The sequence below is a fragment of the Triticum urartu genome, chromosome 7A (assembly GCF_056163025.1).
Source record: "Triticum urartu cultivar PI428250 chromosome 7A, HENAU_Tu73, whole genome shotgun sequence".
NCBI classification, from domain to species: Eukaryota; Viridiplantae; Streptophyta; class Magnoliopsida; order Poales; family Poaceae; genus Triticum; species Triticum urartu.
Window position 1 is genome coordinate 147,101,962 of NC_141879.1, and position 142,735 is coordinate 147,244,696.

General features: G+C 44.4%; 9 protein-coding genes and 3 pseudogenes across 10 annotated transcripts; 6 read left to right on the plus strand and 6 right to left on the minus strand.

Annotated features, from left to right (window-relative positions):
• Positions 1–14,597: 14,597 nt before the first annotated feature.
• LOC147958656 (uncharacterized) lies at positions 14,598–16,315 on the minus strand (annotated as a pseudogene).
• Positions 16,316–25,488: 9,173 nt separating this feature from the next.
• On the plus strand, positions 25,489–27,754 carry LOC125518532 (galactoside 2-alpha-L-fucosyltransferase-like). The gene is made up of 2 exons (XM_048683347.2): positions 25,489–25,813; positions 26,099–27,754. The coding sequence occupies exons 1-2, from the start codon at positions 25,531–25,533 to the stop codon at positions 27,526–27,528; spliced, it is 1,713 nt and encodes a 570-aa protein (XP_048539304.1). The 5' UTR covers positions 25,489–25,530; the 3' UTR covers positions 27,529–27,754.
• Positions 27,755–30,110: 2,356 nt separating this feature from the next.
• Positions 30,111–31,433, plus strand: LOC147958657 (uncharacterized). Its single transcript, XM_087536187.1, has 2 exons — positions 30,111–31,284; positions 31,372–31,433. The coding sequence occupies exons 1-2, from the start codon at positions 30,126–30,128 to the stop codon at positions 31,431–31,433; spliced, it is 1,221 nt and encodes a 406-aa protein (XP_087392313.1). The 5' UTR covers positions 30,111–30,125.
• Positions 31,434–33,717: 2,284 nt separating this feature from the next.
• LOC125522507 (serpin-Z7-like) lies at positions 33,718–36,556 on the plus strand (annotated as a pseudogene). The gene is made up of 2 exons (XR_015611362.1): positions 33,718–34,383; positions 35,662–36,556. The product of XR_015611362.1 is annotated as a serpin-Z7-like (transcript).
• A 3,266-nt stretch (positions 36,557–39,822) lies between these two features.
• On the plus strand, positions 39,823–44,013 carry LOC125524373 (protein FAR1-RELATED SEQUENCE 5-like). The gene is made up of 7 exons (XM_048689430.2): positions 39,823–40,081; positions 40,214–40,468; positions 40,996–41,260; positions 41,380–42,065; positions 42,206–42,663; positions 42,769–43,056; positions 43,148–44,013. The coding sequence occupies exons 4-7, from the start codon at positions 41,822–41,824 to the stop codon at positions 43,808–43,810; spliced, it is 1,653 nt and encodes a 550-aa protein (XP_048545387.2). The 5' UTR covers positions 39,823–40,081; positions 40,214–40,468; positions 40,996–41,260; positions 41,380–41,821; the 3' UTR covers positions 43,811–44,013.
• Positions 44,014–44,099: 86 nt separating this feature from the next.
• Positions 44,100–45,142, plus strand: LOC125526026 (uncharacterized). Its single transcript, XM_048691049.2, has 2 exons — positions 44,100–44,586; positions 44,678–45,142. The coding sequence occupies exons 1-2, from the start codon at positions 44,314–44,316 to the stop codon at positions 44,930–44,932; spliced, it is 528 nt and encodes a 175-aa protein (XP_048547006.1). The 5' UTR covers positions 44,100–44,313; the 3' UTR covers positions 44,933–45,142.
• A 3,853-nt stretch (positions 45,143–48,995) lies between these two features.
• LOC125524875 (uncharacterized) lies at positions 48,996–68,004 on the minus strand. Its single transcript, XM_087532237.1, has 13 exons — positions 67,848–68,004; positions 66,931–67,724; positions 66,671–66,823; positions 66,068–66,236; positions 65,671–65,694; positions 65,350–65,504; positions 65,018–65,192; positions 64,788–64,886; positions 64,379–64,635; positions 64,199–64,274; positions 63,965–64,057; positions 62,815–62,906; positions 48,996–49,175 (listed from the first exon to the last, which is right to left on the minus strand). Exons 1-13 carry the CDS (start codon positions 67,848–67,850, stop codon positions 49,079–49,081), a joined length of 2,187 nt encoding a protein of 728 aa, XP_087388363.1. The 5' UTR covers positions 67,851–68,004; the 3' UTR covers positions 48,996–49,078.
• A 2,359-nt stretch (positions 68,005–70,363) lies between these two features.
• LOC125521417 (putative fucosyltransferase 8) lies at positions 70,364–72,401 on the minus strand. The gene is made up of 2 exons (XM_048686478.2): positions 72,121–72,401; positions 70,364–71,999 (listed from the first exon to the last, which is right to left on the minus strand). The coding sequence occupies exons 1-2, from the start codon at positions 72,296–72,298 to the stop codon at positions 70,525–70,527; spliced, it is 1,653 nt and encodes a 550-aa protein (XP_048542435.1). The 5' UTR covers positions 72,299–72,401; the 3' UTR covers positions 70,364–70,524.
• Positions 72,402–73,698: 1,297 nt separating this feature from the next.
• LOC147958658 (uncharacterized) lies at positions 73,699–76,136 on the plus strand (annotated as a pseudogene).
• Positions 76,137–80,220: 4,084 nt separating this feature from the next.
• On the minus strand, positions 80,221–88,126 carry LOC125519540 (uncharacterized). The gene is made up of 5 exons (XM_048684322.2): positions 87,484–88,126; positions 87,341–87,390; positions 86,313–86,439; positions 81,218–81,322; positions 80,221–81,128 (listed from the first exon to the last, which is right to left on the minus strand). Exons 1-5 carry the CDS (start codon positions 87,884–87,886, stop codon positions 80,503–80,505), a joined length of 1,311 nt encoding a protein of 436 aa, XP_048540279.1. The 5' UTR covers positions 87,887–88,126; the 3' UTR covers positions 80,221–80,502.
• An 8,946-nt stretch (positions 88,127–97,072) lies between these two features.
• TIC22-IV (Tic22-like family protein) lies at positions 97,073–100,960 on the minus strand. Its single transcript, XM_048687537.2, has 8 exons — positions 100,487–100,960; positions 100,326–100,388; positions 99,635–99,709; positions 98,750–98,794; positions 97,704–97,763; positions 97,557–97,628; positions 97,450–97,485; positions 97,073–97,362 (listed from the first exon to the last, which is right to left on the minus strand). Exons 1-8 carry the CDS (start codon positions 100,862–100,864, stop codon positions 97,273–97,275), a joined length of 819 nt encoding a protein of 272 aa, XP_048543494.2. The 5' UTR covers positions 100,865–100,960; the 3' UTR covers positions 97,073–97,272.
• A 3,413-nt stretch (positions 100,961–104,373) lies between these two features.
• LOC125520409 (PQ-loop repeat family protein / transmembrane family protein) lies at positions 104,374–109,263 on the minus strand. Its single transcript, XM_048685326.2, has 8 exons — positions 108,886–109,263; positions 107,420–107,552; positions 105,861–105,950; positions 105,651–105,775; positions 105,510–105,552; positions 105,002–105,119; positions 104,854–104,903; positions 104,374–104,739 (listed from the first exon to the last, which is right to left on the minus strand). Exons 1-8 carry the CDS (start codon positions 109,005–109,007, stop codon positions 104,593–104,595), a joined length of 828 nt encoding a protein of 275 aa, XP_048541283.1. The 5' UTR covers positions 109,008–109,263; the 3' UTR covers positions 104,374–104,592.
• Between the last annotated feature and the right edge of the window lie 33,472 nt (positions 109,264–142,735).

Below are 142,735 nucleotides of genomic sequence, written 5' to 3' on the forward strand. Positions count from 1 at the left end.
CCTTGGAGCAGGGTCCAAGTCTCCTGGATCACGTTCGGTGAGAAAATCACGTTCCCAGAGGTTTTATTCCGATTGGACTTCGTTTGATATTCCGTTTCTTCGAAACACTGAAATAGGCAAAAAACAGCAATTCTGGGCTGGGCCTCCAGTTAATAGGTTAGTCCCAAAAATAATATAAAAGTGGAAAATAAAGCCCAATATAGTCCAAAACAGTAGATAATGTAGCATGGAGCAATAAAAATTATAGATACGTTGGAGACGTATCACCTTGCTGCCCCTACTGTCACTGGGAAAGGACACCGCAAGATTGAACCCAAAGCTAAGCACTTCTCACATTGCAAGAAAGATCAATCTAGTAGGCCAAACCAAACTGATGATTCGAAGAGACTTGCAAAGATAACCAATCATACATAAAAGAATTCATAGAAGATTCAAATATTGTTCATAGATAAACTTGATCACAAACCCAAAATTCATCGGTCTCAACAAACACACCGCAAAAGAAGATTACATCGAATAGATCTCCACAAGAGAGGGGGAGAACTTTGTATTGTGATCCAAAAAGAGAGAAGAAGCCATCTAGCTAATAACTATGGACTCGTAGGTCTGAAGTAAACTACTCACACTTCATCGGAGGGGCTATGGTGTTGATGTAGAAGCCCTCCGTGATCGATGCCCCCTCCGGCGGAGCTCCGGAAAAGGCCCCAAGATGGGATCTCGTGGATACAGAAAGTTACGACGGTGGAATTAGGGTTTTCGCTCCGTATCTGGTAGTTTGGGGGTATGTAGGTATATATAGGAGGAAGGAGTACGTCGGTGGAGCAACAGGGGGGCCACGAGGGTGGAGGGCGTCCCTGGGGGGTAGGCGCGCCCCCTACCTCGTGCCTTCCGAGTTGATTGCTTGACGTAGGGTCCAAGTCCTCTGGATCATGTTCGTTCCGAAAATCACGTTCCCAAAGGTTTCATTCTGTTTGGACTCCGTTTGATATTCTTTTTCTGCGAAACCCTAAAATAGGCAAAAAAACAGCAGTTCTGGGCTGGGCCTCCGGTTAATAGGTAAGTCCCAAAAATAATATAAAAATGTATAATAAAGCCCAATAATGTCCAAAACAGAATATAATATAGCATGGAACAATCAAAAATTATAGATACGTTGGAGACGTATCAACGTTGTTGGGCCTCCAAGTGCGGAGGTTTGTAGGACAGTAGCAAATTTCCCTCAAGTGGATGACCTAAGGTTTATCAATCCGTGGGAGGCGTAGGATGAAGATGGTCTCTCTCAAACAACCCTGCAACCAAAAAACAAAGAGTCTCTTGTGTCCCCAACACACCCAATACAATGGTAAATTGTATATGTGCACTAGTTCGGAGAAGAGATGGTGATACAAGTGCAATACGGATGGTAGATATATGTTTTTGTAGTATGAAAATATAAAAACAGCAAGGTAACTAATAATAAAAGTGAGCACAAACGGTATTGCAATGCGTTGAAACAAGGCCTAGGGTTCATACTTTCACTAGTGCAAGTTCTCTCAACAATAATAACATAATTGGATCATATAACTATCCCTCAACATGCAAGAAAGAGTCACTCCAAAGTCACTAATAGCAGGGAACAAACGAAGAGATTATTGTAGGGTATGAAACCACCTCAAAGTTATCCTTTCTGATCGATCTATTCAAGAGTCCGTAGTAAAATAACACGAAGCTATTCTTTCCGTCCAATCTATCCTAGTGTTCGTACTAGAATAACACCTTAAGACGCAAATCAACCAAAACCCTAATGTCACCTAGATACTCCAATGTCACCTCAAGTATCCGTGGGTATGATTATACGATATGCATCACACAATCTCAGATTCATCTATTCAACCAACACAAAGAACTTCAAAGAGTGCCCCAAAGTTTCTACCGGAGAGTCAAGACGAAAACGTGTGCCAACCCCTATGCATAAGTTCATGAGATCATGGAACTCGCAAGTTGATCACCAAAACATACATCAAGTGGATCACGTGAATATCCTATTGTCATCACAGATAAGCACATGCAAGACATACATCAAGTGTTCTCAAATCCTTGAAGACTCAATCCGATAAGATAACTTCAAAGGGAAAACTCAATTCATCACAAGGAGATAGAGGGGGAGAAACATCATAAGATCCAACTATAATAGCAAAGCTCGCGATACATCAAGATCGTGTTGAATCAAGAACACGAGAGAGAGAGAGATCAAATACATAGCTACTGGTACGTGCCCTCATCCCTGAGGGTGGACTACTCCCTCCTCATTGCTACCTCATGAGCACTGCGTTGGTTTTCCCTTGAAGAGAAAAGGGTGATGCAGCAAAGTAGCGTAAGTATTTCCCTCAGTTTTTGAGAACCAAGGTATCAATCCAGTAGGAGATCATGCTCAAGTCCCATGCACCTACACAAACAAATAAGAACCTCGCAACCAACACGATAAAGGGGTTGTCAAGCCCTTCATGGTCACTTACGAGAGTGAGATCTGATAGATATGATAAGATAATATTTTTGGTATTTTTATGATAAAGATGCAAAGTAAAATAAATGGCAAAGGAAATAACTAAGTATTGGAAGATTAATATGATGGAAGATAGACCCGGGGGCCATAGGTTTCACTAGTGGCTTCTCTCAAGAGCATAAGTATTATGGTGGGTAAACGAATTACTGTCGAGCAATTGACAGAATTGAGCATAGTTATGAGAATATCTAGGTATGATCATGTATATAGGCATCACGTCCGAGACAAGTAGACCGAAATGATTCTGCATCTACTACTATTACTCCACACATCGACCACTATCCAGCATGCATCTAGAGTATTAAGTTCATAAGAACAGAGTAATGCTTTAAGGAAGATGACATGATGTAGAGGGATAACTCATGCAATATGATATAAACCCCATCTTTTTCTCCTCGATGACAACAATATAATACGTGTCGGTTCCCTTTCTGTCACTGGGATCGAGCACCGCAAGATTGAACCCAAAGCTAAGCACCTCTCCCATTGCAAGAAAGATCAATCTAGTAGGCCAAACCGAACTGGTAATTCGAAGAGACTTGCAAAGATAAACCAATCATACATAAAAGAATTCAGAGGAGAATCAAATATTGTTCATAGATAATCTGGATCATAAACCCACAATTCATCGGATCTCGACAAACACACCGCAAAAGAAGATTACATCGAATAGATCTCCAAGAAGATCGAGGAGAACTTTGTATTGAGATCCAAAGAGAGAGAAGAAGCCATCTAGCTAATAACTATGGACCCGTAGGTCTGAAGTAAACTACTCACACATCACCAGAGAGGCCATGGAGTTGATGTAGAGGCCCTTCGTGATCAATGCCCCCTCCGGCGGAGCTCCGGAAAAGGCCCCAAGATGGGATCTCTCGGGTACAGAAGGTTGCAGTGGTGGAATTAGGTTCTCGTGGTGCTCATGGATGTTTTGGGGGTACGTGGATATATATAGGAGGAAGAAGTACATCGGTGGAGCAACGGAGGGCCCACGAGGGTGGAGGGCGCGCCCCCCTGCCTCGTGCCTTCCTCCCTTGTTTCTTGACGGCCACTCCAAGTCTCCTGGATCACGTTTGTTGAGAAAATCACGTTCCCGAAGGTTTCATTCCGTTTGGACTCCGTTTGATATTCCTTTTCTCCGAAACCCTAAAATAGGCAAAAACAGCAATTTGGGCTGGGCCTCCGGTTAGTAGGTTAGTCCCAAAAATGATATAAAAGTGTAAAATAAAGCCCATTAACATCCAAAATAAATAATATAATAGCATGGATCAATCAAAAGTTATAGATACGTTGGAGACGTATCAAGCATCCCCAAGCTTAACTCCTGCTCGTCCTCGAGTTGGTAAATGATAAAAGAAGAATTTTTGATGCGGAATGGTTTCTAACATATTTCAATGTAATTTTTTCTTTATTGTGGCATGAATGTTCAGATCCGAAAGATTCAAGATAAAAGTTTAATATTGACATAAAAATAATAATACTTCAAGCATACTAAGTAAGCAATTATGTCTTCTCAAAATAACATGGCCAAAGAAAGTTATCCCTACAAAATCATATAGTCTGGCTATGCTCTATCTTCACCACACAAAATATTTAAATCATGCACAACCCCGATGACAAGCCAAGCAATTGTTTCATACTTTTGATGTTCTCAAACTTTTTCAATCTTCACGCAATATATGAGCGTGAGCTTTGGATATAGCACTATGGTGGAATAGAATGGTGGTTGTGGAGAAGACAAAAAGGGAGAAGATAGTCTCACATCAACTAGGCATATCAACGGGCTATGGAGATGCCCATCAATAGATATCAATGTGAGTGAGTAGGGATTGCCATGCAACGGATGCACTAGAGCTATAAGTATATGAAAGCTCAAAAAGAAACTAAGTGGGTGTGCATCCAACTAGCTTGCTCATGAAGACCTAGGGAATTTTGAGGAAGCCCATCATTGGAATATACAAGCCAAGTTCTATAATGAAAAGTTCCCACTAGTATATGAAACTGATATCATAGGAGACTCTCTATCATGAAGAAAATGGTGCTACTTTGAAGCACAAGTGTGGAAAAAGGATAGTAGCATTGTCCCTTCTCTCATTTTTTGGGCCTCCCTTTTTTATGGCCTTTCTCTTTCTCTCTTTTTTTCGTCCGGAGTCTCATCCCGACTTGTTGGGGAATCATAGTCTCCATCATCCTTTCCTCACTTGGGACAATGCTCTAATAATGATGATCATCACACTTTATTTACTTACAACTCAAGAATTACAACTCAATACTTAGAACAAAATATGACTCTATGTGAATGCCTCCGGCAGTGTACCGGGATGTGCAATGATGCATGAGTGACATGTATGAAGAATTATGAACGATGGCTTTGCCACAAATACGATGTCAACTACATGATCATGCAAGCAATATGACAACGATGAAACGTGTCATAATAACGGAACGGTGGAAAGTTGCATGGCAATATATCTCGGAATGGCTATGGAAATGCCATAATAGGTAGGTATTGTGGCTATTTTGAGAAAGGTATATGGTGGGTTTATGGTACCGGCGAAAGTTGCGCGATACTAGAGAGGCTAGCAATGGTGGAAGGGTGAGAGTGCGTATAATCCATGGACTCAACATTAGTCATAAAGAACTCACATACTTATTGAAAAAATCTATTAGTTATCAAAACAAAGTATTAAGTGCATGCTCCTAGGGGGGTAGATTGGTAGGAAAAGACCATCGCTCGTCCCCGACCGCCACTCATAAGGAAGACAATCAATAAATAAATCATGCTCTGACTTCATCACATAACGGTTCACCATACGTGCATGCTACGGGAATCACAAACTTCAACACAAGTATTTCTCAAATTCACAACTACTCAACTAGCATGACTCTAATATCACCATCTCCATATCTCAAACCAATTATCAAGTATCAAACTTCTCATAGTATTCAATGCACTTATATGAAAGTTTTTATTATTGCCATGTTGTTCTAAAGGACTCTCAAAATAATATAAGTGAAGCATGAGAGAACAATAGTTTCTATAAAACAAATCCACCTGCGTGCTCTAAAAGATATAAGTGAAGCACTAGAGCAAAAACTATATAGCTCAAAAGATATAAGTGAAGCAAATAGAGTATTCTAATAAATTTCAAATCATGTGAGTCTCTATCAAAAGGTGTGTACAGCAAGTATGATTGTGGTAAACTAAAAGGCAAAGAATCAAATCATACAAGACGCTCCAAGCAAAACACATATCATGTGGTGAATAAAAATATAGCTCCAAGTAAAGTTACCGATAGACGAAGACGAAAGAGGGGATGCCTTCCGGGGCATCCCCGAGCTTAGGCTTTTTGGTGTCCTTGAATTTTACCTTGTGGTGCAATGGGAATACCCAAGCTTAGTCTCTTTCCACTCTTTGTTCCATAATCCATCAAATCTTTACCCAAAACTTGAAAACTTCACAACACAAAACTCAAAATAGAAAATCTCGTGAGCTCCGTTAGCGAAAGAAAACAAAACACCACTTCAAGGTACTGTAATAAACTCATTCTTTATTTATATTTGTGTTAAACCTAATGTATTACAACTTCTCTATGGTTTATAAACTCTTTTACTAGCCATACATTCATCAAAATAAGCAAACAACACACAAAAAACAGAATCTGTCAAAAACAGAACAGTCTGTAGTAATCTGTAGCTAACGCAAGTTATGGAACCCCAAAAATTCTAAAATAAATTGCTGTACATGAGGAATTTATATATTAATAATATTAAAAAATAATTAACTAAATAGCACCTTCCAAATAAAAATGGCAGAGATTCTCGTGAGCACTAAAGTTTCTGTTTTCTACAGCAAGATCAAAAAGACTTTCCCCAAGTCTTCTCAACGATTCTACTTGGAACAAACACTAATTAAACACAAAAAACACAACCAAAACATAGTCTAGATAAATTATTTATTGAATAACAGCAAGGAAAAATATTGGGTTGTCTCCCAATAAGCGCTTTTCTTTAAAGCCTTATAGCTAGGCATAAGATATCAACGATGCTCACATGAAAGACAAGAATTGAAGCACAAAGAGAGCATCATAAGACACATGACAAACACATCTTAAGTCTAACATACTTCCTATGCACAGGCATCTTATAGGCAAACAAATTATCAAGGCAAGCATAAACTAGCATATGCAAGGAAGCAGAAAGAAACAATAGCAATCTCAACATAACGAGAGGTAATTTAGTAACATGAAAATTTCTACCACCATATTTTCCTCTCTCATAATAATTGCATGTGGGATCATAAGAAAATTCAACAAAATAGCTATCACATAAAATATTTTCAACACGATCCACATGCATGCAAAGTTGACACTCTTCCAAAATAGTGGGATTAACATTAACTAAAGTCATGACCTCTCCAAACCCACTTTTATCAAAAAATTCATAAGATTGAACATCCTCCAAATATGTGGGATCTAAATTTGACACTCTTCCAAACCCACTTTCAATAATAATGGAAACACTATTATCAATCTCATATTCATCATGGGGCTTAAATAAATTTTCAAGATCAAAAGAAGAATCACCCCAATCATGATCATTGCAACAAGTAGTAGACATAGCAAAACTAGCATCCCAAAGCTTAGGGTTTTGCATATTATTAGCACAATTGAAATTAAGAGAATTTATAATAACATCATTGCAATCATGCTTTCTATTCAAAGAGCCATCGTGAATCACTCCATAAAGTACTTCATCACAATTTTCAGATTCACGAATTTCAAGCAAAACTTCATAAAGATAATCTAGTGCACAAACTCACTAGCAATTGGTTCATCATAATTGGATCTCTTAAAAAGATTAGCAAGCGGATGAGGATCCATAGATCTTAGGTTCTCTGGTTAGCAATAAATAAACAACTATTCCAACCAAACGAGCAAATGAGCCAAGTAAGACATCAAAGCAAATGGAAAGACGAACAGAAGAAGGGCGAATAAAACGGCAATGGTGAAGTGGGGGAGAGGAAAACGAGAGGCAAATGGAAAATAATGGAATGCGAGGGATAAGAGTTTTTGATGGGTACTTGGTATGTCTTGACTTGGTAATGGCGCCAAAAATGACTCGTTGTTGGAGTCAAATCTTGACTTGACTTGGCGCAAATCTCCCCGGCAACGGCGCCAGAAATCCTTCTTGCTACCTCTTGAGCACTGCGTTGGTTTTCCCTTGAAGAGGAAAGGGTGATGCAGCAAAGTAGCGTAAGTATTTCCCTCAGTTTTTGAGAACCAAGGTATCAATCCAGTAGGAGATCACTCTCAAGTCCCACGCACCTACACAAACAAATAAGAACCTCGCAACCAACGCGATAAAGGGGTTGTCAAGCCCTTCACGGTCACTTACGAGAGTGAGATTTGATAGATATGACAAGATAATATTTTTGGTATTTTTATGATAAAGATGCAAAGTAAAATAAATGGCAAAGGAAATAACTAAGTATTGGAAGATTAATATGATGGAAGATAGACCCAGGGGCCATAGGTTTCACTAGTGGCTTCTCTCAAGAGCATAAGTATTACGGTGGGTAAACGAATTATTGTCGAGCAATTGATAGAATTGAGCATAGTTATGAGAATATCTAGGTATGATCATGTATATAGGCATCACGTCCGAGACAAGTAGACCAAAATGATTCTGCATCTACTACTATTACTCCATACATCAACCACTATCTAGCATGCATCTAGAGTATTAAGTTCATAAGAACAGAGTAATGCTTTAAGGAAGATGACATGATGTAGAGGGATAAACTCATGCAATATGATATAAACCCCATCTTTTTATCCTCGATGGCAACAATACAATACGTGTCGGTTCCCTTTCTGTCACTGGGATCGAGCACCGCAAGATTGAACCCAAAGCTAAGCACTTCTCCCATTGCAAGAAAGATCAATCTAGTAGGCCAAACCAAACTGATAATTCGAAGAGACTTGCAAAGATAAACCAATCATACATAAAAGAATTCAGAGGAGAATCAAATATTGTTCATAGATAATCTGGATCATAAACCCACAATTCATCGGATCTCGACAAACACATCGCAAAAGAAGATTACATCGAATAGATATCCAAGAAGATCAAGGAGAACTTTGTATTGAGATCCAAAGAGAGAGAAGAAGCCATCTAGATAATAACTATGGACCCGTAGGTCTGAAGTAAACTACTCACACATCACCGGAGAGGCCATGGAGTTGATGTAGAGGCCCTCCGTGATCAATGCCCCCTCTGGCGGAGCTCCGGAAAAGGCCCCAAGATGTACAGAAGGTTGCGGCGGTGGAATTAGGTTCTCGTGGTGCTCCTGGATGTTTCGGGGTATGTGGATATATATATATAGGAGGAAGAAGTACGTCGGTGGAGCAACGGAGGGCCCACGAGGGTGGAGGGCGCGCCCAGGGGGGTAGGCGCACCCCCTGCCTCATGCCTTCCTCCCTTGTTTCTTGACAGCCACTCCAAGTCTCCTGGATCACGTTTGTTGAGAAAAGCACGTTCTCGAAGGTCTCATTCTGTTTGGACTCCATTTGATATTCCTTTTCTTCGAAACCCTAAAATAGGCAAAAAAACAACAATTTGGGTTGGGCCTTCGGTTAGTAGGTTAGTCCCAAAAATGATATGAAAGTGTAAAATAAAGCCCATTAACATCCAAAATAAATAATATAATAGCATGGAGCAATCAAAAATTATAGATACGTTGGAGACGTATCACTCGTCATGGAGAGCGCCAGGATGATGAAGATGGCCACCGAAGAGGGATCCCCCCTCTGGCAGGGTGCTAGAACGGGTCTAGATTGGTTTTCGGTGGCTACAGAGGCTTGCGGCGGCGGAACTCCCGATCTAGGTTTCTTTCTGGAAGTTTGGGTATAAATAAAAGGTGTTGGAGTCGGGAACAAGTCCGGGGGGTCCCTAAGGCGGCCACGAGGTAGGGGGTGCGCCCAGGGGGTGGGGGCATGCCCCCACCCTCGTGGGTGCCTCGGGACTCTTCTAGCCCATCTCCGATACTCCGTGAAATTTCAGGTCAATTGGACTCTGTTTGGTTTTCCTTTTCTGCGATACTCAAAAACAAGGAAAAAATAGAAACTGGCACTGGGCTCTGGGTTAATAGGTTAGTCCCAAAAATCATAAAAAATAGCATATAAATGCATATAAAACATCCAAGATGGATAATATAATAGCATGGAACAATAAAAAATTATAGATACGTTGGAGACGTATCACTATGCTGTGTACCAGACCTATTGTGTACCTCACCAAGAGTTTGGCAAGAGGGTACAATAGTGATCCAGGAGTGGATCACTAGAGAATGGTAAAAATTATCCTTAGAGGACTAAGGAAATGTTTCTCGGTTATGGAGGTGATAAAAGAGTTTGTCGTAAAGAGTTACGTCGATGCAAGCTTTTTACACCAATCTAGATACATATTGAAAGTGGGAGCAATTAGCTAGAGTAGCTCCGTGCAGAGTATGTCGACATAGAAATTTGCAAAATACATACCGATCTGAATGTTGCAGACCCGTAGACTAAACTTCTCTCACAAGCAAAACATGATCACTCTTTGGGTGTTAATCACATAGCGATGTGAACTAGATTATTGACTCTAGTAAACCCTATGGGTATTAGTCACATGAAGATGTGAACTAATCACATGACGATGTGAACTAGATTATTGACTTAGTGCAAGTGGGAGACTGAAGGAAATATGCCCTAGAGGCAATAATAAAGTTGTTATTTATATTTCCTTATATCATGATAAATGTTTATTATTCATGCTAGAATTGTATTAACCGAAAACTTAGTACATGTGTGAATACATAGACAAACTGAGTGTCACTAGTATGCCTCTACTTGACTAGCTCGTTAATCAAAGATGGTTAAGTTTCCTAGCCATGGACAAAGAGTTGTCATTTGATGAACGGGATCACATCATTAGAGAATGATGTGATTGACTTGACCCATCCGTTAGCTTAGCATGATGATCGTTTGTTTATTGCTATTGCTTTTCTCCATAACTTATACATGTTCCTATGACTATGAGATTATGCAACTCCTGAATACCGGAGGAACACTTAGTGTGCTATCAAACGTCACAACGTAACTGGGTGTATAAAGATGCTCTACAGGTGTCTCCGATGGTGTTTGTTGAGTTGGCATAGATCGAGATTAGGATTTGTCACTCCGTGTATCGGAGAGGTATCTCTGGGCCCTCTCGGCAATGCACATCACTATATGCCTTGCAAGCAATGTGACTAATGAGTTAGTTACGGGATGTTGCATTACAGAACGAGTAAAGAGACTTGCCGGTAACGAGATTGAACTAGGTATGGTGATACCAATGATCGGATCTCGGGCAAGTAACATACCGGTGACAAAGGGAACAACGTATGTTGTTATGCGGTTTGACCGATAAAGATCTTCGTAGAATATGTAGGAACTAATATGAGCATCCAGGTTCCACTATTGGTTATTGACCGGAGATGAGTCTCGGTCATGTCTACATAGTTCTCGAACCCGTAGGGTCCGCACGCTTAACGTTCGGTGACGATCGGTATTATGAGTTTATGCGTTTTGATGTACCGAAGGTTGTTCGGAGTCCCGGATATGATCACGGACATGAAGAGGAGTCTCGAAATGGTCGAGACATAAAGATCGATATACTGGATGACTATGTTTGGACATCAGAATGGTTCCGGGTGAGTTCAAGCATATACCGCAGTACCGGGAGGTTACCGCAACCCCCCCCCTGGGAAGTATATGGGCCTTATTGGGCCATAGTGGGAGAGAGGAGAAGGGAGCCTAGGAGGGGGCTCCCCCCCAAGCCCAATCCGAATTGTGTGGGGGCCGCCACCCCTTTCCTTCCCCCTCTCTCCCCCTTCCTTCCTCTCCTAATCCAACTAGGAAGGGGGGAATCCTACTCCCGATGGGAGTAGGACTCCCTTGGGCACGCCATAGAGAATCGGCCCCTCCCCCTCCTCCACTCCTTTATATACGGGGGAGGGGGAGCACCCCATAGACACACAAGTTGACAATTGTCTTAGCCGTGTGCGGTGCCCCCCTCCACCATAATCCACCTCGGTCATATCGTTGCAGTGCTTAGGCGAAGCCCAGTTCCGGTAGCTTCATCATCACCGTCATCACGCCATCGTGCTGACAAAACTCTCCTTCGACACCCAGCTGGATCTAGAGTTCGTGGGACGTCACCGAGCTGAACGTGTGCAGATCGCAGAGGTGTCGTACCTTCAGTGCTAGGATCGGTCGGATCATGAAGACGTACGACTACATCAACCGCGTTGTCATAATGCTTCCGCTTACGATCTATGAGGGTACGTGAACAACACTCTCCCCCTCTCGTTGCTATGCATCACCTAGATGGATCTTGCGTGTGCGTAGATTTTTTTTTGAAATTACTGTGTTCCCCAACAAAAGTCCTATCTCATGTTTAAGTAAATATTTGTGTTTCATCGAAAGTTTGTTCTGTACACCCACACAATACTGTAAGCGCAATCTGGGGTAGGAGCAGCGACTCCGTAGAGCCAACAAGAAAAGTCTCTCTTGTAGGGTGGGCTTCGGAACTGCAGATGTTTAAGCCATCTCTGACGCAGACCCTATACCGCTCGCAGCCGTCATGCCCGAGCGGTTCGGGCTCAATTTTCCATCCAATACGGCACCTTGTTAGTCAGTGGAGTTGTCTGAACGTCCATTTTACCGTAAACCAGATGCAAACTAGGGGCTTTGCGGGCGTCTAGACCACTGTTACACATGCATCCGTCATCTCGGTCCCACCCAAAAATCCTCTCGTCCAGAAAACTATCTTTGCGTGAAGCGGTTGCCGCGCATTCATGTCGGTCAACGTCGTTCTAGAGCGAACATGACTCCACGGCAGTGATCCCAATTAGAGCCACGCGACTGGACGAGCGGGCGGCGCCGCTTCAGCACACGTGGCGACCGAGAAACCTACTACGGTCGGTGGGCCGCATTGAAGTCGGTTCATGTCCCTTTGCATAGCCGCCACCCTGAATAAGCCATGCTCTGGCATCAGCCCCATTGAACCCCTCCGAACTCCTCCTCTCTACTCCCAACTGCCTCTATGGTCCAAACCTCTTCGCTTCCAACCACAGATCCACCATGCCCAAGTCATGGTTCTCCGCACCTAGGGATGCAACCGGATCGGGATCGGATAATGATTTCCCCATATCCTTTACCATTTTTTGTGGGATTCAGAGCGGAGTGGATAATGACCGGATGTGAATTTGAATGCATATTTTATCAGATTACGGATTTGGCGCGGAAACAGAGCGGACTCAGATAAAAACCGGTGCAAAATATCGGTTCATGCGTGCAAAGCATGATTTTATTTCTACTATTTGAACAACATGAACACAAATTTATATCCAATTGAAAGTGCAAGTATCCCTGGGTGGTTTTGGTAATTCCTAACAACATATAGCTCATTGAACTAATGCTCTTTCAAGATGATCATTTCAGAAAGTTCAATGATTGGCATGGCATGGACTAGGAATGTGGACCCCTCAAAATACTAAGGACACACATTGGCTCAAGCTCAAGACTCTACATTTTAATTTTAGTGATCCAAGATTACATTGAGTCCATAGGAAAAGCCAATACTATTAAAAGGGGATGAGGTGTTTCTTAATGGCTTGCTTGCTCAAAATGCTTAGTGATATGCTCCAAAAGCCCTCAACCACTTTCTCATATCCACATATGTCCCAAACCAAAAGTCAAACTCGGCCCCACCGATTTGATCTATCCGGCACCACTGAGTTCATTTGACATAGCCATTGTCAGAAACCCTAATCAGTTCGGTCTCACCGACATGGGATTGCAAACTCTCTGTTTCCCTTCGTAACGTTTCGGTCCAATCGAGATGAGCGATCGGTCCCATCGAGTTTGCAATGCAAACTCTCTGTTTCCCTTTCGTAACGTTTCGATCTCACCAAGATTACATTATGCCCTAACCCTAATGAAATCGGTCCCACTGAGTTGACATGTCGGTCCCACCGAAAAGCCTAACGTTCACATTTTGAACTGAATCGGTCTGACCGAGTTTCATGATTCGGTCTCACCGAGTTTGGTAAATTGTGTGTAACGGTTAGATTTTGTGTGTAGGCTATATATACCCCTCCACCCAACCTCCATTCATGGAGGGAGCCATCAGAATGTGCCTACACTTCCAACATACATTTTCTGAGAGAGAACCACCTAGTCATGTGTTGGGACCAAGATATTCCATTCCAACCACAAGAATCTTGATCTCTAGCCTTTTCCAAGTTGCTTTCCACTCAAATCATCTTTCCACCAAATCCAAATCTGTGTGAGAGAGTTGAGTGTTGGGGAGATTATCATTTGAAGCACAAGAGCAAGGAGTTCACCACCAACACACCATCTATTACCTTTTGGAGAGTGGTGTCTCCTAGATTGGTTTGGTGTCACTTGGGAGCCTCTGACAAGATTGTGGAGTTGAACCAAGGAGTTTGTAAGGGCAAGGAGATCGCCTACTTCGTGAAGATCTACCCAAGTGAGGCAAGTCCTTCGTGGGTGGCGCCTTTGCGATGTGCCTGGCTTGGCAAGCTCATCAAGGAGGAGGTGCGACCGGTGATCGCGAAGTCACACGGCCACCTCTTCCACTACCTCGATGGTCGTGGCGATGGCTACTCCTCGCCGCCGTGGACCATCGAGTCAGCCGAGGACGGGGCGGGAGCGATGCGCTACTCGGCGTTCACCTAGTCCGACGAGGCGCCGGACTTGGTCCGTGAGCACTGCAACCTCGCGGAGGCCTGTGTCCGCTACCGATCGCTCACAGTCGCAGAGACGGCCTCGCGGCGCCGCAGTTGCTTCGACGGGAAGTTCGCCGATCGGTGAGGAATGGTCACTCGGGGACACCCCTGCTATTGGCACCAGAGGCAAGGCCGCCAGGGCACCTCGTCCGGGGTCGACATTGGCTACACGGCCCTCTGCACGACGTAGGTGGAAACAGAGTGGCTTCTCCGCAAGCGCTAGGCGGCGACCAGGCAGGACTGTCTGGCCTTGCACTCTTCCACTGCTGGAAGGACAACTACAACGACAACAGCGACGGCACTGACGGTGACGTCGGTGCGGCCGGCCAGGGTAGCCACGCGTACGTGGTCACCGTTCGCTGCAAGTTAATCCAGTGTTTTTTCTGTTTTAGTTAAACGGACGAAATATCGTCTGTTTTATGTTATTTATGTCTGAACTTTAGTGAATTCCGCTGCGTTTGATGAAATTCGTTTGGTTTTTTCAAATTTATTTTAAAATGGATACGTGCATGGTTGGATGGTCGGCTTCCACATCACTGTCCGGACCAGTCCACCGATAAATAGTGTATCCGATTTGGACGTCAGCCCCTTAAGCCAACTCCACCGCGCGACCCCAAACGGACGTCCGTTTTGGCTGGATTTTGTCCCTTTGGGTAAGGAGATGGGGTCGTGTCCGGGCCTGTCCTGGGATGCGGTGGCCGTGCGCTCAGCGCGCGGCCGCATCCTTTTGCCCCATCCTGTCCGCCAGGGCCAAAAATGCCCATGTTTTCATATGAAAACTAGTTTGCACGTCCAAATATTTGTCTGAAAATAAAAATAGTTTTACAATCCAATTGAAATTGTCTCTAATAAAATAGTTTTACAACCAAATCGAAATTGTCTTGACTGAACATAAAATGAACCAATACATCTATTGGTTATCAATGTGATCCCACACATGCTCAACCAAGTCATTTTGAAAATCCAAATGAGTGTGCCAATCACGCAGCTCACGGTGGAATTGGACAAACTGTTCAAATGTGGCCGGTTCTTGGTGCAGGGGCTCAACATTTTCACCTTCATAATCAAATCCTTGGTCGAAGATACTCTCATCACGCTCGTCCTCGACAATCATGTTGTGCATGATCACACAAGCAGTCATCACCTCCCAAACTTCATTTCATCCCATGACAATGCAAGGTTTCGAACGATACCCCATCGGGATTGAAGCACACCAAAAGCACGTTCCACATCCTTTCTAGCACTCTCTTGCATTTGGGCAAATCTCTTTCTCTTCTCACCTTGGGGTTTCGAGATTGTCTTCACAAAAGTTGACCACTGAGGATATATACCATCAACTAGATAGTATCCCTTGTTGTACTGGTGGTTGTTGATCTCAAAGTTGACAGGTGGGGAGTGGCCTTCTGCAAGCCTTGCGAAGACTGGAGAACGCTGCAGCACGTTGATATCATTGTGAGAACCTGTCATGCCGAAGAAAGAATGCCATATCCAAAGATCCTGCGAATCCACCGCTTCTAATATGACAGTGCAGCCTTGACATGCCCCTTGTACTGGCCCTGCCAAGCAAATGGACAGTTCTTCCACTCCCAGTGCATATAATCTATGCTGCCAAGCATGCCTGGAAAGCCTCTAGCTGCGTTGGTCGCCAACAATCTCTCTGTATCCGCGGCAGTTGGCTGCCTCAAGTACTCAGGGCCAAACACCTCGATCACAGCCTGACAGAACTTGTGCATTGACATCAGACATGTTGTCTCACTTATACGCACATACTCATCCACCAGATCGCCTGGAATTCCATATACAAGCATGCGGATGGCCGCGGTGCATTTCTGATAAGCGGAGAATCCAAGCTTGCCAAGGGCATCCGTCTTGCACTCAAAGTATGCGTCATGAGCAACCACTCCCTCTCGGATACGATTGAACACATGCCTTGTCATTTAAAAACGGCGACATAATTTATCCGGCTTGAAGAGCGGGGTGTTGGAAAAGTAATCGGCATAGAGCAGGGTGTGGCCTCTCTTCATGTTGCGGTTCAGGTTGGGTGCACGGCCAGGGATTAATTTCCTGTACCGAGAAAGCTGCCGTTGAATGTGGTCGTGAACAAATGAAGTGGTGGAAGAAAAACTCATCTCCACTGTCCATACCTTTGTGGGCAAAGTGTCGAACACCTTGCGGTCATGGTGTCAAAGAGGCTGCGATGGTCACCTCGACGCAGCAGGGGTGGTTGCCGGCCGGCTAGTGGCCGCTATGGAGCTCTCGTCGGAAGCTGCCGCGGCCGCCGTGGTACGTCGCCGGCTGTCGTATCCCCTCTGCCAGCGGCAACAACGGCGACGGCCAAACCTCCTCCGATCGACGGCCAAAACTACGGCGAACGCGCAGGCGTGGTGGCGGCCATGTCGGGCGTGGTTTTGGTATGGACGGCCGGCGGCTGCGCGGTGACGAGGCGGCGCCGACGGCGGGGCGGGGCGGTGAGAGGGGGTGGAGGCGTTGGAAGCGAAGGGACCGCTAGTGTCCCCGACAGGCGGGCCACGGGAGGACAAGAGCATGCGGCGAGCCCGTCCGCGCGATGTCCGTTTCATCCCAAACTCGGCGCAAGTTTGAACTAAGGATGGGTCAAAAATGGACGGAATCCGGACATTTGTCTGTTTGAGGCCGCGCGGTGGACCGCGCTATTCGTCCGTTCTACCCCAAACGGATGCACCCGGACAAGATGGGGTCGCGCTGTGGAGTTGGCCTTATTCATCTTTGAGCTGTGAGCCAAGCAAAGCACCGCTGGTAAAGAAGATCAATACTTTTTTTTGTTTGCTCTTTTTGGGTATTAAATGAGTACCATTGAAGTAAAGTATACTGCCAATCAAGATCAGTAAAATGAGTAGTACCATTGAAGTAAAGTATACTGCCAATCAAGATCAGTAAAATGAGTAGTACCATTGACGTAAAGTATACTATCAATGAAGTTAAGATGATCTCTGACATTGAGCTAATAGAAACACTTTTATCAGACGAGTTGACTATGATGCATTTAACGCCACGCACATGCCCGTCAACGTTGCGCGTCGATCGAATGCTAAACATTGTACTCCTCCGGACGCACTCTGAGGTTTGCCATGGACTAAAATAGCTGCACTGTACCGTTGAACATCTAGATCGAGAAGCAGAAATTAATGGTCCGGACACACCGACACACAACGCAGGTACCTTTTTTTTCAAACAAGTGGCACACTGCATTTTGTCACTTATCGCTAATTTGTGAGTTTATTTTTGTTGGTTTGTTCTTTTCAAAACATTTTACCTCTTGAAGCGTGTCCAAATCATGAATTGTTTTTACCGTTGAATTTCTCGCGTCGAGATCTTATAAAATAGATCCATGTTAATATATTTCGCCGATATCTTATAAAATAGAGTCAAAAAACCTACTAAGACCAAAACCAGAAAGGACAGGAAACAAGGGGAAAATGGAAACCAAAAAAAGAGAAAAGCCAAAAAGCTGAAAACCCAAATCAAAAAAAGACAAAAAAAAGGGGAAAAAACCAAAACTAGAAGAAAAAAAAATGGTAAGCACGGCCGTGCTTTTTCAATTTTTTTGAAGCACGCCGTGTTTTTTCTCATTTTCAGGTAGCACCACAATGCTTCTCGCGGAAGCACATGCTACACTTTTAGAAAAAAAAACACACAAATGTACTTCTCGTCCAATCACAGACTATGCTTTTCCCTTTTTTTATAAACACAGTTGTGCTTTTGGATTGGGCTTATCGCAGAAGCACTACCAGTTTTTTCATTTCTCTTCTCGCAGAGGTCCATGTTGTGCCTCTCGCAGAAAAGTATTGCCTAAAAAGAAAACAAAAAAACCCGCCCAAACCTAATGAAAACCAAGCAAAAGCCAAAAATCCGACAAAACCCCCATAGAAGAACTAATGAAAATCTGAAAACACATGAGGAAAAAAAATCAGAATTTCGTGGGTGTGCTAGTGAGCAACACGTGGTGGTGGCTGGTTGGGAAGGGAGAAGCGAGGCCCGCCCATTGTTGCGCAACGATCAAATGAAAAGGGGAGTGGGAAATTGGGAGAAGCGGGGATCGGTCTGTGGTCTCCTGGCAGAGAGCTCATGACGCTAGCCACTGTGCCTGTGTCTTTCCACGCAATAAGTTGTTGGCGTGTTTTCTACTTGAGGCGAACGAAGCCCTTTTTCCCACTGTTTTTTTTCCTGTTTTTTCTTTTTGTTTTTTTCATAGGGTTTTCTTTGTTTTTATTCAGTTTCTTTTTTTTCTTCCCATTTTTTGGTTTTTTTCTTCTTCATTTTTTGGTTTGGTTTTTTTTCTTCTTCTCCTTTTTTTGTTTTTTCTTATGTTTGTTTTAGTTTTTGCTCTACATTTTTGTATATGTCAAAAAAAAGTGATCCTGATTATTTGTACACACGTTCAACATTGTCCGACCGCCTTTTCAATATTATTTAAATACTTGTTCAACATTTTTAATACTTATTCAACATTTTCAAATACTTGTTCAACATTTTTCATATACTCTTTCAACATTTTTATAATTATTAAACATTTTTAAAATACTTGTTCAATATTTGTAATACGTATACCACATTTTTAAAATATTTTGTTCAATGTTTTTAATATTTATTTCAACATTTTTCAAATACTTGTTCGACATCTTTAATACTTATTCAACATTTCCATATACTTGTTAAAAAAATCATATACTCGTTCAACATTTTTAATAATTATTCAATATTTTTGAAATACTTGTTCAACATTTTTAATACTTATTGACCATTTTCAAATATCTATTCAACATTTTTTGAATTCTTGTTCAACATTTTTTGATACTTATTCAATAATTTTCAGATACTTGTTCAACATTTTTTCAAATGTTTTTTGTATAATATATATGTATAATAATTTTAAATTATAACGGAAAGTAGAAAAATTAAGCAAAAAAGGAGAATAGAAAACAGAAAAGAAAAACAAAAAAACAGGCCCTGGTCTCCGGCGTGGCTGGGTTGGCCCATTTGGGCCTCCCCCGACGCGAGAGCTACCCCCTGGCTCGCTTAAAGCGAGAAGTAGGTGCACCCAGAACAAACACACAAGGAAGAGAGAGCGAGCAATTAGAGTGGGCCAGCCCGTTTAGATAGCTAGTGGATTACAAGATTCCTGTTTTGGGAAACTTTTTTTTTGACAGGTAACTAGAGATTTATTCAAAGTTCAAAACAAGAGGAATACAAAAAATATCTGGAAGATCCTCTAGCCACAAGTGGCGACCTAATGGGAGGGTTGAAGCCGCCTTAGCCAGTGCATGGGCTTCAAAGTTAGCCTCCCGATGCTCGAAACGGAAAGAAACATCTTCAAACTCCTTCCTTCTCTCTGTAATTTCATGCAACACTGGAGTGTAATGCGTCCACGCACCCTTGTCTATATTATAAAGAACTTCCATGCAATCCGTTGTAATTGTCATACGTGAGAGACTTATGTCTTTTGCTAGTGCCAAAGCTTCATTGAATGCTTGAACATCTAAACTCGCAGCATCAACACGACCATCATAGACAATAGCTGAGGCCCCTAAATAATGACCATCCTTATCCCTGCAAAGGGCTGCTACCGTACCCACGTTACCTTGACGAGGGATCCGGCTTGCCTGCTTCCTCCCCATGCTCCCATCTGTGCTCCCACTTCATCCTATGGTTGTCTTTTTTCCTCTTTTATTTCTAATCTAATCATCTCCCCCTGATTTTAAGGGGGTGGGGTCGGGCCTTATTTTGTTCCAATCAAATTAAGCCATGTACGCGGGAGCACGGATGGGCACACGCCGGGGGAGCAGGCAAGTCTCGTCCCTTGACGAGATATACCGTCGTCTACATTGATTTTTTACTTTATTGCCATCCGGGCAATCCAAGTCCTTGTTCTTGGTCGTGCAACAGTACTCGGCTTGGCAGTGATAAAGCACATGGTGGAGAGAGGACTCTGAAACTCGTTATCATGCATTGCGCGTCTCCTCGCCCATCAAATTGCCCACATTGTGATTAATACTTTTGCTAGGTCACTCTAATTCATGTTCGGCTTTTTACATGTTTTGAGGGCCTTCCCGAATGTTTTTTCTTTTATTTTTTGAAAATGTTCAAAAAAAACCCAAAATTATGTATTGAAAATTGATCATTCTTTTAATGTTCAAAAAATTCATAAAATACTAAGAAATGTAGACACGTTTTAGTGTTAGATACATCCGTATCTAGACAAATTAAAGACAAGTAATTTGGGACGGAGGTTGTAGTTCACAAATGTTTTAGAAATGATAACTTTTTCAAATGTTCATGCTTTCTTTTTCAAAAACACTTTTTGAAAAGAAATAACTATTCATTCTTTTTTGAAAATAAAATGGAAAACCCAAGTAAAAACTAATGAAATAGAAAAAAAAACACTTGAAAAAACACTGCTAAAAAATTGCCTGTTTCAGGAAGAAAATCGCTCACTCTCTAATAAGGGCCGGCGTAATCGAGGGACGCTTTGTGTGTTTGCCCGTTGGGAGCTGTAGTTAACCCTCTGTTGAGGTTATTGTAAAAAAAAATGTTGGGGCATTAGATTAGTCTATGCTTATCCTTTTTTTTAGATTAGTCTACGCTCATCCATTACTTCGGTCCTTCCAGCGGTGTCTTCCGGGTTCTCCTCCAGCCACTGTGGTGCGTGCAACATTCAAAAAGAAAAATGAGATAGGGTGGACATGGGTCTCCATTGTCTGAGCTTTGACCCTTCCGTAAAGAGACTCTTGGGTTATTCTTTGATCCTGGTGGTACACACATCATCAGATCCAATGATGAGATATACAAGTAGGTCTTCGGTACTGCTTCAGCAACAACAACATAAATCAGATCGGGTTTGCTATTTCACATCTAGTAAATGTGAAATAGCTATCTCACATCTAAGTTTACAACCACAGGATTAAACTTGCAATAAGATTTGTGCAATTGCAAAATAATCTGTCTCGTTCTGTTCCAGTTCTCATCGATGCGTGTTCTGTGTCTTGTTGGGCCGTTTTTGTTCTCTTTGCTAGCTCGTCCCCTGTGTCTGGCCTGGGCCTTGTTGTTGTGGTCCTTTGTTTTTTTTCGCTGTTGGCTGCGTTTTTCTATTTCTCTTCACAAGTCTCTGCTACGACTCGCTCCTAGTTCTTCTCATTTTTGTACACTCCCATTTTGGCTCCCAGAATTTGTTTTTTTTGTCCATTCCTGTTTTTTGTTTTTTGTTTTCTTTTTTAGTTCATTATTTCTTTTAAATTATGACCTATTTTTTCAAATACATGATCTTTTGTTTTTATTTATATTTTCTAGTTTCTCATTTTATATTTTCTCCATTTATTCTTTACTTATTTGTTTAAAATTCATGAACTAGTTTTCACTTTGTCAGATGTTCATTTTAAATGTCGTACAAATCTTGATGGCCGGTCATTTTGTCACGCGCACTTTGTGTTGCGTTGTGTGTTTGGTGTCTACTTGTCGACTTATTCTTGCGTACGTCTTTTGTTGTGCCATTTTCGCGGCGTGGTCTAGGTCCCGTTTTGGATTGGTTTGCTAATTCTCATCTAAATGAGAGTTAACAATGTTTTAGCTAACTCATATTACTGCTAGATAAACGTGCTTCTGAGTCGTGCTCGTTGTTATTGCGTCCTGTTTTTTGTTTGTCCCTCGTGAAGCAGTGATACCTGATATGACATTTTTAGTGGTCCGTTATGATGTTTTGTGTATTGTTTTTTTGCGGCTTAGCTTTTTTTGGAGGGCCACGTATCTTTTTATTCTCTGTTTTGTTTTATTTTGGTTTGACGTGTAGCAAGATAAGATTGTAACTAGATTTTTCTTTCTAGATTTGCTAAATCTAATCTAGATGAGTTTTAGCTCATCTAAGTCTATAAATGTCTGATTTGTTTACTTTAATGTTTGCACAAACTCGATCATGCACGCCCGTGTTAGCTCGTCCTTTTTTGTCGCTTGTCTTCTTGTCCCGTTTGTTTTGTGTCATCATGTTCTCATGTTTCTTTTCACCTAGGCCCATATATCTCGTCGTTTGGGGGCTCGATGGTGAAGCTCATCCCCTATCTTCTCACCGACCAAACTTTGGCCCCTGTTATTTTGCATGTGTTTTGTTTTTCATCCCAGTTATAGGTCCACCCTTTGACATGCAACTGAGTCTGTAGTTTGTTTCATCCTAGTTGCAACTCGACCCTTGACTCGCAACTGGGCATAGTTTCGTAATTGCCCCAGGAGCAAATCCACCCTCGAATCGTAACTAGAGCATGTGCTTTTGTTTTCATCCTAGTTGCATGTCCACCATTGATACGCAATTGGGCATGTAGTTTGTTTCATCCTAGTTGCATGTCGACCCTTGAGTCACAACAGGACTCGTAGTTTCATAGTTGTCCCAGGTGCAAGTTCACCCTTGACTCGCAACTGGAGCATGTGTTTTTGTTTTTCATCCTAGTTGCAGCTCCATAATTGACACGCAACTGGGCCTATAGTTTCTCTCATCTTAGTTGCAAGTCGACCCTTGACTCGCAACTTAGCACGTAGTTTCGTAGTTCTCCCAGGTGCAAGACCACCACCTACTCACAACTAGGCTTGTAGTTGTCAGAGTTGCAAGCCCACCATTGATTGGCAACTTACCATGTAGTTTTACAGTTCTCCCAGGTGCAAGTCCACCATCTACTCGCAATTGGCTCGTAGTTGTCAGAGTTCCAAGCCCACCCTCGACTCGCAACTTGAGCATGTGTTTTAGTTTTTCATCCCAGTTGCAGGTCCACCATTGGCACGCAACTGGGATTGTACTTTGTCTCATGTTAGTTGCAAGTCGACTCTTGACTCGCAACTAGGCACGTAGTTTCGTAGTTATCGTAGTTGCATGTCCCCCCTCGACTTGCAACTAGGCTTGTAGTTGTCCAAGTTGCAAGCCCACCCTCGACTCAAAACTGGAGCATTTTTTAAAATCCTAGTTGCAAGTCCACCATTTAACTTGCAACTGGCCCATAGCTTGTTTCCCTCTCAGTTGCAAGTCGACCCTTAACTCGCAATTGAGCTTGTATTTTCTTAGTTGTCCCAGCTGCAAGTCCACCTTCGACTTGCAACTGGTCTCGTAGTTGTCCGAGTTGCGAGCACACCCTCGACTCACAACTGGGGCTTGTGCTTTGTTTTTCATCTTGATGCAAGTCCAGCTTTGACTCACAACTGGGCCTATAATTTATTTCATCCCAGTTGCAAGTCAACCCTTGACTCGTAACTAGGGTTCGATCTTTTTTGTCTCAATTCCAAGTCCACCCCTCAACAACGAACAAACCGCAGATGAATCAGCCCAACTAGCTAGGACACTTTTTTGTTTTGTTTTCTTCATGATTTTCTGTTTTCTATTTTATCATTTTTCGCCAATGGTTTTCCTCTTGTTTTAATCCCACTTGCAAGTCCACCCTCGACTTGTAATTGGGCTCGTTGTTTCTTAGTTGTCCCAGTTGCAAGTCCACCCTCGACTTGCAACTAGGGAACAATCTTTTTTGTCCCAGTTGCAAGTCCACCGATGACTTACAACTAGGGACCGACTTTTTTTGGTCTTAGTTGTAAGTCCACCCTTGACTCGCAACCTGGGCCCATCCTTTTCTGTCCCAGTTGCAAGTCAATTTTTGACTCGCAACTCGGGCCCGACCTTTTTTGTACCAGTTGCAAGTCCACCCTCGACTCACAACTGGGGCCGGGTCTTTTTTGTCCTAGTTGCAAGTCCACCCTCGACTCGCAACTCGGGTCCGGTCATTTTTTCTTCCAGTTGTAAGTCCATCCTTGACTCGCAACTAGGGCCCGACCTTTTTTTGTCCCAGTTGCAATCCCACCCTTGACTCGTAACTAGGACCCAACCTTTTTTATCCCAATTGCAAGTCCACCCTCAACTCGCGACTGGGGTTCCGATATTTTTTGTCTCAGTTGCAAGTCAACCATCAGCTCGCAACTGGGTTTGACCCTTTTTTATACCAATCCAAGTGAACCATCAACATGCAACCGTGACCTTTGATTTTCTTTTTGTCGTTAGTTATAAGTCAACCACAACTCACAACTAGATCCGACCATTTTTTAACCAGTTGCAAGTTCCCCATTGACACGCAACAAACCCTAGATTATGTTTTTTTTCGAGTTGCAAGTTCATCCTTGACTTGCAACTAGCCAAGATTTTTAGGACACAATTGCAAGTCCATCATCGACTAACTACCGGGCTCGACCTTTTTTTATCGAGTTGCAAATCCACAACCGACTCACAACTGGACCGAAACTTTTTGTCCTAGTTGCAAGTCCACCATTAACATGCAATTTGTCAATTTGATTATTTTTCCTTTTTTGTTATCAGAAAGTCACAAATTTAAAAAAATGTTCAATGTATTTTTTTAAAAAATTGTTCATTTAAAAATTCAGAATTTCAATAATTGTTCACATTTTCTAAATAATGTTCAGAATTAAAACTTTCAAAAAGATTAAAAAAATAAAAATTGATTGTGTTTAAAAAAAAGTTGGAATCAAAATTGTGTTCAAGATTCAAAATATGTTTGCAAAATGTTCACAACTTCCAGAAAATATTCGTATTTTAAATTTGCTCCCTTTTTCAGAAAAATATTCAAAGTTCCTTGCCGTTCGCTCGTATGTGCAAAGCTAGCTCAAACGATCAATCAAAGTGCTTGCTTGTGTGCTTGGTTTATTAAAGAACAATTTGACCACTTCCGGCTATACGCGTTGCCCTCCGGCCGTGGCTTGCAACGCGTAGCGGCCACGGCCGAACTTTTTTAGCACGTGTAGCTATACGTGAATCATGATAGTTTTCTTAGTCTTATTTTTAATAACTAGCAATTTTTTAAAACATAGTGAAATAAATTGTGTTAAGAGATTATCTTTTGTCTTATCTTAAATAAGAGAAAATAATCCTTTTCTTATGAATTCTTTCTTCTCCACCTTATTATTTATCCTATGTGACACTCCTAAGATAGCACCATTGTACATGCCCTAATATAAAATTCCATTTTTACAGCGGATAATTTTCCTTTTTAGCCCCTTTCCAAATAGTGGAGCCTTTCCTAATTCCTAGCATCAGTCAGGATGAGATCCGCGAGCCCGGGAAAAACGCACGATCCACCAGGTAGCAATGGCCTTGGAGGGCGGTGCTGGCATTGGCAATGGCATAATCAAGCGACCGCCGCAGCAATGCTCGGTCGCCGTGGAGACGGCCGGTCACCGCGCCGACGTGGAGACCGAGGAGGAGGACGAAGGAAAGCCATGGATCGCGAGGAAGTGGATCTCGTCGCTTGCGGTTTGCCTCGTCGCGCTGCCCTTCCTGGCGATCATGGTTAGCCGGCGAGACAGGCCGTTGCCGCTGGCGTCCGGCTGGACATCGGCGGCGACGGCAAGGACGACGTACGACCGCCGAGGTAGGAACCGTCGAGCCGATAAATGCGCCTCCCTCTTTATCTTCCTCCGCCGTCTCGTCATGGCGCGTTCAATCTTGCATGCGCCATGTTTCCGAACGAATTTAATTCATGCATGGCGAGAAGAACTTGCGTTGAAGATTGAACACCAAAGGCCAATCGATCGCCATTTGCCATGAACTCATGACAGATACTCCTATTGCGCATCTCGTGCTGGTGCTTAATCAGTTAACTGTACTCCAAATTAGGGTAAAGAGGCGCTAATTTATCTCATGTGTTGCCTTGCAGAATCCAATCAGGACGGGCTCCTCGGAGGCCTGCTTGTTCCCGGGTTCGACGAACAATCGTGCATCAGCCGGTACAAGTCCACCTCCCACCTCAAGAAGCTGGCGCGCTCGCCGTCGACACACCTCGTGAAGCGGCTGCGGGAGCAGGAGGCGCTGCAGAGGCGGTGCGGCCCGGGCACCGAAACATACCGGCGAGCGGCGGAGCGACTGGGGCCCCGCGGAAACGGCAATGGCACAACCACGGACGACGACGCTTGCAAGTACCTCGTGCTGGTGCCGTACAGGGGCCTAGGGAACCGGATACTGGCCATGGCGTCGGCGTTCCTCTACGCCATGCTCACCGACCGCGTGCTGCTCGTCCACCGGGGCACGTCGCTGCCCGACCTCTTCTGCGAGCCGTTCCAGGAGACGTCGTGGCTGCTGCCACCGGACTTCCCGCTCGGGGACCTCGAGAACCTGACCGGCGAGGTGCCGGAGAGCTACCGGAACCTGGCGCGGGAGTACGGCCGGGCCGCGTCCGTGTCCGACCTCCCGTACGTCTTCGTCGACCTCGACCACGCCTGCACCTACCACGACAAGCTCTTCTACTGCGACGACCACCGGGAGTTCCTCCACCGCGCGCCGTGGCTGGTGATGAGGACGGACGGCTACTTCGTGCCGGCGCTCTTCCTGAACCCGGCCTACCAGGAGGAGCTCGACAAGCTGTTCCCGCGGAAAGACTCGGTGTTCTACCTCCTGGCGCGCTACCTCTTCCACCCGACCAACAAAGTCTGGGGACTCATCACCAGGTTCTACGATTCGTACCTGAAAGATTCGGACGAACGGCTGGGCATCCAGGTGAGGGTGTTCGACGGCGACACGCCGTTCAAGCACGTCCTGGACCAGATCCTCGCGTGCACCTCACAGGAGCATCTGCTGCCCGAGGTGGTGGCGCAGGACCCGGGCCCGCCGGCCTCGACCGCCGGCGCGCGGTCGAAAGCCGTCCTGATGACCGGCCTGAGCTCGTGGTACTTCGAGAACATCCGGGGGAGGTACTGGCAGTCGGCGACGGCCGCCGGCGAGGTCGTCAGCGTGCACCAGCCGAGCCACGAGGAGCACCAGCTCACCGGCGAGGCCACGCACGACATGAAAGCGCTGGCCGAGATGTACCTGCTGAGCATGACCGACGCGCTCGTCACCAGCGGCTGGTCCACGTTCGGGTACGTCGGCCACGGCCTCGGCGGGCTCACCCCGTGGATCATGTTCAAGCCTGAGAACCTCACCACGCCCGACCCGCCGTGTCGCCGGGCCGCGTCCATGGAGCCGTGCTTGCACGGGCCTCCCTTTTACGACTGCAGGGCCAGGCGTGGCGCCGATACCGGGAAGCTCGTGCCCCATGTCCGGCACTGCGAAGACATGAGCTGGGGACTGAAACTTGTTCACCCGGAATAGTACTTAACTGAACGGCCATGTAAAATGAAAACACTCGATCACAAATTGACAATGAACATCTTACTACGCAATTAGGCATGTCATTACCCCCTCGACATAAAAGAGGTAATTGCCTATTGGTGCTAAAAGTTTGATCACTTTAGTGCTAAACTTGTAGCCTACAAATAAGTGGTTCGAAAACTTGCCTTAGCGATGCAAATCGTTGTTGCATAAACCTCCGACGCTGACTAGGTGTGCCAATGTGTCATGGGCCGCAATCAGCGCCCGGGAGGTGGAGACGGGGCGTGTGGGTTCTCGTTAAAAGCCCCTAGATATTTCCTGCTCACAAAAAAGCCCTTGGCGCGGCGGGAAAGGCATGTCCCTTCATTTTTGTACAGATCATATCACAAAAAAAATAGATGCATTATAGCGGCTCGACTCGCCCTAGGGAAAAAAGTAGACTGATGAAAGATCACTGACCCGCAGATTTTGTTGAACCAAAAAAAAAGGTATGCTGCCGTATCACATACTTTGCCTGTTGCGAGTAGTTCTATGCATAGGCGGCTGCCTGGGGCGTGAGGCCCATCTCGCTCGTACACTGTAGCAAATATACTGTAGAACAACGAAGACTGCCTGGGGCGTGAGGCCCATCTCGTTCGTTGCCTGCCTCATCTGCCTGCGGCCTGCCTGTGCGTCTACTTCGAGTCTGGACGAACACGAACCAGCCAGCCACCCGCAGCCCGTTCCCCTGACTTGGACGAACCCTAGGCGCCGCCCGCCGCCTACCCTGCCGGCCAGCTCTGTCCCCTTCGACCCCCTTCTGCGGCATCAGGTTGCGCCGCTGCGGTGCTGCGGGCTGCTGCCCTGTTCGACGAGGCGGCGACCTCGGCGAGGCGGCAGGCTACCCGGCGTCCGGCGAGCCGCAGCACATAGCAGACAGCAGAGCAAGAGGCCAAGAGCAAAGGTATCCCTTCCTTGCTTCCTAGTTTTCTTCGAGTTCGATGTACAGCTCTGTTCGGTGGAGGCGTGGAGCTCTATTCTGAACTTCTGAATTCTGATGTATAGCTTTTAGGACAGAGACAGTGCAGCGTTGAGCTCTGTTTGTTGGAGGCGTGGAGCTCTATTCTAATCTTGTAAGCATGGCCCCCTCACTTAGGATTCACTAGGTAGAGTTCCTGTACTCTGTAATTGCTAGATGCCACCATTGTTTGCTTGATGCCACTTTTTGTTAGATGTGGAAACCTATGTAGACAAATAGTAATTTTGTTTCTATAAATGTTACAGGAAGGCAAGATGAGTAAAAGAAACAAGACATTGAATTCATTTTTTCAAGTTCGAACCACGGAAACTGCAGAAACAGGTCCTTCAACTCGAACAACTGATAATGCCCCTAGTGTTACGGCTCAACTTAAACCTGGTGATATTGAATCAGACCCTGGTAAGAGAATACCAATTGAGGATTTGGATGCAGACATTAGAGATCTTGCTAGAAGGGAGTACATTAGTATGGGTCCATGTCAACCAACTGATCATACATATGAGCAGATAAATGGTAGAAGCTTTCATGATTACTGGTATAATGATCATCGCGGCTGGTTGGAATATAGCATTGAAAAAAAGCAGCCTTTTGCTTTTATTGTTTTCTATTTAAGCAACCAAGAGCTGCAAACTATGGTGTTGAGGCGTTCACGAAAAATGGATTTAAATCTTGGAAGGATGTACCTAAAGTTTTTAATCAGCATGTTGGCAAGCATGATAGTGCTCATAATAAATCTAGACAACATTATGATGATTTCAAAAATCAAAGACAAAATTTGCCACATGTGTTTGATAGGGGTTCTAAGAAGAGAGAAGAAGAATACAAAGCTCGTCTCTTCATTATATTGGGTATTGTCAAATTTTTGACACTACAAGCTCTTGCTTTTCGTGGTCATGATGAGTCTGCTAGCTCAATGAATAAGGGTAACTTCAAAGAGTTGTTGGACTTGTTCATAAAGAAAGACCCAAAGGTGGAAAAATTGTTTGGTGATGCAGGAGGGAACCATCTACTGACTTCACATGAGATACAATTGGATTTATGCAAGGCTTGTGCACAAGAGACCACCAAAGTCATTATAGAGGAGATTGGAGATAGGAAATTTGCTTTACTTGTTGATGAGTCCAGAGATGCATCTATGAAAGAGCAAATAGCTATGTGTTTGAGGTTAGTACCTTTCCTCGTATTGTATGTGTTTGTTGTTGTAGACTTATAGGTGGATTTTGTTGAAGTTTTATATTAATCATGCTCCTTTGTCTTATGTAGGTATCTCGGCAAACGAGGGGAGGTGATTGAGAGATTCATGGCAGTTGAGCATGTTCCTGACACAAGATCAACTTCACTGAAGGTAGCTTTGGATGGTATGTTTGCTACTCTTGGCTTATCTATGTCTAATTTGAGAGGACAGGGTTATGATGGGGCTTCAAACATGAGAGGGGAATTCGGTGGGTTGCAAAGATTGATCTTGGAGGAAAATCCTTATGCTCATTATATACATGGTTTTGCCCATCAGTTACAATTAGTGGTTGTTGCTGTTGCCAAGTGTTGTTCATCAGTAAGGGATTTTTTTGAATACACAAGCATGGTGGTTAACATTTTTAATGCTTCTTGTAAAAGACATGATCAATTGGTCCAAGAGCAACATGATGAAATAGTGCGTCAAATAGAGGCTGGGGAACTTCTTGTGGGAAAAGGAAAAAACCAATTAACTAACCTTGCTAGACCCGGTGATACACGGTGGGGATCACATCATAAAACCTTGTGCCGTCTTGTTCAGATGTGGAAACCAGTTCTAAAGGTATTAGAAAATCTACACAATGATGCAGATAATGTTGCACAAAGAACCACAGCCGCAGGATTGATAAAGCAAATGGAGTCCTTTGAATTTGTTCTCATATTGCATCTTATGATTACATTATTGGGCAAGACTAACAATCTGTCACAATGCTTGCAATTGAAAAATCAGAATATTATACGTGTTGTTGGATTGATTAAAACCACATTGGATGATATTCAAAATATAAGGCAGAATGGTTGGGGTGAGCTCTTTAAAGAGGTAACAGACTTTTGTGTCAAGTACAACATTGTAGTGCCAAATATGGAAGATACTATAACTGCTAATGGGCGTTCAAGGACTTGGTGTGGGCAGTTGGTAACTTACAACCATCATTTCAGAAATGAAATATTCAATGTGTTGCATGATCAACTTATTGTGGAGTTAAACAACCGCTTTGCTGAAAGGTCTACTCAATTGTTGAGATGCATTGCTTGTCTTGATCCCAAGAATTCATTTGCCAATTATAATGAAGACAAGCTAGTAGACCTTGCTAATATGTATGCTGCTGACTTCTCTACATATGAAGTTACTTTTGTCCTTAGAAACCAACTAGACTCATTCATTCGGGAAGCAAGAGTTGATCCACATTTGATGAATTGCAATGACCTTGGTCATCTTGCCATAAATATGGTTACAAGTAATATGCACACAACTTTTCCCTTGGTTTACCGTCTTGTTGAGTTAGCATTGATTTTACCTGTTGCAACCGCAACAGTGGAAAGGGCATTTTCAGCAATGAGCATTATCAAGACTGGATTGAGGAACAAAATGGGTGATGATTGGATGAATCATAGAATGGTATGTTACATTGAGCGGGATGTATTTGTGAGTATTGAAGAATCAAAGATCATTGAGCGATTTCAAGGTTATCGCAGTCGTAAATGCCTTTTGCCTCGTCCTGGACGTAAGTTTTCAAATTTTGCATCTATTATGAACTATTTTTGCTTCCTTTATTATGCACTGATTTGCATTTCAAAATTTATCATTCAAGGTTTAGCTTCTTCGACTATTGAAGATGTTGTTATGGGAGGGTTGGATCAACCAATCCTTTGATTTGGTATTAATCTTTTGGATCATCTATATATGCTACATATTGTCTTTTGATTTATCTTGCTTTATTAGTTGACCCATCATGGAACAAATGCTGCCATGGAATATTATGTTTGGTGTATTATTAGTTATGCAACATAAATTGACTCTCGTATGCGTTGAAACTGGAGTTTTTTTGGGGTAGCTTTTAGCCCTTAGTTTCTCGCCTGGGGTGTCAGCCAATCCTGGCTCCGCCACTAGTTCTATGCACACACGAGATGTTATCTTGCAACATTATTTTACTAGAAGCACTACCAAATTCTCTGGACATTATAAGTTGAATATATAGTTGATCATGTATGCATCACGCTCGTGTATTACAGGCTTCGTTGCAAATTACTACCAGTACATTCTATCGCCAAAATGGACGGCCGCGGCAACCCGCGCCATCTCGATGATCTAGTGTATATATTGTAACCATATCTTGTGTTTTAATATAGCACAGGAGGAGCCTCTCCTACTATTTCAAGCTTAAAAAAATATTTGCCACATTTGAGTGCATGGTTAATTGAACTTTTCTTTGCATATAATGTTTCCAGATTCTTGTATGAAGATATTAGTTCTCGATTGGGAGTCGGCACATGGAGTTAGATGTGCACTAGCGATTCATTTTCTCTTGAGAAAAGGCAAGAATTATGGTAGATGTAATGGATTCGTTTCATAATTTATTTCAAAAGAATGACATAACTACAATTCTAAAGAATGGGCAAGCTTTTTTCACACGGATTGTTTCTGTTTTGTTCCTTCCTTGCATGTGACATATTAAAATATAAATGACATAACTCCATTTATTGAAATATTAAAAAAATAATTTATTTAATTTGAAGGAGAGAGAGAGAGAGAGAGAGGGAGAGGGAGAAGAGGGTATTTGAACCCATAATTCTAGTTATTTTATTTCTAGTAATCATCATGCTAGGCGTCATTTTATGAGAGTTATTTTGGTAAATTATGTGGGTTACATCGAATATCTAAAATGTTCTTACACATTGTACTCTATATGTTATTCTACAATGAGGGGGAATAAATCATTGCTTGTATTGCTGCCCATCTATGCACACTAAGTATTTCTATCATGTTATCGTATATCAACATAGACTCTGATCATATCATGGTTTCTGAGCAGGGCAATGCCACAGTTGCGGTCGCCGCCAGTTCTGGTACACATCAGATACCCAACCCTGACTCACCTCCTCGTTGTTGCTCCCATGCCACTTCCCTTCGAGAGCGTCAACATTAGTTGGGTGAAGCCCACCCATCGGACTCCTACCATTGAGCAACTGTTCTCACCCTAACCACCATATTATTGTCAAAGCTTAGTTTCCCCCCTCCATTGTTTACACATTCACATTAATCAGTGATATCATTTATATTTATTTTGGACTTAAGACGTACTCCCTCCATCACGGTTTAGAAGGCGCGCTTGAAAATTCTCTGGGACCTAGGTGGTTATCGGCTAAAAAATAGCATTCACACTACGCATGCATATAGAAATAATATATCGAAGTACTAATTAGCTACTAGAAATAAATGCAATGCGCCCTAAACCTTGTCTATTGTGAAAGCACACGCAAATTTCCTTCTAAACTGTGACGGAGGGAGTACAATAGATCCCTGAAGTTATCTAATTTAATTATTGCCCCCCACCCCCACCGTCTCCTTAAATTTCCTGAGCATGAGGAAGCCCCTATCTCCTCCAAAGGCAATGTTAAAGGGAACTAGGGCCAGTCATATGGAAAACATAGATGGTTATCCTCTAGAGAAGTTGGAGAATGGAACCATATTCTGCTTTGGATTTTAAGACTTTAATTGGACCACCAGCTAAGCTAAGTCCACACCCCACGGCAGTGATGTAAATCCACTATGTTTTGTCATGAAATATATCCTGCAAATCTTTCACACTAGTTGAAACTTTACAGGTTGGCATCGTAATCTCAACCTTGGAATTTAGTACTACTAATTAGTTTTGTGATATTAGGAAACACCATACTTCTGAAACAAAGACCTAAAATGTCACGAGACGTGTAGTAATCTCCACATAAATCCCACTTATGTTCTGTCATGCAATATCATCCATATCTTCCATCCTACTTTAAACTTTACACATTGGCATCGCAATCCCAACCTGTAGAAAACACGATGCTTCCAAAACGAACACCTAAAAGGTCACCCGTCCTGTAGCAATGTCCACATAAATCCGATGTTCTAGAGAATTCAGAAGTGCGGATATATCACACCCAAAGCCGAACGCTTGGCTTCAGGTCTGATCGAACCAAATGACACAGCAATGCCTAATTGAACTAAGCAAATAAAACCACTTTATTTCGATTTCTTGTGCCATCCGCAGATGTTTCCAAAGATAAAAAGCCGTGCACACTTTCTTCAGGCACCTGTTAAATAGTACTCCTAACTACATAACACCCATGCAAACTGTACTGCCTGTTCATTTCCTCTCTTCTCGAGTCTACCACAAGTCCGACGAACCACCACCCCGGCCATGGCAACCACCCTTGCCACCGATGTCCGCCTCTCAGTCGCGCACCAGACCCGCTTCGCCCTCCGCCTCGCCTCCGCCATCTCATCCGACCCCGAATCTGCTACCGGCAACGTCGCCTTCTCCCCGGTCTCACTCCATGTCGCGCTCAGCCTCATTACTGCCGGCGCTGGCGGCACCACCCGCGACCAGCTCGTAGCCATACTTGGGAACGAGAATGCAGGCGGGCCCGAGGGACTCCACTCGCTCGCGGATCAGGTGGTACAGTTAGTGCTTGCCGATGCGTCCATCACCGGCGGCCCGCGCATCGCCTTCGCCAACGGCGTGTTTGTAGACGCGTCGCTCTCCCTCAAGCCTTCCTTCCAGGAGCTCGCTGTGTGCAACTATAAGTCCGAGGTCCAATCCGTGGACTTCAAGAATAAGGTTGACCACCTTCCTTTTTACTGCTAGTTCAAAAAGTGATAGTTTTCTTTCTACATGTCTATATGTCGTTGTTACTCAGTGGTAGTTTTGTTCTGATATAGTAATGTAGAGATGGGTATCCTTTGACATTCTGCTAAATCTTTTCACCAATCTAGATCTTTAATTTACTGGCTTCCATGCAAATGCTTTTTAGATCATTTACTTAATTAGATACAATTATGACGATCCAGCAGTGATGATACGTTTAGGTATAATTATGAAGATCTAATGGCCTTGACCTACTATTAAGTACAATTATGAAGGCCTAACTATCATGACATTTTAGGTATAATTATGAATATAATGGCGGTGATATATTTAGGCATAACCATGATGATCTAAGGTCGTGATCTGTGTAGGTACAGTTATGAAGATCTATCGATCATCATATATTTAGGTACAATTATGAAGTTCTAATGATCACGATTTGTTTAATTAGGTACATATTTATGCTTATTTACAATTGTAATGATTTAAAATTTTGCGATCCAATAATAATCAAATGGTCAACTAAATCAATGGTCGGATGTTCTACTTTCATTTTTAAAATATCTAATTAAGCAATCTCTTGTTTTCACTTGTATTGTGCTTTTAGTATACAATTGATATTTTACGGATTGTCCACATTTTTTTGATATTTTACTTTTTTTAGGTTTTTTTATATTTTACTGCTAGGTACTTTATCAGATCATTAGGAATGGCTGCGGCCTTTTTGTATATTTGAATATGCAACCCTTTTTCAAGTAGGGTGTGTTGCAAGACTTCTCATGGTGAGAAGTTGTGCCATTTTTCTTATGTGGTTTTCGTTGCCATCATGGGATTCTCTCGTTTCTTAGAAAATATACGAAACAAATCAACAATCGGTTATAATCATGGAAAGATCAGTAGTAGTACTACAAAGGAAATTGTAGATGTCATGACCATCTAACCGTTAATACTATTTCTGTCATCAGTTGGGTATGTGACCTTTTTACATAGAAATTATGTATAAAAGATGCCGGTACACCGTCTTTGATTCCTTGTGCCATTGTTACCTTTTGTTCTTGTAAATTTTGTTTGAAAAGGAAATAACATTTGGTTAGTCAAAACTTTGGTCATGGTGGCACAACAGTATGTACAGTTTAACCTATTTTATTGCACAATCTTATGCTTTCTTGGTTTATATCATTCTAGAAACTGCAAATAGATATTATTCTGATTTTGTTTTGCCAAGTGCTGATGTATTTTGCCATGGTCCAGGCTCCTGAAGTTGCTAGTCAAGTGAACTCATGGGTAGAGAATGTCACAACAGGTCTCATCAGAGAGATCCTCCCTAAAGGGTCTATTGACTACACCACTAGACTGGTTCTTGGTAATGCCCTTTATTTCAAGGGACTTTGGACTGAGAAATTTGATGAATCTAAGACAAAATACGACAAGTTCCACCTTTTAAATGGGGACACTGTTCAAACACCATTCATGTCCAGTACAAATAAGCAATACATTTCATCTTCCGACGGCTTGTAGGTACTTAAGATTCCATATCAGAAAGGTGGAGACAATAGGCAATTCTCCATGTACATTCTTCTTCCTGAAAGACGTGATGGTCTCTGGACCTTGGCCAAAAGGTTGAGCACTGAATCAGAGTTCATCGATAAGCATATACCAATGGAGAAAGTTGTAGTTGAGCAGTTCATGCTGCCAAAGTTCAAGATATCGTTTGGATTTGAAGCAACCAATTTGCTCAAGAGTTTGGGTCTTCAGTTGCCATTTAGCACAGAGGCAAACCTTTCAGAGATGGTGAATTCTCATGTGGGCCTATTCATCTCATCTATTTTCCACAAGTCATTTGTCGAAGTGAATGAACAAGGAACTGAGGCTGCAACGGCAACTAGTGTAGCGATCGAACAACAACAGATGCCCATTGTGATGGACTTCGTTGCAGATCACCCTTTCCTCTTCCTTATCCGAGAAGACGTCACTGGTGTGGTTCTCTTCATCGGTCATGTGGCCAATCCCCTCGTGTCTTCGTAATATGTTTGCCCTAAATATGTGTGTTGGTAGTTGCCTCAACTATTACATGTAAGGGAAGGGTTTCAACATCCAATAAGGTTGCTTGTGCAATCAATCCAATAAATGGTTTTGATTTTCAGAATGTCTTGCTTGTTGTGCGAGGTTTGCGGAAGGGTGGTAATCAAGGATTGTTGTGGAGCCTTGTGCTTTGAGTTACTTAATAAATTAGTTAAGCATCCTGATGAAATGCTTCTTGACTAAGTATGAAATGGTCTTCACATAATTTAATATCAATCTAGCACTACAAAAAAAACACATCCGTGACATTTTGGGCCAAACGTTTTTTTTCCTATCATGCTTATGACACTTCTATGATGATAATTGTGACAAAACCCGATATCATCATAGATGTGATGGGCTCCTACTTCTATGACAAAAAGCATGACAAAAAATGGGCTTTTCGTCCTGGGCGGGCTGGAGACGCACCTGCATGACATTGTTTGGGCCGTCCATGACGGAAAAAATCATAGTAGAAGCGAGGGCGATGAAAATTTCAGGGAGTTCCTGATAACCCACAAGTATAGGGGATCGTCTATAGCCTTCTTCGATAAATAAGAGTGTCGAACCCAATGAGGAGCCAAAGGCGGAACAAATATTCCCTCAAATTTTATCGACCACCGATACAACTCTACGCACACTTAACGTTTGCTTTACCTAGAACAAGTATGAAACTATATTGCAAGAATAAAACTACAAGTACTTTGCGAGAATAAAACTACAGATAAATCGCGAGACAATAAAAGTGGATAGCTTTTGTCAACAAGAAAGTCATTTGTCCCTAGGCAATCGATAACAAGTACCGGTAATCATTCTTGCAATTTTACGTGAGGGAGAGGCATGTGCTAACATACTTTCTCTACTTGGATCATATGCACTTATGATTGGACCCCTAGAAAGCATCCGCAACTACTAAAGATCATTAAGGTCATGAAACCCAACCATAGCATTAAGTATCAAGTCCTCTTTACTCCCATATGCCATAACCCACTTATCCGCGTTTAGGCTGCTGTCACCCCCGCAATACTGACAATAAGCAAACCATGAACATATTACAACACCCTACAGCGGGGGGCCCTCACGTTTGCGCGAGACGGAGGGCACCATAGGACAACACCATAAATCAAAAATACAAACCAACCAAGATCACGATTAACCAATAGGACAAAACGGATCTACTCAAATATCATAGGATAACCATAGATCATTGGAAAATAATATATGGAGTTGAGAACCATGTTTAACTAGAGATTACAGCGGGGAGAAGGGGTGTTACACCGCTGCATAAATGGGGGGAAGTTGGTGTTGACGGTAGAAAGATTGTTGATGTAGATCGCCGTCACGATCCTAGCCCTGGCGGCGTTCTGGCGCCACCGGGAGAGAGGGGAGTGAGCCCCCCTCCTTCTTCTTATTCCTTGGCCTCCCCCTATGTGGAAGGAGAGTTCCCCTTCTGGTCCTTGGTCTCCATGGCGGCGGAGGGGCAGGAGCCCCTCCAATATTGGATCTCCCTCTCTGTTCTCTTATGTTTTGTGTTCCCCAGATCTGGCCGAAAACCGTTTCTGTAGGATACCTACCATATTTAATGTGGGGTTTATGTGTCATCTCCTCATGAGCCTGGAAATGTACGCACGTCCCATCACTATCGCTTAGCGTAATCGCCTCCTATTACCGCGCTACACACTGTAACAGGTGTTGGGAGTGCGGTAAAAGGGCTTAGGTTCTCGACACGTCACGGCCGCTTAAGGGGAAGGCGACCTTCGCACGCTAAGCGGCGGAAAAGGCATGTGGGCTGCGTTGCTGCTAGGCTGGGCCACAGTGGCGTCGAGGCGCATGCAATTCCCCTAGTGGGTCGGACGTGGAGTGCTGCGGATCGGGTTGAACGAGCCGACCCCGGGGGAGCATTTCCTTCGTGGGAGCCCACACCTTGGGCATTCCCGGAAAAGGTTGTTGTTGTCTTGGTATTTCCTCGTACCTTCTTGTTGGTGTGGAAGCCGAAGGCCATGTGAGAGCGGCGCTTCTCGATGACCTGCCTATAGTTCTTATAACTTCGTGTCATTATACCCTCAAGGAGGAAGTGCGGGTGCACCTTGCTATGCTGAAGTCTTCCTGATCTCCCGGGAAGGGATTCACTGCTCGCGTCGCGCGTAGACGGGTTTAGGGGTACCTGTTAGCCACGACACCGACACCTATTTCCGGCAACCGAAACACAGACGACCCCGAGTCTTTCGGCGTGGAGTCACCGCATACCAGAAGAGAGCGAGAGGGGGGAATGAGGGAAACTATGCACGGTGATTGGAAGAAGCGAACGAGAAGGAGAGAAAAGGGGAGACGAGCGTAGTGGGGGCGTTCGTGGCGGGTGGCATTTACGGCGAACGGTGGGAGGAAACTGTCATGGCACTGCTAGTAGTTGTAAGATTCGTGTAGTGCGATGGATGGCAATGGATGCTTTCATGTCGGGAAGCCAGAAAACTGACGTCAGATTTTTATCAATATAGCTATTTTTTCCATTAATATATTCTCGATAAAAGGCAACTAAGACGGTAAGGACATGCAGTCTTTCTTTCTCACTTTAGCTACTTGTAAGTTACCTGGATTTTCAATTTGGCTCAGTTGATTTCCTGGCAGTTGATTTTTGCTCTAAGATTCGTGTTGCTCGTTTTCCTAGCATGTGATGTTTGTTGTGCTGGGTTTTTGTTTACTAACCCCATATGGATTAGTTGATTTGCTAATGGGCCAAATCCCATTAACTATGCGATGCAACCCTCATCTCTCTCCCTTTGTATTTTTATGTTATCTGTTTTTGTGTGTTCTTGTTCTTGTTTTTTTATTTGTTAGTTAGTTTTCATTTTTCTTTTGTTGGTATTTTAGGATGTTAAGTGAGTGTAAATGTGTACACATAAATACTATGCAATATGTGCGAAAATTAAACTATTATATGATTATTTTTTGCATACTACAAAGCGTGCAATTTTAGAATAAAGTTGTGTGCAAGTTTCTAAAAATTATTTCGTTATCTTTCTACTTTAAAGGGTAATACTAGTGAGAGGGGCGTTTTGGAGCTCGAGCTCAGCTGCACCCATAATCTAAGTCGTCGATATCTGCCTTGGGATGCGAACAAAACCTGCTGTGCTGTCAGATACGGGCGTCGGATAAATAGGGAATCTCCGAAATACAGTAGGGAACAGTGGGCAATACGTGGGGTCGAGGCGAGGCAGGCGGACGGACGGCGCGGCTGCTCGGTCTGGGCCGTGGATCAGAACATTGGCTTTCCTTCTAGGCCATGGACCAGGAAGTTACCTTTTCTACTCTGGGCCTTGGTTCAGATAATGGGGCCTGGATGGTGGGCGGAATCTGTGCCGTCGTGTCGGTCGAAGGGGAACGTCTCGTGCGCATGGGCAACAACAAAAAAAAATGTGTCCATCCCCTTCCCCTAGCTCGTTCTGGAAGAGCCGTGACCGGCGGCGTAACCTAGAGTGTGAGCGACTTGAATGCGATACTGCTGCCGGGCGGTGCCGGACGGAGTTCCGGTCGGCGGTGGCTGCGTTTGCAAGGCAGGATACCGAACTATGGAGGCGGAGGGAATGGAGTTCCTGCTCGACGCAGTGGACAGGTAAGTTCCGGGCAGATCTCTGCATTTTTTGTTATCCTTTGCTGCATCCAGCTCATAGCTATAAATTCTGCTCGACCTGCCCTGCATACGAATCTGACCTCTATTGCCGGCTAATCGCCTTTCCTCGCGCAGATTTCCCGTACGGGAAGAATTTGCTGACAGCCTTGAGCAACCAGATCTAGTGCCGCTCCTCTATCTGCTGCAGAATGGGGGTGCAACTGAAGGTCGCGTTGAGGCCAATGGGGAATCTGGGCTAGCTCAGGTGGACGTCGAGGGCGTAGCTGCAGACCGACCACATGGTGAACGTCGTCCCCGTGCTGAATCTCCGATGAGGTCTGCTCAGTCAACTGACAGGGTGAATCCGCAAGCCCCCGGGTGGACAAAAAGGTAAGAGCACATGATCTCCTCCCTTGTTCTTTGTCATTCAACAGATGAGTTCACATGAGCATCACATGTATGTGCAACACGTATAGACTGAGATAGAAAACAACCCAATAGATCCTGAATGATGTCATGAACACTGTGGGTCAATTGAGCAATACCTCTTGGAAAATAACCTGAATTGAGGGACCAGATATTTTTGCAACTGGTCTGAAGAATGTAAATTCACCTAATGGCGTTGCAATCTTCTTGGCAAAGACAAGAAAATAAGACAGATAGCCATGTTAGGAAAATGAAGGTTTGACAACAGAGATTTCTTCCTATTATGGTGTTAATATGAACTTAGTTAAAACCGCATCAACTGGCATAACATTGAACCGTACTTCTGTATGTGTATATTCTTTTTTGCCGATGTGCGATATGAAAATGAAATAATAATGTGAATGGAGAACTAGCTAGATGAATCGTCGCATCTCAGTTGAAAATTCGGATAGAATGGATACAGTTAACGTTTACTTTTGTGCAACATTCAGGCTGCGTCTCGGAAGCGCGCCACCCGACCGAGTCCCATGCCCTTCGAGGATGAGTGCTCTAGAGATTTCTATACGCAAATATGCGGAGCAGCCTGACAAGAGTGTCGTTTGGCCTGAGCTGGGGCTCAGTTTCGATTCGCTTGGCGAGGCATATGACTTCTACAATCTATATTCTTGGGAAGTCGGTTTCAGAATAAGATATGGAAAGAGCAGACTCAACGCCAAGCGAACGAAAACCATGCAGGAAATTGTTTGTGGTTGCTCGGTGAGTTCATAATTTGATTCCAACAAAGAAAAATTTAGATAGTAATGTGTGCGAGCAAGATTTCATCTGAGAAATGGTGCACTGCTGACTGTTGACATGTCTTCCTTTGTGGTGTGCAGGGGAAACCTGAATCCGAAAACAGCAGGTCCTGCAGATGTGAGTGCCCTGCTCTGATCAGGCTGCTGCGTGCATCGGACAACAGCTGGTACATAACAGAGCATCGAGCGAGTCACAACCATTCGATGTCTCTGACAATGGGAGAGAAGGTGCACTGGCCTTCTCATAAGCACATTGATGTATACACCAAGGATTTGATAAAGCAACTAAGGGAGAACAATGTTAACCTTGGGAATGTTTACAACATTATTGGGAGCTTCTTTGGGTCACTCGAGAAGGTACCTTTCACAAAAAGGACGCTAAGAAACATTTGTGGGAATTAGCCGTGAGCAAGCTGAGGATGATGTTCGGAAAACACTTCAAGCGTTTGCTGACATCCAGGCCAACGATCCAGGATTTACGTATGTAGTGTTGGCAGAGAAAGATAGTAAGATTAGGAACCTCATGTGGGCTAATGGCAGCAGCCGGATGCAATACAAATTCTTTGGTGATGTAGTTACATTCGACACGACGTACAGGACCAACCTGTACGATATGCCATTTGGGCTATTTGTCGGAGTTAACAACCATTACCAGAGCATCATGGCAGGGGTTTTGATGCGCGACGAACAAGAAGAGAGCTTCGAATGGGTGTTCGAGGAATTTGTCCGGATGATGGGCGGGCCAGCGCCGAAGACAATACTCACAGGTATTTGGGGGCGGTGCGAATCTTTTTTGTCCTGATCCTTGTCACCTAGGACGTTATCTTGAAACCAATAATTGTCGTTGATCAAATTCGTAATTGTGCAGATGATATGTCTGATTCAAAACTTCTTATTTTGTTCACAGATCAGTGCAGAGCTATGGAGGTTGCAATCAAGAAAACTTATCCTAATACAGTACATCGTTGGTGCAAATGGCATGTCCTAAAAAAGGCGAAGGAAACACTAGGACCACTGTACAGCAAGAAGGGTGACTTCCAGGCTGAATTTCACAAAGTTGTGAACCACATGCTAACTGAGGAAGAGTTTGAATCAGCCTGGGCAGCTCTCCTCGACAAGTACAATTTGAGGAATCATAACTACATGACCCAAATTTATGAAACCAGAAGGAAATGGGAGAAACCATATTTCCGGGGTGTTTTCTGTGCAAAAATGACAAGCACCCAAAGAAGCGAGAGCGCAAACCACATGCTGAAATCGTACATGCCACCAGCCAGCCCAACGCATGTTTTCATCCGGCAATACATGAAACTGCAGTTTGATCGAGAACGGGACGAAAGCTACGAGGAGAAGAGGACTATGATTGTAAGTAGATTCTTGCCGTACACAATATGTTGATCTTGCTTTGTCGTATTGTTTGGGGATTTACTGGATGAGATTCTTATGTATACTGGTGTGTTTTCATTGCAGGGCGGTGTTGTTAGATGTACTAACCTTGCTATAGAGCGTCATGCCAGCAAGGTTTATACAAGGAGCATGTTTGAGGAATTTGGGCGACTACTTATCGAAGCAACATCATACAATGTTACTGAGGTGGAGAAGATGAGGAAGTACATCACCACTCACAACAATGCGGCGAAAAGAGAGAAGTGGAGCAGAGTTGAATATGAGGTTACCATTAACGACGACAAATCAATATTCACCTGCGAGTGCGGCCAGTTTGAGCACACGGGCATGCTGTGCAGCCATGCCTTGCGGGTAATCTGCCAAAAAACATGTAGCGTTTGATATAAAAAAATATACAGTAACTTAAAAACCCCTGACTAACTAGTGGTTTTCTCTCGTGCAGGTTATGGAAATTCTGCATCTAGAAGAAATCCCTAAATACCACGTCGTAAAACGGTGGAAAAAGGACGCAAGAGACATACTACCAGGTCACCTAGTCCAGTACCAGAGAGACAATTCACAGAACATGTCATTCACTTGTAGGCATGCGACACTATACTTCAAAGCCATGGAAGTCGTGCGGATGGGGGACGCAAGTGCTGCATGCTACGAGCATGTCAACGCTGCCCTTGATTCGGTGATTCGGAGTGCAGCGCCTTTGGTAGAGAAACGTGATGGACTGGATTTCGAGGATCGCGTGATTCCAACGGCTGATGTCAGGATATCTGCCAACGGCGAGCAAGCAAATGCTGATCGAGAGGCCGACCATTGCGCAAGTGCCGGAAATTCATTCAGCACGAATGCCATGCAGTGCCTCACAGCACCAGAGAAGCGTAGAGGGCCTAGCAGGCCTACAAACAGCAGGGACAAGGCGCCGTATGAAGGACTGAGTAAGAGAACAAGGTTCTGCAGCATATGTAGGCGCGAAGGGCACAAGAAAACGACATGCCCAGATAGAGGGGATATGCCGAAAAAGCCACGGAAGCCTGGTAAATGCAAAAACTACGGGATAGAAGGGCACCGGCGTACGACGTGCACGAGACCACTAGGGTTTGCAGAGAATTGATATAGGTTTCTAAGTTTATGTTTTTTTCGAGATGGTTTGTAAACTGTGATAGAGTTGGACGCACACGATCAGTGCTGAATCCTTGTATACCGCTGTGCTGAGGTTTTCTGTGGTTATCGTCCGGCAAATTGTTTACTACTGTACGTGCTGTTAGAAAACTGAAATTGCTACTGGCTGTAACATTAAGAATAAGTTGCTGAGTAGGCCGTCTGTGTCATGCGAATAAATCTTTGCTTCCAGTGGGTGACGACATAAATGGTGGCCTGGATAGGCTTACGACTTGTTTGCCTGTCGACGGCAAAGACACAACGTTAGCCCGTGGCAGCTATTGCCGTACCCACCAATTCAAAATTCAAACAAGGTACCATACGCAGGAAAAGGGCGCCCTTGGAGCTGGCAGAAGGCACGGTATAAATAGGAGGCCAAGGCTGAGGTGGTACACTTCAGACACACCACTTCCCACAGCACAGTTCGAACAAATTCAAATCGCCCGCTTGCGTCCGATGGGAGGCTCAGCCGCTGAATCGGGAAGTAGTGGCACAACCAGAGGCGAGGGGCATAATGCGTTCCTCCACCTAATTACTCATTTGAGTTCCTTAAATCTTTTTCTGAAAAGTTGGTTTGTGATCTATGCATATGCTTCAGCTGCGCATCAATTTCTGAAGGGAGCAAGAAACTACTTGATGCAGCCTTCATCTCCATCGCGGGCGGGCTCCGTATCTACCGCTTGGAGCACGACGCACCAGCCAGATGAGTTGGAGGTCGGGAATGGAGAGGTCAGCATTTCGAACTGTATAAAACTGTCGCGTAGACAGCTGAACCTAACCTCAATCCATTCTGATACAGTTATGTCTCGGTTCTCTTCAGGGCGAGGTCGTTCAAGACGATGCGTTTGACGAGCAGCCTCTCGGCCATGGTTTGGATGCCATGGTGGGGCAAGAACCCTTGGAAGAAGGGTTTGGTGACTACGATCCAACTGCTGCTCCTGACTCTCCGCGAAGCACTGGTAGCTCTGCCGTCGACGACGAATCTGGAGTCGTCTGTGGAGGCAGCGTTGTAGACTCTGAAGATAAAGAAGACATCATCAGCATGCCGCTGAAACGCCGTCGTATTTTAGAGTAGAAAGCGTAGCCAGAAGACAAGTGGTACTTGATTTGTGTGGCAAGAGATGACGGTGATTTAGTTCGTACCACGCGTTCCACTAGAGGCATCATTGAATGTAAAATGTAGTTTCCCGTTTCGTGATCACTGATTATCCTTTAGTAATGTTGAACTCCATGGTGCATGTGTTGGAGGTACGGGAGAGAGGGGATGGGATGGGGCCGATCTATATTTTCTGCCTGGCTTATTTTCCCTTGTCGTGAAGCTGCGTGTGTTCTTGTCGATCAATAAATATAATTGGAAAAGGGACCAATTCGGGCAACGAGTAGAGAATCAATGATATAAAATTAGATGGGCCGATTTGCCTCGTGGTGTGAGTGGGAGAGATGTGTCATGAAATGCAAAGAAGCATAATAAATGTGTGGGTGGGTGGGCGTTGGCAGCAAGAGGGAGGACCGTTGCTCCCGTTTATTCCTTCCCCTTGGCGTTGACCGCACTAAAACAGTGAATGAACTGTTCCGACCGGGGAGCATTTCAGCTAGTACCGGTCTGGTTCCGGAAAAAAGGACAAGCGTACATCTCCTGTGTCCGTCCACTATGGGCAGCTTGCACAGGTAGGCACTTTTAGAAGCCGGGTTCAGATGGACCACGTAGTAAACAACATGAATAAATTTTAAAAAAGTGAGCATATACACTCCATGACGGGTGATATTTTGAAATGGGATCATGATCCCACGAGGCAAGCTACGTCGACGGTGTGGTACGCTAAATTCATTCCATGACGAACCGTGCACCACTGCAAAACGCGGCAACCACGGTCATCGATTGCACGAAAATTAGAAATATAAAGGGCAAAAAAAGGCTGCTTTAGAAATTTTTGGGCGGCGTGGGCAGCCAGCAGTAAAGGTGACTTGACCTCTCACTGTGGCACGGGGGGTGAGAGACAGCTCGTAGCCTCATTTACAAAAAGGCTACCCCGGCCAGCAGCCAAAGTACTACTTTCTCCATCCCAGTTGCTTCACTTCCTCCTCCTCCACTGCTCCATCCCCCATAACCACTATTGAGGAAGACCTAGATCTGGCTTCTGAGTGTTGACACGACGACGAGATCATCTGCGCCCCCGCGGATAGTGCTCAAGGTGAGGTTCCCCGGTTCGGCAGCAGAATAAGTGGCAAGGGTGTTTTCCAAGCTGCACTTTTCTCTTTTCTTTGGGCTGCACTTTTGAGGTTGATTTTCCATTGGATGGTGGTGCTGCCCTTTTCTAACTCCTAATCCATGATTCCTTGGGTAGGGCATTGAGCATGGAACCACCGGATCGTCCACGCAAGAGGAATCTGCCATGTGTGCAAGGTGAAGGCGATGGAAAGAAGAAAAAGCCAAGATCCGTCGGACCCAGCGAAGGATCCATTGATGGAGCCCGTGCTCGAGGCGAGGGCACTTCTCCAGCCACCCCCAATGCCTCGGTAAGCTCATATGCATCAGTTCTTCTTATCCGCAAAAATCATCTTGGCCCCGTCCATCGGGATTCGATCCGAATCTTTCTGTCGTGTTCTAGGTTTGCAATGTTTTTTAGTGTGATGGATTAAGCCTGACTAATGTGGTCGTCCGGAAACAAATCTTGCAGGGAGGAGCTGCTGCCGTTGGGGAGGTGCCGAACGACGCTACCAGGAAAAGGAGGGGAGAGCTGGTCAATGACAACAACCAAAGGTTGTCGAGACGACGTGTATCTCGGCGTACGCTTGTGTTGGTTCATGGGTATCCACATCAGGCCGGTCAAGTAATACCATTTGTGCCGCCGGGCCTGCTAGCCGAATCGACAGTAGTCCATGGTAGAGTTGTAAGGTGTACTTGGAGCTGTCAGCATGTCCTCCGACTAGGGTTCAGTCGCTACCCACTAGTGCATAGAACTAGCATGGCCAGCTTGTTGACTGCTGCATGGACGGGGGAGGTTGATAGAAGGTTCTATGCATGGCTACTGTAAGTGCATCTAGTGCCATCCCTAGTTGGTTTTGGAGTATTGACGACAAACCTAGCTGAGGGACTAATGTGTTTGTGAGAATTGCAAGATAACACAGGTAGAAGTCCCTCATTGATTCGGTTTTACTACCAGAGATGACCCCTAAAAATGTATGAAGACATTGAAGCCAAAGGTGGTATATGAAGATATTCACATTGAAGACTATGACAAAAGAAGACACGTTATGAAGCCTATGGAGCTCGAAGACTTAGATCTTTCGTAATTCTTTTTCTTTTGTGTTGAGTCATAGGAACCACCGTACTGTTAAGTGGGGTCCAGGAGAACCAGTCAGAATGACTGAAGTGATGCCTAAACCAAAAACCTATGTCTTCGAGTGAAGACAATGAGAGAGAATCTTGTCCAGAGCCGGACAAGTCAGCTTTGCTTGTAGCCCAAGTAAAGTTGCCATGAGAGTTTGAAATCTGACCGTTGCGACACGTGTCAGTTCCTTAGTGACCCAGGGTCATTTCGGACAAATCAGGTCGGGTTGCCAAGTGGCTATAAATAGCCCACCCCCTACAACCATAAACGGTTGGCTGCTCAGATTTCAGTGCACGACTTTTGTCGTTTGAAAGCAACCCACCTCGAAGCCTTTGAGAGAAAATTCCTAGCGAGGAGAAAAGCCCTAACCACCCAGAGCCAGAGAACATCGGGCATCACTTAAGTCTTCTTGTCTGTGTGATCTGAAGACTTATTACATTTGAGGACTGTAAATCCTCCAGACGGTTAGGCGTCGCGTTCAGAGCATCCAAGAGACATTGTGGATTGCCAGTGAACGAAGTCTGTGAAGGTTTGGGAGTCTACCTTGAAGACTTACCAGAGTGATTGGGCGAGGACTATGTGACCTTAGCTCAAGGAGAATACGGTGAGGACTTGGTGTCCTGAGCTTGCGTGTTCAGGACTGGGTGTCCGGGACTATGTGTCCTAAGGTTTAAATACCTAGCCGCTCCAACCAGACGTACAGTTGTCACAGCAACTGGAACTGGTCCAACACATCATTGTCTTCAATGAGTCACTGGTTTCATCTTCACTTCCTTTTTCTTACTGTTACTCATTGTGAAGCCATTGCATGCTTGCTCTATCTTTTGTCTTCACAACGTGAATGTATGATCTGTTTGACTTCATAACTTCTTCCCACCTGATCCTTATTACACTTCAGCTGTTTGTCATTGCGCTTTCACTTTATTGAATACTTGACCATGGCTGGCCTAGTGTAATCTAACTTCCGCTGCATAGTAATAGGCATAATCTTCGCTGTTTGTCTTCATAACTCCCACGTTTTGAAGACTTTCATAAAAATCTCCTATTCACCCCCCCCTCTAGTCGATATAACGCACTTGCAGCTACTAAGTAGGTTTAGGTGGCAAGACATGAGATTCACTTTCCCTGATGGCCAGCATAGATATTTCACTCCAAGATCCATTGTTAGAACATTGGGTCTGAGTAACAGTGGCCGCCAAGTCAGTATGCTAAAGTTGCCTCCAAAACATAGGCAGAATTTGGCACTCCGTATTAGAACCATCCTAGGGATAGAGACTAAGAAGCGTGCCAGGGATGCGGGGTTGACAATTCGCGCCGTAAGTGACGCTATCAACAGAATGATCGCTTCAGGAGATCTCCGTTATAGAGACAGAGCTTTTGAGATGGCTTTCTCACTGTTAGCGGTTGGTACATGTGTTGGTCCTAAGCAGTCCTACACTTCGATACCTTGGGAGATGTTTGCTTGTGTGTTGTGTGCTGAGGGGACTGGTGAGTACGATCTAGCAGTATGGGCATTTGAGATCATCAGAGCAGCTGTGAAGAAACTACAAAAAGATTTGGTGGCTGGGGTGAGAACTCTGATTGTGGGCGGTAGCCATTTGGCACTCATTGTAAGTGTGCTCGAGATAGTAATTTACAACATGTATGCATTGCATCATCAAAGTGAAAATGAAAAAGAAAACTGAATCTCTAACACGTTCGTCCACTTCCTTGTTTTCTTGATTGAACACTTGCAGCCGTGGTTCTTCGACTGGATGAACTTCGGTGCAGATAATGTTGAGCCGCACACTGTCCCCCGCATCAGCGTTTACACCGGGGAGATATGCAGGAGGCTGATATATCTCACAAGGGAATACCCCTCTGTTTTTAGTGTAAGACCTGGTAAAAAATTAACGTAATTTCTGTCCATGGAAAATGTGAACTAACACATAAAAAATTTGTTGCTTCACGTGTGCAGACCAAGTCTTATGCGAGCCTGGTGGGATCCTGCGACATCCAGGTAAAAAGAAACAAGCGTTAGTGATTTCCATTGAAAAATAAGAGAGAGCTTGTCAACAGATCAGAATAATGTATCCTATGGTACTGAAACAATGCTCTGTTTTCGGGTGGGAAACAGCTCAACTGGAAGCGCTGCGGGCAGTTCAGGGTATCATTGCAGCAAACCAACAGGCTGCCATGGATTGTTCCATAGAGGAAGGCGATGAGGATCCCAGGGTTGAATGCGAGGACGATGAGAAGCGCAGGGAATGCACAGCTGCTAAAGGTAAATGGGCAGCAAAAGAGAGTTCAGAAAGCTCAAGCAGCGACAGTGATGACGAACCAATCGGCCCTAGTGTCCGACTAGGCAGAATGTTGGAATGAGCTGACATACGAGGTTTGCATCGTAGCACTTACCATTCAAAAGATATCACACACTGCTAATAAGAAAAGAACGAGGGACGATGAGTAACTAATGTTTTTTAAAATGTCGTTGCAGGAGAAAACATTGATCCACCAAATCCCAATGCCAGCTTAAGAATCAGCAATGATGTCTGGAATGCCCGCGTTACAGGCAAGTATTGACAAAAAAAATTGCATTTACCATTATCATTTCCGAAAAGAAGTTGTGATACGGAGCTTCAACATGATGGTATTAACATGCAAGCCCGCGTAGCATGAACCGCATGCGGGCACGTCTGCAGCCTAGAATTGGTGATCAAGACGCTGGGGGGAGTGTAGCAAGGGGAACTGCTAGAGATCCATCTATGCTACGTAGCAGGGGAGAGACCATGAGAGCAGAGCTGACAGAACTTGAGGCCCAGGCGAAAGCATACCTAGAATGTGGGTCTAATGACATTTTTGAACAAAGTAAATTTCATTTGTGGTAGCGACACGGGTTGCGCTACAAATAAGGAATTTGTACGATTCTGAAAATTATTCATGTGTGTAACAGATGCGCAAATCCATGGAATTTTCCCGCATAGGGAAGGAACTTCTAATGATGATCCAGTGATTGTTGACGAGGAGAGAAGTGAGCGTCTAAGGTCCTTATCTGCGGCTGCACTTGCTGTTGTGGAGCAAGCTATGGATAACCCAGAAGTTTTCGAAGGTTTGTCATACAACACAATGCATAAAGTTGTCTTGTTTTGGTCGTGACATGAAACATAGTAGGGAAAATTGTTGGGGAACGTTGCAGAAAACAAAAAATTTCCTATGGTTTCACCAAGATCCATCTAGGAGTTCATCTAGCAACGAGTGTTGGATTACATCTACATACCTTTGTAGATCACGCGCGGAAGCGTTCAAAGAACGGGATGAGGAAGGCGTACTCGACGTGATCCAAATCACCGGAGATCCTAGCGCCGAACGGACGGCACCTCCGCGTTCAACACACGTACAGTCAGCGTAACGTCTCCTCCTTCTTGATCCAGCAAGGGGGAAGGAGAGGTTGAGGAAGATGGCTCCAGCAGCAGCACGACGGCATGGTGGTGATGGAGCTGCAGTACTCCGGCAGGGCTTCGCCAAGCACTATGGAGGAGGAGGAGGTGTTGGAGAGGGAGAGGGAGGCACCAAAGGCAAGGGTGAGAGGTCCTCCCTTCCCCCCACTATATATAGGGGGCCTAGGGGGGGTGCCAGCCCTAGGAGATCCAATCTCCTAGGGGGGCGGCGGCCAAGGGAGGAATCCCTCCTCCCCAAGGCACCTAGGAGGTGCCTTCCCCCTTCGGGACTCTTCCCCTCTTGAACCCTAGGCGCATGGGCCTCTTGGGGCTGGTGCCCTTGGCCCATATAGGCCAAGGCGCACCCCCTACAGCCCATGTGGCCCCCCGGGGCAGGTGGCCCCACCCGGTGGACCCCCGGGACCCTTCCGGTGGTCCCGGTACAATACTGGTGACCCCGAAACTTGTCCCGATGCCCGAAATAGCACTTCTTATATATAATTCTTACCTCCGGACCATTCCGGAACTCCTCGTGACGTCCGGGATCTCATCCGGGACTCCGAACAACATTCGGGTTACTGCATATACATATCCCTACAACCCTAGCGTCACCGAACCTTAAGTGTGTAGACCCTACGGGTTCGGGAGACATGTAGACATGACCGAGACGACTCTTCGGCCAATAACCAACAGCGGGATCTGGATACCCATGTTGTCTCCCACATGCTCCTCGATGATCTCATCGGATGAACCACGATGTCGAGGATTCAAGCAACCCCGTATAAAATTCCCTTCGTCAATCGGTATGTTACTTGCCCGAGATTCGATCGTCGGTATCCCAATACCTCGTTTAATCTCGTTACCGGCAAGTCACTTTACTCATACTGTAATGCATGATCCCGTGACTAGACACTTGGTCACTCTGAGCTCATTATGATGATGCATTACCGAGTGGGCCCAGTGATACCTCTCCGTCATACGGAGTGACAAATCCCAGTCTTGATCCGTGTCAACCCAACAGACACTTTCGCAGATACCCGTAGTATACCTTTATAGTCACCCAGTTACGTTGTGACGTTTGGTACACCCAAAGAACTCCTACGGTATCCGGGAGTTACACGATCTCATGGTCTAAGGAAAGGATACTTGACATTGGAAAACTCTAGCAAACGAACTATACGATCTTGTGCTATGTTTAGGATTGGGTCTTGTCCATCACATCATTCTCCTAATGATGTGATCTCGTTATCAATGACATCCAATGTCCATAGTCAGGAAACCATGACTATCTGTTGATCAACGAGCTAGTCAACTAGAGGCTTACTAGGGACATGTTGGTGTCTATTATTCACACATGTATTACGATTTCCTGATAACACAATTATAGCATGAATAAAGACAATTATCATGAACAAGGAAATATAATAATAATGCTTTTATTATTGCCTCTATGGCATATTTCCAACAGTCTCCCACTTGCACTAGAGTCAATAATCTAGTTACATTGTGATGAATCGAACACCCATGGAATTCTGGTGTTGATCATGTTTTGCTCTAGGGAGAGGTTTAGTCAACGGATCTGCTACATTCAGGTCCGTGTGTACTTTACAAATATCTATGTCTCCATCTTGAACATTTTCACGAATGGAGTTGAAGCGACGCTTGATGTGCCTTGTCTTCTTGTGAAACCTGGGCTCCTTGGCAAGTGCAATAGCTCCAGCGTTGTCACAGAAGAGCTTGATCGGCCCCGACGCATTGGGTATGACTCCTAGGTCGGTGATGAACTCCTTCACCCAAATTGCTTCATGTGCTGCCTCCGAGGCTGCCACGTACTCCGCTTCACATGTAGATCCCGCCACGACGCTCTGCTTGCAACTACACCAGCTTACTGCCCCACCATTCAAAATATACACGTATCCGGTTTGTTACTTAGAGTCATCCAGATCTATGTCGAAGCTAGCGTCGACGTAACCTTTTACGACGAGCTCTTCGTCACCTCCATAAACGAGAAACATTTCCTTAGTCCTTTTTAGGTACTTCAGGATATTCTTGACCGCTGTCCAGTGTTCCTTGCCGTACTTTGGTACCTTCCTACCAAACTTACGGCAAGGTTTACATCAAGTCTGGTACACAGCATGGCATACATAATAGAACCTATGGCTGAGGCATAGGGGATGACACTCATCTCTTCTATATCTTCTGCCGGGTCGGACATTGAGCTGAGCTCAATTTCACACCTTGTAACACAGGCAAGAACCTCTTCTTAGACTGATCCATATTGAATTTCTTCAATATCTTATCAAGGTATGTGCTTTGTGAAAGACCTATGAGGCGTCTTGATCTATCTCTATAGATCTTGATGCCTAATATATATGCAGCTTCTCCAAGGTCCTTCATTGAAAAACTCTTATTCAAGTAGGCCTTAATGTTGTCCAAGAGTTCTATATCATTTCCCATCAAAAGTATGTCATCTACATATAATATGAGAAATGCTACAGAGCTCCCACTCACTTTCTTGTAAACACAGGCTTCTCCATAAGTCTGCGTAAACCCAAACGCTTTGATCATCTCATCAAAGCGAATGTTCCAACTCCGAGATGCTTGCACCAGCCCATAAATCGAGCGTTGGAGCTTGCACACCTTGTTAGCATTCTTAGGATCGACAAAACCTTCCGGCTGCATCATATACAATTCTTCCTTAAGGAAACCATTAAGGAATGCCGTTTTGACGTCCATTTGCCATATCTCATAATCATAGAATGCGGCAATTGCTAACATGATTCGGACGGACTTTAGCTTCGCTACCGGTGAGAAAGTCTCATCATAGTCAACCCCTTGAACTTGTCGATAACCCTTAGCGACAAGCCGAGCTTTATAGATGGTCACATTACCATCCGCGTCTGTCTTCTTCTTAAAGATCCATTTATTTTCTATGGCTCGCCGCTCAACGGGCAAGTCAGTCAAAGTCCATACTTCGTTTTCATACATGGATCCTATCTCGGATTTCATGGCTTCTAGCCATTTGTCGGAATCCGGGCCCGCCATCGCTTCTTCATAGCTCGAAGGTTCACCGTTGTCTAACAACATGATTTCCAAGACAGGGTTGCCGTACCACTCTGGTGCGGAACGTGTCCTTGTGGACCTTCGAATTTCAGTAGGAGCTTGATCTGAAGTATCTTGATCATCATCATTAACTTCCTCTCTAGTCGGTGCAGGCACCTCAGGAACATTTTCTTGAGTTGCGCCTTTTTCCGGTTCAAGAGGTAATACTTCATCAAGTTCTACTTTCCTCCCACTTACTTCTTTCGAGAGAAACTCTTTCTCTAGAAAGGACCCATTCTTGGCAACAAAGATCTTGCCTTCGGATCTGAGGTAGAAGGTATACCCAATAGTTTCTTTAGGGTATCCTATGAAGACGCATTTTTCCGACTTGGGTTCGAGCTTTTCAGGTTGAAGTTTCTTGACATAAGCATCGCATCACCAAACTTTCAGAAACGACAGCTTAGGTTTCTTCCCAAACCATAATTCAAACGGTGTCGTCTCAACGGATTTCGACGGAGCCCTATTTAAAGTGAATGCGGCAGTCTCTAAAGCATAGCCCCAAAAAGATAACGGTAAATCGGCAAGAGACATCATAGATCGCATCATATCTAATAGAGTGCGATTACGACGTTTGGACACACCATTACGCTGAGGTGTTCCAGGCGGCGTGAGTTGTGAAACTATTCCACATTTTCTTAAGTGTGTGCCAAACTCGTGACTCAAGTATTCTCCTCCACGATCTGATCGCGGGAACTTGATTTTCCTGTCACGTTGATTCTCAACCTCACTCTGAAATTCTTTGAACTTTTCAAAGGTCTCAGACTTGTGTTTCATTAAGTAGACATACCCATATCTACTCAAGTCATCAGTGAGGGTGAGAACATAACGATAGCCACCGCGAGCCTCAACACTCATTGGACCGCACACATCAGTATGTATGATTTCCAATAAGTTGGTTGCTCGCTCCATTGTTCCTGAGAACGGAGTCTTGGTCATTTTACCCATGAGGCATGGTTCGCACGTGTCAAATGATTCATAATCAAGAGACTCTAAAAGTCCATCAGCATGGAGCTTCTTCATGCGTTTGACACCTATGTGACCAAGGCGGCAGTGCCACAAGTATGTGGGTCTATCATTATCAATCTTACATCTCTTGGTACTCACACTATGAATATGTGTAGCATTACGCTCGAGATTCATTAAGAATAAACCATTCACCATCGGAGCATGACCATAAAACATATCTCTCATATAAATAGAACAACCATTATTCTCGGATTTAAATGAGTAGCCATCTCGTATTAAACGAGATCCTGATACAATGTTCATGCTCAAAGCTGGTACTAAATAACAATTATTGAGGTTTAAAACTAATCCCGTAGGTAAATGAAGAGGCAGCGTGCCGACGGCGATCACATCGACCTTGGAACCATTCCTGACGCGCATCGTCACCTCGTCCTTCACCAGTCTCCGCTTATTCCGCAGCTCCTGCTTTGAGTTACAAATGTGAGCAACTGCACCGGTATCAAATACCCAGGAGCTACTACGAGTACTGGTAAGGTACACATCAATTACATGTATATCACATATACCTTTTGTTTTGCCGGCCTTCTTGTCCGCTAAGTATTTGGGGCAGTTCCGCTTCCAGTGACCACTTTCCTTGCAATAAAAGCACTCAGTCTCGGGCTTGGGTCCATTCTTTGGCTTCTTCCCGGCAGCTTGCTTGCCGGGCGCGGCAACTCCCTTGCCGTCCTTCTTGAAGGTTTTCTTACCCTTGCCTTTCTTGAACTTAGTGGTTTTATTCACCATCAACACTTGATGTTCCTTTTTGACTTCTTCCTCTGCTGATTTCAGCATTGCAAATACTTCAGGAATGGTCTTTTCCATCCCCTGCATATTGAAGTTCATCACAAAGCTCTTGTAGCTCGGTGGAAGCGACTGAAGGATTCTGTCAATGACCGCGTCATCCGGGAGATTAACTCCCAGCTGAGTCAAGCGGTTATGCAACCCAGACATAGTGAGTATGTGCTCACTGACAGAACTATTTTCCTCCATCTTACAGCTGAAGAACTTGTCGGAGACTTCATATCTCTCGACCCGGGCATGAGCTTGAAAAACCATTTTCAGCTCTTCGAACATCTCATATGCTCTGTGTCTCTCAAAACGCTTTTGGAGCCCCGGCTCTAAGCTGTAAAGCATGCCGCACTGAACGAGGGAGTAGTCATCGGTACGTGCCTGCCAAGCGTTCATAACGTCTTGTTCTACAGGGAGAACAGGTGCGTCACCCAGCGGTGCTTGTAGGACATAATCTTTCTTGGCAGCTATGAGGATGATCCTCAGGTTCCGGACCCAGTCCGTGTAGTTGCTGCCATCATCTTTCAGCTTGGTTTTCTCTAGGAACGCGTTGAAGTTGAGGACTACATTGGCCATTTGATCTACAAGACATATTGCAAAAAAATTAGACTAAGTTCATGATAATTAAGTTCATCTAATCAAATTATTCAATGAACTCCCACTTAGATAGACATCCCTCCTGTAATCTAAGTATAACATGATCCGAGTTAACTAGGCCGTGTCCGATCATCACGTGAGACGGACTAGTCAACGTCGGTGAACATCTTCATGTTGATCATATCTTCTATACAACTCATGCTCGACCTTTCGGTCTTCTGTGTTCCGAGGCCATGTCTGTACATGCTAGGCTCGTCAAGTCAACCTAAGTGTTTGCATGTGTAAATCTGTCTTACACCCGTTGTATGTGAACGTTGGAATCTATCACACCCGATCATCACGTGGTGCTTCGAAACAACGAACTGTCGCAATGGTGCACAGTTAGGGGGAACACTTTCTTGAAATTATTATGAGGGATCATCTTATTTACTACCGTCGTTCTAAGTAAACAAGATGCAAAACATGATAAACATCACATGCAATCAAATAATAATAGTGACATGATATGGCCAATATCACATAGCTCCTTTGATCTCCATCTTGGGGCTCCATGATCATCTTGTCACCGGCATGACACCATGATCTCCATCATCATGATCTCCATCATCGTGCCTCCATGAAGTTGCTCGCCAACTATTACTTCTACTACTATGGCTAACGCGTTTAGCAATAAAGTAAAGTAATTTACATGGCGTTTCTCAATGACACGCATGTCATACAAAAAATAAAGACAACTCCTATGGCTCCTGCCGGTTGTCATACTCATCGACATGCAAGTCGTGATTCCTATTACAATAGCATGAACATCTCATACATCACATATATATCATTCATCATTCATCACAACTTTGGCCATATCATATCACAAAGCACTTGCTGCAAAAACAAGTTAGACGTCCTCTAATTGTTGTTGCATGTTTTACGTGGCTGAAGTAGGGTTTTAGCAAGAACGTTTTCTTACCTACGTGAAAGCCACAACGTGATTTGTCAACTTATATTTACCCTTCATAAGGACCCTTTTCATCGAATCCGCTCCAACTAAAGTGGGAGAGACAGACACCCGCCAGCCACCTTATGCAACTAGTGCATGTTAGTCGGTGGAACCGGTCTCACGTAAGCGTACGTGTAAGGTTGGTCCGGGCCGCTTCATCCCACAATACCGTTGAAGCAAGATAAGACTAGTAGCAGCAATAAAGTTGACAACATCAACGCCCACAACAAATTGTGTTCTACTCGTGCAAGAGAACTACGCATAGACCTAGCTCATGATGCCACTGTTGGGGAACGTTGCAGAAAACAAAAATTTTCCTACGGTTTCACCAAGATCCATCTAGGAGTTCATCTAGCAACGAGTGATTGGATTGCATCTACATACCTTTGTAGATCACACGCGGAAGCGTTCAAAGAACGGGGATGAGGAAGGCGTACTCGACGTGATCCAAATCACCGGAGATCCTAGCGCCGAACGGACGGCACCTCCGCGTTCAACACACGTACGGTCAGCGTAACGTCTCCTCCTTCTTGATCCAACAAGGGGGAAGGAGAGGTTGAGGAAGATGTCTCCAGCAGCAGCACGACGGCATGGTGGTGATGGAGCTGCAGTACTCCGGCAGGGCTTCGCCAAGCACTATGGAGGAGGAGGAGGTGTTGGAGAGGGAGAGGGAGGCACCAAAGGCAAGGGTGAGAGGTCCTCCCTTCCCCCCCACTATATATAGGGGGCCTAGGGGGGGGCGGCCCTAGGAGATCCAATCTCCTAGGGGGCGGCGGCCAAGGAAGGAATCCCTCCTCCCCAAGGCACCTAGGAGGTGCCTTCCCCCTTCGGGACTCTTCCTCTCTTGAACCCTAGGCGCATGGGCCTCTTGGGGCTGGTGCCCTTGGCCCATATAGGCCAAGGCGCACCCCCTACAGCCCATGTGGCCCCCCGGGGCAGGTGGCCCCACCCGGTGGACCCCCGGGACCCTTCCGGTGGTCCCGGTACAATACCGGTGACCCCGAAACTTGTCCCGATGCCCGAAATAGCACTTCCTATATATAATTCTTTACCTCCGGACCATTCCGGAACTCCTCGTGACGTCCGGGATCTCATCCGGGACTCCGAACAACATTCGGGTTACTGCATATACATATCCCTACAACCCTAGCGGCACCGAACCTTAAGTGTGTAGACCCTACGGGTTCGGGAGACATGTAGACATGACCGAGACGACTCTCCGGCCAATAACCAACAGCGGGATCTGGATACCCATGTTGGCTCCCACATGCTCCTCGATGATCTCATCGGATGAACCACAATGTCGAGGATTCAAGCAACCCCGTATACAATTCCCTTCGTCAATCGGTATGTTACTTGCCCGAGATTCGATCGTCGGTATCCCAATACCTCGTTCAATCTCGTTACCGGCAAGTCACTTTACTCGTACCGTAATGCATGATCCCGTGAACAGACACTTGGTCACTCTGAGCTCATTATGATGATGCATTACCGAGTGGGCCCAGTGATACCTCTCCGTCATACGGAGTGACAAATCCCAGTCTTGATCCGTGTCAACCCAACAGACACTTTCGGAGATACCCGTAGTATACCTTTATAGTCACCCAGTTACGTTGTGACGTTTGGTACACCCAAAGCACTCCTACGGTATCCGGGAGTTACACGATCTCATGGTCTAAGGAAAGGATACTTGACATTGGAAAACTCTAGCAAACGAACTATACGATCTTGTGCTATGTTTAGGATTGGGTCTTGTCCATCACATCATTCTCCTAATGATGTGATCTCGTTATCAATGACATCCAATGTCCATAGTCAGGAAACCATGACTATCTGTTGATCAACGAGCTAGTCAACTAGAGGCTTACTAGGGACATGTTGGTGTCTATTATTCACACATGTATTACGATTTCCGGATAACACAATTATAGCATGAATAAAGACAATTATCATGAACAAGGAAATATAATAATAATGCTTTTATTATTGCCTCTAGGGCATATTTCCAACAAAAATCTGATGGCAGGCATATGTGATCAAGCTAGAAGACTTCTTTCAAATGTTGGAGCTGACGGAGGCGCCGAAGGTAACAAATAAAGAAGACCGATCATCAGCGTTGTTGTTTGCATATTTAGTGTTCTGATTCTGTAATAATACTGCTTGTTTTATTTAATATTTTCAATTGTGACTATGCATATGCTGGAGCAGACAAACATGCATTTGGCAACAGCAGATCCAATGGTAACAACCAAGAACAGATACACTGGGCAGAACTAGAGAGGGACAGCCAAGATGACCAACATGAAAATGAAGGTGAAGCTGCATGGGATGTACTAACTGACGGCAAAGTTAGGGACAAGAACTGGAGGGAGCTACTGAATGCAAGCCAATAGGCGGCTGCAAACCTGTCTCCACTCGCCGCCAACGGTGAGCGTATGGTCAGCAGGGGACAGGACTCCTTGCGTCGTAACGAGGGTATAAATTGCTGCCATACTAATATGTTGTAGCCATTCCCAAGCATAAGAAAAAAGACAGTCTGATCTAATGTCAACTATTTCCCGGTGTTCAGATCTAGATGATGAGTTCTTTGGGGGTGCATCATTGGCAGGTACTGACTATTCTGGTGAAGAAGATGAGTCAACGGGTATGGTCCTACTAAGACAATACTCCAACGTTATTATAAATTAATATTTAGTAGAAATGATCATGGAAAAAATCTGTGTTTTACAGAATTGGATGACGAATTTCTGGCAGTAGCATCGCAAGTCCCAATCGACTACATGGACGAAGCTGAAGCATTGAATGGTGAAACAACTATGCCGGGATTGAATAACTTAAATGATTTGCTAGCTGCCCTGAACACATGCGTCTGGTGGATCGCGTGGATAGGAGGTTTACTTCGGAATTTTAGCAAAATATATGTACATGACTACATGATGAATTACCAAAGCATTAATACATCGAAACAAATCAGGAGATGTTTAAAACTAACCTTGTTACTACGTGTCAAACAACAATACTTGTGGTTGGTAGCGCAAGGGCAGGAGATGCTGATGATGAAGACCCCCCCATCAGCGGCCCTATATTGCTGGGTTGGCACGGTGTTCCAGATGCACCAAACTGTCCAGCAGATATGGGAGAGCAGCGTTCCAGGCAGCGTCGAAGGGCCCGTCCACATGGATTAGATGTTCCAACAACATGTCGGCCTGGTCCTTCCTTCCAACATGACAACGGAGGTAACAAAATCACTCAAAAGAAAGCTTGATCCCAAAACTTTTGCTTTTGTGGCTCATGAGTAGAACGAACATCATATGGATGTGTCCTGTAGATTCGGATGATGGTGAAGCTCATAGACATGGACTGCAATCTGTGAATGATGGGTCAGCCACATGCTTACAGCAAGCAGTGATCACGTATCTTCATGACTGTGATGCTGCCAAAAATGGTAAAACACACACAGTAGCTGCGGACATGACCGATACAGACGAAATGGGTGCAGCAGTGGACCAAGTCGCTCGAGCAGCAAATGTGGTGGTTGAGCAAACCAGAACCAATGAAAAGACGGCTCGTCCAACTGTGCTAGATGTGCAAACATACTGCAATCCTGGTCCTTCTTTCCGGCGTGACGAAGCAGGTACTTCAACATGAATGTTTGTACAACTATATATCTTGGTAAACCTTTTGTACCCACTGAGAAAAATATGTGTGCTGCAGATGGCGCCGACGGTGAGGCTCGTGCACAGGGTTTTGCTTTAAACGGGACTGGCTCACTGACTAACTTCCAACAAGTTGTCCTCGCTTATCTGAAAAAATGTGGGATTAAGCACACTGTGACACACAGCAGCAAGAGACAACATGAATCAGCAGGGACTGGTGTGGTAGGTGAGCAAACATCTTCAAGGAGGCATTGGGGGGATAAGTACCCGCTGTCAATTGGGTTGAACCATTCCCATCCCTATCCTGAAGCAATTTCAAGGTTCAATGCTAACATGACTGCCTGTGAGGGTGGGATTTTAAAGAAGTAAGCTAAAAGCGGATACAATTCATCGTTTATTGCTTTTGTTTAACAAGAAAACATCGATGAGAAAGAAAGAAAGAAGAAAAAGAACATTTTAGAATTTCCCAAAAAAAACTCTACTAACTACTGGGACTTTTGCAGGAAATGGGTTAAGCACTTCCATCCAATTTTGGCGGTCGCGTCAGGACAAGACATCAAAGATGAGTTGACACCAGGGGGAGGTGACCATGAATGTTTGGAGGTGTATTCAACACATGCTACGTGAAAAGGATAATGGAATATACGGCGAGTGGCTCGACAGGTTCAGGGGGCTATTCGACCCACGCTTCGTTGTAAATCACAACATATGTGAAAAATGTGGACAAAGAATTAATGTTAGCACCACTGATTGTTTTGCTTGTTGGTGAGGAATAACGCATGTTGTGTGTGGCATTTACATTTTCAGGAAGAGGTTTGCAGGGATGACGGTGAAACGGACTGGGATTACATAGAAACTATGATGAATTCAGAAGTAATTGGATATAGGATTGATTGGCTGAAGAAGGTAAATTTATTCTGATAGTTATTGCAAGTAAAAAATTGCGTCGCTTCCTGTGGCTAAGCTGAAGTTCTTATTCTCATGGTGTGAACGATGATAGTTTTGGTTCCCAGTTGATTTTATGGACTGCTGGTCAGTGTACCTTCTGGACAAGGATGAAAAGACGGTGATCGTGCTTGACCCAACCGAGACCGATGTCATGGATGAGATGAAAATTAAACACGAGAGCCATGCAAAGAAGTTCCAGCGAAGGTTATGCTCTCTATTCAACAACTATTTCGGCAACAGGTTGGTTGAAACAGATGGTTGGAAATTCCTCTACCCATTGGTGGCGCAGCATGAACCGTGCAGCAGGTGCGTGTCACATAAACCCCAGAACATCCCGTTCCGCAGAACACACAAAATCGTGCCTTAAATTCAGTAGCACCACATATGGGGCAATGTGGTGAGCAGGATAAAATTTATAATGTTGATAAGTACGGTTTGTTGTCTGACAGGGAATACAGCGGAGTGTACATCACACACTACTACACAGACTTCACCGGGTTGTACCTCCGTTCAACACTGAGCCAGGTTGGTGAACCTTATAATTATAGGATCATATTTTTAGACGCATCAATTTGTTGTGAAAAGTCTACAAAGAGATTGTAAAACCTAGTTGGTTCCGATGTCGCCATGCAGGACCAGATTGATGGTTTGCGTGCAAAGCTCGCCTATGAAATTGTGACCATGAAGGGGAACAAGGGAGACGTTCCGGAGTTCGCATACGACATGATCATAGATTGATGGCCTGAAGATGAGCATGCAAGTAGGGCCCTGGGGAGACCGACTCCAGGCTCGGCAGATCTTTTGTCTATCCTCGTGGTATTAGTAGTTGCGCAGCTGAAGGACTAAGGTTTCATTTTGGATCGCTCGAAAAACCACTAAGGCGCAAAATAGTAGTTTTAACCAGCGATGTAACCCCTAAGTATGACCTTAAGACCTATAAGCTTGTGTCTGACAGAAGTGCGAACGACTGCTTGTCCTGGGCAAGTGAAAACTTATCACTATCACTTTGTGGCTGTTGGCAGTCGTTTTGCGTGCGGCGTGATTAGAGAATTTGATAGGTCTTCACTAGTATTTGTTTGTGAAAAACAAAGTAGGCGGATCAGTTTAACGAAGCGATTTACCTAATAATGAGGATGTCGTTTGTTGGTGGGGAAAGTTCCTTCAGCATAGTGATTGGCCATGATTTCCATAGTCGTGTTCCCTTATTGTAGACCTGCCATTGCAGTCTAATAGAAATTGTTAGTAAAAATTAAATACTCAGAACGTTTAGAAGCCAGAAAAACATAAGTGTAAAAAAATACAAATGAAAGAAGATTCTATGGGCAGTTGAGTTTGCTAGATTTATGAACCCATGCAGTCTGTTAAAAAAATACAACGTTTTAAATACGTGTAGGTGCTCGAACTTTGAACTTTTCAGGCGACAAAGTCACTCAGTTATCAAGTAGAAATGCATCCTCATTTGGGGAAATGCTACGAACGGTTGCTACATACTGGATTGTTGTCATATGAGATTATTTGGTGAGGAGTAGACAAGATCATGGTTAAGCGGTCAAACTGTAAATTTTACAGTTCTGGATATATGGGATGGGGTGAGGGGGCGTGATGCAGGAAGCTAAAAATACATTGAGCAGAACTTCCATTTTCGTTCGTTGAAGCTATTTCCCAAACCCTTCGTCCATCTATCAAAAGCTGGTTTCCAGAGTACATGTCATATGGACCTTGTTGTACATAAATTGATTGGGTGCACAAATTTACAAACGCCGATTTGAGAAAATCGGATCCTTAAGTTGGTACATAAACAGACATATAAGTGAAGAAAAATACAGACGAAGGAGATTTTGTTCGGCAATTATGTTGGATAATTTTGTAAAAAAATGTTGTCCATGTAAGGAAAAAACAATTCAAACTACCTAGTGAGTATGAGTTCTGTGTTTCAGTACATAAAGAGGATCGATTTCCGATTGAAAAGCCATTTTCCGTTTCGGTAGGACTTACAAAACAAGTGGTTCATACTACATTCCTAAAACAGATTTTTTGATGAAAACCTGCCGAATACCATGGTTCACACATCTACTGTGGCGTTTACAATACTCGATAGATCATAGAGAAAAAATAAAAAGCAAACCGAACATCTGAGCGATAAACGATGCGTTATGATACACCGAAATCAGTAGTAGATACATATTCATTCGGACGAAGCAGTTCCCACAACCCGCTGTCCCTCTAACCGGACTGGTTTGACCCAAGCCAGGAGTCGGTGGGTGCTAGTACCGTCCACAGAGCCTCATGCGCCAACTTTGAAGAATTGCCCTGAAGTTTGACACACTCATGCAGGGCCTGCCTTTTCGTTTTGCCGACATTGTACTGTACATGTTGGTAGATTGTTGTTCGGTTTATGGTTGTCAGCCACAACAAGGGAAATATAACTGAGCCATTTGTAATGACTCTGCATGACTTTGGGAAAAACATCGGTAAGAGTAGACGGGTTTAAGAGAATGGACCTACCTTGGTTAGAGGGATCTTCAGCTTCTGGCCGTCGTAGTGTCGGGCGATGTGGAGCACGCACGCGCCAGTTTCTTGTCTGTTTTGTGATAGACAAAAATGAAAAAAAAGGTAAATATAAATTGATGTATGGGAAAAGTGATGAAAGTTCCTGTAGAATTAGGGGGTGAGAAGGCTACATACGTATCGAAATTTTCCTCAGCTACAACGGGGTATTTGGTCGCCCACTGGCCGTCTTGCGTGGGCCAGCCAGCGTAGTACTCGTTCAGGCATTGGAAAAGAGCGTGATGAAGCTTCCAAGCTATGAGTTCGTGCTTGTCTTTTGTTGCGTCGCTCGGACCTCCTCCTCTGGTGAGAGGGTCAAGCACGTGGAGCTTCCTTGACAACATGTCCCACATCAGTATTATCCATCCATCCTCTGATGGTATTGGCAAGAAGAACTGAGCAGAGCACAATGAAAGGTTTAGCTACAAGGTAATTTATAGGTTTATATGTATGCCACAAGTTGGTGCACAATAAACGTCGAAATCATATGAACTGGAAGTAGATGAGCTGAGCATGGATGTAATTAAGTTCACGAGTTGGGGTGTACCATCTGGCAAGAGGTTATGTCATATGGGATCTCGTTGCCAACCAACTGCTTCTGGATCGAGATGTTCGTCAAATATTCATGGTCCGCAAGGACAATGGTCTGGAAAAGGGTGAATGCATAAGAGGTCAGGGGTTGAACGATAAACTTGGAGGAATAGCTGAGAGAGCATGCACGCAGTAAGCAAAGGACCAAGATGAAAAAATGGGGGCATCTAGGCAAGACAGAATTACGGCAAATTCAGGTTCCATATTGTGCCTCCAGTTCATGTATGGACACTTTGAATTCGCTTCCTGGTCGGACTGGGAATACCTCCTCATGATTATAGAAACAAGCTCGTGGTGAAGGTGCTGCATCCCGACAAGCTGCTCGCGCAACGCCATACCGGTAACGCAGATCAGCCGTGGACTGTCATGTATAATGCAGTACATATAGTTCATTCAGCGAATTCAAAAGACAACGGGTTAGAATGTAAGGGTGCTAAATAATGAGCACGGCTGGACCTGATGTAAATACTGAAAATTCAAACGGTGGGATAAAAATGAATAAGTTGAACGGGGAACACCTCTGTAGGTCTTGCGTTGGCAGCTGTGTGAAGTGGGCAACAATAAGGTCGGTTGTTGGCATGTGTGGCGGATGTGGCACAACACCGTTCACCCATGGATCGGTTGCAAATCCATGCTGGAATATGTATTTCCGCTTGTGTAGATTGGTGCAGCACTGTCAAAGACAGTAAATGGAGTGTTGACTGGAAGGTCTGCGTACATTTGAGCGATGGACATTAAAGTGGACTTGAAGTAATTGAGCGCATTGGAAGATGCTCGCGAGGAGGATTTCTTGCTATTTGATGTAGAATCATGCGCATCCATGGCGCGCTTGCGCATACCGGCTGGTGGCAGAGGCGACGTAGCTGGAAAAATACAAGATAATCAAAAGATTAGAGATGTTTCTGGACGAGGTCCTCCTTCTGGGTGGGAGTATATAAAAAATTTCCGAGGATAATATATTGCAGGATGTCATCTGACCTTCGCAATCAGATAGCTCAAGCCTTTGTCCCTGTATTTTTCCTGCTACAAGCGTCCTAAAGCGTACAGACTTGGAGGTGGCAGGGAGGGCTAATGGATGGCGGCAATAACAGAAACAAATTAATGACTTGTGCATGTGAAGGCTACAAATGACATTGTCTAAACTGATTAATTTTGCTTTTCCTGACCTGACTCTGGACACTCAGTGAAACCCCGAGCGCGACAGCACACACAACGATTTGTGACTGATTTTATTACTTTGTCTGAGAACGTGTAGAAGCCCATTTGAAGCCCATTCTTTGCTTCCAACAGGGCCTGCTGGATTTTGTTGGTGGCTTGGGTCAAATGCATAATGCCTCTCGCGTTGTGCTGTTTTAAAATCATCGTGATCTCGTCAGCTACCTGCGATAGATTGAATGGTGAGGACCTGGGGATTTACCATCAGTGGTAACTGATGTCGAAAATTAATGCATAAAACACTTAAAAAGGAAGCACATACTAGATGAGGATACTTGTCCCGTAGATACTTTGCAAAATGAAGTGGCCCGGGAGCGGGACCGGTAGGTGTTAAAACCTCTGTTTGCCCATGCATTACAGGAGTTGTGTTTGGGGGGTGTCCTGCCATCGGCATGCCGGAACGCCTAGTAAGCCTGTTGGTGGTTGCAAACGGCGGAGCTGATGGCGGAAACTTGTGGCGTGTGTAGCATACTGTCGAAGCGTCTCTCAGCTGCATCCGCAAAAAATAATATTGGTAAAAATGAGACAATAACTGGCTGTGTGAATTCAGATAAACACACAGCGTTGGTGCAAAGGAGATTTCCTGCATACTCAAGCAGAAAATAAGTAAAAGCTCATCTTTACATTGGCATGCGCGTAGGAGGTAGTTCCTTTAACCGGGTCAGCAGCCATGGCAAGCATTCGACGGAAGGACTCGGGATGAAATTCTGGTATCCTGGGGAGCACACTGTGCGACTTACTGAAAATGCCAAGGTCGAGGTTGTCAAGCAAAAAGACCTGCAAAACCACGACGACGTTGGCACACACCATGTCAATTCATGCATGGTTGCAAAAATGAAACATACCTACAACAATTGCAAAAAAATGAAAAAAAATGAACTTGCCTGAAAAAAAGATGACAACCAGTTAGGTTGGTCGATAGATTGTTGGCCATCATGTCTCTCTTAAGCTTCTTCACTGCATCGAGAAGGTGCTTAAGGACATACTCACACCAGTTAAATTGATCGATTGATTCAATGTTTGCTATGGCTCCCCAAAAGTCAATGGTCGTGTAGTTGTGCTTCGTGGTTGGAACTAGCACATGATCCATAACGAATATCACAAATGCGATCTGGAAACAATCTTTCTCTAGTTTGCTTGAATTCTCATTGATGTCACGCATCAGAAAATCTTCAGCTGCCCTCAAGCTGTGTACTCCAGTTTTGTTCATCTGAAGTGTTGTCTTTATAAAATGAACAGCCTCAGGATTGATGTTTGCATCCCTCCCCTTGACACTACGGTGGCCGCATGGGATCCCAAAAACCTTGTAGAAATCCTGTGGGTAAAACTTAAGAACCTTGTTGTCCCTCAATTTAATCTCCCTGCGGCTGACGCTAACTCTGCTCATAATCCACGCGCTCGTCTTCAGACTCAGCTTCTGTAGTGCTGGCAGCTTCAGCATACCTCCAAACCCAATCTGCTCTACTAACCACTTCTTGTAGTCATCAAAAGTCTGAATTACACTGACTGCATGCTTCAAGGAGATGCGTGATGTTGGCGTGGGTGGATCTCCGGGCACAGCGCTGGAGGATGACTCGTCCAGGTCGGAATCATCTCCGACGGCGGCTGCGCCCGGGGTGTCGTTGCCACAACCATCTCGCTGCTCGGCGCGGCTACCAGACTCGGATCTATGGTCATCCTACAGGGGGCACACGAAAAAAGGGTACACAAACAGCAAATGTGTCATATCTGGGCGAGATGCATGACACACTGACTATAGTACAACATGAACAGAGAAAACATAATATGGGAGGGAGCGTACCATGCTGTTGTGAGTACGAATAGAGTACTGCCTGGCAAAGAGGAGGGCAGCGGGGCGGATCCCTCCCAGATGATCTGCAGCTCGCCGGCGGCCGTCTTGGTCGGTATGGTTGACGATATGACTGGATCCGTGGAGAAGGGATGAAATGCAGCCGCCCACCCACCCACCGCCGCTCGGGTGAAATGACGTGTTTGCCCCTTCATAATTAGAGTCAGTGTGTGGTTGGGGGCATGGGCAACATGCTGGATGTGCCGGCTCGTCATCTACAAAAATTACGGTCGCCCATATTAACATTAGGAAAAAAACTGAACGAGGTGGACGCGTAAATGCGGTATCGAAAACCACTGGACCAAGAGATCGTGTAGCGCAAATTTCTTCATTATGGTCTACGGAAACTATAGAATGCGGTGGCGCAAACATTGCTCAATCTGGGATTCAGACAGACAAACGTCATTTTAAGAAGATCTTCATTACCAACTACTGCGTTCCATATAAAATACTAATAAACATAATAGCGACAGTTCTCTTAAACGGGATTGGCGAGGGGCGAAACAGGCTTAGCGGTAGAGGGAGCCACCCTTGGTTACAATTAGTCCAGCCTAACCTAACTACCACGCAGTAGCAACACTTTAAGTTAAGCAAAGTACATAGCAAGCACGACCATCAGGACGGCAACGGTGAGCAAGATGTTGACAGTAGCCATGAGCACGACAACTGCGGCCAGTCCTTGTGCACCAGATGCTGCCCCGGCCGACGCAGCTGGCATGATGGCTTCAGCAAACATATTGTTGACCGCCTGCGGCGACTGGTGCATCGCAGCCTGGATCTGCGGCGGAAGATGCGGCTGGGCGTGCTGCTGCACCTAGGGTTGTATGACAGCTGGAACCATCTGGACAGGCGGGTTGCCATGATGAACTGCGAATCCATGCCTAGCCGGGTGCCATCCGGCTTGATGCTGCGCAGCAACAATCTGGTCCTGAGTCATCCTCCTGCAATATGTGCGCTGGAACTCGAAGAAACGACACTGACGAGCCTGACAAAATATGAAACACATACTGGAATGCATTAGTCCGAGGACCTGCGATGACAAGCTGTGGCAACTAGATGCAGGGTCGGAACTTTCTGAATCAGAAATACAACTTACATCGTAGCAGATGCACTTGTAGAAACGATGACCGGCGTTGTTGCCGGTCCTAGCGACGGCGGTGACAACCTCGTCGCCACACAGAGGGCAGGGCATCAGAGGGAGCAGCCAGTCCGCTGGCACGGGGAGAGAGGAGGACGACGATGAGGACATGGCGGGTCAACCGGAGATGACCGGGCAAGGTCGAGCTCAATGATTCAAGAGGGGGGTGGGAGGGGGAGAATAGTGCATGCGGTAGATGAGGTTGTGACGGTTGGGCCGGTGGACATTTATTGACACACCTGTGCCAACGCCGTCTGTGCGGATCCTTCGTTCATACGGCTCATGATGGCTCAGCTGGGGGGCGGAGCCGTCGCGCAACCATCTGTCTCGCAACGGCGTCCGCTAGAGCCGTCGCAATCAATGCTCCTCTAATACACGAGACGGGAAATGCATATACGGTCAGAAAATACATGAAGACGCACATATCTTGGCGCATAGGAACGGTGCGGATATCGGGCTCATCTGAGCTCGAGCTCAGAAACGGATTTTGGGTAATACTATTGCTACTTATTCATTATTCATTGTTCCTTATTTTGAATTTTTAATTATTATTTCATTTTTTTTCTTTATTGACGATAAAACCAATGCCACTAATTTATTCCTTCTTATAATCGTTTTTGCGAAAAAAATAATATTATTATATGTTTATTCTTGCATATTTTTGAAAAATGTAATCTTTGTGAACCTAGTGTGCAATTTTTGTCGTTCTTTGTTTTTATTATTTTTTTTGTTCTTAAATGGGTAATACCGATGTCACTAATTTATTCTTCCTTGGGAAACTTTATTATTTTTATTTGCTTAAATTTTATTTCATTTCCTTTCTTCTTTAAGGTTAATACCAAAGCCACTAAATCATTCCTTCTTAGGAATTCTTTTTTTCTGAAATTTCATCATTATATGATTATTCTTGCATATTACAGAAAAGCACAATTTCTGTGGAGACCCTATGTAGTTTTTGTTTCTTTTTTCTTTTGATTTTCTTTCTTCTTAAAGTGTAATACTAATGCCACTGATGCATTCTTTCTTAGAGAACTTTATTATTTTCATTTTTTTCTTGAAGCGTAATTCTGAAGCCACTAATTCTTTCCTCCTTACGAAACTTTTTTTTTGTGAAAATTTCACAATTATATACTTATTATTTCACATTATAAAAAAGCATAATTTCTGCATAAATTTTGTGTAAATTTTGTTATTATTTTCTTTCTTCTTAAATGGCAATTCCCTTGTCGGTGAATAATCATTTCTTATAAAACTTCATTATTTTCATTATTTTGATTTAGAGAAAGTAGAGACGCCATGGATTAAATATCAATGCCACTAATTCATTCGATTTTACAAAACAAATCCACTAAGAACATGTAGTACAGAATTTATTTATTTTTTCTTTCTTTTTACGACGACCAACATGTATTTCAGTGATCACAAATCAAGCCTAAAAACAGCAATGTTTGCTAGAGCAAAGAGAAGCCTCTCTGCATAGAGCCAGCCAACTCAGTCGACGAGCTTGAGACCGAAATCCACATCTTCGCAGTGGCGCAGGAAGGGCACATGGGCCACGGGGTCAAGATCCTGCTTGCGCCGGCAGACGAGCGACGGCGGCGAGTGCAGGCACGGCTCGATGGACGCGGGCCTGACGCACGCCACGTCGGACCTCATCTTGCTCAAGTCCAGCGGGGCCAGCAGCCTTGGGCGCAGGCCGGCCAGCGCGTGCGCCACGTACCCGAAGGTCGACCACGACGTGGTGACCATCTCGTCGCAGTAGCTGAGCAGGAAGATCTCGGCGAGGGCGCGCTCGTTGTGCGCGCGCGCCTCCGTGTGCTGGTCCTGGTCGTGGCTCGGCTGGTACACGGTGACGAGCTCGCCGGAGGCGGTGGCGTTGTTGTAGTACATGCCGTGGAGCTTGTCGTAGTACTCGGGCTTCAACGACACCACCAGCACGGCCTTCACCTTATTCGCCTTGGACGTCGCCGTGGTGTTCGACGACGGCCGGACGATGGCAGGGGGTTCGCTGCCGGTGAGCTGCGGCAGGAGACGGTGCTCCCGCGTGCACCGGAGGATCTGGTCGAACATGACGTCGAACGGGACGGGGTGGTGCCAGACGATCCGCACCTGCACCCCGAGGCGCTGGTCGGCGCCGGCGAGGTAGCCGTCGAAGAACCTCTGCGCGATCCCCCACGCCGGGTTCCCCGGGTGGAGGAGGTACCTGCCGAGGTGGTGGAACACGGACCCCTTGGACGGGAACATGCGCTCCAGCTCGTCGCGGTACGTGGGCACGAGGAAGAGCGCCACGGCGAAGTAGCTGTCGGAGCGGAGCACCATCCAGTTGAAGCCGTCGAGCGCGCGGTGGTCCTCCTCGCAGAAGGTGTGGCTCTGGAGCCGGAGGTTCATGTTCTCCAGGTGGAGGTACACGTACGCCGGGAGCGCGCTGGAGGCATTGCCGCCGTCGTAGCGGACGACGTTGTTCTGGAGCATGGTCACGTAGCTCTCCTTGGATTCCGACCCGAAGCGGACGTCCTTGTAGGGGAAGCTGGCGGGCAGCAGCCAGGAGGTCCCCGGGAAGGGCTCGCAGAAGAGGCCCTCCATCTCCGGTGGCTCGTGGACGAGGAGGACGCGGGCGGTGAGCAGCGCGTAGAGGAAGGTGGAGACGAGGCTGAGCATCCGGTTGCCGAGGCCCTGGACGGGCAGCCACACCACGTACCTGCACTCGCCGCGGTCGCCGTTGCGGCCGGACCGGAGCTGCGCCATGGCCTCGCGGTACCGCGGCGTGTCCGGCCCGCACCGGCGGTGGTTGGCCTCGTACTGCCTCAGCTTCCGGACCAGATAAGGCGAGACCGGGAACGGCGACGGCTTCCATCGGCGGGAGCCCTCGTAGCGGCTGCGGCACGCCGGCTCGTCGAAGTCCGGCGAGAGGAGGCCGCCGAGGAGCCGGTCCGGTTCCCGGGGCGACGAGGAGGCGTTACGTGGACCTGTGATCGATGGATGGATCCGGCAAGCAAATCAATCAATGGACCGCATGGAACACGGGGCCCCTAGCTAAGGTGGCAGCCGGCATGGGTGGGTGAGCTTCAAGGAGAGTGGGTGCCGTACTCTGCTGTTTCACCTGCGCCCTGGCCAGGGCGTCGGCGGCGATGGAGGCGGCCCGGTCGCCGAAGAGGAAGAGCAGGAGCAGCAGCGGCAGCGCGGCGAGGAGGACGGCCATGACGGCGCCCCGGCGACGCTCCGGTGGATCTCGCGCTCCCGCAGCTTCCATCGCCTCGGAACCCATACGCAATCTAGTGCTTGTTTTGTTTTGTCGAGGTCGAGGAGGTCAAGTGGGGAGGTCAACTGTTGCAGTGGATTGATATTTATGCAAAGCTGTCCTGCATGGAGTAGAATGCCAGAATGGCAAAATCGGCAGATCCAAGAGTAGATCCAATAGTGCCGGGGTGGCTGTCTGCTGCTCATCATTCATTCCTTGTGCACACACATACAATGTGCTTGGAAGAGTTAGTACTTTGCTAAAAAAATTAAAATAATACATTTTTTTTAGTAATTTGCACAAATATTACGCCCAAAAAATTATTTTCAAAAATAATACACCGTCGGCCAGCAGCTGGCCGACTGGTCCTAGTCAGCTAGCAGCAGGCCGACTGGGTCTTATCGGCCAACTGCGAGCCGACAGGTGGCTTCTGGGCCACGCGGAGGCCGACTATTGGCCAGGCCACGTCGGGCGCTGGCTGGCTCACGAGTGACCCAGTCAGCCAGCTGCCGACCGATCGGCCAGCTGCTGGCCGACAGGGAGCCGGCCCCGCACCACACGTCTCTTTCTCCTCTCCTTCTTCTTTCCCTTTCTCCCACCGCAAGCTTCTCTCTGCTCTTCCTTCCTCCTCTCTCTTACACGAACTAGCTCCAATTAATACACCAAAATGCCCCGTTTTTTCGCGGATTTGGCACCGTGAATGGGTTCTACATAGTTAGGGGAGTCAAAAGAGACCTCGATCTACTGATGGGGTAGCTTGTGGTGGTCGTGGTGAGCATTTTGTTGGAGCATTTTTTCAGCGCATTGGTGGAGGTTGTGGCGGTGGTGGAGATGGAGGTGGTGGTGGTGAAGCTGGGGCAGTATGGTGGAGGTGAAGCTCCGGTAGTTTGGTGGAGTTTCCGGCTCCAGTTCCGGTGATTGAAGGCCGCCGTTCGTCGTTCGCACGCACGCTACAAGGGTATATTTCAACAAATATTTTTATTTTCGAAGTTGCGTGCAATTATTATTATTTGCTCCGGTAGTAATGTAAATATATTTAGGTAGTCGTGGTGAGCATTTTATTTCCCGGTACCGGTGTGCAATTATTGTTATTTGCTCTGGTAGTAACCTAAATATATTTAGGTGGTCGTGGTGAGCATTTTATTTCCCGGTTCCGGTGTGCGATTATTGTTATTTGCTCCGGTAGTAAACGTAAATATATTTAGGTGTGTCAGTAATTGGAGTTGCTCCGGTAGTAAACGTAAATATTTAGGTGTTCTTGGTGAGCATTTTAAGTTGTTGCTTAATACTTGTATTAGTTGCTCCGTTAATATTCTGTAATATATAGCTAGCTAATATATAGACATGTCTAATATTTCTTAGTGGGGGTATATTAAGTTGTTGCTTAATACCTGTATTTCGTTGTTGAAAAAAATAGGTGAGCCGAGATGTCTGATGTAGTGAACTTCAAATTTTGCTATGGCCCTGGTACTGTCCAAACAACTGAGATGGGAGCAGATCTGAGTGAATTTACTCATATAGATGTGCCAATGAGCGCACCTCAAACATGGTCTGTCAGTCAGTTGAAAGAATGGATTGCGGCAAGTTTAGGTCTTGATACTGAAACACACACCGTCGGTGTTCATGCATTGTGGACACGGTCAGGTTCAATAATTTACTTTTATTTGAGGCCGATAGAGCGAGACTCCGAATGGGTGCGGTGGTTACAAGGTTGTGAACGAAGGGGATGCAATCCTACACATGAAGGAGGTCACTACACATGAAGGAGGTCACTACACATGAAGGCGAGGGTGGCTACGATCCTGGTCATAGCAGTGTAGGGAGGCATTTATCTATGTCAAATGCTGGAGATGATTGTTACGAACAAGGACAGAGCAGTCAGGTAGAAGGAGGAAATGCTTATGGTTATGAACCAGGGCAGAGTAGTCAGGTAGAAGGAGGAAATGCCGATGGTGATTACAATGGCGAGGTGGACGCTGACGAGGTAGATGGGCACATGCAGGACCAGATGGAAGAAGAAGACACCGATGTTGAAAGGGGTCATGCCGATGATTCTGACGAGTCAGATGAAGAAGAAAATGCAGAGGAGGTCCCGAATCCTGCATCATGGAATCATGACTTCTCATCTGCAATGACCGTGAATGATGGACATGATTCAGCCTGGCAATATCACCAGAACAATATTGCGACGGGTGCTATGTATCCGAACAAGCAAGCCCTGAAAGATGCAATAATTAACTAGGCAATGTCCATGCAAAGGGTTTTCACAGCTCAGGTGTCCAGTCAGAAATTCCTGACAATGGTATGCAAGAACGCAGATTGTCCCGCCAGGGTGCACGGCTTTCTCCCTAAGTATGGCACAAGTTGGGTGATAAGTGACTTAGTTAATCACACTTGTCTTATTCCCTGCATCCCTCAGGATCATGCCAACCTTTCATCCACGCTTATTGCTCGGTTGTTTTACGATGAGATAGTGCAGGGCAAAGCTATGGAAGTGAAGGCAGTCCAGACAAAAGTCTTCGCCAGGTTCAAGTACAGAATTTCTTATGGCAAGGCTTGGAGGGCTAAGCATGCGGCGCTTGAGAGGAGATTTGGTTCTTATTTTGATGCATATGACTCTGTTGTCCAGCACCTCCACACCCTGCAGCAGCGGAATCCAGGCACCTATATCGATATCCAAGACATGTTCATGCCAGAGTTCCCAACTGTGAGGGTGCTGCATCGTCTCTTCTTCTCTTTCGATGTATGCATCGAAGCTTTCAAGCATTGCCGACCGGTGATATGTGTTGACGGTACTTTTCTCACAGGCAAGTACAAGGGTCAGATCCTGACAGCCATAGGTCAAGACGGCCAAAATCAAGTCATCCCACTCGCATTTGCTTTTGTGGAGAGTGAGAACATTGAAAGTTGGACATGGTTCTTCAGGCAGTTGAAAATATCAGTTGTGAAGGAGAAGCCGAATGTGTGCATCCTTCATGACAGGCATGCAGGTATACTCGGTGCGATAAGGACACTGACAAACCCAGGCCCTGAGGAACAAGTTCCATGGCAGGACTTGCAGAGCCGTTGGTGCATGCGCCATCTGGGGGCTAATTTATTCTCACAGTTTAGAAATAAGAACCTGATGAATCTGTTCAAAAAACTCTACAAGCAGAACCAGCTATGGAAGTACAATTTGATACGCGATAGACTTAATGTGTGCACGCAGAGACACGTGAGGGATAGGAAAGCTGCAAGAGATGCAGCGGTGAGGGCACATGTTGAAGCAGTAGCTGCACAGTTGGCAACAGGAACAGCGGCCGTGGAGGAGGAGCCTGTTGGGCTATGTGACCTGCCAGGCTTTGACCCACCTGGTACTAGGAGAAGGCTTGGGAGGTCGATTAAAACCTTCGAGCAGTGGATAGAGCATGAGCCTCTAGAGAGGTGGTCTTTGCTAGATGACACACATGGAGCACGATACGGTGTCATGACAACAAACCTCGCAGAAACATACAACTTTGTCCTCAGAGGAAACCGGGCATTGCCACTTACAGCCATCGTTGAGGGTATTTTCTATGGCACCGTCAAGTATTTCAGAGATAGACGTCAAAAAGCAGAGCAACATATCTTCAACAACCTGAATACACGGTACTGTGAAAGAGTCACGAAGTACATGGACAACAAGATGCAGAAAGCTAGATCACACACTGTAGTGGCCATCGGTAATCAAGAAAGAAGGTTTGAGGTCCGCATCGTCATCCTCCGTCGATGCAGAATTCTTGCCCTTCGAGGATGCAGAACTCTTACCCTTGGACGATGTAAAACTCTTGCCCTTCGAGGATGCAGTACTCTTGCCCTTGGACGATGCAAAACTCTTGCTCTTTGACGATGCAGAACCCGGAAGCGGCGGCATGAAGATATCATCTTCGTCCTCGCTCTTCTCAGTCCATAAAAATGGATGCTTTTCTGTAGTCCTTCTGAAAATTTCACTCTCCGGCTCCACTACCTTCTTCCACCTTGCATGCAACCTAAAAAGTTCTATACGTACCTCCTCATAGGTCCTTTCAGGCCACCCAGACATACGTAATTCGTGAGCCAACTCATTCATTATGGTGTCACTACCGGTGAGTTCGTCCCATGGAACTATCCTATTGTCCATCCTGAAATCGGTAGCTAGCCTCAGAAGAGTCCTGCTCATCTCAGGGTGAAAACTACGATCAAAAGGATAATGGGACATCTCAACTACACTACACTGGAATGCTTATCCTCCTCTGTCTGAAGGGGGTTTTATAGGTAGGGATGAGAAAATGGCGGGAAAGAACGACTGCGGTATGGCGGGAAAAGGGTGGCGGGAAAGAGCTGGCGCGAACATATGGCGGGAAACGGGTGGCGGGAAAGAGTTGGTGCGAACATATGGCGGGAAAGGGTTGGCGCGAACATATGGCGGAAAAGAGTTGGCGCGAACATATGGCGGGAAAATATTACGGGCAAAGGGTTGCACGAAATACGTCATAGTTTATAAAAAAATCCAGGGAGCGTTCAGGAAAAAAATGGTGGCATGCACCAGTCGGCCCACAGCAGGCCAATTAGTCCCTGCGGCCCGCAGCTGGCCAATTAGTCGCTGTCGGCCCACAACAGGACAATTAGACTCTGTCGGCCCACTACTGGCCGACTGGACCTGAACTGGTGGTCAACAGGCCAATCGGCCAGCAGCTAGCCGATAGGGTCTCAATCGGCCTGCTGTGGGCCGACTAGGTCCACTCAGCCTGCTGCGGGCTGATGGTGTATTATTTTTGAAAATTATTTTTTGAGCGTAATATTTGTGCAAATTAATAAAAAATGTATTATTTAAAAAAATTAGCTAGTACTTTGGCCTCCTTTGGAAAAGATTCTAGAAACGATTTTGCTAATTTTGAGTCGACGTCTCAATTCGATGTTATATTCATGAGATTTTACATTGAGATATGTGCAAATTTATCTTTTAGTTCTTTTTTTATATGTTATGTCACTCGACGGAGACTATTAAGACCAAGTCACACCGAGCGCTGAAAAGGAAAAAACCAACAGTAATTGGATATAATGTATGTATGTCTAAAACAGAGAAACGAAAAACGTTAGAATTTTACATACTCGAGTGTTCGGTTCATGTAATAGAGAATATGAATCCTAATAAACAGAGTCAAATCAAAGTCAAATTGCGTCAAAAAGTATTGTAGCATGTTATTATGTCTGTTTGGTTCTAGGCCTAGGAGTGTCACATTTTGCCACATATTTCTTGCCACACTTGCCTAAGGTTAGTTCTTTAAAATGAGAGCCACAAGTTGGCAAGCCTAAGGGAATCTTGCCACACTTTTTGAGTGTATGTCATGTGGGGCCCTAGTGTGACAAAAAGTATATTGCCTAAGGTAAAACTTGAACCAAACACTCTCCTAAATTGGTCAAAGTTGCATAATCTTATGTGTGGCAACATGTGGCAACCATAGTCACAAACCAAACAGCCCCTTATGATCTCAGTCTTGTTTTTTGTGCTTAGGAATTTAAAAAGGCCCTGATAAGTGTCACACATGTGGCACGGACACATGGCAACTTTGAGCATTGTTTATAGCAAATTTAATGACGCGAGGATGGCAAATTTAGTTGTCAAGTATGACAACTTTCTTTTTAGATGGCAGATTTTATTTTTTTTTAAATGATAGCCTTAGTTGTAAAAAACGTTAGAACCAAAATGCTTCGTGTCACACGTATGTCACCTATCATTTGTGATATGAAAAGGAGGTTCAATTGGATTGTAAAATTACTATGTTTTTCCTCTAAAACCAAGACCAAATAAAAATGACCATCATTTTGTGATTGCTACATTCCTTTGAAATAAAGGCTTGAATAGCAAAACCATAAAAAAAATTACCATTCCAATTCCTGTGTATTTACTACACTTTTCCTTTGAACAACGAAGACCTTAGTAGGTTCCATTTTTCGAAGGAAACAAATGAAAACCTCACTGGAGTTAATCCAGGCAAGGTTCTCAGTTCGGTTGAACCTTAATCCAGGTTTAACATCACCATCGCAGTACTAGCGCCACCAAACGAGAGGAATTGGAGGGACTGCAAACTGAATTTGCGACATTTGCCGCTTCAGTGGATTACCATAATTCTCATTTGCCTTTTTTGTAAAAAAAAATGCAGGGATAATTTTTGTATTTGTTTCACCCTTATTTCTCAACTTTGTAGCTCATTTTCCATGAAAAATATAAAATAATCACATCACAACACAATCCAATAGTGATTCTGAGATTTATGGCAAATTTGACAAATTTGACCCGTGGACGAAATCAAATCATAGAATGAACTGTCCATGAAACTATTTCACATGGCTGACCTTTTTGTGTGACGCCCGACACGAAGGCGCCACACTACACTGTGCAACGCCTCACAGATAGGCACTACACGCCTGGCCCACGTTGCACCCCAAACTGCCTAAAAGTTGTTAAGTCATTGTGCAGAGCCTAAGAGCTAGGCGCTGCACTGTATAGTGTGGCGCCTAGCTCTCAGACGCTGCACTAGTGGTTGCACTACAAAATGAAGCAAGCACTAATGTAACGCCTAGAAGCTAGGCGCTACACTGTATAGTGTGGCGCTTAGCTCCCAGGCACTGCACACTGACTTTAGTAATTTTCGGATCACACGGGTGCGACGCTGGTCAGGCGTGTAGCGCCTATCTATGAGACGTTGCACAGTGTAGTGTGACGCCTTCGTGTCGGGCGTCACACAAAAAGGTCAGCCGCGTGAAATAGTTTCACGGACAGTTTATTCCGTGATTTGATTTCATCCATAGATCAAATTTGTCAATTTTGCCGAGATTTATAGGGTCTAGCAGACCAAGTTCCTCCCGCGGGTAGCCACTCCGGCTACAGCGGCTCTGGACCACGGATACGAACCTGCAACACAGGTTGCAGTCCCATGTTGCGTGTCCGTTGTGCGACCAGGAGGCGGAATCTACTGATCACCTCACATGTTGTTCAAAAGATGTAGCCTGCACGGTTCAAAAAGATTAAAAGAAAATAACAAGTTCATAAAACAAACCATAGAAATTCACAAAATTTCACGGGGATAAAATTTGGAAGTTTAGAGGACATTTGGAACTTTAGAAAACAAAACATATGATGCCATAAAATGATCAAAAGTTCAAGGTGTGAAAATATTGAAAGTTCAAAGGTAACATCAAGAAAAAGTTCAAAAGTTGAATGTGTGGCATTCAAAAATGAGTTTTACCGTATTCAACACTGCTCTTAAACCATGGTGAATTTGAAAGATGGTCAACACGAAAAAATTGCTCATTTTCAATAGGTTTTCAACAGTATATCATTTGCTTCATTCCAATTAACGGTTTAGGACTATGAACAAAAAACAGAGTGCAAGTCAGATGTGAAACACCCAACAGTTCAAAAGCCACGCTGATTGCAATTTGGATGAGAAAAAGATAGTAAAAAAACTAAAGCCAAAAAAAGGGTTGCTACTAGATGTTCACGTGCTACAGAAGAAAACAAAGGAGTTCAAAATAAAATAAAGGAGCAGTTTGATGTTTAAAAATCAATAAGTGATGTGAAAAATAAATGGAAATTGTAAAATCTACCAAAATAAATAAATAGGAGTATCTGAATAAGAAAAGGTTAAAAAAACTCAAAGTTCGCACTGGAAAATGCGGGAAGGTCACCGAACAAAAAATCTGAGTGTTTGGGGGAGAAAAAAAATATATAATGAAGCTTACGGTGCAAAGTTTTGATAGTTCAGATGCAACACCGAGACAAATTCGGAAAAAAAAAAGTAATACTCGAACAAACTTGGGAAGCTGACGTTCCCACAAGTAAAAAAATCTACTACTCCCTCCGTCCCATAATATAAGAACGTTTTTTACACTACACTAGTGTCAAAAACGTTCTTATATTATGGGACAGAGGGAGTACATGATAGAAGAACGTGCTAACTCCTGTACAGCTGGTACAACCGAAAATCCCTCGGAAAAATGGTTTGTTCTCTTCCTCTTTCCTTACATACTCCGTGCTAGAATTGCTAATCCTGTATAATATGTCGCCAATTCACAACAGTTACCAGTCACAAGGAACATTACCTATGAAAAAATGGTGTCTTTCATTCCTAATTACTGCTAGTATTATCTAACACTGTCAGAAATTCATAACTTAAGACAAGAAAAAGAAAAGGACGTGGAAAAAAAGGTGTATCTCTACAAGAGCTAGTTCACTTGGTAGAGAACTCAAACAGCATTGTATGCATGTACTTCTCACCAGGACGAACGATCACTGATGGAAAATTAGGTTGGTTGACCGCATTTGGGAAACCTTGCGTCTCAAGGCAGAGACCTGCGTGCTTCCCATAGACTGCACCTCCTTTCCCCACAATGCCAGCAAGGAAATTACCAGTGTAGAATTGCACTCCAGGAGCATCCCCCCAAATGTTTAGGACCCTAAAGCTTGACGGATCTGTCACCTTAGCCACATGCCGCAAGCCTGACTTCACTTCGCGAGAATCATCAAGCACATAGTTGTGATCATAACCACCAGGGACTTGGCCGATCCTTTCGCCAATCTCAGCCTCAGACAGAAAATCAAATGGCGTGCCACTCACTTGCATAAACTCGCCTGTGGGTATTGAAATTTGATCTACTGGAGTTATCTGAGATCCCCGTATCTGGATAGAATGTGCAAGCACATCTCCAGAGTCGTGGCCTGCCAGGTTCCAGTAGGTGTGTTGTGCTAAACTGACAGGTGTGGCCTTGTTCAAAGGTGTAGCCTCCATCTCTAGCTTCAACTCCATGCTTGATGGAAGAGAATATCTGGCAGTAACAGAAACATCACCTGGGAAACCTGTTTACTTGAGAGAGATCCGTCAGATTATAGTGAATTTCAACCCTTCATGTAGTTAACTGTTCAATGGGAGTTAGTTGCCACGGTACCTTCCTCTCCATCTTTACTATAATATTTTAAGGTGATTGATGGGGTCTTCCCTTTGTTATATTCAGCGACTTCCCATATGACTTTATCAAACCCTTTAAATCCACCTAGAAAAATTAATATCACACAGCATTAGAGTTGAGTATGTGATAGCACAAGTAATATAGTGATCTTTTTCTCTGTGCATGTATATTATGTGTGTTTGTGATTATATCGACCATGATACAAAAAATGATTGATCTTGACAGAGTGCATATTCAGATAAGCCATTCTCCTTAACCCAGACTGCCACAAATACTTATTCTGCACAGCAGATGGACTAGTGTGATTCAAGGAATTTCTTACATGTTCTTGCAGCTGTTCAACATGGATGATGCTAGCTACAGCGGCACCAGATGTTACAGAAATCAGGTTAAAGTTTGCCATGTCTATATGAACCAAACATGCATAAACAAGATTATACTCCCTCCGTCCGCAAATACTTGTCGGAGAAATGGATGCATCTAGACGCATTTCAGTTCTAGATACATTCATTTTTATCCATTCCTTCGACAAGTATTTCCGGACGGAGGGAGTACCTCACAACTTCACTACATCATGAGACCTGCAAATTTAAATTGGTAGAACTGGGCTTTAACCCCTAAATACTGTCACACTCCTACATAGCTCTAGCAGTGCGACAAGGGCACAAGTTGTCGGAGTGTCAGAGAAGAGCACGGCACAGAGCCACAGAACAACAGAGATGCAGGAGAAGGTGTTCAGGCGTTAACGGACGAAACTGATGTTCGAGTCGATCGAGGAAAGCGAGGCAAGAAGGGACTCCAGTTGGCGCCATCAAGTAGGTGATTTGGCATTGAGTTGCTAGTGGGTTACCCGGAGGGCAGCAGGTGTGGTGTGGCCCAGTTATAAGCCATTGTAGTGTACGGTTTGCAGTCATCGAAGTGTGGCCCAGTTATAAGCCATTGCAGTGTACTGTTTGCAGTCATCGAATATGAAATGAATATCTGATTTCCCCTTCCCCTGTTCTTCCTCAAGTCTCTGCTCCTTCCCCTCTGTTCTTCCTAAGTTCGTCCGATCTGCTGTTACATCTAGCCCAATCATAGGCTAGGTCATAACAATTGGTATTTAGCTTCTTTGGTCCACCGCTACGCTGTCTCACACTCTCTTGGTCGACTGGTAAAATTTCCAAGAGCGGGTCACTGGTTGCTTTCGAGCGATCGGGCATAAATCCTATGATCGGTTAGGTCGATTCGGGGGAGCAGTCACGGCTCCGTTGCTCAAGCCTAGCACCCAGCCACAGTACGTCGTCACCGGGATCAGAAGTATGGAGGAGAAGCTGCTCGCTGAGATCAAGGCCTTGTCAGACCGATTCGGTGCACTCGATCTAGTTCAGCAGCAGAAATTCAGTACTAACAGCAAGCTGGCAAGATTGGCAGAAATTCAGTACAGATTTGTTGCAGGAATTTGAAGTCAATGTCCACAGGGACAAGTTAAGGGAATTGTATTTGCTCAAGCAAGTGGATAGTGTTGAGAAATACAAGAGAAGTTTGATCAGCTGGCGTATCACATTAAAATATATGATCCAGCTGTTGGAAGGTTGATTTTTTTTTTATGATAGGAAGGTTGATGTTGGTAAATCAATTTATTATGGGGCTCAAACCAGAATCAAGGGGTCATGTGGAAACACAGTTGCCACATACAGTAGCTCAAGCAGCAGTGTTTGCAATGATTCAGGAAGTAGATTCTGGTAGCTCTCACGGTTTTCTGAACCAATAATTTGTGGATAGGTAGCATTTGCCAAGCAGACCAGCAAGACCAATGAGAGTCAAAGTGGCAAATGGGGATATATTACATTGCAATACAGAAGTGCCTGAGTTAGTGTGGAACATACAACAAGGCTTTTTTACTCATCCAATGAAAGTACTTAACCTGGAGGGTTATGGTGCTGTCCTTAGAATGGACTGGTTAGCAAAGTTCGGTGTAATTGGGAAGACAAACGGGTGGAGTTTCAATATCAGGGACAAACAGTGAAACTTCAGGGAGTGGTCTCACCATCTCTGCCCACTTCTCAGGAGGCTACTCTAGAGGAGATTGACCAGTGGCACCAAGTTAATGACATATGGGCTTGGGCTCTGGCTGTGGTTTGCCCTCTGTCAGATACTGTACATGATACCACTGTGCCCACGGAGATTCAGTTAGTGTTGTTAAAAATCAGACAAGTGTTCCAGGAAGCAAAATCTCTCCCTGCTCACAGAAGCTTTGATCATGCTATTAAACTGCTACATGGGGCAGCCCTGTAAATTCTAGGCCCTATAGATATGCTCCTCACCAGAAGGATGAGATAGAAAGGCAAGTGGCTGAGATGATCAAGGCAGGCATTGCTACACCAAGTATGAGCACTTATGCATCTCCTATTCTACTGGTTAAAAAGAAGGACAACATCTGGAGTTTTGTGTGGATTATAGAAGGTTGAACATGGCCACAGTTCAGAACAAATTTTCACTAACCATTGTTGAGTAGCTACTTGATGAGTTAGCTGGTGCCTCTTGTTTTACCAAGTTGGGTCTTAGAAGTGGGTTTCATCATACCAGGATGGCGCGAGAAGATGAAGCTAAAACTGCATTTAAAACTCACCATGGTCATTTCCAGTTCAGGGTAATGCCACTTGGTCTAACAAATGTACCTGCCACCTTTCAGTGCCTGATCAATTCCTTATTCCAGCCTGTCATGAGAAAATTTGTCCTTCTATTCATGGATGGCATTTTGGTATACAGCCCCTCTCTTACTACACATGTGAGACGCTTAGAGCAAGTGTTTGAGATCTTGCAACGAAACCAATTGTTTGCAAAGCAAAGTAAATGTGTTTCTGCTACCAGTCAGCTGGAATATTTGGGTCATATCATTTCCGGACAGGGAGTAGTAGGCTAGTTTTACCCTCGGTGAAAAGTTTCCCCCATTTGGAAAGCTATTATGAAAGTAAAGGAAGTATATTTGGCAGGGAGGAAAGTGATCTTAAACTCTGGTAATATAGCCAGAGTTTGGAATGATCCTATTAGAGGTGCTGCCCCCTTGAGAGATAAATTTCCAGCCTTATTCCACATTTGCAACTGTCAGGATATTACTGTGGCTGAGTTTAAAAATTTTGAGGGTGATGACCTGTTTAGAAGAAATTTGCATCCTCCCCTCACGGATCAGTGGAATGATCTGGTTGAGGTGGTTAACTCCTGGCATTTATCTGATGAGACTGATCAGATTAGTTGGGTTTTGGGTAAAAAAGGTAAATTCTCGACCAAATCGGTCTATACCTATTTGGAAAGGCCTCTGGCTGGATGTGACTATAGATGGATCTGGAAAGCAAAAATCCCCCTCAAAATCCAAATTTTTCTTTGGCAAGTGTTCCAGGACGCGGTTCTGACTAGAGAAGTCATGAGAAGGCGTAACTGGGCAGGCAATCCTAAATGCTCATTCTGTAATAATGTGGAAACCTCGCAGCATCTTTTCTTTACTTGCCCTGTTGCTCGGGTGGTATGGAGGATGGTTGGATGTGTGCTGGGCACGTCTCTCTGTCCAAACAACATTTGGCAGTACTTTTCCTGGTGTTACATTTTCCTTCCTGATGGGACCAAATTTTACACCTCTGGTTTGGCAGCAGTTTGTTGGGCGATTTGGAACAATCGTAACCAGGCTACTTTTGAACATAAAGATCTCAAAAGCCCCTTTAATGTGGTATATGCTGCTTGTGGTTTTTTGGTGTATTGGGCAGGTTTGATGGCTGGTGATGATCGGGAGGCCATGGAGCGCGGAGCCAAGATGCTCAGGTCCAGTGCTTCGATGATGATGAGAATCTGCACGGCTCCAACCAACTCAGCTTCGAACTGATCCCCTTCTACATCTCTTCGAGGCTCCGAGCTTTCGTCTGTCAGGATAGGCCTTCACTCCTGCGCGGGTGCTCTGTTTTGCTCGTTTGTGAGCCTGTAAACTTGGTGGTTTTAGACTGTTTCGGGTTCCTTTTGGAGCTTTCCTGGTGTTTAGGTCCTAGATTTCGCGTGATCACAGGTGTCGCTGGGTTTTCGCCCCGTAATGAGCTGCTCGATGACGAGTGCTCATGGCGGGTTTCCCAGTGGTGCCTTGAACTCCCCCCCCCCCCCCCCCCCTTTCTAGCTTCCTTATGTTGCTTGTGGCTTTTGGATCCGTGGTGTTCTGAACTATGTATTTCCGTTATGCTTTTAATGGAAAGGGGTCGAGGCCCGGTTCAAAAAAGTAGTAGGCTGGTAGCTACAGATCCTGAGAAAACTACTGCAATAATAAGCTGGCCAGTCCCTGATAATGTCACTCAACTCAGAGGGTTTTGGGACCTAACAGGTTATTATAGAGTGAAAGGCTACAGTTAATTGGCAAAACCCCTCACTCAACTAGTACTTCAGAAGAATAAGCAATTCCTGTGGACACCCGAAGCACAACATGCTTTCAATCAACTCAAAGCTGCAATGGCCTCCACCTGTTTTGGCACTACCAGACTTCCAAAAACAGTTTAGCATAGAGGTTGTTGTTTTTGCCACTGGAATAACTGTTGTTCTATCTCAAGAGGGGCATCCCATAGCTTATTATAGCAAGGCTTTGGGGGTTCAAAATCAAAAGTTGTCTATCTATGAAAAAGAGTTTTGAGCGACTAAGTCTTTACTATTCCAAAAAAGACCACAGTAGCATATTAAAATGGTAAAATGATCCCCTGCGCATCCTTTTCCATTTAGGCGCAAAATATTCAGATCCTGATTTTTTGGGGGTCTAAATTCATAAAATAGAGCGTGAACTCATATCATTGGCAACTTAAATATCAATGAACCATCCAACTAAAAATAGTAGCTAATGTTTTAAAGGTGAATCTAATTACCCACATGTCCCATGGCGTCTCACTGAAGAAGATTCTCCTTATTGTATACTAATTCCGTTTATTGTATATTAATTCTGTTTAGCAGAAATATCACGGTCATCTGCAGTCTCAATCAGTTGCAGTCTCAATCAGTCACAAATGTTTGGCAGCAGGGTAGGAGGATAAGCAAACTGTAAGCATTACAACTCAGGCCTCCTATGTCTTACCATGAAGAGTGTTAGGTGGGTTGTTGATGCCCAAACTATATTGCACGCCATTTAAAGTAAACTTTCCATCCTTGATTCTATTTGCAACTCGCCCAACAATGCAGCCAAAGTAAGGCGAGGTGCCATTCTAAAAATAAGAGAACACAAACCATCAGCACCAAACAAATGTATCGATATATAAGTATAAGTAGATCTAATCATATAAGATCAGCAGTAGATGTAATGCATATAAGTAACATGCACATAAGGGCATCTCGAGCCGGTCCCTCAAAATAAACATAAAATTAGAAGAATAGTATGCTAGCATGATATCCATCTTGTATGGTTTTATTCACAACACCATTATGATCGACGGCGTACCCCTTAAAATACCCCAATGAGCCAAGATTGAGACATCAGACCCCTCGTAGTGGATAGTATCATAGATTAGTCTATGATACTACCTCCCCAATCCGAAAGCATAGTATCATACTATCACTTCATTTATTCATTTGTAGAATCTCGATACAAAGTTGTGGGTAGAATTTATTTCTTAGTAACTTTTTTCATTTAACGTGGATAAAAGCATCATAATACTAAATTGCCACCTCAGCTAAATTGCCTAGTTGGCATACTTGATATGATACCCCCATACGGGAGGACTAATATGATACTCGAACTCTTATCTAATTTGAATGATTTGAAGATTTGCTCACCACGCCTGCCACGCGGTTAGAACCCTGTCTCACATCCTTGATTGCACGGTCAGATCATCTTTTTTTTTAATGTGGCAATGCATTCTTATGCGAGGGGGTCTCAGCACAAACATTATTACACTACAAAACATGTGGGGCGAGGGTACAAAAGAAAACAAGGCCACTAGGCTAGTTGATTGACTTCCAAAAGTCCCATCCAAAAAAAATGATGTCCAAAAGCCAGAAACCAAGAAACATCCCCTTTCCGGTCCTCGGACAGTAATCCTATCCGAGAATGCACCGAAATTGGCTAACACACCGCTGCAAATCGAAAGGCACAGATCAAGAACTAACCAGGTACGGATCCAGGGAGTCGAATCCAAGCACCACATCAGCAAGAACCCCTGCGGAGGCACACGGGACGACAATCACAACCACAACCACAACCGTAACAAATCAGCAACGAGCCAGCCCGCAGCAGCAGCAAACAAACGTACCGTTCTTGTCCGGGACAAGCAGCGAGGTGACGGCGGCGCCGACATTGCTGATCCTGGCGCGAACCCTGCCGTTGTCGAGCTCGAGCAGCTCCGGGGAGGGCGGCCGCGAGGGGGGCACCGGCGCGGGCGTGGGGACGACGAGCCTGTCGGGCTTCCTGGGGGCGCGGAGCAGGGGCGCCGGCGCGGAGAGGATGGTGACGGAGGCGAGGAGGTAGACGGCGGCGAGCAGGAGGAGGAAGAAGGGCGGGGTGATGCGGAGGATCTTGAGCCCGGCGTGGGGCTGGGGCTGGTGGTGATCCCGGAACCGGTTGGAGGCGGCGTGCTGGAGGTGCGGCCGGGTCGGCGGGGTCCTCGGGGACAGGGAGGAGTGGGAGTGCTGCTGAGCTCCCAGCAGCTGCTCCATTTCCCTCCCCCCGGAGATCTGTCTGCTCCGGACTCCGGTCTTCTGGGGTTAGGCCTGATCCGGGTTAGGCCGGCGGCTCCTTCGTCGCCCCCGGGTCACGCGCATCGCGCGCCTCGCCTGGATCCCCTCGAGCGCGCCGGACCCTCGCAGACCATCGCCCGCATCGCGCGCCTAGATCGATCCACTCCTCTCTGTCCACCGCCTACCGATCCGTTCCTGTTGTGTCGAGCGCACGGTTTCTTTTTTCTTTTTGATTTTTGAAATCATAAGGCCAACTTTGACCGCGCGACGCCAAACAGATGTCCGTTTTGCCCGGATTCTGTCCGTTGGATAGGATAATGGGATCGTGTTTGGATCATTTTTAGGATGCGGTGATCGTGCGCCAAACGCACGGACGCACCCCGGCCGCATCCTATTCGCGTATTTTTTTCTCTTCTGCAAGCTCTTAACTTTTTTTTATCATTCATTTTTGGTATATGGGAATACATCACCAAATTTTGATTAGAAAAGTAAGACCAAAGAAAATAAGAATCACAAGAATACATTTTAGAAGATATCCAACTTCCATAACTGCTTCTGTAAGTTGGATTGGTGCCTTCTCAATGCATTCATTGTTTATTTGCGGAGGAGCCTCGATCTTGCGTGCTTCTTTTTTCTTCGAGTATAAAGAAGTAAAGGTTGCTTCCTCGCATCTAGTCTCGTGTCTAGTCTCTAATCTAGTAACAAGTGCACTTGTCTTATCTACAGCATCTATGCTACTCCCTTCTTCCATCTATATAGGGCCTAATGCGTTTTTCGAGCCTAACTTTGACCAAATATTAGATCAATAATATATGACATGCAACTTACACAAAGCACATCGTTAAATTCGTGTGTGAAAGGAGCTTTCAATTATATAATTTTCATATTGTGCATGTCATGTACTATTAATCTTGCCAATAGTCAAAGGCGGTCTTAAAAAACGCATTAGGCCCTATATAGATGGAAGGAGGGAGTAGCTAAAAGGGCATGAACATCTACTAAATTACGCTCTATCAATATATCGATGTACTCTTCTTCCCAATACCAAAACTTGCATCCACGCTACACAAGAAAATTTGAAGTTAGCACTACTAGTCAAATCTAAAACACAAACCGAAGCTAAAAAGAGCACATACCCCATTGTTTAAACACTTGATGAACATCCATTCGGGATATTTCGGCGTTGTAGACACGCGGCGCACGCCCTTCTTTGGGCAGTGGTCGCACTTAATGAGTGGCAACGGTGCGCCGACGAGCTTTTGAGCTAGCACCAAGCTCGACCGACCGCCATTCGTGTATCTGTCGGCGGACCACCGACGGTGTAGATCCCAGCGGCTAGAGGGGGAGCCACTGCCTGCATATGGCCTTGCGGCCCTGCCCGGGCCTTCCGGCCCGTTGCCCGGCCAGTCCATGGCGTGGCGAGGCCTCCCACAGCCGGGCGAGCTCAAGACCAACCAGATCCGCCTCAAATTCGGCCGGCGGGTGCGCAAATCAGGTGGCCGTGGTTGGGTAGCTCGGGGGCGCCGCGGGGAAGGGGCTGGGCGAGCGCGCGGTCGGCGGCTGCGCAAATCAATGGCGGCGGCGGCGAGGGGAAGAGTAGAGGAGGTGCGACCGGAGGGAGGGAGGGGGCGGATAGAAAAAGACGCCCCTGTGCTACCGACGGGCGGGCCAGGGAAGGACAGGCGCAGACGGCCCGCGTGCGCGCGTGATGTCCGTTTCACCCCAAAAGTGGTGCAAACTTGGGCTGGGGATGGGTCGAACGCGAATAGAAAACGGACAAAAGTCTGTTTGCGCCTGCGCGCTGGGCTGTCTGGTTCGTTTGTTTTACCTCAAACGGACGCACACGGACAGGATTGAGTTGCGCGGTGGAGTTGGCCTAATTACAGATACCCTTGCAAAGTCACTCCACACCTCCTGCTGTGGTGACAAGTCATACACTTTTTTTTTCTAACACGGTACAATTAAAGTTGTTCATATGCACAGCATACACTCACGCATATGAACACAAGAACACACACTCTACCTTTATAAACACATCTGAGAGACTGAGTCGGCACATCATCTTGAGATTGATGAAGTTTCAACAAAGGCCTTCATAGTCGATGGAAACGTCTCCTTCCACTGAGCACATACCGTCGAAAGGTTTAGAATAATCCGAAAAAATGTGAGCATCAATGTCAAGTCTAGAACTTGAACTCTGATGGGCAGGGGATACCATTATTCTACTAACCATCCAACCACGCAGTCACACACTATTTAGTCGACATCTGTTATGAGTTGGGAGTTTTGTGTTTATTTCATAGATCCATTTTTCAAAATGTTTGATGTTTTGAACCATACGTCTATCATGAACTATTTTCACAATTGCCTTTCCCACATCAAAATCATCAAACAAACTCTAATGTTAATAAATTTGGATAGTTGTTTTTTTCCAAAAAGGAAAACAAATGTAAATAAAAAAAGGGAAAAAGGCAAAATATGAAAACTGGAAACAAGAAAGCGCTTTTCATTTTTTTTTGGGGGGGGGGGGGAGTTGTGCCTTTTTACTTTTCAAGTTTCACGCAGAAGCACAAATGTGCTTTTCACTTTTCATAAAGCATAGTTGTGTTTCAGGCGGAGCATAATTGTGGTTCACTCGGAAGCACAGTTGAAGCTCGGTGTCCTCGACTTGAAGACTAGTTTAGGGGTTACTGTTGGTGTCCTGAACTAGGGGTTCTTATCACGTTGACCCGTTACTTTTGTGTCGGGTCGAGGACCCACCAATAACTAATGGATGGGTCATACAGGCACTGGCCCTCGGCGTAATCAAGATTAAGATTTTCGAAGACTTGGCATACACTTCAAGGCACATTTAAATGATGGGAATGTGTATCCCTAGATTGTAGCCGACCATGTGTAAATTCTAGATACTCCCGGTGCCTATACAAGTCGTGGCGTTTAGATCATAGAGGCGGGATTACAAGCTTTAGAGGCTAGAACTCATTCATATGATCTCGAGTTAGATCATATTGTACTTTGTACCTCTTCAAAATCAATATAAACAAGAGCAAGAGATAGGGTTTTACCTCCTTGAGAGGGCTCGAACATAGGTAAAACATCGTGTCCCTATTTTCTCATGCTATCATCTTGCTCAGATCACCAGCTTGGAACCCCCTATCCGAGATCCGTCGGCTTTAGCACCGACACCATGGTTCTAGTGACGAAGACGACGAGGTCGAGGGTGGGCGGTAGGCGGTGAATCGTCGACGACAAAGTGTTAGGGGAAGATGGCATCGTTTCGCTCGGTGTAGGGCCCCCAATGTCGATTTATTCCGTGGGGAGGGCCAATGCGAGGTGGCGGATCTCGATGGCATGTTGGTTTGCCGAGGGGGCGATGGTAGCCACCCTAATGGTGGACAATGATGACGGGTCTCTCACAAGCATGCTCGAAATGAGAGAGGGGGAGGGCGAGGAAACAAGATGGGAAAGCTCAGGCACATAGGTGGCGTTTGTATCCTCTCCTAAGTGCCGGTAGGAAGCAGGAGGTAGCACGGACATGTGCCGGCGAGTAGTGACTGATACGTCTCCAACGTATCTATAATTTATGAAGTATTCATGCTATTATATTATCTATTTTGGATGTTTATGGGCTTTACTAAACACTTTTATATTATTTTTGGGACTAAACTATTAACCTAGAGCCTAGTGCCAGTTTCTGTTTTTTCCTTATTTTAGAGTATCGCGGAAAAGAAAAATCAAACGGAGTCCAATTGACCTGAAACTTCACGGAGCTTATTTTTGGACCAGAAGAAGCCCATGGAGTATCGGAGATGGACCAGAAGAGTCCCGGGCTGCCCACAAGGGTGGGGGGCGCGCCCACCCCCCTGAGCGCACCCCCTGCCTCGTGGACAGCCTGGAGATCCACCGACGTACTTCTTCCTCCTATATATATATATCCATATACCCTAAAAACTTCGGGGAGCACAATAGATCGGGAGTTTCGCCGCCAGAAGTCTCCGTAGCCACCGAAAATCAATCTAGACCCGTTCCGGCACCCTGCCGGAGGGGGAATCCCTCTCCGGTGGCCATCTTCATCATCCCGGTGCTCTCCATGACGAGGAGGGAGTAGTTCTCCCTCGGGGCTGAGGGTATGTACCAGTAGCTATGTGTTTGATCTCTCTCTCGTGTTCTTGAGGTGGTACGATCTTGATGTATCGCGAGCTTTGCTATTATAGTTGGATCTTATGATGTTTCTCCCCCTCCACTCTCTTGTAATGGATTGAGTTTTCCCTTTGAAGTTATCTTATCGGATTGAGTCTTTAAGGATTTGAGAACACTTGATGTATGTCTTGCGTGGGATACATGTGGTGACAATGGGGTATTCTATTGATCCACTTGATGTATGTTTTGGTGATCAACTTGCGGGTTCCGCCCATGAACCTATGCATAGGGGTTGGCACACGTTTTCGTCTTGACTCTCCGGTAGAAACTTTGGGGCACTCTTTGAAGTTCTTTGTGTTGGTTGAATAGATGAATCTGAGATTGTGTGATGCATATCATATAATCATACCCATGGATACTTGAGGTGACATTGGAGTATCTAGGTGACATTAGGGTTTTGGTTGATTTGGGTCTTAAGGTGTTATTCTAGTACGAACTCTATGATAGATTGAATGGAAAGAATAGCTTCATATTATTTTACTACGGACTCTTGAATAGATCGATCAGAAAGGATAATTTTCAGGTGGTTTTGTACCCTACCATAATCTTTTCGTTTGTTCTTCGCTATTAGTCACTTTGGAGTGACTCTTTGTTGCATGTTGAGGGATAGTTATATGATCAAATTTTGTTATTATTGTTGAGAGGACTTGCACTAGTGAAAGTATGAACCCTAGGCCTTATTTCAACGCATTGCAATAGCGTTTATGCTCACTTTTATCATCAGTTACCTTACTGTTTTTATATTTTCAAATTACAAAAACATTTATCTACCATCTATATACCACTTGTATCACCATCTCTTCGCCGAACTAGTGCACCTATACAATTCACCATTGTATTGGGTGTGTTGGGGACACAAGAGACTCCTTGTTATTTGGTTGCAGGGTTGCTTGAGAGAGACCATCTTCATTCTACACCTCCTACGGATTGATAAACCTTAGGTCATCCACTTGAGGAAAATTTGCTAATGTCCTACAAACCTCTGCACTTGGAGGTCTAACAACGTCTACAAGAAGAAGGTTGTGTAGTAGACATCACAATGCCACCTTTAATCCCGGTTGGTGGCGTCTCTTTTCAGCAGCCCAAAGGGCAGGAAGCAGAGGCCTTTGGTCCCGGTTGGTGGCACCAACCGAGACTAAAGGGTGGGCATTGGACCCGGTTGGTGCCACGAACCGAGACCAATTCCCCCCTTTAGTCTCGGTTGATGCCACCAACCGGGACCAAAGGCCTTGCACAACGGCTTGGTGGTGAGAGTTTAGTCTCATCTTGCTAGTTGAGAGCGTTCGACACCTGTTTATAAGCTCGGTTGCCTCTTCCCTTTCGAACTCCTCTGAATTGCAGGCCTATGAGCCAAATCTAACACTTCTATGCCTATGGGCCTACTGGGCCTTCTGTGGGCCTGAATCCTGGCCCATGAATGGGTTTTTAGTCGTATTCAGACCGTGGTGGCCTAGTAGGTGGCAATTTTTTTTTCTCAGTTTTTTTGTTTTCTTTTTTGCTTTATTTATTTTGTTTTGTTTCTACTTACAAGAAAAAACTTTTTTGTTTATTTTATTTTGTTTCTAATTACTTATTTATTTATTTTGATCGATTCCAAAGCACCAAAATAATTCCCTTAAAAATCCCAAAATTTAGGGTGGGTCCCACATGGTTACATGTGAGCTCATGCCTAAATCTTAGGGTTTAAGAAGGGCATTTTGGACACATTGGAAACGATAATAATATGTTTTTTCCCTTTAATTAAACACGAGTCTTGGTTGTGTGTTTCCCAAGGAAGTTTGGCATGCCACGCTCTCTCTCAATGTGGCCTCGGCCCTATCGTTCCGTCGCCTGTTGTTCTATAGGTTGTGACATTGTGGTAGCTTGCCCGTCATCTCTATGTTATCCCTTGTAACCGTGGCTTGTCGCTGGATTCTCTGTGCTTTCTCTTTCTTCTAATAAATCGACATGTATGTCTTTTGCGTGTTCGCAAAAAATAATTCTAAGATTTCTCATTCACTTCCATGTTTAGAAAAGGAAGAGCCATGTTGCTTTTGGGATTCTAAGGGCCAGTTCTTTTGTGGCTTCTACCAGCTTATGGCAGAAATAAGCTAGAAACCCAAAAAAACTCGTTTTGAGAAGCTGGCTCAACTTATTTCCACCGCTAGTTTCTTCATGATGGAAAAAAGCTGGGGGTAGAGTAGCTTCCCGCAGCTTATGACTTAAAACCGAAGGGGTATACCAAAATGGCACTGTTGTTCGCTCAAATTACAAAGGAAATACCCCTCCCAGGTTCCAGCCCGCATCACCCGACCCGACCCCCCGCAGAAAGGAAACCCGTCGCCTCGCTCGATCCCCTCTCGCTCTCGCACGCCGCGAAGGCTAGGGTTCCTCGCCGCCGCCGGTCCCTGGGCTCCTCGTCGCGGCTAGCTCCGGCCACATGGAAGGTGAGTAGGAGCCTATCTTCCGCCGCTTCTCTGTCCTCTGGCGCGACTCCTAGGGCGCGGCTCCTCCCTCGCAACAGCTCCTGGTCGGTCCGGCCAGGGCACCACTCCGGCGGACGGCGCCCCACTCCGGAGCACCGAGGCGCGTCGCAGCTGGCCGGGAGCCCGAGCCAGAGCAGCCGTCGCCAATGCCCTGGTTGTGCGCCCCCGCTGTTCCCCTTCCATATTATTCAAGGGTATTACGGACTATTCACCTAACAGATGAGGAAATAAGCTAAATGAAAGGAAGTGAAAAGGACTGGATAGCTTATTTTCATGGGCTTATTTCCACAACAGCTTATCTGTGACTTATTTCTAGAGTAGCTTATTTCCACAGCGGCACTCAAAAGAACTGGCCCTAAATCGAGGGGATTCACCATGCAAACAAGAGTACTTGTTACACGTACTATCCAAACAAGTCACAACATCTGAACAGTCATATGATAAGCAACTAGGCGGATAATAAGTAAATTGAAGTTCAGAAAAGTCTGCCATCGCCTAGTCGCTTGCAGGTGGGCCAACTAGTAGCAGAAAATACGTCTATGACCACGACCTTCCCCTGTTGACATCACTTCTCTGAACTCTGCTCTTTGCAATGGGGCCCACGATCGTGGTAAGCCACCGCATTTGATCACCTGATTTAGATGATAATAGAGAACTTTCTTATCAAAGTTAACATCGTTCTGATGGTCATATAAACCAATATATATACTCCCTCCGTTCCTAAATACTTGTCTTTCTAGGCATTTCAACAAATGACTACATATGGAGCAAAATGAGTGAATCTACACTCTAAAATATGTCTACATACATTTGTATGTAGTAGTCATTTGAAATGTCTAGAAAGACAAATATTTAGGAACGGAAGGAGTATATGGCTATTCTAAACATAACCCCTTCCCAAACCCTAGTAGCCAATTTTCCATCATATGAGAATCCTAAAGGTGGGAGGCAAAAGGGCTAGATGACATAAAGCGGGGAATATGACATGCGTTGTACTAGTCTCGTCTTTCATCACAAAAACAAGAAGCTCTAATCTGTAATCTCCCACCACTTTCTTTTAATGGATTTGCGATCAACACCGACCGTTGATTTGAAGTTGAGATCCATGCAAGATTTTATATTTGAAAATTGAACGTTGGGGACAAATGTTGCAAGTTTGTGCACTAGTTGAACGATCGTATCTGTAAAATTTACTGAAAACTTAATTCTCAATCAGATGAGACAATATTACACTTTTTGTACAGTGAACATCATTTCAGATTTGTATGTATGAACAAGTTTAGAAAACTGACTGAGATGGTTAATTATCAGCTAACTGAGACATAGGCGCTACTTTCTTCCTTATAATTATAGTTTCTTTTGTGAGAACAATCCCGCTCAGAAGATAGCACAAAAAAGAAGTTATCCTTGAGGGTACTTTTATTTTCCAAATATGTTTATGCCGAAAATAAATATGATAACTCATAAGAGACCGATGCATGGATTGAACCGAGAAACAGAAGGGTTTCTAGTTGTTGTGATAACCCGATAGTTTCCACCTGTTCGACCAAGCTTGTTCCAAGTTAGGCCCAACACAAATGATTGCTCGCCGTAATGACAATTTGCTACCCGCAACACTATATAGGAGGAAATGGGATCATGGGATATTTGACAAAATGGTTCAATATCAGCCCAAGTATCCTCCCAAAAGTGAACTTGCGTGACATACTGGAGGTGGAACCGACCTAGCAGTAGCAGCAAAAGGAAATGCTTTACACGCATAAACCCAGTCCAAAAACTGAGAATACCCACTACTAAATTCCACTTGAGAAAATAATCTTGTTTCAGTCAAACCCCTTCCTCGTATAAATGAGCCTAAAAGCAGCTTGCTGAGCAAAGAAATGTTCTTCATTTCTATTTCTTGATACTCAAACTCCCTTGATCTTTCAGTCTACATAAAATATCCTATTTGGCAAGCCTAGAAATTCCTCTTATGGCTGGAAAGAAAATCTCCAAGATTTTTATCTAAAATTTGTGAACTATGGCATCTGTGTCATTTATGCTGGTTCCAGATCAACCATCATATTCTTTTCTTTCCATGAAGACCTCTTCTAGCTTCATAGCAACCAGGTAAATTGCACTCCATCCCCCCCCCCCCCCCCCCCCCCCCCCACCGCCCCTCCACAATAAAAAAAAGGTTGCACTCAACAAAGGAAGAAGATTTGGTGAAGTTTTTTATCCGATTGGCATGACCAGTGCGGGAGTGTAAATTCTGATCGCAAGAGGACAAAGAGAACCAATTTTTTACGAAGGCAGTATGATAACGAACCCAACCATGGCACAGCTCTAATCATGTTTTCTCTTTCATGATTGCAATCTTGTACAGAAAAATAATTCACATGGAGCTAAATCTTCCAACGAAGATATAGCACCATACTTTTGTCAGTCTTCTTTCTGAACATGATGTTTGTAAATCCAGAAACAGGAAACAAATAAATAATATATTTCTAGAGTACAACGGTGAAAAAAATCACAGCCATATTTATCCCTTGACCTTGAAAATTTTCCTTACAGAGCTAACCGTGAATTAATTATTAAGAGGAAAAAGAAAAGCTCAGGCAGCGGCTTAATATAGTTGATAGGCTGGCCATCACAGCATTTCAAGTGAGAAAATATGTGTGCTCAAAGCCTCAAACTCCGTGCTATCACTGCACAACAAAACTACGCTGATACCTCATTGATATGTTGGTTGAGGCTCTTTCCAGGTGGTATGAAGATTAAGTCATCCCAACCAGAATTTCTGTCATTAATCTGTAGAATCAAGAGTTTTAGGATGTTAGTAGTCAAGTAAGGTACAGGCAGTCCTGAGTGTATCTTATGTTTCTGTCACCATCCTACCTCCATTTTCTTCAAGACATCCTCCAAACTACCAACCTGAAGAAACCAGAAGGCCAAGTTTTCATGAGAGCTTAGGACAGCAATAAGAAACATAAAAAATCACATACCATAATTTGCTTAGATAAGGCTGATCCTTTCGAAGATTTAGACGCCTTTCTAAGCTCTCTTTCTATGTCCTCCTGAACCAGGAAGGAAGTTGTTAAGACTTAACCAGACTGGGTAAGGTAGGTGAAAGGAAATGGAGCCTGACAAACCTTTTGAAAGTATACTGGACAATAGCGCTTCTTCTGTTTCTTAACGACCAATAGATCTGACTGCACATGCAAATCAGGTATTTTCATCATAGCAAAGGGCAGTTCATCCAATGTATGTTGTTCCAAAGAAAGTTTGGACTTAGGATACAAAGCTATAAGTATCAAGACCAGGTAATAGGGGGAAAGAGGTTGGTCACATGGGGGTGGGAAGGTGATGTCTTGCTAACAAACAAATATGCACACAAAAAAACTTTTTTTTAATCTTCGGTTTTGGCTGAGCACCGACAATTTAAGACGTACAGCATTACAAGATGAGGCACCCTGGTGATACTGGGAGGTCATGAAAGGACCAGTATGGGCAAGTACTAATGGGGGCAGGACAGGTGAACAGCTTAAATGACGCGGCCTCTATACAATGTCCATTGTACATTGTATAGAAGCTGCGTCAATTAATTCGGATCGGAGGGAATATGTTATTCTGTTAGAAGTTAACGTATTAATCAACAAATCAACCAGTCCATATGCTAATAGATCCATTGCCGTTATTGATCAACAGATCTATAAAATTTGTTAATTGTCAACTGCAGAGGTATAGTTCACTCTTACCAGGAGTGTTATTGATCAACTGATGTAGGGTTCCAAACAGAGTGTTAATTTCTTTTCTGAATTCCTGATCTTGGGGAAAGATAGAAGTGAAATTTTACCGTTGGTCTGTGGAGGGATTTTTTTCTCCTCTCACCTTACCTAAACATGTTGCTTAACTTTTCCTAAAATATATTCAGGTGGGGAGTCTTTCCCGCCCGGTGACAGTTAAAAAAAACATTTTACCATTGGCATGCTGGTGGTAATTAACAAGAGAGTTTTAGAAACCAAAACTGTCCCAAAAAAGCAACAAGCCGTTTGTGGAACCCTGGTTTGAAATGCATGTAACTGAACTTAACACATTGAAAGAGATCCCATAATGTCCAACTGTCAATGAGCATCTAAAATCTATCTGCTTTTGACAAGAATATATTTCTTAGTAGAGCAATGCAACCATGAATTACCTGAAAAACGGGGACACCATCAAAACCAGTTAAGCCAGATTTCAACTGAAAAGCCAAAGAGTAATAGTCATCATTAGGCTGAAAAAAAAATCATTCACATTGCTTATATTAGATGCAGAAGACTACAGTAACCCGCATATACTATTGTTTAAGACATCAAACTTTATATAGTCATCAGCAACAAAGTACAGACCAACAGGCAAGAGTACACAAAGAAAGGCCTTTAGATGCTCATTTTATTTGAACCAATCCAGCCCATAAAAAAAAGGGAAATATTTGCATAGACTACATTGAAAATAACACCAACCATGCAAAGTCAGGTGATGTTCCAACCATATAGGGCTAAGTGGCAGATCTCCAAAAATTAATTCATGTGCCACTGCAATAGGCCTCTAACTTTTCCTTGCTCAAATTAAGTGTTCCTTGGAACATATGTTGTCTTTGAAGATGGAAAATATATGCTGTCTGACAAATATGAATAATGAAGATGCATTCTAAGGATTCAAAAACACATCTTGATAATACACTGGACTGATCGGTGCTATCTAACCCTTATACGCCTGATGCAGAAAAAGAAGTCAATATTTAAAACTTTGAGTGGTGACAAATAACGCAATACTGGGCAACATGCTACCCCTAGGTCATATGGATGTTTTTGGTGAAAAGTCAAAACCATGGTGACAGATTAAGTTAGTACAAATGGCAGTCCAGTGGAATCTTTTAACTTGTACTTGCTGCATTACTGCTTTGAAGAGCAATTTAGTTACATAATGAATTTGACTATACTTATTTGTAAGAGACAGAAAAGGGTGGGGGTGCTTAAACATGGTACACATTTAGATAAGATAATAGAATAATAAGAAACAGTTTCATCAAGAATCAAACCTGCAGTGCATTCTTTATTTGAAGTGGGTCAGGTAAGAAGCGGAATGCAATACCTTCGGCCTTCAACATATAAACCTGCGTTCGAAGGGCAGCATAAGAAATATTTACATTCCAAAACATCAAACAATATCAGTATGGTTCAAGATATACAATTACACAAATTCACTTAATTAGAGGTTCATTATCTGCACAAGTCACTTGCAGTTGTGGTAAGGCACAAAAAAGTATGCTCATCCACTTAACTAGTGGTTCACTTGCACACTGTGCTTCGCCCTTCAAACTGTGGCAACTGGCAAGGTAGGGTTGGTGTGGGTTCGCAGACCCACGCAACTTGCATCCGTGGATGGAGTAGAATGAGAAGTTGTATCAGGGCTAGCCTAATGAGACAAACCTAAGCTAGACTAGATAAATTGGCGACAGTGTGACCTATGAGAAACGATTCCTTTCCTCACAGTACCTCCTTCTAAGGAATCTAGTTCATATTGCCAGTGGTTGAGATGTCATTGAGTTCCTAATTTTGTATTGTATTGTATCACTTTCGTATTTCTGCCACAGCATAAACTCGCTACTTAAGTCAGCATAAACCTCAATTCCCCATAAATTCTCTTGCAGGATTGCTCCAACAATCATGACTAGGAAAAAGGATTGCTCCTGGCGTGATCCATCACATGAGATACCAATTTAAGCTCACCTGATCTAGCGTAATTGGCACCACTTTGGCCCCCTTCCCTAACACCGGCTGCCGCGTCCTCACCTGCACCACGCAACCTCCAGAACCATCAGTAAAAAGCATAAAAACCAGGAGTCAAAACCAGCGGGTGTCGAGAGATGGGCGCGGAGGGGAGGGGGTACATGGGAGAGGAGGGCGTCGGCGTCCTCAGAGCGGAAGCAGAGGAGGCCGAGGGAGCGGAGGCCGGTGGCGGGGTCGGAGACGAGCACGAACTCGTTGCTGGAGTTGCAGACGGTGAAGACGGGCGTGCCGGTGAGCGCGCGCGCGACCTCGTCGGGCCCGAGCGCGAGGGGCTGGGCGGCGGCGCCGTGGGGCCCCGGCGGGCGCGCCGCGGCGTGCGCGGGGCGCGGGGCCGCGAAGCGCGAGGCGAGGCTGGAGAGGTGGTGGTGGAGGAAGGAGGAGGCGGCGGCGAGGGGGGTGGGGGGCGGGGAGGGGGAGGGGGAGGGGTCGGACATGGGGGCGGCGGCGAGCGGGAGGGAGGAGGAGTTGGGCGGCGGCATCGGGTTCGGCTGGCCGCTCTCGGTGGCGTCGGCTTCCGTTTACGGGCGCTCTCGTCTGGTCTGGTCTGGTGGTGGAGTGCGGCGCGAGGTTGGCTGGCGTCGCCGAGGAGTTGGGCCCGTTTCGTTTTCATTATTTATTTATAACAGATTTAAAGAAAAGGAACTATGGAAAGGGCATTTAAATACTCTAACTTGTCCCTATGGATGTATCTAGACGTATTCCAATGAAACATACATCCATCCGAGCGACAAGTAATATTACTTCCGTATGTATGTATCTACTCCCTCCGTTCCGAATTACTCAACCTGTGATTGAATTGGTTAGGTGGACAGTGGTATCCCCAACTCATCAGGGTTCAAATCCTGGTGCTCGCATTATTCCTGGATTTATTTCAGGATTTCCAGCGATGCGCTTTCAGTGGGAGGAGACGTTCCTGTCGACGACGAGGCGCCTACGGTGACTTCGTAAATCTCAAGATGATATGCCGGTTCGGTCTCTCGGAGGTGCTCATAGGGGTAGGGTGTGCGTGTGTGCGTTCATAAGGATGAGTGTATGCGTGTGTATATGAGCGCTTGTGTTTGTACTAATGCTAAAAAAAAAGTATGGATGTATCTAGATATATTTTAGTTGTAGATATATCCATTTCTGCAACGAGTAATTTGGAACGGAGGGAGTAATAAACATCTCGATACATCTCCTTTTATCCATTTTGATGACAAGTATTTCTGGATGGAGGGAGTATATCTAAACACCCATATCTTACCTCTTAGCTTTCTAACACATGTCTAGATACATTCGTAAGACAAATCTAAAACAAGCCTTTTGGGGCGGAGGGAGTGGAAAATTAAGGATGTTAGAAAATCAGTTCCAAAAAATAAAAAAAATTATTTGGAAAAAATAAAAATGTGTGTATGTATGGAATAAAATGCTCATCACATCTTTAAAATATATTCATGTACTATATAATTTTATATTCATCTATCCATTTAAACAAAGGTTGTTTTACATTTCTACCCTTATTTCATGGATCATCATGCTAGGCACCAGCCAGATCAGGGATCAGCCACCTCGACACCCACCCTTCTCATCTCGCACCTTCGCAAAACACACACTTCCCTCGCCTCGCAAGTCCGCAAACCACGAGCTCCGCTGCAGCAGCACCCATTCGTCTCACCCCAGCCGCCAACAGGTCTGGAGTAGTGTCGACTCGCAACGAGATCTACCCCCACCCCTGCCGACTTGCAGCAATGACTCGCAACAGACGCGCTGCCCTTGCAACACTGACACTCTAGTGTTCAGTTCGTGCCGCAAAGAAGCACAAGGGCGACCACCTTTGCAGAGCGGCATGCTTGTAGCGTCGGTGGTCAAGCTTGCAACATCGAGCCTCGCCTGGGAGCAACACCGACGACGCGCCCTTTGAAGCACGACAGGCTCCCCTAGCAGCAGCTCGCACTGATGCTTGCAGCATCGCCACCCCTCCCCCTTTGCGGCTCCAATGGCCGGCTTGCAGCAGCGCGCGCGCACCGTCCGACATCTTTGGATCTGGCACAACAAGGTCGGCATTGGTGGTGTAGCCTTGCAGCAACAGTGGCGGCGACGGGAGGGTGGGAGGTAAACGGGGAGGGGAGTTGTGAGCAGGGGAGAGAAAAAGAATGAGTGAAACTAGGAGAGGATGAGGTCGAGTATGAGAGCAATGGGCATGGACCCATGAGGAGGCGTGGTACGCAAAGGTTGACGCAAATGTTAGATGAGCCTCCAAAGCATTTTCCCTAGTTCATTCCCACTCAATAGTTTACCCTAGTTTTTGTCAATGATCAGAAACGTTCTTTCATTTTCGTCTTGTCAAAGACCTTTTGACTGTGATTAAGGCAATTCTTGGACATTTTGCCCTCTTTACAGGTGAGTCCATTGACAAAAAACAGGTTTCAAGATGTACTCTAATCACAAAACAATTCATGACTAGAAAACCCCTAAGGCACTCATACCGATGACACTGTATTATTGTTGCTTGCTTAAACCCATGGAGCACCTTATGGCGTATATGGACATGGTATATGTTTGTGCAAAATATACCAATTAATTAAATCATCAGCGGAAGCAAAAATCTCAACGATGCCTTAATCTCATTACTGATATTTCTCTCATTACTGATGTTTCTCTCAATCACCAAAACTAACCTATCAAAGTTAACCTGGAATACACTTCTTAGTTGTCACTCGAGATCACGATCTTGAGATGAGAATAACCAATCCACATATAGGTCAACTCATGGTGTGTTTATTTTGTGTTACTTGGCTAACAATCACGAGTAGAATTGTGTGCGGTTTGTTTTCTTGTGGTAAAGACTACATGAGTAGAATTGGCATGTACTAGAATATTTGATTTCCAATGCTTCTTCTTAGCTAACATATGCACATACTATTTTTATTAGTGGGTACATGTGGACAATGCCAGATTTGGAGGATTCTTTTGAACGTTTCATCGTTGAGCCCTTTTGCTTTCCTTGGTAAATCCATCACACGTTTTTATTACTTGGGAGCCTCATGCTTCATTGGACCCATAAGACCCATCTTCATCTCCAATCCTACAAGTTTACACAGCCGTCCCATCTTCATCTCCAATCCTACAAGTATACACAGCCGTCCCATCTTCATCTCCAATCCTACAAGTTTACACGGCCGTCCCATCTTTCACTTGAACGGGGAGAACAGGGTACTCAGAGTCTGGTAAACAAAAAAGATGAACAGACATACAAAATTCAAACACCCTCCGATTTACATTGGATTTCTGTAAGCACATTGATAATTGATAAACAGAGAAAAGTAAATTAAAGCATACTAAAATTGTACTAGATCCTCCGTGTTGCACTTTCTATTGCTTTAGCTAACTGGCAGGTAGATACTTTAGTGACTAGGTTTGGGTTGGAGACGCTCAAAGAACTTCCGCTGACGGTAAATGCTCCTACTTTGGCAGTAGAAATATTTGCCATTTTCGAAATGAGTAACTCAAATGCTAGTTGAATCGCAAGACAGTTCCTACCGTGGAAAATCTAAAGAGTATTTTCAGTGTAAACAGTAATTGTACTTATATAACATGTAATTACCAACTCAACTACATGATAAAAACATGCACTTGCATGCTCGGTACTCCTTGAGCAACTCATTTAATGAGCACCCAATCTTTAATAACTCGTTTGTCTACATATTATTCGATTTGAAACCATAAAGTCTAACCAAAAAAAGGCCAAGTTAGCAAACAAGCAAAGCTCCATTTGCGTCTATCGTTTTCTTACCATAGTCAAACTTTTATACCAGGAATAAAATAGGCCATCGGTAACTTGACAGTTTAGCAATGATGCCATGAAAAATAAACATAAAATAAATTGAGGTCGGCACACGTGGCTGTCACACTTTAGCAAAATTCTTGTCTGAAACATGCCATTGGTGGTAGATATTTAAAAAACTGCTGCCGTGATTAGTCAAAGGCAAAAGGAAATAGAACAGGCAAATAAACACTAGCCAAATCAATTATATATTGTTTTTTGTAAATCTTTACACAAAGTATAAATGTCAAGGACAAAACTGAAGGTCTGCAATATTTAAATTTTTACAGTAATCCGTGAAGAAATATGTACAGCAGTTAATTCACAATACATGAAAAATAATCGTGGTTTATCTTTGTTAAAACAGATAGAAATTGAGACAGCACTGCGTGTACTGTACATATATCATACACTATCTTCTTCAGGCTTATCTGAGGGCCTGATCAGAGGAGCTACCCTCTCAGAAATGATGGCCTTACCATTCTCATCCCGTTTGACAGGGTACAACACATAGTGTTGAATTATGAAGAGAACATCGAAGAAAACAGTTTCCTACAAATTCAGGGACATGAAATTTAGTAATATTTTATACTGTGAGAACATGTCAGAAAGCTAACAGGTGACCAAAAACGTATAGTCTGTAAAAGACTAATAACTCATGCTCACCAATGAAAGAAGAGTCTTGCCGATATTTCCATAGAAATTCACTAAAGTGTCTGCAGCACAATTTGTATTGTTAGGAAAAGAATCCAAATATATATACATAACATAGAGCATGACATGAGTTGCAATGAAAGGAAAAATGCAGGCTTACGCTGATCAATAGATTGCACACCCATCTGACCAAAGTTCAGCACCCCCCCTGTAAGATCAAGTAAAATATTGCCAATACTCCAACCAACTGTACTCTTCCGCCTGAAGTTCATCACAGCCTAAGGCACATAGGAAACATAATAATGGTTAGAAAGGACACTTAACAACAGCACACCACTTGTATTTATGTACTTATTATATATGCTCTAGTTTAGAAATATCGAAGTGAGAATTTGTACATTATAGAACAAGAAAACTTCATTCAAATGAAATATAAGAACCAATGGAAACTTGACATATCTGGGGTGTTCATATTTAGTTAAGTTTATGTACAATGCTCTCAACTGCTGATTATTGAACGCAGATACATCATGCTGAATTTCAGTGTTCCTTTGTCCATATTTTGTAATTTGTACTACGTATATGATATCACTAGTTCAACATTCACATCAGGAGACAGTCATTTGGTTGTACTCTGTAACTTAAGTAATGATAACAAGTAGTAATACCTGAGGGATGTACTTGACTGTTGTCATCGCAACCTGTATTGAACTGAGATTCAAAAAGATAGGAGCAAGATATATCAATTAAAAACATTTAGCTGATAATAACAAGCAACGTTAATAACAGTGAACGTACAAAAAACTTACTTGAATACATCAATAAGCCATAGCCAGTTACTTTTTGGCCAAGCTACAATGAGGCAAACAATAGCAGCTGACCAGACAACAGCAGAGATTGATATGCACACTTTGGAGACTTTCTGGTTTCCACGCTGTATATTTCAAGTTCAAACATTCGATATTAAGTTTCACGATTTAGAAGATGTATCTGCAGTCCCTGAGGACAAGTAAACTAACCTCATAAATAAAAACTTGGTAAAGGGTAAAAGATGTCAAGGCCACTGCATGTAGAGAGAAAGCAACATCATTTGCAGCAACAGGAATCATCTGCATCAAACGATACATTTAGTTAATGTTAATTTTAGGCCTGGGTAGATATAATCTTGATACTACCCCAATTTTTTTTGTAGTTATTGTAGCTATCTAGGTGGAGTTGGTGTTGCGCAATATGTAAATGCCAATGTGGAGGGGCTCTTTACTCCCGCTATCTCCTCCAATACGCACACTCGTGCGTATTCGAGAAAAAAGTTATTGTAGCTATATATTAGCAAACAATATTAAAAATATAATGATATTAGAGTATCTGTGGCAGCAAATAAATCAAACAAGATTATTAGGTGGCAAATCTAAAAAAATTAATGTCCAAGATTTTAGAACATTAACTACAAACTTCCAAATACAGCATCTATTCAAGATCGATGGGAGTCATGATAATAAAAGAATGACCTAGCGTATTTTGTTTCACAAGTACGTACAACATAACAAAATACATGGAATGGAATCTTTTTCTTTAAAAGTACTAACATGTTATTACAATATAAATGCTACTAATAAAAATATAAAATCATATGTACATCTAGACTTTCTTTGGAATTATCAAACTTGCTAGACATACTAATACAATTTGTAATTATTTGCATCCAATATTTGCCCTGAACAAATAAAAGAAGCCATAAAGAACTATAGATGACAATTACCAAATTCAGTTACACAGAAATGATGTGAAATTTGTCAGCTAAAATTGAGTCTAGAATGGCTTTTAACCAGTTGGTGATTGGTCATAAAATAGTCCTGATAGACATCAACAAGTTGTACTGGCTATAATAATGGCTCTCATGGAGAGTGGCAATCCTAATCATAGCTAACAAAATTTTAAAAAAGTGCAGCTTTCAAAATCACAGTAACATTAAAATCATACAAGCACAAACCATGGATAAGTAGCACAATGGAGTGGTCAAACACAAAGCAAGATCCTTGAGCATACCAATATACTGATTGCTATAAATACCAATGAAAAGAAAAAAAAATCTATAGTACAGCTACCTTGAGTTTCTACCGTTAATCTGTATAGCTAACATAAAGATGCTAAAATGGTCTTCCTGCCTAATTCACATAGAAATAAAAACACACGAGTATAGGGAAGTCCCTTAGGTAAGGATCCAGCCACGTGTTACCCCATCCAAATTAATTGTGCCAATAGAAGTGTGGCTGAAACCATTAGTTTGCCATTTGATCATCAGAGTCAAATATGCTCTGGGTATGTACCCCAGTAAGACTATTTAGCTTTATAATTCTTCTGGAATACAACAAACTAAAACAGAGACCTTTTGTTCCAGTGCACCTGTTATGATAATTGTGTGTTTAACAAGCATGGCTATTATTTAAAATAAGGACTATGGGTAACTGACCAGACATGATGCAAGATCATAAATATGCTATGACACTGAAAAAATATGTTGCTCCTAAAATTATTCCCACCATGAACTATCCGTAAAAATAAGGCAGTGACGCCTAACCTCTTTATCACCAAACTTGTCATGATACTGTTGCTGGATGAAGGGGCTGAAGAATAGAGCAGCATTGTATATGAGGTAGGAAGAGTGCTTTGTGAAATTCAGCACCAGAAAATCGAAGTTCAGACCGACGACACTGCAATTTGTGAAAACAGGTAAACCACAGAACAAATCTTAAATGATAACATAGATATTTGGATCACTAACATTCTGAGCTGTTGCACAGAAAACCACAATGGGCCTACATCTTTTCTTGTGTCAGAGTACTATTTAAAATAACTGAATTTGCATGTTGAACATAAATACTGAACAAATGTAAAGGTCCAAACGAAAACAACTGAGTTAACAAACTGCCACAATTGCGAAAGGTAAATCTAGGGTGAGGCAAAAGAAGTGCTGATCAAATACTACACAAACTTGACTGGTTGAGTAGAATTGAAACATTACCAAACTATACTTCAAAGTTCAGACTAAAATATAGAGGGAAAAAACTGGAAAATAGTAAGGTTAAACATGCACGCATTTTCAACAACTAAAGGGCATACCAAACTGAGGTGCTAGAAATGTCTACAATGGGTAGATAAGATTATGAGATCTGCATACGTTTTTGAAGGACAAACCAAGAGGATTACACTACAGGGTACACTTCTGCGTAAGTCCAAATATGAGAACTCACGCATAACGAATTTAAAACGGCGCCAGTTAGACGGAAGTTTCAGACACAAGTAGCTTTTCTTAGTCATGATGTTTAGCTAGCCATAACTGCAAGAATCGACAACAATCATGATGGAGGGACAACAACGTGTAAATATAAGATGTTTTGAATATTTCAATGTGAACTAGGAGTATATACGGACTAGAATGAGTGAACAAACACACTAAAACGTGTCTATATACATACAATTCAAAAAAAAGTTAGAACATCTTAAATTTATGAATGGAGGGAGTAGTTTATAAGCACGACAAGCAACTACGGTGCGTATATACACCACATGTCCTACTATACGCCAAAGGTTCATTCTACTCCGTACTAACTGCCTGTTGCTTTGTTTCCTTCCCCTATACTTTGCACATATGCCCCCCTCCTGTAAACAGGGCCATTATCTTGTCACAGGAGCAAAGCAATCGTGACAATTAGTAGAATTTCCAGCAGCCAAAGACACGGCTCATCATCAGCTCAAACAAAGCTGCATTTTTTCTAAGCATTTGACACGTTTTACCACCATATCCATCTTACACAGGTACCGGACAAATTTCTCAGGTCCATCCATCAATAGGACGATTTTTTTTTGGCAAAATCAAGACACATACCTTTCTCTGTGCGGAACTATGACGCTCAAACGGATGTATCTAGCACTGAAATACGTCTAGATACACCCGTTTGAGGAGCAGGCGAACAGCAGGTCAAACAGATCTAGCCCAAGAACGCTATAGGCAAAGGGGTAAAGAGAAGGGGGGAGAAGGAGCACCTCTTGCGCCTGTAGTTGAGGACGACCTGCGGGTAGAAGCTGAAGGACCAGGCGACGAAGGCGATCCACCCGATGACCTGGTAGAGCACCTCCAGCCCCACCGAGTTCCACGACGACGACATCGCCGGCGGCCCGTTGCCTCTATCGCCCCCCTCCACCTGCTGAGTTTGAGTGCAGGGCCTTCTGACAGCGATCTCTGCGGATTCTTGCCGCTGCCCCGGAATTTATAGTGCGGGAAAAGGACGGCCGGAATCCAGAGGAAAAGGAATCGATTAATATCTCCCCGATTCCCCGTGCAGCGTCCCCGTCGTCAACGCAATTACTCCCATGCTTGCTGGGGGAAAACTGGCCGGGTCTGGTTGCGGAACGGATCGGGACGGGTTCCCCGGACAGGTGCGGACTTGCAGTTTTCTTTTCGGTCGTGAACGGTTGCAGTTTTCTTTTCGGTCGTGAACGGTAGGTTTGCAGTTATTGCCAGTTTGCCACACACGAGCTGAATTTCTTTTTATTTGTAATTACTCCCTCAGTTTTTAAATGTACGACCTTTTAAAGATTTTAATACGGACTACATACCGACGTATAGTACTCCTTTCGTTAAAAAAAGCTTGTCCCAAGCTTGTCTCTTGAATGGATGTATCTAGTACTAACTCGGTGCTAGATACATCCATTTGAGAAACAAATTTTTCGGACGAAGGAAGTATATAAACGTATTTTAAAATGCAGATGATTCATTGTGTTGTAGTCTGTCGGAATATCTAAAAAGCCTTTATTTAGGAATAGAGGGAGTACAAACTTTCAGTTCTTTTTCTGGATATACTTCGTATTTGAGAGGAGAGAATACTCACGGAAAAAAAAACTTCCTCCATCTCAAATTACTTGTACAGTTTGTCTAATTCACATCTAAATGTTTTTTAAAAATGTCACATCTAAGCTCCTATAAATATATAATGCAACAACAAGAAACCAAATAAAACTAGAAAAAAAAAGATCACAATCAGAGTGGACACCAGTTTAGATGTGACATAATTTATGTCACATCTAGATGTGTTCTAAACAGACCCTTACTTGTCTTCGATTTGTTTAGGTACGGATGTATCTAGACACGTTGTAGTACTAGGTATATTCATATCTAAATAAATCTAAGACATTTAATTTGGTACTGAGATAATAACTATTAACAGTTCTGGGCTGGTCATTTACTAATTTCTAATTTCTAATAAATCTTAAGTTTTCATGTAACGCAAGAAATTCTATAAAAATGTAAGGCAAGAAATCTTTTATATCTAAATAGCTAGCCCCCACTAACTATTTCTCCTAACATGCAAGCACGCCACATCATCGCACAACATGCATGAGAAAAGACCCACACTTATTAACATATGTCTCGCAACATGCAAGCATGCCACTTCATCATGAAACCTGCATGAAAGAAGACCTATCTCAACATGCGAATTTCTATTATATTATTCTATTTATATTTAATAAATATTTTACAACCATATAGTGATCAAACATAATAAATTATATGTAGTTTCAGTTTCATCCTTTTATATATGTTTCATCCAATTAATCACATTGAGATATGTTACAAAATATTTTCGCAACAACATGCGGGGTATTATCTAGTTCTATAAAAATGTAAGGCAAGAGGTGAAGGTGCTCCGTTTAGTCTCACCTTGGTAGTGGAGGCGAAGTAGTGTCTCCACCACGTAACAGTTGCTTCTATCACTTCGCTTTTCTTGAGTGTTGAACCTTCTGATAATGATTTCTATCTCTCCGTGAATTATGACCGTCCTTGGGTTTTTAGGGCGGAAAAGGGGAAGATAGAATCCGTAGGACATGTAATCATTAATTTCTGCCCATACAGTGTCATTATCGTCGACGGAATTGCTAGATTATGCTTGTTGGAATAAAACGATGGTGGCATTTACAGCTGGTTTTCTGAACGAATTTTGATGGATACACGATCATGTACAACCTATTATACTCCTAATTTTTGCAGTTATTGCCATTCAAGAGCTGAATCATTTTTGGCGGGCGCTAGGCGTCAGCCGGTTGATCCCAAACGTGGTGTATCAGTTGCCTCATGCGTCGTTCGATTGGCATGTCTCTAACTGTTAGATCCAGTAGAACCCCTTTCCCTCCACCACCGACCCTTTTAAGTGTCGCGCCCCATCTTTACATAACTCACATCCATTCCTCTACTATCGATGCCTCTTGTAGCAGTGACAACATGCAGCGGCTCAACCTTTGCAGCGTCAGTCCCCGCCATTGGCTATGTGTACATCCATGTCTTGCAGCTTGCAACACCTACCGATGACCTTGCATCGCTGGTGAGATTTGCACTTGCAGCAATGGTAGTCGGCTTGCAACACTCGCAGTCGACTTCCCCTGGGTGACGAGATCTACAGTTGCAGCAGTTGTTGTCTGCTTCCTAGAGTGGTGAGATCCGCTGCTACAACATCGGCCACCCACTTCCTCAAGTGTCTGCCTTGCAGAAGCATGCGACAAGCGGTGCCTTCGCACTATAGCACCGAGTCGATGTTGTAGCAACCCATATTTCCTTGTGGCAGCAGTGGCGAGGCCATCTTGTCTCTGAATTGTGTATGATGCCTCTGCTTTGCAAGAAAGGCTAGCATGATTGGAAGGTGTGCACGGCCTGGTTGCTTGTGAAGAGGATAGAGGACAGAGGATGAGAGAGAGAGATAGCAATGCATGTCTTGATGAAAAAGTTGAGTAGCTGGCGAGACATTCAGAGATAAGAGGATAAGAGGGGAAAGGAAAAAAGAAACATGAGCTCAAGACTTGATGGGAGAGTGGCACAGACACATAGCGTCTCACAAGGCGACTGACGCCTTGTATCAACCGACTGGGTTGAAGTCTTTTGCATGTTCTTCTTTTTTAGTTTAAAAACTTCCAGTTTTGGGGTATGGTTAGAATGAGATAGCGAGAATTTCGCAAAATAAAGGGCACCACAATATCACCCAAACATTAGGCCACTTAAATGCATACTATCATATGTGTCAGAATAGTAGTGCACAATACTACTTTAATCATTACATTCACATTACATTAGTGTCTTACACTAGTAGCATACTATTATTTAATTTAATCATTTTTAGAACCTCATTATAATTTGTTGATATTATCTACTTCCTCCGTCCGGAAATACTTGTCATCAAGATGAATAAAAGGAATGTATCTAGATGTGTTTTAATTCTAGATACATCCATTTTTATCCATTTCGATGACAAATATTTCCGGACGGAGGGAGTATTTATTACTAACTTTCCTCATTTGATCTTCTATGATATTGTATCAAAAGATGTGCTGGACTCTTCTCTCTCTATATCTCTCTCTCTCTCTCTTACCTATAATGCAACATCATCTTCTTTTAGGATACACTACATGATACTCTTATGATTAAGACACAGTTACACGGCTTCTTGCAATTAGTGAAACAAGCGAATCGGCTGCTAGGGTAAGCCGGTCATGTTTCACTAGATTGTTGGCAATTTTGCATAAAACCTCAGTTGTCCCGATTTGATAATTCCTTATGCAAGTTGTCCTAATAACCTTCGGCGTCTGCTATCATCAGTAAATTTTGGAAAGAGTTATTTTGATGGATTGTAACAGACATCCACTATCATAATCAAATGGGATAAGTATATTTTTCGTCCTCGAACTTTTCTGAGAATTTAGAAATCGTCCCTCAACTTCAAACCGGATAGTTTTCATCCCTCAACTATCAAAACCGGATAGTTTTCGTCCCTCGTGCCGCTTCGGGTGGTCTTAGTACGCGGTGAACAGTAACTCGGTGAACAGTAAATCAAAAAAATAGCAACAAAATTCAAAAAAATCTGAAATTCTACAGCATCGAAGATAGTCTAGTGCGCAAGAACCGTGCAAAATTTCGTTGTGTTTCGACATTCGAGCAGCTCGTGGCAAACAAAAAACTCTAAATATATACGTCGGTGAACAGTAAATTCAAAAAGATAGCAAACAAAATCAAAACAGTATGAATTTTTTGGCATCAAAGAGGCTTGGGTGTGCAACATGCGTGAAAATTTTCATGGTGTTTGGGCAACTTGGGGCAAAAAAAAAACTTGTCTCAAATTTACTTTTTTGAAAAAGTGTGTCATTTTTTTGCTAGAGCTCCTCGTGTGTCATTTGATCACGAAAATTTGCACACATCTTACCTACCTGAGCATCTTTGATGCCAAAAAGTTTCATTTTTTTGCTATTTTTTTGAATTTACTGTTCACCGACGTACATATTTACAGTTTTTTGTTTGTCACGAGCTGCTCAAATGTTGAAACAGCATGAAATTTTGCACGGGTCTTGCGCACCAGAGTATCTTCTATGCTGTAAAATTTCAGATTTTTTTTATTTTTTGCTATTTTTTCAATTTTACTGTTCACCGCATACTAAAACTGCCCGAAGCGGCACGAGGGATGAAAACTATCCGGTTTTGATAGTTGAGGGACAAAAACTATCCGGTTTGAAGTTGAAGGACGATTTCTAAACTCTCAGAAGAGTTCGAGGACGAAAAATATACTTATCCCTAATGAAATTAGAAAATGATTATTTTGATGGATTCTAATATAATCTAGCATGTAAATGTACTAGCCAATTCATCCAAAACATCAAGATGAGAAACGTGGGCTATGTATTTAATGTATCTAGCACCAGTCTGCATTTTGTGTTTGCATGCAAAATGACACAATCATATGACAATGTTTGCATCATAATCAGAAAAGGTGGGTGAAATCAAGCTACATGATGGTGTACATAATCTCAGCAGGCCAATGAGGTTGAGGTTATTGTTGCTTTATCTCTTTATATTCTCCATCTAGAGCCTGAACATAGCAACTAGTATGTTTCAACTACAAAAAATTACATTCTCTATTTCAATTTAAAAGTATCATGTTCTCGATTTCGATGGATTCACTGAACAGCACAATAATGATTCAAAACTTCACATGTTTTTAATTATCACCATGTTTTTCATCGGTTATCCATAAATCAATTTATAATGAAAATCTTGTATTTACTAAATTTTTTGCATGGTAATACACAACAAAGCTAAAGGAAGCCGATCAATTCAGTACGAACCTACACCGTGGTCGTTGTTTGAAAGCCAACTATTGTTGGAAAGAATCGAAGCCGGTTTATATCACAAGGATCATAGTATAAGGTACATACATACCAACCTTAAAAAATTGAACAAATAGCAGAACCCTAGCTTTTGCACAAAGGAACAATAATTAAGAAGTAAAATTACAAATAAGACCAAAGAAATCTCTGATCATGACACCAATGCCCGTCACTTGCATCCGGCACCACCACAGCAGCCACCAAAAGAAAAAGAATGATGGATCACCTCCATACCCGAGCTCAATATGACTCCATCGATGATATGCATCTTTGCGGACTTCCAAGGTGACTCGCCAAAAGCAAAACCATTACTGTTGAATGAATCAGACCGGGGCAACACCCCAGACACGCCATTGAACTCCATATCTGGTACCCAACAAGATAAAATGTCGGAGGAGGAAACCATACCTGTCATCCACGTACCATGAACCCAGCACATGATCCACCATCTTCAAGATGCCGTTGATGTAGACCATAATCTGCATCCGCTCTTGGGCTACCTCTCAAGCTCTGCGCCGGCGCAACAGTGGAGCCCGAGGACACAGGTCGACCACAAGGATGATGCCGTCGCCACACCTTCCTTACTTGAACAGACTAGATTCAAATTCATCCCCAACCATAGGACCAATCGCCTCATCGGAGTAGGATCTAAAGAAATTGTATTCAACGCCCCCATCGCCGCCGCCGAAGTCAAGACGATGAACAACGTAAAAACCAAGCCACTTTAGCCTAAAACTATCCACATGCGTGGATTCGACGACCACCTCATCATCAACGACTGAGGTTGTCGGTGGAGGAAAGCCGCGGAGGACGGCGGCAAAGGAACTCCCTTGTGGCGCATGCGAGATCGTCTCTTTCTTCGATAGGAAGAAAAGAACGATGCACATAGCTTTTTTTTTGGGGGGGGATGCACGTAGCTGATGTACTGTATTTGTTAATTGAAGGCATCTCATGAGCCCTAGGCTAATCTTAAATGTCCACGTGTTTTTTTTTCACATCCAATTTTTGTTTTACATGATCTAAGTAGTTCTAACATGACGTGCAGTCATCAACTGGGTTCTGGTGTGATCTCCTATCGTACGAGCAGTCCAAAAAGTAATCTCATCTCATGTGCAGTGGTCGTTTTATACTTCTACTCAACGTACATGTACAATACTTTACCAAGTTGATATGTCGCCGCCTTTTCTCCCCGACCGAGCAAGCTACAACCTTTCCTCCAGGATGTTTTGGGTGGTTTCTGAGGAGCATCTCTGCTTCGCCACCTAGGCTCATCCGCACGTCGTGGTGCCCTTTCTCATTTTATTTTGTGTCCCCTGCTCATGCTTATCGGACATCGTTGCTCTTCCTTGTGTGTTTCTTCTCCTGCCTTTCTCAACCTCAATCTTTCATATCTTTCATATACTTTTTTTGTAAAGAAATATAAAAGCACTTAAATACATTGAAACCTATTTAATAAAGGCGTGATTCAATTCATGTTCTCTAGCTCATTCGTATATTTTTTTAACACAGAACACACAGATGCTCACGTACACGCATATATACTCACCACCGTGGACGCACGCACACACCCTATCCTTATGAGCATTTCTAAGATATTGAGCCGGCATAATATTTTAAGATTAATGAAGTCACCATAGTTGCCTCATAATCGACGGAAATATCTTCTCTCACTGAACGATTAACCTTAGCTTCCAAGTTATGAATACGAATCAATCCATGATCTATTTTAACTTTTTATTTTTATCTCGGACGCAACTACGTAGCAGCGACGGATATTGGTGCTCCCGTGTGGAGCCAAATTCAGTGTTTTGACCCTTTTTGGAAATTGAGCAGGATGTGACCCTGCTTTGTAATTGTTTTTGAGATTTAACACTTTTTCTACCACCGAGGTCGATGGCAGTAGGTTTAAACAGCCTATCACCAAGGGCTCTGACGGTAGGGTTGACGGCAGAGGCAGACGACCGTTGACCGTTGCTGATGTGGATAAAGAACCTACCGGCAGACACTTGGGCGGTACCCTACCCCCCCCCCCCCACCACCCCACCCCCTTGGCTTATAACTGTTCAAACCCTACCGTCAAGGTCGATAACGGTAGGGTATAACAGCCTACCGCCGGGAGCCTCGACGATAGGGTTGACGGTAGAGACGATGGGCGTTTAGCTGCACTGACGTGGCTAAGTTTCCTACTGTCCGGCCCCTCAATGGTAAGCTGTTATACCCTGCCGCCATCGACCCCGGCGGAATTTAATCAAACCAGGGTCATATTTTACGACAACTTTCGCAAAAAAATCAAAACAGTGAATTTGTCTCTCGTGCGGTGGCTACTGCCCACAAGCAAAAGTCGCTGGCAAAAAGCAAAATAGCATGCATCCAAAAATAGTACAACTAGCTATAACTTATTTCCTTCTTGTTGCCAATTTTCTCTCTCTACCATGCATGCATACGATGACATCATCAAGATTCCGTAATGTTTGAAATTCAAAATATTTTATCTCTAAGACCGTTAATTCAATCAATGATCTATTTACACAGTTGACTTTGACGCGACAAGATCTTTGAAACTAAATTCCATGTCGACATGTTTCAACAATTTTTTTTCCATCAGTACTTGCCACAATGTTCCACCCACTTGTCATTTTATTACCCACTTACTCGCTTGACGGAAAATAACTTAATTGCCATGTTTAATGTCATTTCGTATAAAGCTTGTCAGTGCTTATGAAACACCAGTTGCCACAAATAATTTGTTGTGCTTGTCATTTTAGTTCTACCTTGTTGCCATATTGTCTCATACAGCTTGTCAGTTACTGTAAAATTAGTTGTCGCAGTATTTTGTTGTACTTAAACTAGTGCAGAACCGGGCAATAGCACCGGTTCGTAAGGCCCTTTAATGCCGGTTTGGTAACCGGCGCTAAAATGTAGGCACTAAAGCCCCCCCCCCCTTTTAGTACCGGTTCAGCACGAACCGGTGCTAAAGGGCAACCACGTGGCACGAGCCAGCTTCGGGGGCAGGGAGCCCTTTAGTACCGATTGGTGTCACCAACCGGTATTAAAATGTTGGGGGGGTTTTGGGTTTATGATTTCTTTTTCATTTAATTTTGTGTTTTCCATTTAATTATTTTTCGTTTGCTGGTATTTTACGATACTACATATTGTACACGTTATGCATATATATAAATAGAATTTCTAGTAGAACCGGTCATAATATAATATATATATATATATATATATATATATATATATATCATCGAATGTCTCACACAACCACCATTAATTAATTCACACATATATACATATTGCAGAACCGGGCAATAGCACCGGTTCGTAAGGCCCTTTAATGCCGGTTTGGTAACCGGCGCTAAAATGTAGGCACTAAAGCCCCCCCCTTTAGTACCGGTTCAGCACGAACCGGTGCTAAAGGGCAACCACGTGGCACGAGCCAGCTTCGGGGGCAATTGGTGCCTTCGGAGCCAGTGGCATTAGCCTAGCTAATTGGTGCCTTCGGAGCATGATAACAATTGGAAGTGGTTCATGGGGGCGGTAGCGGGTAATAGTATTCTCCTTTGGGATCTATGACCTGGTCGAGATCAAAAATCCCGCTATTTCCTCTTGAATTGCTTCTATGCGGTCCTGTGCTAGGAGCTTGTCCCGCACCTCTTTGAACTGTTAAGAAGGAGATCAATATGCATGTGTATTAGTTGTGTGACTAGATATCGATAATGGTGTAAAAATTATGAATAGTGTTCTGACAATCGATATCGTACCCACTCCTGTCTTTGAGATTTGCTCCTTTCGGACGCCATCATGCGAATGTTCTCGCAAACGTAGTATGCACATAGATCATTCCCCGGCGCCTGCTTCAGGGCCTTTACGAGAATGGAATTTGATCAGATAATAATTAATCAAGCATGATAATTAAATAGATGACAGCTAGCAAGTACTACTTAATTACTTACCTTGGGTCGATACCATTTCAGATTTTGTTTCCATGGGCCTGGAGTGGCCCGGATGAATTTTGCCCAAGCCCTGCCCGCCGACAAAGAAAATGAATAAATAGGTTATTAAATAGTTGTTATCAGGAAATGACGAACTAATTAAATAGGCCGAGATATAGTTAATAATGATTGAAATTACCTGTTGACTATCCCCTTCACGATGGTGTAGTCACTTGCTTTCTTAAGTAGTGAGTCTAGTACTTCAACTGTGTTGGAAATATGCCCTAGAGGCAATAATAAATTAGTTATTATTATATTTACTTGTTCATGATAATCGTTTATTATCCATGCTAGAATTGTATTGATAGGAAACTCAGATACATGTGTGGATACATAGACAACACCATGTCCCTAGTAAGCCTCTAGTTGACTAGCTCGTTGATCAATAGATGGTTACGGTTTCCTGACCATGGACATTGGATGTCATTGATAACGGGATCGCATCATTAGAAGAATGATGTGATGGACAAGACCCAATCCTAAGCATAGCACAAGATCGTGTAGTTCGCATGCTAAAGCTTTTCTAATGTCAAGTATCATTTCCTTAGACCATGAGATTGTGCAACTCCCGGATACTGTAGGAGTGCTTTGGGTGTGCCAAACGTCACAACGTAACTGGGTGGCTATAAAGGTACACTACAGGTATCTCCGAAAGTGTCTGTTGGGTTGGCACGAATCGAGACTGGGATTTGTCACTCCGTGTGACGGAGAGGTATCTCTGGGCCCACTCGGTAGGACATCATCATAATGTGCACAATGTGATCAAGGAGTTGATCACGGGATGATGTGTTATGGAACGAGTAAAGAGACTTGCTGGTAACGAGATTGAACAAGGTATCGGGATACCGACGATCGAATCTCGGGCAAGTATCGTACCGCTGGACAAAGGGAATTGTATACGAGATTGATTAAGTCCTTGACATCATGGTTCATCCGATGAGATCATCGTGGAGCATGTGGGAGCCAACATGGGTATCCAGATCCCGTTGTTGGTTATTGACCGGAGAACGTCTCGGTCATGTCTGCATGGTTCCCGAACCCGTAGGGTCTACGCACTTAAGGTTCGATGACGCTAGGGTTATAGGGAAAGTATGTACGTGGTTACCGAATGTTTTTCGGAGTCTCGGATGAGATCCCGGACGTCATGAGGAGTTCCGGAATGGTCCGGAGGTAAAGATTTATATATGGGAAGTCCTGTTTTGGTCACCGGAAAAGTTTCGGGTTTTATCGGTAACGTACCGGGACCACCAGGAGGGTCCCGGGGGTCCACCAAGTGGGGCCACCGGCCCCGGAGGGCTTCATGGGCCAAGTGTGGGAGGGGACCAGCCCCAGGTGGGCTGGTGCGCCCCCCCACAAGGGCCCAAGGCGCCTAAGGGGAGGAGGGGGGCAAACCCTAAGGGCAGATGGGCCTTAGGGCCCATGCCTGGTGCGCCTCCCTCTCCCCTCCACCTGGCCGCCACCCCTAGGGAGGGAACCCTAGGTGGGGGCGCAGCCCCTCCCCTTCCCCTATATATACTTGAGGTTTGGGCTGCCCAAGACACACGAGTTCCTCTCCTTCTTGGCGCAGCCCTACCCCTCTCCCTCCTCGTCTCTTGCGGTGCTTGGCGAAGCCCTGCTGGAGTACCACGCTCCTCCACCACCACCACGCTGTTGTGCTGCTGCTGGATGGAGTCTTCCTCAACCTCTCCCTCTCTCCTTGCTGGATCAAGACATGGGAGACGTCACCGGGCTGTACGTGTGTTGAACGCAGAGGTGCCGTCCGTTCGGCACTAGGATCTCCGGTGATTTGGATCACGACGAGTACGACTCCTTCAACCCCGTTGTCTTGAACGCTTCCGCGCGCGATCTACAAGGGTATGTAGATGCACTCTCCTTCCCCTCGTTGTTGGTTTATCCATAGATAGATCTTGGTGACACGTAGGAAAATTTTTGAATTTCTGCTACGTTCCCCAACAGTGGCATCATGAGCTAGGTCTATGCGTAGTTTCTATGCACGAGTAGAACACAAAGTAGTTGTGGGCGTTGATCTTGTTCAATATGCTTACCGTTACTAGTCCAATCTTGATTCGGCAGCATTGTGGGATGAAGCGGCCCGGACCGACCTTACACGTACTCTTACGTGAGACTGGTTCCACCGACTGACATGCACTAGTTGCATAAGGTGGCTAGCGGGTGTCTGTCTCTCCCACTTTAGTCGGATCGGATTCGATGAAAAGGGTCCTTATGAAGGGTAAATAGCAATTGGCATATCACGTTGTGGTTTTTGCGTAGGTAAGAAATGTTCTTGCTAGAAACCCATAGCAGCCACGTAAAACATGCAAACAACAATTAGAGGACGTCTAACTTGTTTTTGCAGGGTATGCTATGTGATGTGATATGGCCAAGAAGAATGTGATGAATGATATGTGATGTATGAGATTGATCATGTTCTTGTAATAGGAATCACGACTTGCATGTCGATGAGTATGACAACCGGCAGGAGCCATAGGAGTTGTCTTTATTTATTGTATGACCTGCGTGTCATTGAACAACGCCATGTAATTACTTTACTTTATTGCTAACCGGTAGCCATAGTAGTAGAAGTAATAAGTTGGCGAGACAACTTCATGGAGACACAATGATGGAGATCATGGTGTCATGCCGGTGACGATGATGATCATGGAGCCCCGAAGGTGGAGATCAAAAGGAGCAATATGATATTGGCCATATCATGTTACTATTTGATTGCATGTGATGTTTATCATGTTTATACATCTTATTTGCTTAGAACGACGGTAGCTTAAATAAGATGATCCCTCACTAAAATTTCAAGAGAAGTGTTCTCCCTAACTGTGCACCGTTGCGAAAGTTCGTCGTTTCGAAGCACCACGTGATGATCGGGTGTGATAGATTCTTACGTTGAAATACAACGGGTGTTGACGAGCCTAGCATGTACAGACATGGCCTCGGAACACATGCGAAACACTTAGGTTAACTTGACGAGCCTAGCATGTACAGACATGGCCTCGGAACACGGAGGGCCGAAAGGTCGAACATGAGTCGTATAGAAGATGCGATCAACATGAGATGTTCACCGATGATGACTAGTCCGTCTCACGTGATGATCGGACACGGCCTAGTTGATTCGGATCATGTATCACTTAGATGACTAGAGGGATGTCTATCTGAGTGGGAGTTCATAAGATGAACTTAATTATCCTGAACATAGTCAAAAGGTCTTCGCAAATTATGTCGTAGCTCGCGCTTCAGTTCTACTGTTTAGATATGTTCCTAGAGAAAAAAAATTAGTTGAAAGTTGATAGTAGCATTTATGCAGACAGTAGAAGGCTTATGTCCTTAATGCACCACTCAGTGTGCTGAACCTCGAACGTCGTCTGTGGATGTTGCAAACATCTGACATACACGTTTTGATGACTACATGATAGTTCAGTGCGTAATGCTAAATAGTTTAGAATTGAGGCACCAAAGACGTTTTTGAAACATCGCAGAACATATGAGATGTTCCAAGGAATGAAATTGGGATTTCAGGCTCGTGCCCACGTCAAGAGGTATAAGACCTCCGACGATTTTCTTAGCCTGCATAATAAGGGAGAAAAGCTCAATCTTGAGCTTGTGCTCAGATTGTCTGAGTACAACAATCGCTTGAATCGAGTGGGAGTTGATCTTCCAGATGAAATAGTGATGGTTCTCCAAAGTCACTGCCACCAAGCTACTAGAGCTTCGTGATGAACTATAACATATCAGGGATAGATATGATCCTTGAGCTATTCGTGACACCGCGAAAAGTAGAAATCAAAAGGGAGCAGCAATCGTTGATGGTTAGTAAAACCACTAGTTTCAAGAAGGGCAAGGGCAAGAAAGGGATACTTCATGCAACAACAAATCAGTTGCTGTTCTAGTGAAGAAACCCAAAGTTGAACCCAAGCCCGAGACTAAGTGCTTCTGTAATAAGGGGAACAGTCACTGAAGCAGAACCACCCTAGATACTTGGTAGATGAGAAGGCTGGCAAGGTCGACAGAAGTATATTGGATATGCATTATAATGTGTACTTTACTAGTACTCCTAGTAGCACCAGGGTATTAGATACCGGTTCGGTTGCTAAGTGTTAGTAACTCGAAACAAAAGGCTACGGAATAAACGGAGACTAGCTAAAAGGTGAGATGACGATATGTGTTGGAAGTATTTCCAAGGTTGATCAAACAACGCACGCTCCCTCTACCATCGAGATTGGTGTTTGCGTTGAGCATAGACATGATTGGATTATGTCTATCGCAATACGGTTATTCATTTAAGGAGAATAATGATTACTCTGTTTATTTGAATAATACCTTCAATGGTCTTGCACCTAAAATGAATGGTTTATTGAATCTTGATTGTAGTGATACACATGTTCATGCCAAAAGATATAAGATAGTAATGATAGTACCACCTACTTATGGCACTGCCACGTAAGTCATATCGGTATAAAACGCATGAAGAAGCTCCATGTTGATGGATCTTTGGGCTCACTTGTTTTTGAAAAGTTTGAGACATGCGAACCATGTCTATTGATGTATATGCATGAAGAAACTCCATGCAAATGGACCGTTTGGACTCACTTGATTTTGAATCACTTGAGACATGAAAATCATACCACATGGGCAAGATGACTGAAAGCCTCGTTTTCAGTAAAATGGAACTAGAAAGCAACTTGTTGGAAGTAATACATTTTGATGTGTGCAGTCCAATGAGTGCTGAGGCGTGTAGTGGATATCGTTATGTTCTTACTTCACAGATGATTTGAGTAGATGTTGAGTATATTTACTTGATGAATCACGAGTCTGAATTATTGAAAGGTTCAAGTAATTTCAGGGTGAAGTTGAAAGATCGTCGTGACAAGAGGATAAAAGATCTATCATATGATCATAGAGATGAATATCTGAATTACGAGTTTGGCACAGAATTAAGACATTGTGGAAATTGTTTCACAACTAATACAGCCTGGAACACCATAGTGTGATGGTGTGTCCGAACATCATAACTGCACCCTATTGGATATTGTAAGTGCATCTAGTGCCACCCCTAGTTGGTTTTGGAGTATTGACGACAAACATAGTTGAGGGACTAATGTGTTTATGAGAATTGCAGGATAACACAGGTAGAAGTCCCTCATTGATTCGGTTTTCCTACCAGAGATGACCCCTAAAAATGTATGAAGACATTGAAGTCAAAGGTGGTATATGAAGATATTCACATTGAAGACTATGACAAGAGAAGACACCACATGAAGCCTATGGAGCTCGAAGACTTAGATCTTTCGTAGTTCTTTTTCTTTTGTGTTGAGTCATAGGAACCACCGTACTGTTAAGTGGGGTCCAAGAGAACCAGTCAGACTGACTGAAGTGATGCCTAACCAAAAACCTATGTCTTCGAGTGAAGACTATGAGAGCGAATCTTGTCCAGAGTCGGACAAGTCAGCTTTGCTTGTAGCCCAAGTAAAGTTGCCGTGTGAGTTTGAAATCTGACCGTTGGAACACGTGTCAGTTCCTTAGTGACCCAGGGTCATTTCGGACAAATCAGGTCGGGTTGCCAAGTGGCTATAAATAGCCCACCCCCACAACCATAAACGGTTGGCTGCTCAGATTGAGAGTACGGCTTTTGTCGTTTGAGAGCAACCCACCTCGAAGCCTTTGAGAGAGAATTCCTTGCGAGGATAAAGCCCTAACCACCCAGAGCCAGAGAGAATTGGGCATCACTTAAGTCTTCTTGTTTGTGTGATCTGAAGACTTATTACACTTGAGGACCGTGCATCCTCCAGCCGGTTAGGCGTCGCGTTCTGAGCATCCAAGAGACATTGTGGATTGTCGGTGAACGAAGTCTGTGAAGGTTTGGGAGTCTACCTTGAAGACTTACCAGAGTGATTGGGCGAGGTCTGTGTGACCTTAGCTCAAGGGGAATACGGTGAGGACTGGGTGTCCTGAGCTGCGTGTTCAGGACTGGGTGTCCGGGACTGTGTGTCCTAAGGTTTAAATACCTAGCCGCCCCAACCAGACGTACAGTTGTCACAGCAACTGGAACTGGTCCAACAAATCATTGTCTTCAACGAGTCACTGGTTTCATCTTCCCTTCCCTTTACTTACTGTTGCTCCTTGTGAAGTCATTGTATGTTTGCACTATCTTTTGTCTTCACTGAGTGACTACATGCTCTGTATGGCTTCATAATATCTTCCTACCTGATCCTTACTACATTGCTGCTATTAAGTCATTGTGCTTTCACTTCATTGAACACTTGACTATGGCTTGCCTAGTGTAGTCTACCTTCCGCTGCATGGTAATAGGTTTATTTCTATCGTTTGTCTTCATAACTTCCACGTTTTGAAGACTTTCATAAAAATCGCCTATTCACCCCCCCTCTAGTCGATATAACGCACTTTCAATTGGTATTAGAGCAAGGTGCTTCCTTGTTCTGTGTGATTCGGTTTAACCACCTGGAGTTTTAGCTATGTCGACTGCAGGGATAATTAAAGTCTCCGCTGCGTGCCCCGTCTTCGATGGAACTGAATATCCCTACTAGAAGAATAAGATGCGCATGCATATTGAAGCCATTGATGTCGACCTATGGTATGTCGTCGAAAACGGTGTTCCCAAGGCTAGAGAAGGTGTCACTACTGCTGACGTCAAGAAATTTGTTCAACTGGACTCTACTGCCAAGAATATCATCTGTGGTCACCTGACCAAAGGACAGTATGGCCGTGTGAGTGCTTTGAAGACATCTAAGCTGGTCTGGGACTGGCTCTCCAAGGTCAATGAAGGCATCTCAACCCAGAGAGATCAGAGAATCAGTGTCCTTCGCAACCTCTTCAACCGCTTCAAGCGAAATGACAATGAGAATGTCCAGCACACTTTTGACCGACTCACTGACATCACAAATGAGCTTCAAGCCCTCGGCGCTACTGAGATCACCAAACATGAAGTCGTCAAGACACTACTGAGATCACTTGACAGTTCGTTTGACATCCTAGCCCTGATGATTCAAGAACGCCCTGATTTCAAGACACTCGATCCATCTGACATACTTGAGAGGCTCAACACACATGAGTTTCAGCTTTCTGAGAAAAGAGATATCTACGGTCCAAACTATGGGCGAACTCGTGCCTTGAAGGCAAAAACTGTCTCCTCATCTGAAGAAGAATCTGACAGCAGTTCTGATGATCCTGAAGACATTGGAAGAGAACTTGCTATGCTTGTGAAAAAGTTTCAAAAATTCACCAAGAAGAAAGGCTTCAGAAAGTCTTCCCGATCAAGCTCAAGGAATGATGAAGCTTCTGCTCACGACTACAAGAAGAAAACATGTCACAAGTGCAAGAAACCTGGCCACTTCATCTCTGAGTGTCCACAGTGGGACAATGAGAACAAAAAGAAGAAGAAGAGCAAGGAATATGACTCTGACGACAAGAAGAAGAAGAAATACTCAAAGTCTTCGTCCAAGTCTTCCTCAAAGTCTTCATCACACAAGAAGAGCTCATCTGGCAAGGCACGTGCGTTTGTTGGCAAGGAAATGGACTCAGAGGAGGAGTCTGCTTCTGAGGAGGCGGAGGTGGAGTCCGAGGAGGAGTCCGATTCAGGCGTCGCAAGTCTGGCTACAGCATACGTTGCCAAGTCCATCTTCAATACTGAAGACAATGACCTCGTCACCGACACCAATGCAATTGACAAGGACTACTCCGCTTCTACCTACTGCTTCATGGCACGCGGTGCCAAGGTAAACACACGCACTACTCACTATCAAACATCTAGTGATGATGACTCTGATTGTGATTCAAAACCTAGCTACAAAACACTTGCTAAAATTGCAACTGAACAGCAGAAAGCTATGGAACATATTCAAAAACTGTTAGACAGAAGCAATGATCTGTTAGGTGCTGAAATGAATCGATCTGAATCCTTAATTGAAGACATAAAAAATCTTCACGTTAAGTATCAGGAACTTGAAAGTCATCATGAAACTCTCTCAACAACTCATGAAAAGTTTTCCTATGATTATCTTCAAAGGAAGCAAGATCTTGAGAAATTGAGAGCGGTTCATGAAGATCTTCAAAAGGAAAACGAGTCACTTCACTCCAAACAGATCAGTCCCGCTCAGGAAGGATTTGAACCACCATGTCTTAAATGCATTGAGCGTGATAATGCTACTTCTGTTGCTGAATGTTCTACTGCTACTACTGTTGCAATAGCTTCAACTGTTGATGTGGTAACTAACCCCTCTGCTGAGGATACCACTACTATTGCTGATGAGAATGCTAGGTTGAAGACATTGCTTGAAACAGGGATGTACAAAAGTCTTAAAGGGCATCAGACACTATGTGATGTCCTCAAAAAGCAGATACTGAACCGAAACCCAAGGAAAGAGGGTGTTGGGTTCGTAAGGAAAATGAATGCTTATGGCTCTTACTGGAAACCCGAGCAGTACCCCAAAACCATGTGGGTTGCTGCAAAGGAACCTTCAGCAGACCCATCCAATCTATCTGGCTTCACTTGTGCTAACCCCATTATTATTGATGAATCCTTTGATGCAAACTATATACCGTTTAAGGATCAGAATGGTGAAGTGTTTGCCAGGTACATTGGTACTAACTGCAGGAATGGACCGCCTACGAAGAAGATCTGGGTTCCGAAAAGGTGTCTGGAGAATCTTCCTGTGAATGTCATCATGACACCTCACGTGAAGAAGACAAACCTCAGACCAAAGGCTTCATACGGTCCAAAGGCTTCATACAGACAGAGGACTCACCTGAGTCGCACTAACGCAAATGTTTTGCAGGGAAACCATACTCAGGCATATGAATATGAGAGCAGTTCATCAAACCGCCATGTTCATAAGACCAAGAACTATTCTGCTTATTCTTATGAGTACTATTGTCCGCCTGCAAGACTGTTTGCTGGGGCTCCAAAGCCAAAATTCTCAGATGCTGCACTTAGACTTATTGCTTCTTAGCCACCCTTGAAGATGTGGGTGGCTAAGAAAGCTTAACTCTCTTTTGCAGGGAAAGGTCTCCAGCAGAAAACCAAAATCGTCTGACGCCATTGCTGGGGACCTTAAACATCTTGTAGGGCGCAAGATCAAATGCCCGAATGGTCTTACTATGTACTTCGTTCCTGAATCGCTTACTACTCTCCCTATTAGTCCTAATCTGGATCTAAGATTTCATAACCCATTGGTTCGTCAAATGTTTTTGCTTCACAATGCTCTTGGTGAAGCCTATCCCCCTAACTGCACTGTAGGGTACGACACCAGCGTCTTCAGAATGGATTATTGATAGTGGGTGTACAAATCACATGACTGGCAAAAGAAGTCTTCTTATGGACTCAACCTTACGTCCATCCGACAAGAGCCACATCACATTTGCTGACACTGGTAAAAGTAAGGTATTGGGTCTAGGTAGAGTTGCAATCTCAAGGGATCAACACATGGACAAAGTCATGCTTGTTGAATCCCTTGGCTTCAACTTAATGTCTGTCTCAATGCTTTGCGATTTGAACATGATCGTAATATTTGGAAAATATCGTTGCCTTGTACTAATGGAATCTGACAAGTCTCTAGTGTTTGAAGGGTATTGGAAAGATGATCTTTACGTAGTAGATTTCTCAACAGGACCACAGCTTGCCGTATGTCTTCTAGCAAAAGCTTCAGAATGCTGGCTCTGGCATCAGAGGCTTGGGCATGCGGGCATGAGGAACCTCCACACCCCGGCAAAGAAGAAGCATGTCATAGGCATCGAGGGCGTCAAGTTCAAGAAAGATCACTTATGCGGTGCCTGTGAGGCAGGGAAGATGACAAGGGCCAAACATCCCTCGAAGACAATCATGACCACTACTCGACCCTTCGAACTGCTTCACATGGATCTTTTCGGTCCCACTCATTACTCAAATCTTACTACTACTGCATGCCTCTATGGCTTCGTTATTGTTGATGATTACTCTAGATACACTTGGGTGCACATAATCCTTTACAAGACTGAAGTGCAGGATGTCTTCAGACGCTTCGCCAATCGAGCTATGAACAATTATGGCGCCAAGATAAAGCACATCAGAAGTGACAATGACACTGAATTCAAGAACACTGGCCTTGATACATATCTTGATACCTTGGGCATCACACATGAATTCTCAGCCCCGTACACGCCACAGCAGAATGGCGTCGTCGAACGCAAGAACAGAACACTCATTGAGATGGCCAGAACGATGCTAGATGAATACAAGACCCCAAGAAAATTCTGGCCTGAAGCCATTGATACTGCATGCCATACAATCAATCGTGTTTATCTTCACAAGCTTCTGAACAAGACATCTTATGAGCTCCTTACTGGCAAGAAGCCAAATGTCAGTTATTTCAGAGTATTTGGCGCAAGGTGCTGGATCAAGGACCCACATCACACCTCAAAGTTTGCACCAAAAGCACATGAGGTTTTTATGCTTGGATATGGAAAGGATTCGCACTCCTACAGAGTCTTCAATCTCTTTCATTACAAAGTGGTTGAAACAGTGGATGTGCGGTTCGATGAGACCAATGGTTCACAAAGAGAGCAACTGCCAAATGTGCTAGATGAAGTTCCATCCAGTAAATCAATCAAGCTAATGGGAACTGGAGAAATTATACCTTCTGAAGCTCATCCTGAAGAAGAACTTATCATCTCAGCACCTGATCAACATGAAGACAATGCTCAGCCTGAAGACATTCCTTCTAACAACGATAATGATCAGCAAGAGCAAAGTCTTCGCCCTGTACATCCTCGCGTTGCCAATGAAGTGCAGATTGAAAGAATAATTGATAGCATCAAAGCACCTGGTCCACTCACTCGTTCAAGAGCAACTCAGCTAGCAAATTTCTGTGGGCACTTCGCATTCGTCTCAATAACAGAACCCAAGAAAGTTGAAGAAGCCTTCATGGAACCTGAATGGATTCAAGCTATGCAAGAAGAGCTTCAACAGTTCGAGCTGAATAATGTATGGGAACTAGTTAAGCGTCCTGATCCACGGAAGCACAATATAATAGGCACCAAATGGATATACTGCAACAAGCAAGATGAGCATGGTCAAGTTGTCAGAAACAAAGCTCGTCTCGTTGCTCAAGGATATACTCAAGTGGAAGGCATTGACTTTGATGAAACATTTGCTCCTGTGGTTAGACTTGAAGCCATACGCATACTGCTGGCCTATGCAAATCATCACAACATACTTCTATATCAAATGGATGTGAAGAGTGCTTTTCTCAATGTCAAGATTGAAGAAGAAGTGTATGTTGCACAACCGCCTGGCTTTGAAGATCCAAAACATCCTGACATGGTATACAAGCTCAACAAGGCACTGTATGGCCTCAAACAAGCCCCTCGGGCCTGGTATGACACACTCAAATACTTCCTGAAGAGCAAAGGCTTCATACCTGGTTCCCTAGACCCCACTCTCTTCACGAAGACATATGATGGTGAACTGTTTGTGTGCCAAATATATGTGGATGACATTATCTTCGGCTGCACCAATCAGAAGTACAGTGAAGAGTTTGGATATATGATGCAAGAGCAATATCAGATGTCCATGATGGGAGAGCTGAAGTTCTTCCTCGGTCTTCAAATACGACAACAACGCAACGGCATCTTCATATCTCAAATGAAGTATCTCAAGTATTGCCTGAAGAAGTTCGGTATGCAAGACTGCAAAGGCTTCACAACACCAATGCCAGCCAAACATCATCTGGGTCCCGACGACAATGGTAAAGAGTTCGATCAAAAGGTATACCGCTCCATGATTGGTTCTTTACTTTATCTATATGCATCTAGGCCAGATATTATGCTTAGTGTTTGCATGTGTGCTCGATTTCAAGCGGCACCAAAGGAGTCGCATCACTTAGCTGTGAAGCGAATTCTTCGATATTTGGCTCACACCCCAACTCTAGGATTATGGTATCCAAAGGGCTCAGAATTTGATCTGGTTGGATTCTTGGATGCTGACTATGCTGGTGACAAAGTTGATCGCAAGTCTACATCAGGCACATGTCACTTTCTGGGACGATCACTTGTATGTTGGTCTTCAAAGAAGCAGAACTGTGTATCTCTCTCCACTGCTGAATCTGAATACATTGCTGCTAGATCTTGCTGCGCTCAGCTTCTATGGATGAAGCAAACACTCAAGGACTATGGCATTCATCTGAAGCAAGTGCCACTTCACTGCGACAACGAAAGCGCCATCAAGATTGCCAACAACCCAGTTCAGCACTCGAAGACAAAGCACATTGAAATTCGTCATCACTTTCTCAGAGATCATGTTGTGAAGGAAGATATTGATATCATACACGTCAACACTGAAGAGCAATTGGCAGATATCTTCACCAAGCCCTTGGATGAGAAGAGATTTTGCAAGTTACGGTGTGAGCTAAATATCCTGGAATCCTCAAATGTCCTGTGATCAGGCACACATCCTAACCCTTATGCATATTGATGACTTAGATGTACAACACACGAAGTAAAGTATATCTTCAATCAATGAAGACATACATTCTAAGTGTGAATACATTAATGTGGAATTTGACTTCGGAGTGCCACGATAATTGTGCGCCGTGTCTGGGTCTAATACTTCCTATACGGTGGGTAACGCCACCACCAAATGTTCTATTTTGAAGTGTTTCACTCATGACGTTACCTTGCAATGTCTTCACATTTGGTTTGGCTTCGATCTCAACATATCTTCATGATTATCTTCACTATGTTGATTATATAGATATATATATATATTAGTGTTCTGTCCTCTACAGCATTCACTTATAGCTATGTCTTCATTGTTGAATCTTTTGAACTAAGTGAATGTGATCGGACCCTAACCTCTCTATGCTTTCTATCTCAAAATCTATCTCTCCAAATCATATGCATTCTATTGAAACTGTCGAATGTCTTCTCTGCGTCCTTGTCAGCAGAAGATAGAGAGACAACCATTAAGTCCGTTTTCAATGCTCATTCCTCCACATGAAACCCGGAGAAGTAGGAACGACCACCCGACAATCAAGGCGTGCGTGGGACGTGGAACAAACCCCAAAATTCCGCATAATGGCCACGTGTTCCTCAGATGCGAATTGCCAGGGGCACCTGTGTAATAGCGCAGTGCCACCCATGTACCTATAAATACACACTTCACAGCGGTCATTATCTCTTCTTCCACTCTCGCACGAACCCTAGCACCACCGCTAGCCCTCGACGACGCCGGCGACGAAGCGCTTCGCTGCCGCGACCTCTCCGACGCCGTCTTCACGCCGACCGCGGACATCGTCCTCTCCGCCGTCGCCGTAGGTGTCCTCCGTCGCCAAGTTAGGGCATGGAAGATCGAACTGCTCGGCCTCATCTTCCACTTCGTCTAGCAGTTCTTAGTGTGGTAAATAAAACTTCCTTTTTACAGCACCGTTGATCCTATGGATTTGTCACTTTCTACCACAAGCAGTTTCTATTCACACAAGTTAGATCTCTCTCATACTGCATCTCATAACATGCCTAGTATATTCACTTATGCTTCACAAAGTAGTTAGATTCCTCACTTGTACTGATCTGTGAATTCGTACAAATCTGGAACCAACTCCTTATCTATGAGTGAATGTCTTCGCACGATGAGGTCAATGTCTTCTAAACTGATTTATCTTCAAAATCTTCTGAGAATGCATATGACCTCTTCCCCTTCCCTCGTACCTTGATGCTGTCACAGGTACATGTCCGTGGGAGAATCCTTTGGTTCTCATAGTCTGCATTCATTTGCAGAATTCTTACAGCATCACATTAATTCTCCCAAAGCCAGTTCATGTTGGTCCAGCAAGCGAAAACCTTTGAAGCCTTTGAACGTGTTGAAGCCTTTCAAGTTAAAGTTTATGGCTTCAGAGAAAGCAGCAAGGAAGGGTGGCAGAAAGCGTCGTGGAGAAACATCCAGAGATCTGCCAGATGAACTCTCAGAACTGTACAAGACAGATCCTGAAGAGGATTACAATCAGCGCAAGACCCGAATCCAATGGATTCGAAGATATTGGGCAGAACAATGGTTCAAATACCGATTTGTAACCCAAGAATATGCTGAGAAAAATGCCATCAAGAGATCGTGGGGAGACATCCAATACAAGAATCTTCTACCCAGGTCCAGAGATGAAGCCATTGCTCAAGGCTTCTATCCCTGCATGGTCCGTGGGCCACAGCCTGGTGATGCACACCCATCGTCACTACTATGGTGTCGTGACGACAATATATTCAAGCGCAACTTCCAGTTTGCCCAGAACTCAGCGAAGCAGAACAAGAAGACTTTGGGGTTAGACTTCAACCCTGGTCCCTCAGCACCAAGGGCAGATGGCACACTAGATGCAGAACCCAATGTCATCGGTCCTTTCTACAACCTTGAAGGCCTCATCACCCGCATCTTAGTTCAAGGGACTGCAGTGAATGATCCTGCAGCTGACGCTGAATCAGAAGAAGCTCCTGCAGTGCCGAAGACAAAGAAGATGAAGAAGCCTAAAGCTTCAAAGCCTGCCCCCTCACCAAAAATCTCAAGGGCGAAGCCACTGGCAACTGCACCTCCTGAAGACAGTGTGCAGTCCGAAGACTTATCTCGCATCTCCAAGCCCCAGAAAGTCAAGATGCCTCTGCCTCACACCGGACAAGAGCTAACTGCTGCTGCCATTCTGCGCAATGACGACATTGATCTGTCAAGTGATGAAGATCTAGCAGATGACGCTCTTGAGCAACTCATCAAGAGCAAAGAAGAAGCAGAAATCTTCAATGATCTGTCTCTCTTTGATGTGACCATCATCCACAACTTCATTGACGAGTGGTTTGACACGCCAAACATCAGCTTTGATGATCTGCAGCTACCAATTGGCCTCAGTGTCGCCTTCCAAGGCGACATTGCTTCAGAACTCGCTATTGCCCAGCGCATTGTTGAACTGAAGCAAAAGATTGACTATGAAAAGGCTCAGTTCAAGAAGCATATGGCCAAGCTCAGCGTGCAGGAAGTGAAGAACTTCAAGAGTATGATGCACGAGCTCAAGGAAGCCTTTGTAAAGAAACGTGCAGAAGCTCAGGGTTCGCGTGAGCGCATGAAGACTCTGGCTGACAGATGTGTGCAAGCCTACAATGAGGCTGAGAAGCGCAAGGCCCTTGGGCGTCCTGGCATCGACCCCAGGATGGCCGCAAAGAAGAAGAAGAAGCCTGCTACGGCTGAACCTGACGCACCAAGGCAGGAAACAGTTCCTATTGTCTTCCCAACTAAAATGACTGGCTCGAAGCCAAAAAGCCGGTCAACAGCTTCAGAGCTCAAGAAGACAAGGACTGTTGAGGCTGAAGCCAGGAAGATGAAACATTCTGAAGCCTCTCCAACTGCCCCCTCCAAGAAGAAGAGGAAGACCAAGAAAGATCGGGCTGCTTCCACAGAGCCCTTGATAGTTGAACCCATTTCTATGGTCTATCCTGAAGCTGAACACCATGAACGCCAACTGACTGTCCATGAGCCTGCTTCCACAGAGGCTCATGAAGCTGAAGACTTTCCAGCGGCTGATCCCATCACTGCTGAAGACATTGGTCAACATGACAATGTAGAAGATGGTGCAGTCCTTCCTCAGAACAGCGAACTCATCAGCATTGGTCGTCCACTGACGCCAATTGCACATGATGCTTCATGGGTAGATCGCCCACAAGAGGAAGAAGACTATGAGGCCCAACCCACTCCAACTCCACAGGCGTCGCCCGCGTTGCGCAGGCTTCGCAAAGGTCCAAGGCCTCAAGTCTCTGCTGAAGACAATCCAGCTGCATCAGCCACGGAAGATAAAGTCCCACAAGTTGCCACTCCACTGTCCCACCAAGAAGCAGTTCTCAAGGAGAACGTGCTTGAAAATCTTGCGGCTGCCACAACCACCAATGAAGCTAATGTGGAACCCTCCCCAACGGAAAAAGAAGACAGCGAAGCCACTAATCCCGTCACTATGTTCCTGAGTCTGCTGCCGGTCCACCATTCGACTATCATGTTGAGCACAGGCCTCAGGTACAGAAGTAAATCCCAAGATTGCCAAGGTTATCAGGTCCTGCATCAGCACCTGGCTCCTTCAATATCAATGGCTTCAGGGCAGACAACACATTCTTCGATAGCTCCAGGAACCCCTACTCAAGGGAAAGGATATCATCTGATCGGTTCTGGAGCTATCCTCAGCGAAGCTATTACTCATGCATTTTTTACAACCAAGGTCGCATCTTCCCACACAAGCGCCTTGACATTGAAGCCATAGCTGGTCTGCCTTGTCTGGAAGAAGCTTTGGATTGCTTCAAGGAAGTTGGACTGCTGCCGTTCGTTACTGACCAAGAGCATTGGAATGAAGAGCTGCTGCTCCAATTCTATGCCACACTTCACATCCGCGGGTACAACAGAGATCCGAAGACTTGGGTCCTGGAGTGGATGACCGGAAATGTTCATCACGAAGCCAATGCATTTGACATCATTGAGCTCACTGGTTTGCCCACTCCTGGCGATCTCTACGAGCATGGCTGTCAGCTGCATAGTGAAGCTATTGAGAGCATCTTTAAGAGGTCGGAACCTGATATGAGTCAGATGCTCAGCATGATGAAGCCATTGCCCCAAGATGCTGCTTATCCAACAGAGTTCTTCGTTGAAGACATTGAGTATCTGCGAAGGATCATCTATCACATCATCAGGCGAACTCTCTGGCCCATCAAAGGGCACTCTCCAAATGCCAAGCTTGAGGGTGCAATGAAGACTTTGGTCTTCTATATTCTTCATGGAAAATGCTTCAATGCACAGGACTTATTCATCCGCCAACTTGCTGCATCAGGCTCTGATCTGTTTGGCTTGAAGTTCTACGCCCCATGGGTAATGCGGCTAATTAAACTTCACTCCGATATCTCATATCAGCCATCTGCTCGCAATCATAGGATTTTTCTGCCTGATGTGGATATCTCTACTGAAGCCATCTATCCTGAGCCTGCAAAGGAACCTCTAAGTCTTCAGAATGCAGAGCATCAGAGTTTCTCACAGAACATTGAAGGAGTTGAAGCAGTCACTCGGGTGTATCCTTTGGCTGGCACTACACGTGCACCACACCCTGCGTCTACTGAAGCCACTGATAGTACAACTGCTCCAAGACCCAAGAAGCGCACTCGTGTTCTCAACGACCGAGAGCTTCTTGTGGCTCTTCATCAGAAACAGGATAGGCATCATGACTGGCTGAAGCGTCAGATGAAAAGCCTCTTGGTGGAAGTTAATTGCATTCGCAATCTTGCCACCAAGAATGCTTTCGTTGCCCATGAAACCTGTCGCCATACATGGAAAGGGCTAACGATGATGTGTTCTGAAGATGATCTCCAAGAGGATGGCTTCACTGAGCGATTCAAGTTTGACTCCACACCTCCTCGAAGAGTTGTGCTGCTAGGAACTCCACCCCTTGAAGACTCTGAGTTCTCTTCATCTGCTGCAACAGTGACTGCCAGAGTTATCGAGGATGAAGATGATGCTACTTCACCACCACCTCCTTCAGCCCGCGTCAACTCTGCTCCAAGCTCTTCAGCACCGCCAAACACCACCAATGACCCTGCTACTTCACCTACTCCGCATGGGAACGAGTAGAAGCTCTAAGTCTTCAAACCTTTTTGGTCCTTACTGACAAAAGGGGGAGAAGCATATGAGGTTGATAGTCTTCAAGCGGGTTCATATGGGCGGGTGCTTTATATTTTGCTTCGTGCTTACAACTCTCGTTTTGCTACATTTGGTTCTTTGGTCGTCTGCTACTTATCTGCCACTTTGTTTTGCGATGATAAATTCCGCATGTGCGACGATAAATTCCGAACTTAGATCATTCTGCAAACGTCCATTTTCCATTATGCATGTCATTATCTTCATATACTTTCACATGCATAGTGGATTGTCATCATAAGTTGAAGTGGATCTCCACAAGTACAACCTGCCATGTGCATTTGCATTCCAAAAGCAAATTACTTATACGCACATCTTCAGGGGAAGACCTTGCAACTTATGAAGACAATTCCTTATCCTTTACATGAAAACTTCAACTAGTTTGTCATCAATCACCAAAAAGGGGGAGATTGTAAGTGCATCTAGTGCCACCCCTAGTTGGTTTTGGAGTATTGACGACAAACATAGTTGAGGGACTAATGTGTTTATGAGAATTGCAGGATAACACAGGTAGAAGTCCCTCATTGATTCGGTTTTCCTACCAGAGATGACCCCTAAAAATGTATGAAGACATTGAAGTTAAAGGTGGTATATGAAGATATTCACATTGAAGACTATGACAAGAGAAGACACCACATGAAGCCTATGGAGCTCGAAGACTTAGATCTTTTGTAGTTCTTTTTTCTTTTGTGTTGAGTCATAGGAACCACCGTACTGTTAAGTGGGGTCCAAGAGAACCAGTCAGACCGACTGAAGTGATGCCTAACCAAAAACCTATGTCTTCGAGTGAAGACTATGAGAGCGAATCTTGTCCAGAGTCGGACAAGTCAGCTTTGCTTGTAGCCCAAGTAAAGTTGCCGTGTGAGTTTGAAATCTGACCGTTGGAACACGTGTCAGTTCCTTAGTGACCCAGGGTCATTTCGGACAAATCAGGTCGGGTTGCCAAGTGGCTATAAATAGCCCACCCCCACAACCATAAACGGTTGGCTGCTCAGATTGAGAGTACGGCTTTTGTCGTTTGAGAGCAACCCACCTCGAAGCCTTTGAGAGAGAATTCCTTGCGAGGATAAAGCCCTAACCACCCAGAGCCAGAGAGAATTGGGCATCACTTAAGTCTTCTTGTCTGTGTGATCTGAAGACTTATTACACTTGAGGACTGTGCATCCTCCAGCCGGTTAGGCGTCGCGTTCTGAGCATCCAAGAGACATTGTGGATTGCCGGTGAACGAAGTCTGTGAAGGTTTGGGAGTCTACCTTGAAGACTTACCAGAGTGATTGGGCGAGGTCTGTGTGACCTTAGCTCAAGGGGAATACGGTGAGGACTGGGTGTCCTGAGCTGCGTGTTCAGGACTGGGTGTCCGGGACTGTGTGTCTTAAGGTTTAAATACCTAGCCGCCCCAACCAGACGTACAGTTGTCACAGCAACTGGAACTGGTCCAACAAATCATTGTCTTCAACGAGTCACTGGTTTCATCTTCCCTTCCCTTTACTTACTGTTGCTCCTTGTGAAGTCATTGTATGTTTGCACTATCTTTTGTCTTCACTGAGTGACTGCATGCTCTGTATGGCTTCATAATATCTTCCTACCTGATCCTTACTACATTGCTGCTATTAAGTCATTGTGCTTTCACTTCATTGAACACTTGACTATGGCTTGCCTAGTGTAGTCTACCTTCCGCTGCATGGTAATAGGTTTATTTCTATCGTTTGTCTTCATAACTTCCACGTTTTGAAGACTTCAATAAAAATTGCCTATTCACCCCTCCCTCTAGTCGATATAACGCACTTTCAGATATGATGCATACCATGATGTCTCTTATCGAATTACCACGATAGTTTATGGGTTAGGCATTAGAGGCAACCACATTCACTTTAAATAGGGCACCACGTAATTCTGATGAGATGACACCGTATGAACTATGGTTTAGAGAAACCTAAGCTGCCATTTCTTAAAAGTTTGGGGCTGCGACGCTTATGTGAAAAGTTTCAGGCTGATAAGCTCGAACCCAAAGTGGATAAATGCATCTTCATAGGACACCCAAAACAGTTGGGTATACCTCCTGTCTCAGATCCGAAAGCAATAAGGGATTGATTCTAGAATCGAGTCCTTTCTCGAGGGAAAAGTTTCTCTCGAAAGAATTGAGTGGGAGGATGGTGGAGACTTGATGAGGTTATTGAACCGTCTCTTCAACTAGTGTGTGGCAGGGCACAGGGAGTTGTTCCTGTGGCACCTACACCAATTGAAGTGGAAGCTTATGATAGTGATCATGAAACTTCAGATCAAGTCACTACCAAACCTCGTGGGATGACAAGGATGCGTACTACTTCAGAGTGGTACGTAATCCTGTCTTGGAAGTCATGTTGCTAGACAACAATGAACCTACGAGCTATGGAGAAGCGATGGTGGGCCTGGATTCCAAAATGGCTCGAGGCCATATAATCTGAGAGAGGATCCATATATGAAAACAAAGTGTAGACTTTGGAAGAACTACTTGATGGTCGTAAGGCTGTTAGGTACATATGGATTTTAAAAGGAAGACAGACAATGATGGTAAATGTCACCATTAAGAAAGCTCGACTTGTCGTTAAGATGTTTCCCGACAAGTTCAAGGAGTTGACTACGATGAGACTTTCTCACTCATAGCGATGCTAAGAGTCTGTTGGAATTATATTAGCGATTACTGCATTATTTATGAAATCTTGCAGATAGGATGTCAAAAACCATTGTTTCCTCGACGATTTTCTTGAGGAAAGGTTGTATGTGATACAACCGGAAGGTTTTGTCAATCCTGAAAGATGCTAACAAGTATGCAAAGCTCCAGTAATCCTTCTAAGGACTGGAGTAAGCATCTCGGAGTTGGAATGTATGCTTTGATGAAATGATCAAAGTTTTGGGTGTATACAAAGTTTATGAGAAACTTGTATTTCCAAAGAAGTGAGTGGGAGCACTATAGAATTTCCGATGAGTATATGTTGTTAACATATTGTTGATCGGAAATGATGTAGAATTTCTGGAAAGCATGCAGAGTTATTTGAAAAGTGTTTTTCAATGGAAAACCTGGATTAGGCTACTTGAGTATTAAGATCTATAAGGATAGATCAAAACACTTAATAGTACTTTCAAATGAATACATACCGTGACAAGATTTTGAAGGAGTTCAAAATGGATCGGCAAAGAAGGAGTTCTTGGCTGTGTTATAAGGTGTGAACATTGAGTAAGACTTGAAACCTGACCACGGCAGAATAGATAGAAAGGACGAAGGTCGTCCCCTATTCTTTAGACGTAGGCTCTACAGTATGCTATGCTGTGTACCGCACCTGAAGTGTGCCTTGCCATGAGTCAGTCAAGGGGTACAAGAGTGATCCAAGAATGGATCACAGGACAGCGGTCAAAGTTATCCTTAGTAACTAGTGGACTAAGGAATTTTCTCGCTTATGGAGGTGGTAAAAGAGTTCGTCGTAAAGGGTTACACCAATGCAAACTTTGACACTAATCCAGATTATTCTAAGTAGTAAACTGGATTCGTATAGTAGAACAGTTATTTGGAATAGCTCCAAATAGAACGTGGTAGCTGCATCTGGGAGATGACATAGAGATTTGTAAAGCACACACGGATCTGAAAGACTCAGACCCGTTGACTATAACATCTCTCACAAGCATAACATGATCAAACCCAGAACTCATCGAGTGTTAATCACATGGTAATGTGAACTAGATTATTGACTCTAGTACACTCTTTGGGTGTTAGTCACATGGGGATGTGACCTTGAGTGTTAATCACATAGCGATGTGAACTGGATTATTGACTCTAGTGCAAGTGGGAGACTGTTGGAAATATGCCCTAGAGGCAATAATAAATTAGTTATTATTATATTTCCTTGTTCATGATAATCGTTTATTATCCATGCTAGAATTGTATTGATAGGAAACTCAGATACATGTGTGGATACATAGACAACACCATGTCCCTAGTAAGCCTCTAGTTGACTAGCTCGTTGATCAATAGATGGTTACGGTTTCCTGACCATGGACATTGGATGTCATTGATAACGGGATCGCATCATTAGAAGAATGATGTGATGGACAAGACCCAATCCTAAGCATAGCACAAGATCGTGTAGTTCGCATGCTAAAGCTTTTCTAATGTCAAGTATCATTTCCTTAGACCATAAGATTGTGCAACTCCCGGATACCGTAGGAGTGCTTTGGGTGTGCCAAACGTCACAATGTAACTGGGTGGCTATAAAGGTACACTACAGGTATCTCCGAAAGTGTCTGTTGGGTTGGCACGAATCGAGACTGGGATTTGTCACTCCGTGTGACGGAGAGGTATCTCTGGGCCCACTCGGTAGGACATCATCATAATGTGCACAATGTGATCAAGGAGTTGATCACGGGATGATGTGTTATGGAACGAGTAAAGAGACTTGCCGGTAACGAGATTGAACAAGGTATCGGGATACCGACGATCGAATCTCGGGCAAGTATCGTACCGCTGGACAAAGGGAATTGTATACGGGATTGATTAAGTCCTTGACATCGTGGTTCATCCGATGAGATCATCGTGGAGCATGTGGGAGCCAACATGGGTATCCAGATCCCGTTGTTGGTTATTGACCGGAGAACGTCTCGGTCATGTCTGCATGGTTCCCGAACCCGTAGGGTCTACACACTTAAGGTTCGATGACACTAGGGTTATAGGGAAAGTATGTCGTGGTTACCGAATGTTGTTCGGAGTCCCGGATGAGATCCCGGACGTCACGAGGAGTTCCGGAATGGTTCGTAGGTAAAGATTTATATATGGGAAGTCCTGTTTTGGTCACCGGAAAAGTTTCGGGTTTTATCGGTAACGTACCGGGACCACCAGGAGGGTCCCGGGGGTCCACCAAGTGGGGCCACCGGCCCCGGAGGGCTGCATGGGCCATGTGTGGGAGGGGACCAGCCCCAGGTGGGCTGGTGCGCCCCCCCACAAGGGCCCAAGGCGCCTAAGGGGAGGAGGGGGGGCAAACCCTAAGGGCAGATGGGCCTTAGGGCCCATGCCTGGTGCGCCCCCCTCTCCCCTCCACCTGGCCGCCACCCAGATGGGATCTGGGGGTTGCCTCCACCCCTAGGGAGGGAACCCTAGGTGGGGGCGCAGCCCCTCCCCTCCCCCTATATATACTTGAGGTTTGGGCTGCCCAAGACACACGAGTTTCTCTCCTTCTTGGCGCAGCCCTACCCCTCTCCCTCCTCGTCTCTTGCGGTGCTTGGTGAAGCCCTGCTGGAGTACCATGCTCCTCCACCACCACCACGCCGTTGTGCTGCTGCTGGATGGAGTCTTCCTCAACCTCTCCCTCTCTCCTTGCTGGATCAAGGCATGGGAGACGTCACCGGGCTGTACGTGTGTTGAATGCGAAGGTGCCGTCCGTTCGGCACTAGGATCTCCGGTGATTTGGATCACGACGAGTACGACTCCTTCAACCCCGTTCTCTTGAACGCTTCCGCTTAGCGATCTACAAGGGTATGTAGATGCACTCTCCTTCCCCTCGTTGCTGGTTTCTCCATAGATAGATCTTGGTGACACGTAGGAAATTTTTTGAATTTCTGCTACGTTCCCCAACAAACTGTTCCTTCATCAACTTTAATGATTAACAAGATCCAGTGAAATCTGCATGCACACACGTTTGCATGTCTTAATTAAGCGGGCATATGTAAGCAAAAACATGTAGCTATAGCTAGTAGGGAAAATCAGAATTTGTAGTACAAGACAGTGTGACTCACTAGAAGTTGTAAGGAAGTAGTATATCTTCATTGTATTTGAGTTCCTTGAAGAACTGTAGCATGCTTTCCTCTACACATTTTTCGTGATATGGATCTATTTTCCATGTGTATTCATTAATGGTATTTGGGTCAATGAACCCAATGCCATAGCGTCCACCTTTTTTCATTTCATAAATCTTCATCCTGCATAATACCACATAAAAGAATATAGTAAGGATAATTACAGGTAATGATTGATCAAAATGATCACTACAGCTAGCTTGAGACTTAAATTACAGAAAGAAATCACTTACAGACAATAGCAACTGACGACAGATTTGTCGAGTGCGTCTTTATTGTATAGCTGAAATAGTTCTGAATACTCAACGGTCACAGCTTTCTTATGGTAGTAATGCTCCTTGTTGACATTCACCATGAGGGACTCCCGATTGGAAATCTTGGTAATGTCCATGTACCATTGATGCAATTCATACATTCTCGTAGGGAGCTTACTGACCTCCTCTGGCTCGACCAAAGGTTGGCCCCGGGCATATTTCCGTTTTATTTCCTCCTCTCTAGTCGGAGACATGGGCTCGATATCGAGGAGTTGTCCAACAGTGATCCTGATCGATTCAGCCTGCGCAATATGCTCCTCGGTTATTACCACATCACCCACCCCGGGAACGTTAATGGTTTGCCCACAATAATATTGGGCGCGCCTACTCTCATGTGTTGTTGGCACAACAAGTGGGGGGATTGATTACGTTGCTTGTTCTCCCAGCTGGGGAACGGTTTTACCGCTTCTTTTGCTAGCTGATTTGCTCGAGCTCGATCTCGCCTCTTTCTGTAGATGTGCTCGATTTAACTTCTTGATGTGGCGCTCATAGTCTGTGTCAACAGGCTTGGGAGCTGGTGCTCTAGCCATACGAATGAAGTGGTCAATCTTTTCCACAGGCACTTTCTCCCTTGGCGGCGGTGGCGGTTTCGGTGCAAAATGGGCTTCCACCTCGGCCTTCGATATGGCTACGTTTTCGTCCTCGGACTTGTCGTAAGGCCTCCGCGGAAGAGGCGCGAGGCTTGGACCATATTGAAATCGCTTGCCTCCGCCTGTACCTCCAGTACTACCTCGACTTGTACCGCTACGCACCATAGCTGAGGCGGCTCTCTTCCATGATTGCTGAGGCGGCGAAGACGGCTGACGTGGCTGAGTTGGAAGAGGAGGAGTGGCCTGAAGCTGTGCCGGACTTGGAGGAGGAGTGGCCTGAAG

Excerpts from the sequence above, each read along its gene's own strand:
- LOC125520409 (XM_048685326.2), bottom strand. The coding sequence starts at position 109,007 with ATGTCGTCGTCGTGGAACTCGGTGGGGCTGGAGGTGCTCTACCAGGTC. Across the intron at positions 105,776-105,860 it reads ACCAAGTTTTTATTTATGAG|CGTGGAAACCAGAAAGTCTC; the intron begins GTTAGTTTACTT and ends TGAAATATACAG. Across the intron at positions 104,740-104,853 it reads GCAAGACTCTTCTTTCATTG|GAAACTGTTTTCTTCGATGT; the intron begins GTGAGCATGAGT and ends CTGAATTTGTAG.
- TIC22-IV (XM_048687537.2), bottom strand. The coding sequence starts at position 100,864 with ATGCCGCCGCCCAACTCCTCCTCCCTCCCGCTCGCCGCCGCCCCCATG. Across the intron at positions 100,389-100,486 it reads CCGACGCCCTCCTCTCCCAT|GTGAGGACGCGGCAGCCGGT; the intron begins GTACCCCCTCCC and ends TGCGTGGTGCAG. Across the intron at positions 97,486-97,556 it reads CCTTATCTAAGCAAATTATG|GTTGGTAGTTTGGAGGATGT; the intron begins GTATGTGATTTT and ends TGGTTTCTTCAG.
- LOC125521417 (XM_048686478.2), bottom strand. The coding sequence starts at position 72,298 with ATGGGTTCCGAGGCGATGGAAGCTGCGGGAGCGCGAGATCCACCGGAG. Across the intron at positions 72,000-72,120 it reads GGCGCAGGTGAAACAGCAGA|GTCCACGTAACGCCTCCTCG; the intron begins GTACGGCACCCA and ends CATCGATCACAG.
- LOC125524373 (XM_048689430.2), top strand. The coding sequence starts at position 41,822 with ATGTGGGCTAATGGCAGCAGCCGGATGCAATACAAATTCTTTGGTGAT. Across the intron at positions 42,066-42,205 it reads GCCGAAGACAATACTCACAG|ATCAGTGCAGAGCTATGGAG; the intron begins GTATTTGGGGGC and ends TTTTGTTCACAG. Across the intron at positions 43,057-43,147 it reads TGTGCAGCCATGCCTTGCGG|GTTATGGAAATTCTGCATCT; the intron begins GTAATCTGCCAA and ends TCTCTCGTGCAG.
- LOC125518532 (XM_048683347.2), top strand. The coding sequence starts at position 25,531 with ATGGCCTTGGAGGGCGGTGCTGGCATTGGCAATGGCATAATCAAGCGA. Across the intron at positions 25,814-26,098 it reads GACGACGTACGACCGCCGAG|AATCCAATCAGGACGGGCTC; the intron begins GTAGGAACCGTC and ends GTTGCCTTGCAG.
- LOC125526026 (XM_048691049.2), top strand. The coding sequence starts at position 44,314 with ATGGGAGGCTCAGCCGCTGAATCGGGAAGTAGTGGCACAACCAGAGGC. Across the intron at positions 44,587-44,677 it reads TGGAGGTCGGGAATGGAGAG|GGCGAGGTCGTTCAAGACGA; the intron begins GTCAGCATTTCG and ends GGTTCTCTTCAG.
- LOC125524875 (XM_087532237.1), bottom strand. Across the intron at positions 65,695-66,067 it reads TCTACACGTTCTCAGACAAA|CTACGTCGCCTCTGCCACCA; the intron begins GTAATAAAATCA and ends GTATTTTTCCAG. Across the intron at positions 64,636-64,787 it reads ACATAACCTCTTGCCAGATG|TTCTTCTTGCCAATACCATC; the intron begins GTACACCCCAAC and ends TGCTCTGCTCAG.
- LOC125519540 (XM_048684322.2), bottom strand. The coding sequence starts at position 87,886 with ATGGAGCAGCTGCTGGGAGCTCAGCAGCACTCCCACTCCTCCCTGTCC. Across the intron at positions 86,440-87,340 it reads ACTCCCTGGATCCGTACCTG|AATGGCACCTCGCCTTACTT; the intron begins GTTAGTTCTTGA and ends TCTTATTTTTAG. Across the intron at positions 81,323-86,312 it reads CCCACCTAACACTCTTCATG|GTGGATTTAAAGGGTTTGAT; the intron begins GTAAGACATAGG and ends TAATTTTTCTAG.
- LOC147958657 (XM_087536187.1), top strand. The coding sequence starts at position 30,126 with ATGGTGGTTAACATTTTTAATGCTTCTTGTAAAAGACATGATCAATTG. Across the intron at positions 31,285-31,371 it reads CCTTTTGCCTCGTCCTGGAC|GTTTAGCTTCTTCGACTATT; the intron begins GTAAGTTTTCAA and ends TTATCATTCAAG.